Raw genomic sequence first — 142,007 nt, 5'->3', positions numbered from 1 at the left:
TCTCCCTCGTGAGGTGGGCGCCTCGTTGGGGGTCCCTGCGGAGAAGGAAGGCTGGAGGGGCCCCCCCAAAATCCCCTCAGGTAGAAGTCCCAACAGTGCCTGAGGGGCCTGGTTTCTCATTGTTATTATATTAAATTAAATTATGTTATATTATTATAATCATGTTGTTGTTTTTATATTATATATATTATATAATTACATCACATTATATATATATGTATTATATTTTTATAATCTTATAATTAAGGTTTCTCATTGTTATTATTATTATTATTATTATTAATGATTATCCTCATTATTCGCCTTCTCCTTATTCTCCTCCTCCTCGCAGCGTTTCCCTGAGCGCTGCTTCCAAGCTCCCTCAGGAGCAGCCCAGGTAGACTGCCTCTGGCCCAGGAGGCTCTGCCAGAGCCAGGGGAGCCCCACGAGGTGGGCTCCTGACCCCCCAGGTCTCTTTTGGGGTGCAGGGGCCAAAGTCCTGCTTTCTGCCTCTGCCCCTCCAGCCTTTGGACCGCCTCGCCCTGCCAGCGCGCAGGCAAGTTGGGGGCGAAGTCCTGCTGGGCGGATGGCACGCCTGTGGGTGCTGTGGGGTGCCCTGCTGGGCTGGGGTGAGCCGGGGGGGGGCAAAGGGAGACGGGGGCTGCAAATCCCGTCCCTCTCTCTCTTCCCTCTCTCAGTTTCCAAAGTCCTGGGAATCATAGCTCTGAGCAGCGGGTTGGACTAGATGACCCTTGAGGCCCTTCCATCTCTCCCGTTCTAGGATGCTCCCTGTCTCCCTCACTCTTCCTCTCCTTTTAATGGCGCTTTCTACCTCCCCCCCCCCAGCTGGGCCTCCATTTCCTATCTGGGGCGCCTATGGGAACTCAAGCGCCAGCGCCTGCAACTTCACCTGCGACAGCTGGGATTGCTCTGACGAGAGCCAGTGCACTAAGCTTTGGCGCCGCCAAAGGAATCGGGGAGACGTGCCTCGATTCCCCTCTTAGAGAGTGATTTAACCCATCTTAGCATCCCTCAAAGCACCCTGGGAACTGTAGTTTCCTATGGAAGGAGACTATTCTGCACAGCCTTTCCAAGGAAACTGGGAGTTATAGCTCTGAGAGGGTCTCCTTGGGAAACTGAACAAGCTACAGTTCCCACAATGTCCCCCAAAGCACCCTGGAAATGATTGCTGGCTCTGGGCATTGAGGGCTGCGATTCTCTTGTCAGAACTACAGTTCCCAAGCCCATTTCTCTTCCTAGGGAACTCTGGGAACTGTAGCTCATGGGGGGAACAGGGGTCTCCTAAGGGCACTTAGTGCCCAGAATGCTGGGAACTGTAGCTTGCTCAGGGCGCCTGATTCCTTCTCCTTCCAGGCTACCGGAATGGGCTGGCACTGCCAGGTGCCGCCTTGGCCTGCGACTTTGAAGGCACCCCCTGCGGCTGGGAGGACATCAGCACGTCTGGGTACCGGTGGTGCCCAGGGTGGGGCGGAGGCTGGGCGCGCAGCGCTGACCCCCCCTTCGACCACACGCTGGGCACCGACCAGGATAAATGTGCTTCATTTGGAGGGAGGGGAAGCATTGCTTAGCGGTTAGAGCACCCCTTTGAACTGGCGCCCCCCCCACCTCCCCTCAGGCTGGTACATGAGCACCTCAGAGCAGCGAGCCAAGCTGCCTGCCGCCCCCACCCGACTCCACTCCCCAACCCTGAGCGACGCGGCCTCAACCTGTGAGCTCCGCGCCTGGTACAGCACGGCCGAGACAGGCGGTCGGAAATCCAACAGGCGCAGAGCCACCCGCTCGGCCTTTTCCCCAGTGTGGTGGGGGAAATGCCACCTGGCCCGGTTCTCATAATTCCATATCAATATCACATAATACGTTTCTAAACTGCAGGACGTATCGTATCACATAATCATTATTTATTGATTTCCAGACTACTAAACCACCTGGTAGGGTCGGCGTAAAGAAGTACCATCCTGGCCATTATTATAATGACATTTACTGATGCCCTGCTTCCCGTCCCCCATTGGGGACTGATAAAAACGAGAGCGGCTGAGACCAGATGGCAATCCGCAATCCTCGCCGGGGTCAGACTCGATGACCCTCGGGTCCCTCACCCCTCCGCCCTTCCCCTGCAGGACTCAACAGGAGCTTCACATTGGAGCTGAGCAAACGGCGGCCACGTTGTCCGTTGTCCCGCAGTGGCAAAGCTCCGCCTCGTCCTCTGGTGCCTGGCGCCCCCTGCTGGCCTACACCGGAAGAGTCCACGGCGCTTTCCAGGTGGGTCTCGGGCTCCTCGCTCTGATTTTTGTGGTTCATGCTGTGCCCATGGCCATGATATTTGATCTGATAGTGACTTCAGGCTGATCCAGTGCAAAAATCATGAGGATCCGTGTTTTTTAACCATGTTTTTGCGCCATTGCGGCACCATGAAACAGTGGATGCGTGATTTTTTTTGGTTCTGCCTACAGACTAAAATGTGGTGTAGAGTATCATCGTGTTTTTATTTTGTTTCAATATAAAACTCATATGAATTCATGAGGATCCATGCTTCGGATCAATGTTTTTGTAGTGCTGCAGCGCGGCAAAGTGTTGGATTCACGTTTTTTTATAGTCCAGTCTGTAGGCGTGCCTTCCAGGTGTAATTTGACACTGGATTTGTTGGAGTTATTTTTTTAAAAGCGGAGGATCCATGAGGATCCGTGCAGATCCGCCTTTAACCCAGACCCCGCACTTTCGCCTACCGCGTTGCAAAATGCAGTTCCTGGGTTATGTTGCGAATGCAGCAGCAGCAGCCAATCGCAAAGCGGGTTTCCTTCCGACGAGCCAATAGGCGCGAGCCCCTCTGTTGCTTTCCTTCCGGGAGCCGCTTTGCAAACAAGCTGGGTCCCGGGGCTCGTGCAGAGAAGGGGAGGCGGAGACTTGTGTGCCGCTCGAGGTTTTGGTGCAGCGGGCCGTGATGTCTCGCTTCTTCCAAAGTGTCTCCGCTAAGCGCACCGAGAGCCAAGGGGGACCAGGCGTGGAAGAGCAACACTTGAGGCAATGGGGGCTGGCAGGTGAGTGGGATCGTTGGCTTGGCTGCTCTGCACCAAGTTTCCCCTAAGTCAGAGCTTTTCAACCTTTTTGATTCCACGGCTCCCTAAAGCAACTCCTGTGCGGCTCAGGAGCCCAGTTATGTCACCACCACCCTCAATTTGGGTATGCAGAAGATATTAAAATCAAATTTAAATAACCGCAGAAAGAGGAGGAAGGAAGTTTTGAAATGTCAAAATGTTTGTAAAATTAACGAAATATATAAAATCAGTGAAATGTCTAAACTTGAAAAGTATAAATAAAAAAATTGAAAAAAAGTTATGTCAGCCTTTGCCTGCAGAGCTGACAGCCTCTCACCCTTTTTCAAACACCCTTCCTTGGGGAGTGCTCTCTTAGCCTCCTCTCCTCTCCTTGGGTGTCCTCTGGGCAGCCGCTGCTGCTGCCCCTGGTCTCTGAGCTGACCCACCACCCCACCCCAAAGAGAGGTACCTCCCAGACCGAGGCCCTGTTCACCAGCAGGGCTTTTAGCCAGGGCTGCTTCAATAAACAGATGCAAGTCTTTGGGAGAGAGAGACAGGAGAAGGCATCAGAGGAGGGAGGGAAGGAAGCAAAGCGGGACAGAGGCCAGTGTTGCCCGCAGCCTCTAACCATCATTCAAGGCACCATGGCACACTGGTTGAAAACCACTACCCTAAGTGAGCAAATTTTGTGGCTCCTAGGGGTGCGGCAAGAAAACTGCTAGCACGTTTGCAAAACTAAGCAGGGCCCAATATGCTTTCAAGATGGGGGGGGGGGGGATGTGTTGAGAAGCCTGCATCACAGGGAGTTAGGATGGATGACCAGGGGGGGGGGGGTCCCTTCAAACTCTACAATTCTATGATTCTGCGGGATGCTGCACTTAAGTGGTTCAAATGTTTCCCAGCTCTGGCCAGATTGCATATGTCTGGAGGGGGGAGTATTGTTTTGTCTTTTTATAGTGCAGAGCACCTCACAATCTTTGGAGCCCACTCCTAGGGGCTGAGGTCCCTTTAGCTCCCCAAATAAAATATTTACCCCTCCCCAACTTGATGGGCAGTGCCATTCAAATGGTATGTGTGTGCCATGTCTTGTGATCGATTATGCGGGGCGGGGCTTGCCTTACTTGCCCCTCCCCAACATTTTATTCAGAGTTGTATAAAGCACATTTAAGCTTGAGGCATAATAGATATGCCAAGATAATTTATTTCTTCAAGATGCACAATCCATCCATTCTCCCAGTACCCAGATCTCTGGGTTAACCTTACCAGTATTATGGCATGTTCTCTCTTTTTAGGCATTCATCTACGCCCCTATCAGATGGAAGGAGTAAACTGGCTGACACACTGCTATGAAACCTGGCATGGCTGCATCCTGGGTGATGAAATGGGTCTTGGGAAGACTTGCCAGGTCTTTCATTCTCTCCTTCCCGTTTAATCATTGTAGGAAAAGAGCGGTTATAAGCACTGCATTTCTGTGAATGACACCATGTATCCCCCCCCCCCATGTATTCCAGGCTATTTCTCTGCTTGTTGTCTTAAGTGGGAAGCTTAATAAAAGGCCGTTTTTGATCCTTTGCCCTCTGTCTGTGTTAAACAACTGGAAGCAGGAACTAGAAAGGTAAACTTTGTAAATGTTCATAATCTTCTCAACGGTGGCACACTGTCAGTGGACTAGGCTAGCCCCCTAAATGTTCCTGGTAAATTAGAATATTAAAGCCTGGAGCCTCCTTCTCAAAACCTGGGAAGCTTTTGCCCATCTTAGGGAGGGATGCACAGTTGCTGACCTGCATGATGTTGGCCTCCACATCACCCTTGCAAGCTGGCGCCTCTGGCCTAACAGGTCCCCTATGGAAAAATTCACCGCATGCCCCTGCTTCTCAAAGCAATGAGGCCTACCAACATTAAACTTCATTGAAAAGTCCTGTAAGTCCCATGGTGAGTGCCTGCAGAAAGTCCATACATCAACCATGTAGCAAATAAACGGTTGTATTTCTCATTTTTTTCATCATCAAATTGAAATAGTAATTTTTTAAAAGGGCAACTTGCCCATGACAGCTCTATGCACTGGGAAGCAGTAGAATAAAATGTTGTTTGTTTATTTAACCCGCTCCTGCCTTTCCACCATCTCCCTTGATCCTGATATGTGCAGCTGCCCTCAAATGTGAACACTGGGCACCTTTACCATTCACAGTAGCCCACAAGATATATAACAGATGCCATGTTCAAGCCTTCTGTTAGAATCATAGAATCATAGAGTTGGAAGAGACCACAAGGGCCATCGAGTCCAACCCCCTGCCAAGCAGGAAACACCATCAGAGCACTCCTGACATATGGTTGTCAATTAGGACAAAGACCACATTGTGCATAGAGAAGACCCCATCTGAGACTGAAGGCTGTCGGGCTAGATAAATCAGCTTCATATGTTAATAAATTCTGATTAGAGCACTGTATTCTCTGTATTTCCTCAATATTATTATTATTATAACAGATTTTCTCCAAGTCTTTCCTTCGTGACGTATTCAGGAAACAAGGAAGAAAGAACTGAACTACAGCAGGACTTCAAATCAAATCATGATTTCCACATTCTGCTGACCACGTACGAGGTACTTAGCATCGTCTAGGGGTACAGAACATACAAAGCACCTGTTTTTCTGTTAATATTTTGGAGGTCTGCATCAGGCCACCACCTCTACGTCGTCCCTCTCCCACCTCTCCCACTTCTCTATGGTATTGCATTTGTCTTTGTTTGGGGTAGCTCCTCACTTAGATTAAATATCGATCTGCCGGAGCACTGAACTTTGTCCCCAGTGGATACTACACTCTTGTCTTCAATCAAAATCATAATGTGAGGAGAACTGGGAAGCCAGCCAGTGCCTCTATATAGCTCCATCCTTATTTTAGACATTTGTGATATATCAGTATATCGCAATGTTAAGCTGTTGATGTATCACAAAGTTGAGAATCAGATATCTTCCAGCCCTAGACAGCATCATATAGATGCTGCGGTTTGGGAAGCGGGCATGAGATGCAAAAATGGAACAGCACACTTCTGTCTGGAAGCTCTAGCAAGGGGTGACGGAGAGCAGGATCCACTCTTTAATTCACTTGTTTCTTCTCCAGCTACAATATCTTTCTGAGCCTCCATTATTACAGTTCTGCAGCAGTTAAGTGACTGACACCTTTCTTATGCTTGATTGCAGGTGTGCCTCAGAGACGCAGCATTTCTGAAACGGTGAGAACATTTCTACCGAGGGCAAAATAACTTCCCCATTACATATGGGGTTCAGAGATTGGTCACATTTCTCCTTGCAGCTAATATTTTGAGTACAAAGAGAAACAGATGTTCTGGAAACAGTAAGATGAATTTGTTTGTTTTTCTTTTTAAAATTTCAGCAGATGTAGCACATCAGAAAATAAATGGCACTTTTAGGTTTCAAAATATTCTAATGTTTAAAAATTTAATAATTAAGTACATATGCCCTTGTAAATGGCAGGTGTCGGCTAATGGTTGTTTTTCACAAGATAGCACAATAGCACTTTTGTGAGGATAATCTCAATGTTTCCCTTCAGCCAGAGGAAATTAATTTTGAGTCGCTACTGCCCTTTCTGGTTTAACCTTCTGCTCTGTGTAGGCTTTTAAAACTGTTCAAAGTGCTCTTGAAAGAGTTCATATCTTAATCAGACTAAGTGCTGACAGCTTTCTGTGCCTGCAAGCACTGGCATATGGATTTTAAAAAATCAGTTCATGCAATAATGGAGTTCTTTTTTGTGTAAGTTTGTGTGCGGAAATCTGGGCGGAAGAAGAAAGGAACCATAGTATGTAATATAACCCAGTGGCTCGTGAGTAAGGAAACAGGACAAATGTCTTGCGTCTGGTTGCCGCTGGTGGTTGTGGTTCCTCTAACTTTTCTTCCCCGTGTTCAGTTTCAGCTGGGCTTGCCTTGTTGTGGACGAAGCTCACAGACTGAAGAATCAGGATTCACTACTTCATAAAGTACTCTCTGAGGTAAAGAAAACTACAGTCCTGGTCTTTGTAAAGAAGGAAAGCACATATGTCTTGTCACAGCCTTCTGACTTGAGCTCAGATAGATAAAGGATCTTCTACAGTGAGTTTTTGTTTTGTTAGGTGGATTGGCTTTTCCTCGGGCTCATGCAGACTCCCTGTTGCGCTCTGCTTTCCAGGCACATATCTGGGATTATAACTCAGTGTCTGAGCATTTTCCTCTTCTTTTGCCACTTTCTTCAGGTAAGCCCACATTTTACCGCTGAATCAGAGCAAACAACAATTGGGTTTTCCTTGGATTGCCATTACTTGAGCGGTAAAATGTGGGTTTTCTGGGGGAGAGCACTAGGTCAAAACCACACCAACACCCCACTTAGACATGGAGCTTTAAATCCCGGACCGGAGCCTGGATAACATGGCACCACAGGAAGCCTGGATAAACTCCTTGCCTTTAACCAAATAATGATACATTCTAAAAGCAGAGAAAAGGTAAGGATTAGAAAATGTGCTTGAAAATGTTGACAGCATTAAGATAAATTCAACAGTGTAAATAAGTTTTGATGGATGTAATACAGTAATGGAATACTGAATAGTTTATGTAGTTTAGTTTATTTTATGTAAAATATGCAGGGATTTTTGTTACACAGAATGAACCATGGAAAGAGAAGTCATTGGAATTTTAAGGTTGTTTAAATGAATACTCTAAATTGTAAAACAGAAAATTTAATAAAAATTACATGTGTCAGTGCTGCTTCCAGGTCCCAGCTCACAGAGGACCACGCTAGCCGGTAGTATTGTACAAAAGTCTTTATTGAGTTACAGTTTCCATTTTAACCCACAGCGTGCAGCTCTACGTCTTAGAAGCTAGACCGGCGAAGCTCCGTCTGAGTCTCCGCCTCCTGTACACCAACTTAATACTCTAGCCTTCCTCCACCTCTTCCGTCTTTCCTTTCTCCTCTGGGTCCCTCTACCCCCCGTGGTCTCTTCCTTCCTGGACTCTTCTGACGCCGACCCCCCGGACTCTTCTCTCTCTTTGCGGCGGGCTTTAGGACCTGGCTCCCTATCCGGACTGCTTACTGTGCCGCCTTCCTGTGCATTTGAACTTGGCGCGCGCGCGCAGCCTTCGACCTTCCTCTTGACCGTTTCCTCGCTCCCCGATGGAGGTGTGGCCAATCCTAACTCCTGCCTTCCCGCTTGCGGCGAGCCGCCAGCTCCCGATACCTGGGACCCCTCCCCCCTACTGTGCTCTGGTGGGGAAGCTGGTCCCGATTTCCAACTGCTGCTCTCTGAGTCTCCTCTGGTCCCTTCTTCCTGGGATGTCCCCTTAGGTGCCCCCCTTGCTCTGACCACTGGCGCCCCTTTCTGTGAATCTTCCGATTCACTGGAAAGACTCGGAGATCTCGGGCCGCTGTCATCGCTCATATTTCCTTCGGATTCCTCCCCCTCGCTCTCTGTTTCCTCCCTTTCCTGTGCCTCTGCTCCTGAACCCCTGACAACATGGATAGAGAAAATTTGCAAATGTAGCGAAGTAAAGCATGTCAAGACTAAAACTGCACACCGTCCTTGCCTTATTCCTAAAACTAACTAGTAAAAAGGCCTCAAATTTCTTCCAGAGGCATTCATAAGCGGACGAGTCTTGGTCTTTTAAAAATATTTTTTATTTGATTTTACAAATATAAAATTATAACAGTACCACTATACACATCAACAGTTAAAAGATTATCCAAATCTCTGGACTTCCCACCTTCCCCTCCATGGGTCCTATTGCCAAAACTTTTCTACTGCATCTTTTTCAGTAGTCCGTATATAATATAACTTCCATTAGATAATACCATTAGATAATACATAGTACTTGCTACATTACAAGCGTTATTGCAATCCTGCTAGTGTTTTCATCTGCTTACAGTGGTCTCCAAGATCTTCCCATTCTTTGTTAAAGTTTGGTCTTCTTGGTTCCTGAGCTTTCTGGTCAGTTTTGCCATTTTGGCATATTCCAACAATTTAATTTGCCATTCTTCTCTGGTAGGGACTTTTATCTTCTTTCCATCTCTGAGCTAATGACACCTGTGCGGCTGTCGTCGCTAGCAAATTCTCTGTTCAACCTGAGCAAGAAATTTGAGATGTAAAGCAGTCGCAGGGGGAACCAAATCATGACGCTGCCTTACCTCCCTACCTTATCCCAGTCGTTCCTGAACTGTACATATTCTGGATCTCTTTCAGTTTACAACGGACTTCAACCTCCTGCTGACGGGCACTCCCATTCAGAACAGCCTCCAAGAGTTATATGCCCTGCTTGCGTTCATTGAACCAGCTACATTCCCCAAGGAGCTGGTGGAAGAATTTGTTCACTATTATCATGGAATTGAAAAGGAAAGCAAAGTAGGCAAGTACAAATGTGATAACTGGATGTCGGCTATTACCTGCAGAATGTTGGCAACTGAGATGAAGGTTTTCTTTAAATGGGATTATGTAGAGTCTGCATTTAGGCAAAAAGTCCTTTGGCTTTACAGCCAAGATTTCCATGGTATGCTATGGAGGACGAGAAAGCTTCTTCTCTTTGTTTTTTAAGAAATAAAAAATAAAAAATGTACTGAGTTGAGTGTATATGTGTGGGAAGGCGAGTTGAGTCACATGGTAAAATTATGAGCATCAGGCAATAGATGCCTGTGGTACTCAAATATGTCACATAGCATTCAGCTTTATGGACTTAGAAACCCGCCCCCTTCAGGCCTTCCTGCCCCCCACTTCATATTTAAAATCTAGGGCTATATCTGTGTTTCTCTCCCGTGTAGCCAAAGAACTGCACAGTCTCTTGCAGCCCTTCTTGCTCAGAAGAGTGAAGGCTGATGCGGCAGCCGAACTCCCCAAGAAAGAGGAGGTGGTTCTCTACCACGGGATGTCAGCCTTGCAGAGAAAGTTTTACAAGGCTGTTTTGATGAAAGACCTAGGTAATTGGGCAAGGGGAAGACTTTGGAATCGGAATGAAGTGAGCGTGGTGGTTTTACGGGCGCCTGGGAGGCAGAGACTTTGGGGGTCCATCTACACTTCCGCTTGTCGTGTGCCTAAAGAGCTTGGGTCCGAGTGCTTTTCCTGTGATTTCCAGGGACGGATCTGAGAGCGGCTTCCCCTTTGTCTGCTTCTTTCTCTGGGAAAACCTGCTGAATCGTAGCAGTCCGCAGAGAACCCAACTGACATTTGCTCCAGTTCAGCAGTAAAACCAAGTTGCAGGGAACCAGGCAGAGGGCCTTCTCAGTACTGGCACCCGCCCTGTGGAACGCCCTCCCACCATATGTCAAAGAAAACAACAACTACCAGACTTTTAAAAGACATCTGAAGGCAGCCCTGTTTAGGGAAGCTTTTAATGTTTGATGCATTACAGTATTTTAATATTTTGTTGGAAGCCTCCCAGAGTGGCTGGGGAAGCCCAGCCAGATAGGCGGGGTATAAATAATAAATTATTATTATATAAAGAGCAGATTTTTCCTGGGGAAAGTGGCAGGACAGGCAAAAGTATAGAAGAGCCCTCTGTTGCCATTTCATTACTGTGTTTACTATTTTTGTTAAACGTTACAAACAGCGAACATAACCACGCAATGTTTTTTCAGTTACAAGTTACCGTACTTTTCCGTGTATTAGACGAGGGTTTTTTTACTCCAAAATAAAGTAAAAAATGGGGGGGTAGTGCAGAGGAGGGGACGGGCGATTGGTTGCCTCCGCAAGCAGGATCTAGCAATTGGGTGAGTGAATGGTGTCTGCTGCAAGGGCTGCTTCAGATTGGCTGCTGCTTTGTCAGTCGGGTGGGTTATTTGTGGGTGCGTAAAAGGCTGCTTTGGATTGGTGGCTGCTTTGTCAAATGGGCGGGTTATTAGTGGATGCTTTGGATTGGCTGCCGCTTTGGCAGTTTGGCTTGCATTGCTTGCGATGGTTAGTGTTTGCCAGTTGGGTGAGTGATCTTTGATTCGGCATTCCCCACCGCCACCCCAAAAATTGCTCATTTTCTTAAATTTGAGCCCCCCAAAATAGAGGCGTCTTATATATGGGGGCATCTTATAGACAGAAAAGTACGGTACTCCACTCTCAGCAAGCACCTAAGTGATTTAAATATTGAATTTGTGGAACGGCAGTAATCAAACTTCTGGCTTGAATGGAAAATAAACTCGCTAGTTAATCACTGCTTTGACTGACTGAATACAACATTTTTATTTATTTTAAAAAACCCACACACACTTTGTTCTATATTTTAGATGCATTTGAAAATGAATCGGGGAAGAAAGCAAAGCTCCAGAATGTGTTAGTTCAACTCCGGAAATGTGTAGCTCATCCGTATCTGTTCAATGGTAAGAAGGCCGCCCAGGACCATCGTTCCTGGTGCTGCTGTCGAAGCAGTTGGTTTGCTGTCTGTTCTGCACAACTGAGAAGGTTTGCCCATTGGTGCAGATCCAGCGTGCAACTTAAGGGCTGCTTCTCACCCTAGGACTTTCGTCTGTAATATATACAACTTGCAACTTGTAAGTTTCCTGCACGTCCTTGTTATGGAGTGATGGAGGCATAAGAGGGAGTGGAGTTGCTGTGATTTACAGAACTCCCATCTTCCTTGCTAGATTGCCTAGCCAAGAAACTATCTCTATCATGTGTGTTACCTGGGGATTCTGCTGCTGGCTTTAATATAGTGTATTTCAGTGATTTTTTTTTATGTACTATAGTTTTCTTTGCTAGCTGTTTGTAGCGAAAAGCTATTTTTTGCAAGCTGCACATCAACAGATGCAAACTCTATTTATGCAGCTTAGTGATGGGGCAAGTGCAGTTTTTACCTCTCCTTACTGGCTTGTAGGGAACTGAGATGCTTCTGTGTGCTGAGATTACGCTATTCTAACGGTCCTGTTGCAAAGGGCTGATCAGGAAAAGACTTCCATTTCCCTCTAAAAGTATATTTAAGAGTGTTTGGGAACAGCAGGACAATTATTTGCTCTGCCTTGAAGTACATATTCAGATGCAATCCTTTTGTGGTTAGTAGTCTATAGTCTGCAGTGTTAACAGAGAAGTTTCTTGCTAAAATGTATTTCCATTTCAGGTGTTGAACCAGAACCTTTTATCATTGGGGATCATCTCATTGAAGCCAGTGGGAAGCTGAGCTTGTTGGATAAACTTCTGTCTTTCTTATATGTAGGGTATGTGTTTCACTACTGAACTTTATTACTTTCCATAAATCAGCAAAGGACCACCTTTACCTGCACAATTCACAGGTGTTGACAGCCTGCCTATAAAGTTATTCAGTTGGTAGGCATGAGAGACAGGGGCCATTTGGTGGTGGCCTCCAGAATTGTGGAATTCCTTTGCCTAGGAGGTGTGTACAGCCTCCGTGTTGCAAATCTTCAAGCAGGTTTTTAAAACCTGCTTTGAAAAAAATTACAGTGTTTGGATTTTGTGTGGCTTGAGTGTGGCCTTCTGGTGTCACCTCTGCAATTGCAAATTGAGCAGTGAGGTTGGACTCTTCCTGCATTTCCACAATGGCAACCTAGTCCCTCTATTTGTTAACCTATTCTCAAATCAGAGCACATTAGGTTGCAGTCTAAATCTTCCTTGGTTGAGGCAAGCTTTGTTACACTGCACAGAAAGCTGAGCTGAGGTCAGAGCCTTCCCTTCCTTTCTCATTCCAGTGGTCATCGTGTTTTGCTGTTTTCCCAAATGACACAGATGCTGGATATCCTGCAAGACTATATGGATTACAGAGGTAAATGCCTCTGTTTCTTGATGTGTCTGATCCTGATTCTGGGTATGGAGAAGGGCTACAAAGAAAAGGTTAAAATGTATAACGCAGATGGGGCCTAAGATGTGTCTGTGTAACTTGAAAAACTAGTACAGGAAGGGGAGAGTAAAAGGGGACAGCAAAGAGAGGACTGTGGAGAAAGAAAATTGAGATGTGGATAGGGGACAGTGCAGGATAAAGATTCTAAAGGGCCACAAGCACAGAAGTTTTTTGAATGGCTGTGATTAATCCATTTAATTCTTCTTTTAACCGAAAAGGTTACAGCTACGAGCGCCTGGATGGATCTGTTCGAGGTGAAGAGAGGCACCTTGCCATTAAGAATTTTGGCCAGCAGCCCATTTTTGTCTTCCTCCTGAGCACGAGGGCAGGTAAGGCAAACATTACAAAGAGGCAGGATCCCTTTGCCGCCTTCCCAGATGGCGAATAGAGATGCACACAAAACGCATTGAACTGAGTGCAACTTGGCTTATCCAAATAAGCCAAGGAGGTCAAGCAGAATTTTTTTATGTAAATTCAAGTCCAGTTGTACTGGTTCTGTGCTAGACTTTAGCATTACGCCTGTTGTCAGAGCCAGTCTTCAATGCACCTGTTGTTTCCTTCCTACGCAAACACTTAATTTGATTCCCTCCGCCCCCTTTTTCTTTTTTCTTTTCCTTCTCCTGCAATGAGGCTCCATTTTAATATTTTAATGTTCCATTATTTTAATGTTGTATTTTATTTTTGTTTTTAAGTTGTAATCACTCATCTTGTTTTTATTATTGCTTGTAAGCCGCTCTGAGCCCGGCCTTGGCTGGGGAGGGCGGGGTATAAATAAAAAATTATTATTATTATTATTATTATTAATTTCATTTTTTAAAAAAATCGTAGTCTCTAGCTCTTAAAGCACATATTGCAGCTCAACAAAGACTAGCAAGGTGAAATACAGTAAAATTCAAATTTACCCTGGTTCTCTCAGTATGGTATAGTGGACCAGAGAAATTCAGATTCAAGTCCCAGCTCAACTGTGAAGCTCACTGGATGACTCTGGGTGTTTTCTCTGGTTAATCTACCTCACAGGTTTTGAGAAGTTGAACAAAAACTGAGGTGTAAGCTACACATGAGAGGAACACATCCATGACTCCAAAGATGGGTCAGCTACATTTATATGCAATAAGGATGAGAGGGTCCATTGGGTCAGATGGCTTTTGAAATGGTATTTTAATGTAATTCTATGTAACAATATGCTTATTTTAAAAAATTGTTTACCTTCCCTTTGGGGTTAAGTGGTTTATTCATCTAAATCAGTGTTTCCCAAACTTGGGTCACCATCTGTTGTTGGACTACAACTCCCATCACCCATGACCACTGGTCCTGCTAGCTAGGGATGGTGGGAGTTGTAGTCCAAAACCAGCTGGAGACCCAAGTTTGGGAAACACTGATCTAATTAAATGAAATGCAGATATACTTAATATCAGTGCTTTTTTCCTTTAAAAAAAATGTGTAGGGGTACTCTCATTTTCCTTCTCATATTGAAATACTGCCCCTCAATGAGGCCAAACTTAGATTCACAAAATGTTAAATGGTATGTGTACCCCCAGAAAAAAGCACTGCTCAATATACTGTTTTATCAAAATACTGTTCCATGCAGTCAGTCAAATTAACTAACAGTTTCTCTCTCTGGTCACCATTTGCTTTGGGGCTGTAAAGAGGGAAAACGTGTATTTCATTTGCAATGCTATTTCTGTTATGAAAACTCCAATGTCACCCTCCTTTATTTCCCAAGGTGGGGTTGGCATGAATCTTACGGCAGCAGACACAGTTGTTTTTGTTGACAGTGACTTTAACCCACAAAATGACCTACAAGCAGCAGCAAGAGCCCACAGAATCGGCCAGAACAAGTGAGGACAAATCTTTTCTGTGCTTTGCTTCTTCTCTCCCTAAGGATATGTTCCACCCATCCTGCTGCGTTGCATTGATGCAGCTCTTCCCAGTAAAACTGCATCCAAGTCCCTGACCATACCCCCCCCCCCAAATACCTACAAAGACTCCTCCAGATCTGTGACTCTACGGGTTGCTACTCCAGCACAAAAGGCATCAGCCCACATACACACCCTGCCTCCTGGAAAGTTTTGTGAATGATTTGTGAACGATTGCTGTTCCTGAAATTTCTTGTTGTGCTTTTTTGGTCTCCTTAATTATCGCATAGGTTGTGATCTAATGTGAACCATCATCTTTAAATGCTTTCCCCACCCCCCACACCTGTGTTCTGCAAGGCCTGTAAAAATTATTCGTTTGATTGGGAGAGACACTGTGGAAGAAATAATCTACCGGCGAGCAGCATCAAAGCTCCAGCTAACCAGCACCATTGTCGAAGGGGGCCAGTTTGCGCTTGGGACGCAGAAATCACAGGTGGAAGCAGATATCCAGGTAAAAGAGGGGCCTAATGTGTCTCTGAATAGCAGTCTAAACTGCTGAGCAAAGCCAGCCCTACTTTTATTAAAAAGTTGTGGAATGCAACAAAGAGATTTAGCACTGCTTGTGTTGGATCGGGGAATCCAGGACAATTTCAGGCTGGAGAGGAAAGCTGTGGTTTTGTGCTGTTGTTTTTTAAATTTATGGAAAGGCTCAAATCATGTTGTATCATTAGCAGCTTACTGAAATCATAAACTTTCCTTTGTGAGGCTAATCCAGGTTGGAATTCAGTTTTTCTGTGAAATTCTGAAGTTCAGCCCAAACGCCTAGAAAACTAGAATCTATAGGAAGTAAATTCCCAGGAAATTCTCCCCTCTCTTATCCTCACTTTATTTTCACTTCCAGACCAACAAAGCCTTATGACACAATAAAGCACAGTTGTTTTATTAAAAATGCCTTCCTTTGCTGTTGTAGGATTTCATCTTTGAACTCAAAGCAAAACAGCAAGGCAAAGGTGATGCAATCCTCAGCTTTATGTCTGAATCTGCTGCTTCTTTCATGATGATTGCTTTATCGCTATGAAAAAGGCTTCTATTGTGTTGGCTCTCAAAGCAGTTCATACACAAGTATAATGGGAATTTGATCAATAGGGTCTTCTTCACGCATGTACAAGCTCCTATATCTTCCTAATATACCGATAGGAGCAGCACTCTGGAAGCGTTAGAGAGGGTGATAGTGAAGCCTTTTAGCCTCCATTTTTCTTTTCGTTTTTTGAAAGCTGAGCGAAGTCCTGAAATTTGGCTTGGACAAACTGTTGTCGTTGGGTGGAAGCACCATCTGTGATGTGGACCTGGGAAGTATCCTTGGGGAGACAAGAGAAGGATTATGGCTGATGGAAACTGTCCTGTCGACCGCAGAGGGAAATGTAGAAAATGAAGAGCAAAATGCAGAAAGTATGTTGATGGCTCCAACACAAATATATTGGGGGTTTTTTAGAGCTGTAGGGGTCAGAATTGGCTGATATTTGTTTCTAAACCCTAGCCCTACTCGTTCACCCTTCTCATTTTTTCCAAACAGCCAACCATTGGCCTCTGCTTAAGAAAGATAGTTCTGCCTGCTCCTCACTGCTTTCACTGTAAACTTTCCTTTCCAAAACTTCAGACTCAATAATAATAATAATAATAATAATAATAATAATAATAATAATAATTTATTATTTATACCCCACCCATCTGGCTGGGCGGCTTCCAAAAGAATATTAAAATACATCCCCTTAGAACCTTGTTTCCATTCAGAAGTTGGTTTGGAAGCAGAACTGTAGTAAATTAAGTGTGGGTTGTTCTGCCTTGGCTTTGATGAGAGGGTTAGAGACAATTAATAGAGGATAGAGCTGCCAAGATGTAGCTGAATGGGGCTTTCAAATCGAAAGGCAGTAGACTTCTGGCGCAGATGGGGCGTACAAGTGCAAGAGAGGGCTGTTACCTCCATGCCTTTCTTCTGAGTTTCCTTGGAGACATCTGTCTGGCCATTCTTGGAAATGGGATGCTAGATTAGAATGACATTTGCTTTGATCCAAGAAAGCTGGCCTTCCGTCAGTATTCATCCTTTGAAGTTTGCTTCACTGAAGTTGTGTTGCATCCAATAGCCAAGGTGTTTTTACAGGGGACAGATCTGATGGGAGCAGCCATATTTGCTGATAACGGATCAGCCCATTCACATATAAAATAGGGTTTGTGAGTCTACTTTTTGCGGCAAAAGCTGTGCATGGGTGTGGAAGTGATACAATGCAGCTCTGTAGCTTGGAGCTCCTTTATATCCCCGCAGTGTCTCTTCTAGTATTTGAGCCAGGTTGGGAGAAGGGTGTCTGAAGCTATAGGGGGAAAGGCAAGTTTAGCTTTACTCACCTTTAGTGGTGGTGCTGGGATATGGCCTATGCCTATGACATCCCAATGCAAACTAGGCAGATACGAGAATAAGCAAACATAGTTAACTGAAAAATAAGGTTTAGAGGAGATGCTGGGTATCAGAGTCCTAGTCTTCATTTGCTTAATTAGAATTCCTTTTTTAAATTTGGATTTATTAATTGGTCAAATAGAATATATCCTATTTTTTATCGGACCTTTGTGTGATAGGGAAGTTGATGAAACATCAGCTAAAATACCCCTACTGCAGGAAACAATCACCGTAGACTTAACTCATTGACCCTTTTGTCCAGAATTTCACAGTGGTTTTCTTTCTGAGTGGAACTATTGAACAGAATGGCAGTTACTTTATAATTTGATTTTGTATTTTGTCCAAAACCATTCACTTAAGTTTCTCTAATGCAATTTTTTATAAATCGATCATTTATGTTGGTGTTAATCCACACTTTCTTTTAAGGGCATGGGTGGGAATTCTATAGCCAGGTAGTCTGATAGTAGGCACAGTGGTACCTCGGGATGCGAACGGGATCTGTTCCGGAGGCCCGTTCGCATCCCGAATGGAACATAAGACGCAACGGCTTGTCTGTGCATGTGCGGGTCACATTTTGCCGCTTCCACGCATGCGCATGAGGTCATTTTGAGCGTCTGCGCGAGCGGCAAAACCCGGAAGTAATGCGCTCCGTTACTTCTGGGTTGCCATGGAGCGCAAGTCAAACGCACTCAACCTGAAACACATTTAACTCGAGGTATGACTATATTGTTGGAACTGTCAGAGCTCACTAAACAAAGGAGGCAACTTTTTAAAAAGAGCATTGCGATGCTCAACCTTATCTTAAAACAAAAAAATCTGCTGTAATGTTGGTGGCTCATTTTGAGATGCTTGCTGTTTTAAGGCCACATGTACCTATATGAAGGCAAAGACTACTCAAAGGAACCTAGCCACGAAGACCAGAAGGCCTTCGATCTTCTGCTGGGTCTTCAGAAATGTCTTCTTGAAGATGGAGGTCAGGAAGGAAGAGCTCTCCGAAATAAAGCAAATGTAAGGACACTGCGAACACTTTGGGTGGGTGGCAATCCAGCTTCAGGCATGCTTGGAGGAGAAGGTAAAGGACCCCTGGACAGTTAAGTCCAGTCAAAGGCAACTATGGGGTTGAAGCGCTCATCTCGCTTTCAGGCTGAGGGAGCCAGCACTTGTCCACAGACAGCTTTTCAGGTCATGTGGGCAGCATGACCAAGCCGCTTCTGGCATAATGGAACACCACGACGGAAACCAGAGCGCATGGAAACGCCGTTCACTTTCACGCCACAGTAGTACCTATTTATCTACTTGCACTGGCATGCTTTCAAACTGCTAGGTTGGCAGGAGCTGGGACAGAGCAACAGGAATTTACTCTGTTGCAGGGATTCGAACTGCCAACCTTCCAGTTGGCAAGCCCAAGAGGCTCAGTGCCACCGATTATCTGAATTCATATTTCAGTCTGGCTTCAGGGCCAATCGGGGCACTGAAACGGGCTTGGTCACGCTGGTTGAGAGTCCCTGGAAAACTGAATAAAGGGTGCCTTCCTGTGGTGGATGCAGGAGGACATGAAAGTAGCCTGAGATAGAAAAAACTGTTGCAGCCCATGAATATCTTTTCCTTTTCCAGGTTCTTGTCACGGGCATTCAGCCGGGACCCAGCAAGAAGCGGCGTAAATTGAGCCCAGAAGAACTGGCGGCTCGGCAGAGGAAGCGGCAGGAGGCAGCAGCAGAGAGGGCTAGGCTCAGGGAAGAGAAGAAGCAGAAGAAGGCGGAAGCTGAGCACCAGAAGAAGTAAGGTTGTCTCTGTTGCCAGTGATCTCACAGCAGCACCAGCAGTCAAGATGCTTCACAGTTCTACTTGCTACTGCAGTTTTATTTTTTATTCAATTCCATGTACAAATTGCTTCCTATAAATAATCTCAAAGCAATTTAACAATTTAGGCGCGGGGGCGGGGGGGGGGCAGATCTCATAGAAAAAGCAAATTCAAAGCCAGTGCAGATACAGACTGTGTGTAATGAGGAAGATTTATTTCAGCTGTAAAACGTCATTGATATTTATATTATTTTTGTAGGTGTATCCATAGGCTATGACGTCTTAGGTTGTGAAAAATACAGAAAAAGCATCTGAATGAGTTTCAACTCTAAAACGGGCTGTTGATCCATTGACTGCTGTGGAGCTGCACAATTTTTCTTTCTTTAACACCATCTGCTATTTTCCGTTTTGTGAAGCCAGAAAATAGTATTTCTTTCTAACTTCTTTGCTGTTACTCAGAATGTGGCTTAACTTTGAGACAAGCTGCTTTGAGGGGCCAGACAAAAGCATATGTGTGTTGAAAAATTTCATTTGGTCTAGGTTGTTTTCTTTTCAGCACTGTAACTTGATGGAAATAAGAATGACATTCCGAATATTTACTGAAGGCATTTGGCTGTGATATTTCCTGACAAATGTCAAAAACGCCCTGGCACTTCTGTTCATATTTTAAGACTTACTGCTAAAAGTTAGCAAGTTCCCAGTTCAATGTTATTTTCAACTTGCGGTACCTGTTGACGCATGAAAATGTTTAGCCGTTGTGTCACTTTGGGCTGCCTTCTCAAATAGCCTGACTCCGAGAAGACTGCCAGAGCATGACCCAGGCCTCCTCATAAGAACATAGTGGCCCATCGAGTCCAGCATCCTGCGCTATATATATATATAAACATATCATTTCCAACAATCATTTAACATAACTTTTTTTCTTATACTATATTTTAGACTTCCGTCAACAACTTCTGAAGATTTTCCATTCTCTATCACTTGTCCTGCATTTCTTAATTTCTCTATTACTTTTAATTGCCCTTAACTAATAATTCTCATCATAGTCTTTCTTGCAATGTTTCGAATAGTCCTCTTTATAAAACTTCCTGCAATCCTACTAACGTAATCTGTTTATTACAGTTGCTTTTCAAATAGTTCAAATATTTACTCCAGTCTTCTAAGAATCTCTGGTCCCGCAGGTTTCGAATCCTTCCTGTTAATTTATCTAATTCTTCATGGTCCATTAATTTCATTTGCCATTCTTTTTTCGCCGGTAATTCTTCTTGCTTCCATTTTTGTGCCAATAATATTCTTGCTGCCGCCATTGCATATAAAAACAACTTACAATCCTGTCTATTAATATCATCCCCTACAATGCCAAGTAAAAATGCTTCTGGTTTTTTTTAATAAATGTATATTTCAACATCTTTTTCATCTCATTATATATCATTTCCCAGAAGTTTTTCACTTTTTTCCATTCCCATCACATATGATAAAAAGTTCCTTCCTTTTCTTTACATTTCCAACATTTATTACTTGTTTCCAGCATCCTATTCTCACAGTGGCCAACCAGATGTATATGGGAAACCAGCGAGCAGAAGACGAGCAGAAGAGCTCGCTCCCCTCCCATGGTACCTTGGTTTAGGAACTTAATCCATTCCGGAAGTCCATTCTTAAACCAAGGCGTGCTTTCCCATAGCAGCGGGGGACTCAATTTACAAATGGAACACACTCAACAGGAAGTGAAACATGTTCTGCTTCCAAGGAAAGTTCACAAACCAAAACACCTACTTCTGGGTTTGCAGCATTCTTAATCCAAGTTGTTCATAAACTACCGTATTTTTCGCCTTATAGGACGCACTGGCCCATAGGACGCACCTCGTTTGGGGGGGGGAAATGAATAAAAACAAATTACCCCCCCCAGCCGCCGGGCTGGGGCGGGGGAAGCCCGAGCATCCCCTGACCCCAGCCCCCAGAACAGGCTGCCGCCCGCAAGCCTTGCGAGCCCGGCGGGAACTCCCGCTCACAAGGCTTGCGGACACCTGCACAAAGCACGGGGCGTCCTCCGGAGGCCACCCCGTGGTCCGGGCTGCAGGACGCACTGACGCCTCTCGCTCTCCAGGCATCAGCGAAAGCCTGCATTCGCCCCATAGGACGCACACACATTTCCCCTTCATTTTTGGAGGGGGAAAAGTGCGTCCTATACTGCGAAAAATACGGTAAGCTGTTCTTAAACCAAGGTACCACTGTATTTGGAAGCATTGCTGCCTACAACTGAGGAAGCAGAGCATAGACATCATGGCTAGAAGCCATTGCTAACCCTCTCCTCCATATATTATCCCTGGGCTGTGCCTTGATCAGAAGGCTGGAACTCAGTTGACCATTTATGCTGTATAATTATTGTCATTATTATTATTGAGTTTACAGTTATATAGGTAGTGTATTGCTAATACAAAACATGGGAAACCTCTCCTAACAACCTGATGCATGCTTCTTCTTCTTCTTTTTAAATTCAGGATGGCCTGGTGGGAAGCAAATCACTACAGGTCTTACAGCCTGGAGTCAGAAGAGAGCAGCGAAGAGGAGATAGAAAGAGATTTAGAAAGTGGGATGGGTGCGGATTTGGAGTACGCAGACCCTGACCTGAGCTCCATCAAGTATGTTATAGGTGATGTTACCCACCCCTCTGCAGGAGAAGAGGATGCCATCATTGTGCATTGTGTAGGTAGGTGGAGCAGACTTTGCTAGAAGAGACCTCGTTTTTTATTCACCAGCCATAGCGTCCTCTTAGGTCACATTCACACCACACATTTGAAGCACTATGATACTGCTTTAAACAGTCATGGCTTGGAGCTGTAGGGTATTAAGGGTGCTGAGAGTTCTTAAAAAGGTAAAGGTAAAAGACTCCTGACAGTTAAGTCCAGTCGCGAAAGACTCTAGGGTTGCGGTGCTCATCTTGCTTTATTGGCCGAGGGAGCCAGCATTGTCCGCAGACAGTTTTTCTGGGTCATGTGGCCAGCATGACTAAGCCACTTCTGGTGAAGCCAGAGCAGCACATGGAAACGCCATTTGCCTTCCCACCAGAGCGGTACCTATTTATCTACTTGCACTTTGATGTGCTTTTGAACTGCAAGGTTGGCAGGAGCTGGGACAGAGCAACGGGAGCTCACCCCATTGGAGGGATTCGAACTGCCCACCTTCTGATAGACAAGCCCCAGGTTCAGTGGTTTAGACCACAGCACCACCTGCGCCCCTGCTGAGAGTTGTTAGGAGACCCCTATTCCACTCCCAGAGCTACAGTTCCCAGAGTCCCCTGTGAGGAGGGATTGACTGCTACACCACCCTGGGAAATGTAGGTCTCTGAGAGGCACTAAGGACCTCCTAATAACTCCCTGCACTTCCTATGATTCTTTGAGAGAAGTCATGGCTATGATAACACAGTGCTTAAATGTATGATGTGAATATGGCCCTAGTGTCCTGGTCTGGTATTGAGTCTCTGCAGATTCTAGGATGCATGAAAGGCACAGGAGATAGAAATTCAGTCTGATGTGGAATTTCTGGAGTGCTCTTTCCTTTAGCAAGAACACAGCAGGCTGATGGTAGAAGGAAGGCGTGCTCTTTCTCTCTGCCACGGTCCTCTTGGTTTTGTCATGCAGTGGGGAGCTTTGTCCCCTGCTCATTTAATAGAGAAATGCAGTGAATTGGTAAAGAAGGGATGAAGCGCTCCATACCTCTGCCAGCAACCTGCTTGGTTTCTGCAACACAGAAATGCAGACGTCTCTTCCTCTCTTCTGGCAGGCCATTCACTTGCCAGGGTGAAATTCCTTGTCACTTACAGCAACAAGCCAAGCAGTTTAAAGCAAGGCTGGTATATAGAGAGGTCATTACACTCAATTGGCTGCACAAAGCATGAAAATAATATACTTGCTCGTATAATCGAATGTCAAATGATGAGTAAAAGTCAAATAGTTAAGGAGAGAACTGGTGTCCGTAAGTTTTCTTGTGAATACTGTCTGTTCCAGAATGCCAAGAGCTTCACTCAGTCTTTGAAGACATTAGTTTGGCATTAAGTCTTCCAGCATGAAATAGGAGAGGAGCGCTTAATTCATTCACAGTCATGTACCATCAAACTTCTCTGCACCTCTCTGCCACCTCTTTTAAAAACTCTTCTGACCGTTGCTAACAACAATTTAGCCTTGGCCAACAAATTTCTAATCAGTTGACTATTTGCACTCTGTACACAACTCTGTAAATCATTTAAGAGAAATACTTGTAGGATATGAAGCCCTCTGATTCCCAGCCTGGGATTTGTACATCTTGTTCTGCCACTATAAAGTACCTTTTCTTAAAACAAGGTGGCCTGTAAGTGAGTATGTTTCATTTAGCATCATATAGCACCCCAAGGCTGCCCTGGATTTTCCCCTCCAAAATTCATTTTCGCTGTATTAGTGACCTCCAGAAATGTTCAGGTGGCACAGTCTAAATCAAGGATGCGGAGCATAGGGTCTTCCAGGTGTGCTGGATCACAGTTCCCATCGTCTCTGACCATTAGCCACCCTTCTTTTGGCTGATGGGAGGTGGATCCAACAACATCTGGAGGGATATTGGTTCTTTATCCATGGTCTAAATGCATAGCACACGTCTTTAAGCAACTGCTGGTCACTTATGGCCTGAGTGGCTGAAGTCAGAGTTGCTAAAAATCTGTTAGTCGGTAGCAAGTACATTACAGGAGGTATTTTATTGATGTTGATCATTACTTGTCTGGGGGAGTGGCACCATTCTTCCATCAGGGTTTGGGTCACTCTTCCACATTAAAGCACCCAATGAAGAGGTTTATAATGCAGCTACAGAGCCATAACTCCTTACCATCACTAAGCCATACAGGATTAATGCATTTACATTTGCCAAGGCAATCTCTAAAAGCAGATTAATATCAGAAGGTCTTGAATTGCCTTGAAGGCCAGATTTGTAGCTTGGAAGTGCTCTCAGACTTTGTCATGTTAGTTGTTCCATTCTAAGAATGGATCTCCTACGAACCATTGGAAGCTGATCTATATGAACTTCAGTCTCATGGACCTTTTCCCTCCTTTTAAAATAGTATCATCTAACTCTCTGCTTCAGATGACTCAGGCCGTTGGGGAAGAGGAGGCTTGTTCACAGCTCTGGGCAATCGCTCTGACCACCCAAGGAAAATATATGAGCTGGCAGGAAAGATGAAAGGTAAGCAAGAGATAGGTAAAGGCTACTGTAGTTTTAGGGGATTCCTCCTTTTTAAACTGTTATTTTTAATCAAATGATCTCATTTATAGTGTAAGCATTTAAGACGCCTCATTTGGACAGTCTGTATTCTTATTTTCTCTGCCTTAGATTAAACTGTTTGGAATGAACAGGAAATTGTTCCTTTTACTTTCTTGTTCATTATTGTCTGTGAGGAAAGAGCTACCATCCCTTCTAGGGCAGAGTAAAGCTGTGAGAGAAGCCTGTGCTAAGATTAATTGGATGACAGTTGCTTCATGTGTTCACTTCCAGTCTCTTACCTGCCAGGTGTAAGTAAACTTCCGAGTGAATGCACTTTGGTGCGTAAATTTATCCGTTAAGCTACATAGATTCCGGGACCTTCTTAGTGGCTGCTTCCAGACTTTGGTATTCCCTCCCCAGAGTAGTTAGACTGGTTCCCTCCTTGTTGTCCTTCTGCCGGCAGGTGAATACCTTCTTGTTCCAACAGGAATTTGGGAGCTGACTACTCCCAAAATAGTCAGTTTAGTGATGGGGCTGGTGCCTTGCTGTTTTTGCTATGATTGTATGTTTTTCATAGATCATATATTCTATTAATGTTTAATGTCTATTAATGTTTGTTTTTTAATGATTGTGGGTTTTTCCTGTGTTTTAGCTGTTCTTATTTTATCTGTAAGCTGCCTTAAGTCCCTATCAAGGAAAAGGCAGGGAATGAATGAATAGATAAATAAATAAATAAATATCCCTGAATCAGCTAAGAGTATAAACTGGATTCTTCACTCAGATTTTAGCCATAAGCTCACCATGTGGCCTTAAACAAATCTTTCTCTTTTTCTCATACTTGGCTCCCCAAATTTGGAATAATAATACTGACCTACTTTACAAGATTAAAGAATACTGAGATAATGTGGGTGAAATGCTACATAAAACCTGGATGAGATACCGGTTAATCCCATTATTCATATCCCCACATCCCTGCAGTGTGACATCTCAGCACACCTGTAAACAGTTGGTAACCTATAATCCAATGAATGCTGGCATTGAAAGCATTGCCAGCTGACTGATGGAACATACAACTGTTGCAGTCATAATTTAGAAATTTCCTTCTCTATTGCTTGCTCCTGGCAACTTGATGGAAACAATCTGGATTAATCTACACAGGAGACAGGAAAGCCCAGTTAAGGAGCTAGAAAATATCATACTCTGCTAATTAATTAATTAATTTAAATTAATTCTGTTTTGTCTACTATGTTCACCATCTATGAAAAATCAGCATTATGCTAAGTACATGAAAGAGAGAGCAATACAGCCAATCTGACTTTCAGAAATTCATCCTGAGTGCATTTTCCCCTCAGTGTTCCACAGAATTCAGTGTTTTTTCCCGTTGTTCTTAATTATTTTTGTAGACTTGACATTGGGAGGAACTCTTTTATTCCCCATCGATGATAAGGAATCCAGAAACAAAGGACATGACTTGGTAACTATACAAACAGATGGTTTGCATTTCTTTCGTTTTAGTGATTCCAAATCTTGTTCCTAGCATAAAAGCTAGAGTATCGGAATTGTTCCATACTTATTCCAGAAGTATAAGTGTATTTGCAAAAAAAAAAGGGGGGGGGGAGAGTGGGAGTGTTTCTTGCCTATAAGCCATGCACTTAATTTTCGGTTTATCTGATCACAGCATATATGATTTCTTCCTAGCTGGCCCTTATTGTAGCACAGCACCGAGACCGTTCGAACAACTTGTCTGGAATTAATCTCCCTGCTTTGGAAACGGGATTAAAGAAAATTTATCTTGCGGCCAAGGATAGAGATGGTAAGTGTGCCTGTGACAGCAAGTGTGCCAGTTGTTGAGAAGGTTAGTGCCTGAAGTCCCGTTTAAACAAGTTGAAAGGGATGGCTGGGACATTCTGATCCTCTAGAATTCCTGCCATTATGGGGTTATTCTCTTGGAGAACTCCATGTCAACAAAAACCCCAGCTGTGGTGAATAATGTCAACTGTTTGGAATCGAAAGCTTCCCATGTTTTCTGCAGTGCACCTGCAGCTTGGGGCAGTCTTAGTTCCCTCGCTGCTGATAAAAGCTTGGAATTCTCACTATCACCACCAGAAGCCAAAACAACTAAACGTTTCTGATAATTTAACCTCTCACTAAAGAGGTTACGGTGTCCCCAACACTCCTAGTTTATTCCCTTTGCATATCTTTCCCCCATGTGCCTATGTGTTCTCAGTGCTGCCTTTAATGGGGTTACTTACATAATTATGTTTAAATATTTATTTGGATGGTGTCGTTTTAGTTGCATTAAAAAAAAAATTATTCGGTAAGCTGCCTTGGGTCCTGTGCTGAGAGATAGGCGGAGTATAAATAAAACGAACTGTGCCAAAGACTCTGCTGTTCTTCACACAGGATCAAAGGGGGTTAAATAACTCTTTGCCTCTGGAACAGGTGGCTATTGTTTAGGGCCAGGTTGCACCCCTGGCTTCCGGTTACCTACCCTTAACCTTTTTGGTCCCGTGACAAGAATTTCCTTTGCAATATTATCTACCTAGTTACATATCCTTTGTTTTCATGTGAACTACAACTCAGACAGCATTTTTCGTTTCTTTCTCTCAGCAAGTGTCCACCTGCCCCGCATTGGATACTCAACCAAAGGTTTTAATTGGTATGGGACAGAGCGTCTTATCCGGAAGTACTTGGCAACAAAAGGCATCCCCACATTTGTGTATCCTTCTGAAGTGCACATCTTGCAGTTCTCAGTCTGCCATATCTGTAAAAGCCAGAATGTAGAGGTTGGAAATTAATTGCATCTGTTTTACACAGCACATTGGGACCTTCCAAATGTTAAAGCACCAGACTGGCACTGCATGATGAGTAACAGGCCTTACCACTCTCCCAACAATTTTGGAGGTCATGCTTTGGTTTTTAGTGAGGCCACGAGGTAGTGGTGGAACAGAAAATCTTCTCTCTCCCCAACCTCCTTTCACAGGTTTCTTAATACAAAAGGCAGATAAGTGGCAGTTTGTCCTGCAATTCTGGAAGACTACAGCATTACATTTTTATGTCTTTGAGGGAAATGTTATTGCAGCTCAATCCTACACATATTTACTCAGATATGAGTACAGTACTATCATTTTGAGTGGTGTTTATTCCCAAGTACAGTGGTGCCTTGGTTCTCAAACACTTTGGTACTCAAACAACTTGGAACCCAAACACTGCAAACTCAGAAGGAAGTGTTCTGGTTTGCAAACTTTTTTTTGGAAGCTAAACGTGCGCCGTTTTGAGTGTTACACTTCCAATTTGAGTGCCGAACTTCTGATTTGAGTCCCACATTTCCATTTTGAGTGTTACACTGAGGTCTGACTGTTTTTGCTATTTATTTCGCATTTTTATATTTGCAGCTCTTTTTTGTTTTTGTGCCTGTGTGGAACCCAGTTCAGCTACTGATTGATTGATTGATTGATTGTGTGACTGCAGTACATTGTTTGGATCAATGGTCTCGTTAGATAGTAAAATTCATGTTAAATTGAGTTTTAGGGGTTATTTTTAAAACTCTGGAATTGATTAATCCATTTTGCATTGCTTTCTATGGGAAAGCACACCTTGGTTTTGGAACGCTTTGGTTTTGGAACGGATTTCTGGAACGGATTAAGTTTGAGAACCAAGGTACCACTGTAAGTGTACACAGATCGCATTAAAATCTGCAATCATATGTAAGCAGCTCCAGTACGAGCTCCGTGCATAAGTACGTAAATATTTTACTTCCTGACTAAAGGTAATAATAGTTGTAGGTATTTGCTGAGAACTCCTTAACTATTCGCTTCAGATACTACTTTCCTAGAAACAAGGCATCATCTTCACAAGCATCCACATCAGCAGCATCACTGCAACCATAAAGGTGTTAAAAAATCAATTAGAAATAACCACTCACAGTTCACAGCGCTGCTTCCTGCTCTTTCTGCAGCCAGTCAAGATTCATGTTGACTTTCTTTATAATTGTTTATTTAAGCAGGCACACAAGAAGCATGTTTAGAAATCTGTCTCTCTATATCAGTGATGCGCAGCAGAAATTTAGACAGAGTTCCATCATGCATCCAAGTTTTTAGAACAGAAGCTGTACTTTTGCACTTCACCACAAACAAGCCTCCTAAAACTGGCTTGAGTATTTGGGCTTGGATAAGACTTGTTGACGCTGAGTACAGTTGGAGCCACACAGCGGACAAGAGCAGCACTATAGCAGTGTGACTTGGGCTTCCATCTCCCAGTGAAGTACTTTTTAAAAAAACTTTATTTTTTCAAAACATTTGAGAACAGCTGTGTTTTTAAAATAAACCACTTTTGTAAAATATGACTGAATTGTCTAATCTTTAAGTGAAATGGGTTCTACTACTTGGAAGAACATAAAGCTTTGTGATTGACAAGGTGGGCAAAGATACCAAATTAAAAGCTGTCTTCTTAGGGCCACTGAAAATGCTGTGTAGATCTTGCAAGGGCTGTCATATTTGCAAACTGCTGATGAAGTCAATCAGCCCAGTTAGGTTAATAATCTCTGTGCCAACAGTTGCCAGGAAAGTATCTACTTTATGATGTAAGCTTAGCCCAAAATGTTGTTATGGAAACTAATTCACTAAGGATGCTTTAGGAAAAGGAGCAGAAAAAGACACAACTTTGTCCCTTGACCCTGGCTGGAGGTGGTGCCATCAAAGTGTCCCTGAAGTTATTGTAGTCCTGCATGTTTTTAACTGTTTACAATGTTCTTTCAAATAAATTTCCCAATCTTTATTAAAGTTTTTATCATCCTGGTTTCCGATTTTTCCAGTCATTTTCACTATTTCAGTATAGTCCAACATTCTTGTTATCCACTCTTCTTTTGTAGAAATCTTCTGGTCCTTCCAGTTCCGGGCTAAGAGCATCTGGCTTGCAGTCATAGCATACATGAACAATCTTTTCTGCTCCCTTGGAATCTCTGCACCTAAAATTCCTAATTAAAAAAGCTGCTGTTTTTTTAACAAGTGTTATTTTAAACATTTTTAACTCATTATAATTTCCCAGTATGCTTTTATCTTTTTACAACTCTACCACATATGATAAAAGGTGCTCTCTTTTTCTTTATATTTCCAACATATATTTGAACTATTATACATTTTTGCTAGTTTACTGGGAGTTAAATACCATCTATACGTCATTTTCATATAGTTTTCTTTTAATGTACCGCATGCCCTAAATTTTAAATCTTTCCTCCACAACTTCTCCCATGCAGCTGTATATTATAACCAAAATCTCTTGTGCATTGTATCATTACAAATTTAACCTCTTCATCCTTAGTATCCTATTCTAGCAACATCTTATACATTTTAGACAGCGTTTTTACATTATTTTCTACCAGTTCCTTTTCAAACCTTGACATTTCATTACTAAATCCATTCCTTTTGTCAGTTTTAAATACATCATTTAATTGGTGATTATAATATTACTGATTATAATAAAGTTTCATTTAATTATTTCTAAAGGTTTCCTTTGGTTGTTTCCTTCTGTGATCTAAGCCATTGTCTCTCAACCTTGGACCTCCATCATCCCTGACCACTAGTCCTACTAGCTAAGGATGATGGGCATTGTAGTCCAAAAATAGCTGGAGGCCCAAGGTTGAGGAGCACTGATCTAAACAATTCATATATTCAATAAACATTTGCCATGTATTCAGCGTTCAGATCCTCCCCTTTCTTCCAGGATCTGGGCAATCTGCATCCGTGCAGGTGTTAACAGAAATGCTGGAAGCTCATTATTGGGCTAACCTTGAGTGATCAAGAGTCTTAATTCCTAGCAGCATCACTGCAGGAGACAATTTAACCACCATGTTACATACTAAGTTATTTTTTTTTAATACATTGCTCCAGAAAGTTTTAATGTTATCACAGTGCCACCACACATGGATATTAACAGCACATTTCCCTCAACAGTTGGGGCCAACTTCTTTAGCTATCTAGGATAGCCTTACTGGTGCATAATGCCACCTGTGCCATAACTTTAATGCAGACTCCCGGATTATGACAGAAACTGATTTCACTGTCAGACCACAAGGTGGCCTATTTTTCATTGGTTATTTGAATTTCTAGGTCCATTGCTCAGGGCATTTCTAGGTCCATTGCACTTAAAAGATTGCCATATTCAAGGGCTATTAGGGCTCTATACATTGAAGACACTATCTCCTTAAACAATTGAAAAGTTAACAAAAATGTCTTCTAAAATTGTCAGATTCTTGCATGCCTGGGCAGAGATATCTGGTTTTAAAAGGAATCCTAACAGCTGATTAAGGTGATATCACAATCATTTGAGATTTGGTAGATTGACAAGGAAAAGTTCCCTTCATGTGAGAATACCATTTACACCAAAATATTTCAGCTGTTCTGTTCCCAACTGCTCCAATCCGGCCATGCCCCCTGCCTCCTGAAAAGACAGGTGGAATCGGTGGGGTGGGGTGTGAGAGGAGAGACCAGCAGGACTAGCTTTAAAACCTTTTGATTTCCATATGGTCACTGTAGCACATAGGAAGGGGTTTGTGTCTTAGCAAGCACAGTTAGTAAGACCTGCTCTATAGACTGGTTCTGAAAGTTCTGTTTTCACACATGGTTTCCCCTTCAGCTGGTGGATTAGCGCCATCAAGTTTTTAAATTGAAAAAGCATTCTACTAGGTTCAGAGATGTGGGATTCAGAATCTGCCCCCACAAACACTCCCATATACAGTTCCAGCTCCCAGCCGTGCCCTCTTCCCCTCATGTATAAACTTGTCTGTTGTGTGTTGCCATATTTTGAATTGTTGAGGCATAATTACAACTGGCAACACTGGAAGAAAAATAAAAAGCTCAGTTGGTTCTCTTCTTTGGTAACACCCCTGAATCATTTTCCTCCTCTGTTCCACCAATCTTTGTGGGAATAATAAATACTGCACTGACCTATGCAGGATTGCTGTAAGGATTTCTGAGATAATGCACGCGAAAGCTCAATACAGTAAATGTATGCCTTTTTTCTGTCATGGTGGAGCACAGACATTTTGATTTCATTTAAAAAAATGTTTCTGGTTGCTTGGTGTTAATTTTTTCCTTTCTGTGGTTGCTCTGTTTAGTTGCTTCACGTCAGCTAGTCTTTAGGATTCAAGACATAAACCTATACATGCTTACTCAGAAGTGTCTTACTATGTTCAGTTGGGCTTACAGGTGAGTGTGCATAGGTTTGAAGACTTAGCTGCCATCCCAGGTTATCTGTAAAATTCATATCCAGACTGGATATTGAATGCATCTTCTCTCTGTCAACATGAACACATGTTGATGTGTGCACACTGCAAGTCCCCATGCAATACAGAGGTGGCCTTTTTGCATACTAAGGGAGGAAAGCTTGTTTCGAACTATATATTGTAAGGCAATAATGTTTCTCCCAACCATATCTATTTTAAACTTTATTTCATTCCATTTATCTGTTGGAGATAAATGGGTTGTACCTAATCCCTTTCCTCACACATTTTTCCCTCACAACAAACCTGTACGGTAGGTTTGTCTGAGAGGTTGCAATTGGCTCAAGGTGACCATGTAAGCTTCATGGGGAAGCCAATATCTGAGTGTGTTATTATGTAGGGGGCAACACAGAGCTCACACAACGATCCTTGGTATCAGAACTGGAATGCTAAAAACAGGTAACCTCTTGAAAGCTCCAGAGGGCACAAAACACCACAGTTTGATTTTTGTGTGCTTCATTGCATGAGGGCTACAAAGTGGTGCGTATTGGAGTTGTATTTAGAAGTCAGACTTTGCACTTTTCCCAGATAAAGCAAAATTTTGCCCACACCATCACCTCCATCTCACTAAACCGGTGGCAAAGTGGGGTGCCAATCTGTGGCTCATCTCAGGTACCAAAATGTCTTGTTCTAGCCCTGACAGCTGGTGCACGCACTGTACAAAGAGGTGAGTTTTCTTTGGGCAGTAAATAACAGCAGAATGCGATCAGGACATTCTCAACACTTACTCAACATTAGATAGACTGTGAGCAGATGTTTCAGCACAGAACATGCTCAGGGTTCTATTGGGAGAGCACTTCACATCCCCAAGCAACAAATTTTAGAGGCTTTTCTCGAATTGCCCGCCTTTGGTGTCTCCTGTCTCCATGGCTCAGGTGATTCTCAAGGCATTATGAATACTACAGGCATTGTACACATTCAAAATGAAAAGTATATGCTTACTTTTTATATACTAGAACCTCTGTAGGGCAGCTTGAATATTCAGTGTATCTGATGTTGCATTTTGAAACTGACAAGGACCAAGGTAACTGAACAACTTCCAGATATGTAAGGTTATTACTTGGCTAATTATATTGCATGCCCATCCATCCAGGGTCTATTTTTATTTCTTATCTAACTTTATGAAGTTGTATCACAGTTGATTGTTAACAATTCAGGCATGTTGTAGTAGTGAAAGTAATAGTGTCGTTGGCATATAGTAAACAAAGGGATTTCTGCTACCGGATAATCTCAAACATATGGTTTGGGGAGAGACATATGGTGTTCTTCAGATAAAGAACACATCCTTGTCTTACCCTTGCCTTTATTAGAATGGAGTTGGTAAGATTTACCTTGGGATTACATGTAATATCTGTTTTTGGTGTGTTTTTGTTTTTAAAAAGCTGTCCCTAGAGGTAATCTCTTTTGAATCAAAAACAGACTTAAGGTATACAGTAGAGAGAATATAGTTTTCCTGTTTGATGTTAGAAAATACAGGCTGAAAAATATTTCAGCCCTCTGCTTCCTGGCACAGAAACATGAATCTTACCATATTGGCCCAAATATAAGCCACACCTAAATATAAGCTGCACCTTTAAAATTCGGGGGGGGGGGGGAGAGAGAGAGAATACCCAAATATAAGCCGCTCCCATAAAATTCTGCGGGCGCTCACACCCATTCTGTTTTACCGTATGTCTGTTTCAGCAGCGGTATCATAAAACCCAATTTTTGTAGGGTCGCAAAACTTTTCACGGTCGAAATTTGGAAAAAAAGTGAGGCTTATATTCAGACCAATACAGTAATAGTTTTTATATAGAATTCCCTGATAACCACTGCCATGTCATGGATCACATCCATGTCCACACACCCCTGTCCACCCAGTGCTTTTTGGAGCCCTGCCTTTCCTGTATCTATTTGTTCCATGAAATACTAGGAGGCCATGGACCTGAGATTCTTGCGCAATGGGGCTGGACCTTTGAGTTGAGGGTAGGGAAGGTTTTTGGAAACACCCTCGGAAAATCTAGAGGACGTTTATTTCTTATCATTGCCTTTGGTCCATCCTGGCAGGGAAGTGATGTGGTCTGTAACTGTGTACTGGGCAGTTTGCAGCTGTAATTCTTGTAAAAGTTATGTTTAATGTGCATAAAAAGCTATGTTTGTGTGCCTCGTGCATGAAACTTAATAGTTTGCATTTGCAGAGAACTGTAGCAAGTGCAAAAGGCGCATGCACAAAGTGTGAAAAAAGGGTGGAGTCTTTTTTTCAATATTATGTAAACTGAACGCATCCCTGGATCTCTCTCTGAGGCTGCCAGCATATTGAAGAAGCAAGTTGCTTATCTGAATCTCTCTCTGAGGCCAGTGAGAATAAGTAAGAACCCTAAATAAAACTGGGCTGCATTGCTGGTTGCTTAACAACGGCGTCTTGATTTGTATTTGCAACTTTTTTGGGTGACAAGCTTCAAGATAGTTTGCAGGAAACCCTCGAACTCCTTCCTTGGTGTGGAGCTTAGTGATGCCCACTCGCCACCAGCTCCAGGGCAGGGGATTCCGGATCTGGGGGGAATGGGGGCATCCCTCCGAAGCCCCGTTCTCCAGGGCGGCGCCAGGAAGCCCCGCGCCGGGGACTTGGCAGGGCAGCCCGCGCCCAGGCGCAAAGTAAGGCAATTCAAGCGCAGCCTTCTTTCGGATCCCGACTTTGGGAGAGCGGGGCTGGCTCGCCCTTAAGAAGCCTGCACGCGGCCGGGCTACACCTCTTTCTCCCCACCTCCCGCCGAGAGGCCGGCAACTCCGCCCCGGGAAGCGGCCCGGGCAGTCCTGCGCGGCGAGCGAGCGCTCCTTCCAGGCCAGGCTCGCCTTCGCTCCCAGCAGGCCGAGGCGGGCAGGGCTAGTCTCGGCGGCGGGCGGGGCGCTGCCGCCGCTGTCCTGGGCACAGGAAGCGGAAAGCGCCGCTGCTGCAGCCGCCGAGTGGGAGCCTGGAGCTGAGCCGGAGCAGGAGGCGGCGGGCGGGCGGGCGGGCTGGGAGGCTGGCGCGTTGCGCGCTCCGTCCACCGGGAGCTGCAGGATGGCGCGGCGGCGGCGGGCGAGAGGTCAGTCGCCTTCTTCCTCCTCCTCCTCCCTCTCCAGGGCGCGGCTTCTCCCACTCCTTCGCCCCGGGCAGGGACCCGTCCGCCAGCCCGGCGCGATCCTCCTCCCGGAGACGCGGCGCTTCTTCGCCCTCTGCGCGCCCGGGAGCGCGGGGCTTGCGGGAGACCCTCTTCGCTCTGCCTCTCCCGTCGCGCGGCTGGGTGAGGAGGGAGCGCGGCAGCCCAGCTCCGCCCGCAGCCCGACAGCACTTTCTGGCCCCCGGGAGGGAAAGTGCCGCTCTGTGCGCCGCCAGCCTCTCCCTTGCGCGGGAGGAGCAGGCCTGGCTGCCGCTTCCCCTGAGCCCGGGGCTGGTGGGGGGCCGGGAACCGCAGCTTCTGAACTGGTGTTGCTTGAGCTCTGGGCTAGAACAGAGGAAAACCCACTGGGCTACTTTTTCTGCTAGCTTGGACGCATCCTTGCCATTGCATCTGGGCATGGGTCGCTTTTACCTCATGCTGCAGACTGGTGCCAACTCTGGGGGTGCAAGCAGCCTTAGCTGAGGCAGCCTGTTTAATGAGTAGAGATGCACCCTGATCTGTAGGGAGAAGGGCAGCGATGATGAGTGCCTTCTGGTTGGGGCACTGTTGCTGGAAATTGCCTTGGGCACCTCGTGGCAATGGACCCCCAGCCCCAGGGGCCTTTTGCAAGGCCAGCAGGAAGCATGCAGGCTGAGCGTCGCTGCTGCCTTCAAGCTGCAGTGTGCAACACCCACCCACCCTTGGCCACCCTTCCTGGGACAGTTGGGACCCTCTCCTGGAAAGTGAGAGCGCTTTCAGGGAGCAGCATCCATCTGCTGTTTCTGCTCTCAAGCTGGAAAGGTGGCAGGGGTGGGCAGGCAACAGTTTGGTCGGCTTGGCCAAGGCTATTCAGCTGCCTTTGCCATGCAGCTGCCAAACAACTTCCAGCCGTCTTCCCAACTTTGGAAGCTGGGAAGGACAGGGAGCGTGACTAACTGGATGCTGCTGGCATGGGAGGTCTCCAGGTTGACCCTTTGCGCCACCTTAGTCAGGTTGCTGGCAACCACTTCCTACCCTTGGAGCTTTGGACGGAAAGATTCCTGCCCACTTTCATCAGGGACAACTGTGTAGTTGCCGAGATGATCTCCACCCAGCTCTGCAGCTCCGGAGTTGGGAGGAATGCTGGCTGCTTGTCTCGCTTACCAGGAGGTGCCACCGCAAGTTGCCATAGTGAGCCTGGCGAGGGGAATTGTTGAAGGCTGATTCCTCCCACATTCCTTCCTTTACAGGCACAGTTACTGCAAAGTGAATGGTGTTTTAGGGAGTCATTAACCAAAATAGGCTAATTCCAGGCAAAAGCCTTGAGCAACACCCTATCCTGGAGGTTGCTTGGAAACTTGGGCAGACGTCTAGTGCTGGTTATGATTTGGGATTGCAAGATTTCTTGCAGTAATGCTAGGTACTTTCTAAAGCCGTTGTTTGATTGTATGAGTGAGTTCCATGTAGGAAATGCAAAAATATCAGCATGAAAAGACAATGTAAGAAATCAATCCACTGCACAAATACTTAGCTACACTGTGGGTTCTGGGTTATACACCAGTGTGTCTCAGAATCTGCTTAGCTATTATGCATAGAATTAGGTTGCATGCAACCAGTGATTCAACAGGTATTTCCTACAGTAGAGAAAATATTCCCTTGATGAATGGAAGGTGTGTTGCCCCGTAAAACTCTGGTGTTAAGTAAAAGCAAGCTGTTTGATGCAAGTTCGAAAATACTGCATCTATAAGGTAGCCCTGTGTGCCAATTTAATAGTCTCAGTTGAGACTGTTTAGCTGGAAAAGACTGTAAAGCCTTAAGGAAGAAATCAGTTATGTTCAATTTTATTAAGGGAATATCCTTCAAAAACCTCTAAGCTTGTGCTGTTAGGTGCCTTTAGTAATGTATTGTTGTGAGTTACATCTGCCTAAGAAGAATATTATTACACTTTATTTTCATTTATTTGCATAACTTATTTACACAGTACCCTTAGTTAAAAGTAATGTCATGGTGGTTCACAAAATATACAGCTATAGCACCCAGGGTTTGGGAAGGAAGGTGGAAAAACCTTACAAATGCCTAGGTGAGTTGATGTTTTGCCTCTTGCTGTAAATCTGCTGAAATAGCTGGTGCCTGATGGAACTCGGAAGGGAGATCATTCCTCAAGGTGGGCGCCATCACAGCTGCTGCCTGGACCACTTAGGTAATAAACTAAATTGGGCATCATCAAGATGAAGCTTGTCTCGTTTTACCAGCTGACTACAGAAATGGTGGTAGAAGAGATACCTAGTTCCATTTCATTCAAAAGCTTATAACAGAAACAGCTCCAGAGGGGTTGATATGTTAGTCTGTTAAAGCAATCAGGGGGGAAATGTCTTGTGTGACTTCAAAGACCAACTGAAAATTTATTGTGCCATAAGCTTTCATGGAGAAGAGCGATTCAGCTCTAGTGCTCAGTGTTTAATTCTTGAGGGTGCAAAGCAATTCTGCTTTTCAGCAGAGGGCAGCAGCTGCAGGATATAGTCCAGCATTACACACACAAGTTAATAATTGGTGGCAAAACACACTCGGGTTTGGTTAGGGTGCTTTTGCGTATAGAATAGAGACTGGAATAAGCAGCGCAAACACTTTTTTTCCCAGAAGTTCTTTATGAAAGCACTAATATTAAGAATGTTAGAATCTTAAGCAACATTAATGCACCTGATGTCCATGAAACCTTATGGTAACAGTGCAGTCCTTTACTCAGAAATAGAATCATAGAATTGTAGATTTGGAAGGTAGGCAAAGGGTCATCCAGTCTAACCCTCTGCAATGCAGGAATCAAGATACTAGATACATTAGTTCACGTACTGCTTCTTTGCTGAGTGAATTGCAGGTGACCACCCAGTGTGAGAATAAGCAGCACTTGAACCCATGGCCTTCAGAGATGCTGGCAAGCTCTTTAACCGCCAGACCACTTTGCCTCTCATAGTTTTCACTATATTCATTGACACCAAATGTCACAAGATTATTTGTTGTTCTAATAAATATTTGTAATGCTTCCCAACCAATTTAACTCCTAAACTTTATATTTTTAGATTTTTAGTTAAGCTTCCAGCTTCCCTCTCCAATGCAGACCAAGGTGATTTCAGCGCTTTCTGTCATTGCCTACACTGAATCATATATTGGCTTAATAAACTAAGATATGAATGAGCCTTTTGCTTCTTACATATAGCTGCTTTGCCCCCCCTCCCCCTTTGCGATGTGAGCTGTCAAGTCAGGAAGCGTCTAAAGAACTATAGTTCCCCATTTAATCTGAACCGGGGGACTGCGGTTACCAGACATGAAACAAGGCAAGATATAGAACCAAATTTAAACCATGGTTTACAGTGCAATTATATATGATAAGCAGCTTAGCTCAGTTGGTTAGAGCATGGTGCAGATGTGTTCACTCAAAAGTAAGTCTCACTGAGTTGAGTAGAGCTTACTCCCAGAATAGCGAGTCTCGGATAATAGCCTGGCTTGTTCCAAATCATGCTTCAGACAAAATGGTAATTATGGCTAATTATAGACTTCTTGTTTTGATTGTTCATGACACAGAGGGAGGACCAAAAGGGCTATTTGCATGGGCAGAAGTCTTGTTGGTTCGTATCTCAGCTTATTGAGCAGAGATGATTATCCAAACCATTGTGGTCTGGTTCACACAGAATGCTGGTTCAGAGATGGTTTAGGTCAGGGGTCTGCAACCCGCAGCTCCGGAGCCGCATGTGGCTCTTTTACACCTTTGCTGCGGCTCCGGGGCGGATACTAGCGAGGGGAGGAGGCGCATTGTGCGCCCCGACACTCCCCACTGTGGCGGGCGCTGTACTGGCTGTGACGTCGCATGGGGGCGGTGCATGCGTTAGTCACGCACCGTCCCGATGTCACCTTCCCGCCCACTGTCAGATCGCGGCTCCGGAGATATATTTGTTTTAAATGTCACAATGGTTTTGTGGCTCCCAGTTTTTTCCCCTTTGGAAACAGGTCCAAGTGGCTCTTTTTGTCTTAAAGGTTGCAGACCCCTGGTTTAGGTTGACATGCGTAGACCACAGTGAACCTTACATTAGTTTGACATTTTACTTTTAGTTCTACCAGGTGATCAATAAGAAAGGCTTTGCTGCATTGGCTTAGCAGGTCCTGAGTGATACAGCAGGGTTGTGTTTTGATTTGTGTCTCCAGAGTCCTGGCTGCAGCATTCTGATAACAGACCCTTCTCTTGGTTGTGACCCTCACTCTAAATGTATCCTGACTTTATACTGTCGCAGTGATACTTTTTTTAAAAAAAGTTTATCCACCTTGTATGCAGTTTCTTTGCCCGCTACATGGTCATTTCATTTTTTGGTCTTATTTTATGTATGGGCCATTGTAAGACACAACCTTCCTTCAGTCGTCTCTCCCCCCCCCCCAGTCATCTTTTGAACACATTAAACAAAACCAAAAGCTTTCGAAAATCACAATGATTGCTTCCTAAATTCAGATCCTGCCCTTCCAGTGTGCAAGGTAAAAATCACCAATCCAAGATTAAGAAAATGCACAAGAGAAACCTCAAATTGAACAACAGCATGTTGCATGGTATAGTGCTATACTGATCAGAGTACAGCAGATCTAGGTGTGACTTCATCCTCTTTATTCATATGTTCAGATAGTTAAGGGCCAAATTGCATGGAGACTTCAGCAGATGTAACAATCGTCCTCTCATCGTGAGAAAAAATTCTGAGAAATTCTACTTGGACAGCATTTTCAAGCCCGTTTCCCGGCTCTGTCTGGGAAAATCCAGACGTATGGCAGCCCTATTTTCAACACACAACTATTAAAGGCACCCCAGGTTCAGAGTGTTTGAATATTAATCCCCCAAAGCAGGAAAAGCACCACTTTAGGAGAACCTAGTATTTGTTTGTGTTTAATAGTCCATCTCATTATTAATATTTACTTTCCTAGGTTTATGTTGAAGATGCTTCCCTAGAACTGAAGACTGAAATTACTGTTCTCTCAAAATTTTGGGCGGATTATCGAAAATCGGAGTCAACCACCAAAACGCTTTCTTCGGACTTAGTGGCCTGCTTGGGTGCCTTTGTCTTCTGTTCCCCGGCTTCTCTTCCACCATGGATACTGAGTCAACCTACTCTGGATATTCCCACTATTCAGGTCACTCCAAAAAGGCCCAGAGACAAGGGTATGAATACTTTTATCGCAGATCTGGTCTAGAATCTGCCTTCTCCCTTCAGTTGTGTAATGAAACTTTTGTACTGCTTGACACTTTTTTGTCTTGGTGAATGCTCCAGCATAAATCCACAAAAAGAGAGCACGGTCTATGGGAGAGCCCTGAATGCTTTCTTTGCTTATTGTGTCTCTGGTTCCACACAGGACTGGAATGGGGATAGCTGTGGCCCTTCAGATGTTCTTGGGAGTCCAGCATGCATCAGTACCAGCCAGCATGGCCAATGGTCCGGGTAATGAGAATTATAGTCCAGCAAAATCTGAAGGGCCACAGGTTCCCCACCCGTGATATAGGGGATAGGATGTTGCCTTTTCATTATAATGCTCTTGACCCACATAGTCAGGATACCTCATTCCCTTTGCTATCTTCCATCATATTGCCACTTTCTGCAATACCTAAGGCCCCAGCTACACAATTCCCAGTTCCCTAGGAAGAGGGATTGACTGTTATTGGAATTAGGTTTCCCCTTAAGGTTGTGGCCCTGCGTTTGCTGTAGCAGCAGAAGCACTGCAAAACATTGCCCCCTGCTCCCAACTCAGTCTCCTCAGACAAATACCATGGTGAGGGGGATTCAGAGGCACCAAGAGATCAAGGCGAACCAACAGAGGCTTATTACCCCTCTCCTTTTCCCAACATAGGTCATTATGCAAGTGACCAAGGCTGTCTCATTGCCAAAAGTAGGCCTGAATCTCACTTGTAACAGAGCTAGAAAAGTTTCCTCCTCCAAGGGTGCCTGGAGTTGTCTTATAAATATTCCCTTTTTAAAATTATATTTTATTCCATTTCACCATTTTAAACAATTTTGTATTTTCCCTTATTTTTGTCGACTTCCTACCCCATTTCCCAAGAAGTTGTTGTTTCTCCCTGTCAGGGCTGCCACTCAGTCCCAGCTCACATAGGACCACGCTAGCCAGCGTTCAGGTTAAAAGAGTCTTTATTGGATTACAGGTTCCATTTCCAAACTGCAATGTGCAGCCCTACTTCTTCTAGGTCAGACCGGCGAAGACCCGTCTGAGTCTCCGCCTCTAGCACACCAGCTTAATACCCTAGCCTTGCTCCACCTCCTGCGCCTTTCCCTCCGTCTCTGGGTCCTTCTGCCCCCCGGGGTCTCCTTTTTCCTACTCTCTTCTGACGCGGACCCCCCTGACCCTTCCGCCTCCTTGCGGCGGGCTTTGGGACCTGGTTCACTCTCTGGGCTGCTTACTGCGCCAGCTTCCGCTACATTTGAACTTGGCGCGCGCGCCCAACTCTCAACCTTCCTCTTGATCGTTTCGTCGCTCCCCGAGGTGGGCGTGACTACTCCTGACTCATGCCCTCCCTCCTTCTGAAAGCCTCTGGAACCCGATATCTGGTCCCCTTTCTCCCCGCTGTTCCCGTCTGGGTACGTGGGTCCCGATCTCCAACTGCTGCTCTCTGATTCCTCTCTGGACCCTTCTTCCTGGGATGTCCCCCTGCTTTCCCCCCTTGCTCTGACTGTTGGCGCTCCCTTCTGGGAATCCTCGGACTCACTGGATAAGCTCGGCGATCTCGGTTCGTCATCCCCACTCATCTTTCCTTCGTATTCCTCCCCCTCGCTCTCTGTCTCCTCCCTTCTCTGCGTCTCTGCTTCTGAACCCCTGACATCCATCCCCCCCTCGAAGCCCCCCCTTCCCCCCTCCCCACTTTCAAGGGTGGTTGCAGGGTGCTCCATCATCACAGGAGTGAATGCCGGATACAGTTCGCTCCTCGTTGCTGGCCGCCAACTGAAGACCTCCGAGTCTTCCTCCTCGCGTTCGTCAACAGTGAGCTGCTCCGCCTCCATTTCAGTGCCGCCGTGCTCGAAACCGAGATCCTCCCCGCACACGTCCATGTCAGTCTCTGCGTCGGTCGCTTGACCTGGCATCTCCAGCCACCTCTGGCGCCACTGCTCCTCTGGCCGATCGTCCCACCAATACGAGGTGTCGGACGCCGAACCCTCCGGTGACCCCTCTGGGGAATGTGTGCGCTGTGCGGGCTCCCCGTCCGAGTCGAAGCCATGGAACGTGCTGGAGGAAAGTGTGGGCGTGAACAACCAGTCGTCGAAGAAGCCTGCTGGCATGGGTCTGTGTGGGAAAAGGGCATGAAACTCGTCCTTGAGCAGGGGTTCCTCCAAAGCGTAGTCTGGCACCCAGCTATTAGCACTAGCCCGGGTGCCCTCTCTGGCTAGGAGGTATTCCACTCCGTCTTCCCCCCATCTGGAGTCCAAAATCTCCGTGACTTCGTTGATGGGGTCCTGCTGTGGCAATCTTCCCGCCTCCGACCGCTCCTGAAACGGACTCGGTGCTGTTCCTGGTTCCTGGAACCTGTGAGGTGTCCTGTAGGGAGTGAGCACCGACCTGTGGAACACCGGATGCATCCTGGAACCCTCCGGTAGCACCAGCCTGAAAGCTACTGGGTTGATCTGCGCTTCGACTTGGTATGGACCGAGTTGCTTGTGCCCCAACTTCTTTTTGGCTAACGATCTGGTCGGCACTGCGTGGGCTGCCAACCAGACCCAGTCTCCCACTCGGATCTCTTCGCCAACCCGCCTGTGCTTGTCCGCTTGCACCTTGTATGCGTGCTTCGCTAGCTCCAGCTGCCGTCGGAGTTGATCGTGGACCTCCTGCAACTCAGACGCGAAAGCGTCCGCCGTCTGCGGTTCCCCCTCCCCCACTCTGTCCAGTCCCGGGAAGGTTCTGGGATTCCTCCCATTGTTGGCGAAGAACGGCGTCACCCCCGTGGACACGTGCTTCGTGTTGTTGTAGGCGAACTCGGCGAGCGGCAGGTAATCCACCCACGTCGCAGGCTGTTGATTGGCATAGCATCTCAGGTACTGCTGCATGATGGCATTGACCCTCTCCGCTTGCCCGTTGGTCTGCGGGTGTCTCGCTGATGTCAGGTTGATTTTGACGTTCAGGAAGCCCATCAGCTTCTGCCAGAAATTCGAGATGAACTGGCGACCGCGGTCGGACAGTATAGACCGCGGCAGCCCGTGCACTTTGAACACGTGATCTATGAACAGTTTAGCTGTTTGTTCTGCCGTGGCCACCTTCGCACACGGTATGAAGTGTGCCATCTTGGTGAACAAGTCCACCACCACTAGTACAGCCGTCTTGCCTCTCGAGCTGGGTAGATCCGTGACAAAGTCCAGGGCCACCCTCTCCCACGGTTCAAACGGCGTTTGCAGCGGTTCGAGCAGTCCCGCCGGTGGTTTGTGCACCGGCTTGGCCCTCTGGCAGGTGTCGCACCTCGTGACGTAGTCCGCGACTTCCCCTCTCAGTCTGGGCCACCAAAAGTCCCTTGCGACTAATTCCACCGTTTTTTCCGTGCCAAAGTGCCCGGCCGTGGGTGCGTCGTGCAACTGCTGCAGTACCTTGGCGCGAAGTTCATCTCCAGGCACGTAGATGGCCCCTTTACGTAAGAGCAAGCCGTCCCGTATCTGGAACTCGTCGCTCTTCGCCGTGCCCTTGTGCACCTCGGCCATCTTCACCTGCGCGAATGAGTCGTCCTGCAACGCCCGCCGCACCGCATCCAGGTCTACTGTGGCTGAAGCGCACGCCCACGCTGTTGGCGCGAAGATGTGCATGGCTGCCGCTGGCGTCGCCTCTTCGAGGTATTGCGGTTTTCGGGACAGTGCATCCGCCATGATGTTGGTGTCGCCTGGGACGTACTCTATTCGGAAATCGAAGTCAGCAAAGAACTCCGCCCAACGTATCTGCCTCTGGTTCAGGAACTTCGCCGTGCGCCAGTGCTCCAGATTCTTGTGGTCCGTGCAGACCTGCACCGTGTGCTTGGCGCCGATCAGGAAGTGCCTCCATGCTTTGAATGCTGCATGAATGGCAAGCAACTCCCTGTCCCAGATGGTGTAGTTCTGCTCCGACTTGCTGAGCTTTCTGGAGTAGAACGCTCCCGGTCTCCAGACCCCCTGTGGGTCCCTCTGCAGCAGGACAGCTCCCACTGCTCTATCGGACGCGTCTGTCTCTACCCGCATCGGTCTGCTGGGGTCGATATGCAGCAGTTGCTCTTCCGACGCGAAGAGACGCTTGAGTGCCTGAAAGGACTGCTCTGCCTGCTCCGTCCAGATGAATTTCTTTTTCTTGGAGCTTAGCGTGTCCGTAATAGCCGCCGTCTGCATCGCGAACCCTTTGATAAACTTGCGATAGAAGTTGGCGAAGCCGACAAACCGCTGGACCTCCTTCCGGTTGCGCGGGCTCTTCCAATCCAACACCGCTCGCACCTTGGCGCTGTCCATGGCTAGCCCCTTGTCCGACAACTTGTAACCCAAGAAATCCACCTCCGTCGTGTCGAACTGGCACTTCTCCAGTTTGGCGTACAGTCTATGCTGCTGCAACCTCTCCAGCACCTCCCGAACATCCTGGTCATGCGCTTGCTGCGACTCGGAGAATATCAGGATGTCATCCAGAAAGCAGACGCACTTCTTGTAGAGGAGTCCCGCCAACACATGATGCATGAAAGCTTGAAAAACGTGGGAGCCATTTTGCAATCCAAACGGCATCACTCTGTACTCGTAGGTTCCCAGAGGCGTGAACATGGCTGTCTTCCACTCATCGCCCTCCCTCATGCGGATGAGATTGTACGCCCCTCGCAGGTCCAACTTGGTAAACACGCGTCCCTTGCGCACCGTCGCCAGTAGGTCGTCAATCCTGGGCATGGGGAAATCAGAGGGCTTGGTCATCTTGTTCAAGAGGCGAAAATCCACCACCAGCCTTTTTTGGGGCGTGTCCTTCTTCTTCACAAAGAAAACAGGACTGCCCCCTACTGCCCTGGACTCCCGGATGAAACCGCGCTCCAAATTGTGATCTATGAACTGTTTGAGTTCCTGTAGTTCATCCTCCGACATGGAATACAGCCTCCCCTTCGGTAGCGTCGCCCCTGGTAGGAGGTCAATCTTGCAGTCATATTGCCTGTGCGGTGGTAACTTGTCTGCCTCCTTCTCGCAGAAGACCTCCAGAAAGTCTGCATATTTGTGGGGGACTGCTTGCAACGTTCCCAACTGCAGTTGTGAATCCTCCTCCTCTCCCTCCTGTTCGGGCAGGATGCAGTGTTCTGCGCAGTAAGAGGAGCCGAAGATCAGCTGTCGCTGGTACCAAGCCAGTGTCGGACTGTGCCTGTCCAGCCAACTCATGCCCAACACAATGGGTGTGTCCGACAGGCGGGTGACGTTAAAACTGATGACTTCCCTGTGGTTGCCAAGGCGCATCACCATTGGCGGCGTTTGCTTCACCACCTGCCCCCCCAGCAACTCTCTACCATCCACTGTGACGACTTGCAGGGGCAGAGTGGCCGGTAATAGCTGTATAGCGTGCTGCTCCACAAAATCCTGTGCTATAAAGTCTGCGTTGCTTCCAGAATCCACAGAAAGCGGCACTTCGATAGTGACGCCATCGGGCAGCTGGAGAGATGCTGTGAGTTGCACTACTGGTTTGGGTGGGAGGGGGTCCGTGGGTTGCAAGATTGCTGGGGACTGCTTCAGTGATGCGTCTGGCTGGGCCCCAGTGCCTCTGTCTCCAGCCAGACATCGTCGTTTCCCTGCTGTTGTTCGCTGTGTTGCGTGGCCGCTTTCACCATTGCGGAGGCTGCAGTGTGCTTGGAGCTCCTCTGGGGACACTCTTTCGCCAAGTGTTGAGAGCTGTCGCATATATAACACTTCCTGGTCCCTCTAGGAGGTTTAGTCTTGACTGCCGCCGGTGCAGGGGCTCTGGTAGCTGACTGAGCCCTGGCGCCTCCCACCTCCATAGGTTCCACTCCCCCTCCTGGCGGAGGTGTGGATTGCGCACGCGCAGCTTCCCTGGGAACGAAAGAGAAACTTCTCGCTGCTTCGCGCCCTCCACGTCCTTCGTCTCTGCACCATGGACGTTCTTCCAGCCTCACCCCCACAGTCAGCGCCCTTTGGACCACCTCCTGCGTGCTCCGGGGCCTCTCCCCCCTCGCAATTTCGTCTTTAACAGCACTGCTCAAACCTTCCCAGAAGAGGTCTCTGACTGGGGGCGAATCCCGGTCCCATTCTAAGGCACTGACCAGCGCAAAAAAGCGGGCGTGATACTGGCGTACGCTCGCCCTCCCTTGTTTCAGTCCATGAATCTCCCGTCGGGCAAGATCCACGTCAATGGTAGATAAAAAGCACGCATCCATCGCTTTGATAAAGGCATCTGCATTCTGAAGCGCCGGATCTTTATCCCTCCACAAATTGCGTAGCCACGCTTTCGCATCCCCATGCAAATGGGATAGTATAAACCCCACTTTCTCTTCCTCATCCCTAAAGTCTTTCGCCAGCAGTTGCAGTGCGCACATTACGTCTGCTCGAAAATTGGGGTACTGTTGTAAATTCCCATCGAAGTGAGCCACAAGCCCTCCTGCTCTCCGTGCCAACCCAACCCCCTCCGGTCTGGGTCCTGGCTGCCCATGCTTAACCAATGCTTCAAACCTGGCGTGGAGATCTCTGTAGGCGGCTGCCGCATCCTCCTCCCTTTTCTTGGATGCCTGTACCTCCGCGTTCAATTGGGTCACTGCCTGTTGCAGCACTGAAATTTCCTCTGCTTCCGTCATCTCTGCCAACCGTTGTGAGCTCGCTCCCAAACACCAATTTCCTCCTCTCGCTGCTTCTGCCTCCGCTGCGAGGTATCAGGTGTCCGAAGCTTTAAAGAGACGGGTCTTACTGTCAGGGCTGCCACTCAGTCCCAGCTCACATAGGACCACGCTAGCCAGCGTTCAGGTTAAAAGAGTCTTTATTGGATTACAGGTTCCATTTCCAAACTGCAATGTGCAGCCCTACTTCTTCTAGGTCAGACCGGCGAAGACCCGTCTGAGTCTCCGCCTCTAGCACACCAGCTTAATACCCTAGCCTTGCTCCACCTCCTGCGCCTTTCCCTCCGTCTCTGGGTCCTTCTGCCCCCCGGGGTCTCCTTTTTCCTACTCTCTTCTGACGCGGACCCCCCTGACCCTTCCGCCTCCTTGCGGCGGGCTTTGGGACCTGGTTCACTCTCTGGGCTGCTTACTGCGCCAGCTTCCGCTACATTTGAACTTGGCGCGCGCGCCCAACTCTCAACCTTCCTCTTGATCGTTTCGTCGCTCCCCGAGGTGGGCGTGACTACTCCTGACTCATGCCCTCCCTCCTTCTGAAAGCCTCTGGAACCCGATATCTGGTCCCCTTTCTCCCCGCTGTTCCCGTCTGGGTACGTGGGTCCCGATCTCCAACTGCTGCTCTCTGATTCCTCTCTGGACCCTTCTTCCTGGGATGTCCCCCTGCTTTCCCCCCTTGCTCTGACTGTTGGCGCTCCCTTCTGGGAATCCTCGGACTCACTGGATAAGCTCGGCGATCTCGGTTCGTCATCCCCACTCATCTTTCCTTCGTATTCCTCCCCCTCGCTCTCTGTCTCCTCCCTTCTCTGCGTCTCTGCTTCTGAACCCCTGACACTCCCCTTCTGCTGCATCCTGTATTCTATAATCAGATCATAACCACAATATTATAATCTAATTACTTCTGCTGCTCATAGCTCAAATCCTGCTCATGAGTTCATCATGCTGTAATCTTTGTTTAAATAGTCCAAAAAGGCATCCGTTCTTCCATAAGGCCTATAAATCTTCCTGTTTGCTGCAGAAGTTTGAAGTAGCCCAGTAGTTCCCAGTTAGGGGTCCGGGGACTCTGGGGGGTCTGTGTAATGCACCCAGGGGGGTCTGCGGCCCCATCCCTTGCCTCCCCCCAACTGATTTTTTGTCATTTTTTGCATGGTAATATCAAATTTTTATGTTTGTTTTAGCACTGTTTATGTCTGTTTTGGCACTGTTCGATTTTTCAATATATTGGCCAAAATCGGTTTTGAAATCGCACTGCGATAACAATTTTGACCTGGCAATACGCAGCAATATATCACTTCTCACGCAAGGGAGAGCAGGGCAGCTGATTTCAAGGCACTGCCGATGTCACACAATGTTCTCAGCACGCTGCTGATCTGAGCTGCCTTCCCTCAGGCTGACGGAGAACAAATGATTGCCCTCCCTTCAAGGCACCGTGGCACTACCTTCCCCTGGCACGGGCAGCTTTCCTTCGTCAGCCCCTAATAAGGAAACAGATTAGGGATGAGCGACATCTGGTTTTCAACATCGTGCTATATCAGCAGCTAAACATCATGATATTCTGCTACATCGCTGGACATATATACAGTGGATGCTCGGGTTGCGAATGTGATCCAGGCGGGATGCACGTTCGCAACCCGCAGTGTCCGCAACCTCAGCGGTGCGTCTGTGCATGCGCGGGTTGCAATTTGGCGCTTCTGCACATGCACAAAGTGTGATTTAGCGCTTTTGCGCATGTGTGACCACCAAAACCCAGAAGTAACCCATTCCGGTACTTCCGGTACTGCCAAACCATAGAGTTATCAAAATTTTCAAAAATTTGGGGGGGAGTGTCCGTGGCTTGGCTTTTGAAAAATCGGGGGTCCTCAGTAATTAGCTAATTGGGAACCACAGACGTAGCATAATTCCCTGCCCCAGATTTTCTATAAAACGTATTTCCAAAGGGGCTTGCTGTAACTGGTGCTTGTTGGATTGAGTGATTCCTTTTAAAGTTCGTTTGAAGTTTGCAGAGGAAGAAACCGCTCTGTTTTCAGCAAGTGGTTTGAATTCAATCGGATTCCTGTAAAACTGGCTTCCGCTGCCCATCGGCTGATCTGTGCTTAGAACATGCCCCTTTGGAGACAGGCTTCCAGCCCCAGTGGGGGTCCCTGTCAGGAACATTCCTGATAGCCCCTTTGTAGACGCCTCTGGACCTTCCCCACGGCTGACGTCACACAGAACGTTAGGAGTGCGGCAATTGGACATGGTGTGGCCTTGCAGGCCAAACTGGGACTTGTGCCAGGTTTAATTAAGCTTGTCCAGTCCACACTACATCTAACAATTTGTGGGGGTGGGAAATCCCAGAAGTGTCATTCTTTCAAGTGGTGTCCGTTATCAATGCATATCAAAATGACTATGTGTCAGGGGTTCAGGGACAGAGGCACAGGTGAGGGGGGAGACGGAGAGCGATGGGGAAGAAACCCAAGACAGTGAGGAAGAGGATGACAATGACTTGAGGTCTTCCATGAGTCTCTCAAGTGAATCGGAGGATTCCCAGAAGGGGGCGCCCCTGGTCAAGCCAAGGGGGGTCACAGGGGGGACCTGCCAGGAGCAGGGAAGCAGCAGGGAAACCCCGAGTGGGAGTGGGAGATCGGGGTCGGCTTCCCAGGAGGAACGGAGTGAGAAGGGTGGAGTTCCCAGTGTGACACACGGAGCAGAGCAGGAAGGAGACAGGGGAAGGAGATCGGGGCAGGACGTCCTGCCGGAAGGGGCGGAGAGTAGTACAGGGAGTAGTGTAGCTGTCAAAAGGAAGGTCAGGGGTAGCGAACGCGCGCCAAGTTCAAATGTGGAGGCGCGCGGAAATGCAGAGAGCCCGGAGGAGGAGCCTGGCCCCAAAGCACGAAGGAGGGGGGAGCAGGCATCTGAGGGATCCGCGTCAGGGGAGAGCAGGAGGGAAGGAACCCAGGGGGGCAGAAAGGAAGGACAGGAAGAGGTGGTCTAGCACAAGCCTCTTAAGCTGGTGTAGGGGCGGGACCGATTCAGAGGGGACTTCTAATGTCTAAGCTTAAGAGACGCGGGGCTGCGCGCCTCGGTTGTGGAACCAATAATGAACTGCAATAAACATCCTTGTATATAAGAAGAGCTTGGCGTTGGTCTTTTGTGAGCTGAGACCTGAGGCAGCCTCTGACACTATGTATTATAAAACAACTATTTGAACTAATTTTTCAGTCACATGTCCAACTTACCACATAAAAGCAAGATTCCAAAGAATCTCTTGGACTTCTCCCCTTTGTGGGCCCTATTGTTAATCATTTCCTCCTGCATCCAACTTCTTTTACCTCTCCATTATGTCTAAAATTCACCATTAAACTACAAGTAGTATTCCAATCCTACTAATGATTTTAACTGTTTACAATGGTTTTTAAGATAAGTTACAAATTTTCCCCATTCCTTATTAAATTTTTGGTCTTCCTGATTTCTGATTCTTCCAGTCATTTTGGCGTAATCCATCAACTTGATCTGCCATTCTTCTCTGCTAGGAGTTTTATCTTCTTTCCATCTCTAAACAAGCTTTTTTTCAACTCCTCACTCTCTCTGATCCACCTGGTCTCTCTCTATACTTTTTGTGCAGAATCACTTGCCAATGGCTTTTCTCGTAATCTGCGCCCTTCTCTCCATTTCACTAAGTTTCTCTCCCTACTCTCTTACTTGGTTCCATGTCCAGTGATCCATTTTTCCTTTTTCAACTTTGACAAAAGGAAAAAAAAATATGACAGTTAACTATATAGTTTCAGAAGTCCATAGGCCCCCTTGAATTTAGACATAGTCTCTCAGGGGATGGGGTTTCTGTGCTACTCGACTTGCCTGAGTATCTGTTTTACTACAGGAGACGTAATTCTTTACAGGTGGGTAACAAGATACTTGTTTCAAGTGGTGTTGATTATCATTAAGGATCGAGCAGGAGTATTCTGAAACAAATAATTTTCTTTTCTGCCAACTCTCTCTGACCCTCCTCTCTCTTTACCTTTTGTGCAGTAGCTGTTCCCTTAACTTGTACCTTCCCTCTATGTCACTTAAGTTTCTCTCTTGGAGTGCTGTCCTAACTCTCTTACTTTGTTCCCCATCCCTTGAAACAATAATCTCTACCAAGCAGTGGCATAGCATGGGGGGGGGGCTGAGGGGGCCATCGCCCCAGGCCCAGTTTATTTTTTGGGGGGAGGACACATCATGGCGCCTTGCCGTGTCTCGAGCTGTTGTGTCCTTGAAGCACCAGGCGTGCAGCCCCTGCGAACCCAGCACTGCTTTTGCGAGCGGCACTGCTGGCAGGGAGGGCACCGTGAGCTATTGTGTTCTTTTCGCGGCTCCCTCCAGCTGGGAAGGGGAGCTGAGAAGAATGGCCAGCATCATTTTGGGGACTCTTGCAAAACAACGCTGGACTCACGGGGCGCCGTCAGTGTGTCTGTTTTGCAGCACTGGGCAGGGCAGGGGTCGCTCCGGTGGCATGCCCTGCCCCATAGCCCTCCCCACCCACGGCACATTTTTTTGAGGGGGCACAATGCCCACACACCCTTCCCCACGCCCCTGCCTGCCCCTGCTGCCAAGAAAACGCCCTAACCCTGAGCCTTGCTCGGAAGAAACGTTAAAAGGAAAATACATATCCTTTGAAATGTAAGCTACCAAATAATGCAGTACACAGACACCATCAGTCAAAAGATCTGAATTTGTATTGGCCATCATTATATACCCGGAATCAGTGTTCTGGAATCTGTTCCTTCAGTGCTAGAGAGGAACACTTTCCTGCTTCTTCTAACCACCGTGGTTAACTGCTAGTCACAGGGATGCCCAAGTGAGGAAGATAAATTAAGTCAACAGCTGCTTTCAGTAAGTTACTGGCCAAAGCCATAGTCAATCAAGTAAATGTTGTAGGGTATTAGCTATCCTGCCTAATACTAAGGCTTCAGTATCTGAAGAAGTGTGCATACACACGAAAGCTCATACCAATAACAAACTTAGTTGGTCTCTAAGGTGCTACTGGAAGGAATTTTTTTATTTTGTTTCAAAAAAGGCCTCAGGCAGTTCTGAGGGAGGGAAAAGTTACTTTGTCATACGTAAATTTGTCAGCTCAAGAAACTAAAGAAAAGTTTTTTAAAAGAAATGAAATTATACCATTGAAATGCTGTGCTTTCCCCAGATTGACAGCCCCAGTGCAGCACAACTTACTGCCTGACCAGAAGTTCTCTGTCTTGGATATGTTTTGAACCTTGGACAAGAGAGAAATTTAAGATTTGGCTGCCAGCGATGGTTAGCGTATGTGTGGGTTGGTGCGAGACTCCAGTTCTGTACAGATGGGAGAATTTGAGCCTGCCAAGACTCTCATCCTGCTGCGGCTTCCCTTGGGTGTGTGTGTGTGTGTGTGTTTGTGTATATAGACTCCCAAGTGAGAGCTGTCAACCACATTCCAGAATATTTGAAGGGCTTGCCATGCAATGTCCTCAGAAGTGCTTGTTGGAGGCAGCAGATTATGGATGACCTGTTGCCAGTGAGGTCACCAAAGGTTAATGGAATAAGATCTCCTCAGATCTTCCTTACTGAGGTGATACTTCACAGCAATGCTATACCGCACTTCCCTCATAATCTTCTTAAACCTCCTGAGGAATTGGGTGGCTATGCAACGTGGCCCTTTCTCTTCTTGGGAACACTTGAAAAGCCTTTGCATGCCAATTTATTTTATTTCATTGACGTGTGTGTGTGTGTGTGTGTGTGTGTGTGTGTGTGTGCAGTGCTATTTCTCTAGAAAAAGAGGTGCCGGAACTCACCATGAACTCATTCTCTTAGAATATCAAGAGGTACTGGAACTGAGTTCTGACAAGTTCTGTCTGAAAAAATGCCCTGTGTATGTCTGCATTTATACTGTTCATTGAAGGACAGAGCAATCAGCATGTGAAACATTTTCTCCTTTTTCTTTTTTAAATGGAAAAAGAAGTCGGGACAGGCACAAATCACCACGAAGTAAAGATGGAAGCCGATCAGAGAAATCTGTTACCATTCAAGCGCCAACAGTAGAGCCATTGCTGGGGAATGATTCTTCTCGGGCAGAAGAAGCTCAGGTAAGGAGTGAGGAAGGTGAGCAGCAGAATATGGGCTGCAGGTGCAGGATTTTGTGGGCAGTGAATATCTTGGCACCTTGCTATTATTACTGTTGCTGTAAATGTGTTTTTCAGGCTAATGTCATTTCAGGTGTGGCAGCAATATGCTTAGATTAACTCTTGATTTTGTTGCTTACATGCTCCTGATATGACATTTTTATGGCAAAGGCTGTCACAGAATTGCCTTGGAAGCTTTAGAAGCTATCAGCTGATCATGCCTACCTTCAAAGGTTGCAGACTGGGAATATTTAAATGTGCCTAAATGCTTTTGACCAATGCTCCAGTGTCCGGTTGTAATCTGAGTTATTCTTGACACAGGATGCTGCACTATAAATAGCACATATTTGAAAAATATTTTTCAACTGATATGTCTTGGTGGACTGACTGCTAATGGCTTCCATAGGATCTGATGCTTTCTGACTGCAAACAAAAATAGCACAACTCATTTCTCCTGTACCGCTCACGAGAGACTTCAGAACTCATTCACATCCTCTCTCTGTCTCTCTCTTTCTCTCTTACACACACTCTTCTGCCTTGTTGCAGTAATCTCTGGTGAGGCCCACTTGGATGGGAATCTTGTTACTTGAATCTAACAGATGTTCAGTTTCTTTGCCACTCCTGGTAAACCTGACTTTTAAACAAAAAAGCCAACCAGGCCCTTAGGAGAGTAGTCAAACAACCAAATGTGTCTTGGACCTGACAGCCAAGGTAATTCAGTTCAGAGTTGGACATGCATTTGAGAGATTGCCTCACCTCTGCCTCAGACTGCCTTGAACTTGCCTTGGGCGAGTCTTTTGCCATCTTTAAAAATAAGACTTCCAATGGCTTGCCTTAAAGAAAATGTGCTTTTCAGTTTTGGAAGGGCTGTGGAAAAGTTTACCAGTGTGCAAGATTCACCTTGCATATGGTACCTTGCAAAAGTTCTCTAATCCAAAAATGTTGCTGAAGGGCCAAGGGGAAGCAGTGGCTGGCTTATTGCCATCTTTCTGTGTGGTTTCATTGGCCTTTGGCTAAGATGACGTGGGGAGAAAGATCTACCAATTATATGTACCATTGGAAGTTTACTGCAATTTGCAGAGCACTGGAGTAAGCGAAAGACCTTTGGCAATCTAATTTCCTAAATGGCAGCTCTATTTCAGATCCATACTTGGCAGACTAAATGTCTTGACACCTAGAACAGGAGTACATGGGCACAGCACAACATTGGTGATGATACCTGACACTATATTTGGTAAACATTGCAAGATAAAAAGCTTCTGCCACTGGCTACTTGTTATGTCTACAGTGGCAAAGGAAACTTCCCAGGGAGTAGAGCCTTGGATGATCCAGGTTTAAATCCTCAGCCATGAAAATCCTTAGGGATGTTGATTAGCCCAAAGCTAATTATGCCCTATCTCAGAACTAGCTGATAGGATAAAATGGATGAGGGACCGAAACAATGGCAGCGTTTGCACATCCTAAAAAACTAGACTGTCTATGAATAAGTTTGATGACTCCTTCCCTGGAGAGAATGGAATAAACAAACAGAACTCTTGGATTCCCATTTTGTGGCTCCCTAAGCCACAAACTTGAGCCATAGTTTGGTGTTGACTTGTTGATCATGGCTTGTTGGGGAGCAGCAAACCATGGTCCATGGTTCAGATGTAATGGGAGGCCAAGACTTCCTGGTTTGTGTATCCTGCTCACACTACAGGAGGAACAAAGTACTGTATGAGCTATCAGGCAATGTGTGCTCTGCTTGCTCTTAGTAAAAAGGTAAAGGGACCCCTGACCATTAGTCCAGTCGTGGCCAACTCTGGGGTTGCGATGCTCATCTCGTTTATTGGCCAAGGGAGCCAGTGTACAGCTTCCGGGTCATGTGGCCAGCATGACTAAGCCACTTCTGGCGAACCAGAGCAGCGCACGTAAATGCCATTTACCTTCTTGCCAGAGCTGTACCTATTTATCTACTTGCACTTTGACGTGCCTTCGAACTGCTAGGTTGGCAGGAGCAGGGAGCGAGCAACGGGAGCTCACCCTGTCGCGGGGATTCGAACCGCCGACCTTCTGATCGGCAAGTCCTAGGCTCTGTGGTTTAACCCACAGCGCCACCCGCGTCCCTTCTTAGTAAACCATGCTAAACCCAAAAGTTTGGCTTTATTGTGATGTGCAAACATGTATGTTCTCCTAGGAGGAATGCAGGAATAATTATTTTTAATAATAGTTTATAATGATGACATCTCACAGGTTTTTTTGGTAATTAGTGTATTAGGCCTATTACAGTGGTACCTCGGGTTACAGATGCTTCAGGTTACAGACACTTCAGGTTACAGACTCTGCTAACCCACAAATAGTACCTCGGGTTAAGAACTTTGCTTCAGGATGAGAACAGAAATCATGCGACGGCGGCAGGAAGCCCCATTAGCTAAAGTGGTACCTCAGGTCAAGAACAGTTTCAGGTTCAGAACGGACCTCCGGAACGAATTAAGTTCTTAAACCCCGAGGTACTACTGTAATTGTTCTTCCTCGTAACAATATCTTTCAACTATGTGACTCGTCAACTGACCAAATCTTTTTTGACCACTTAGATGTCAAGTATAACTACTGAGGGATGAGTAACTGGCTGAGATGTTTCCCCCCATTTTAAAGTGAAGTATGCTCTTCACAAAAGTAAAGCTAACAGTGAGAGTATGGGAGGGAAGCTGTGTGGTTTACTTTTATCCCAGGTGGCTATGAGGACAGTCAACTGAGGAAATTGGGAAACATCCTATGGAAAGGCTTTTGCCTATTTCTCCAGGGCATCCTATTCAGTGTGGGGAAGCCATAAATGCAGAGGGCATAGCTTGCTCTGGTCTCTTGTCAGCTGTGTGGGTTCATCTTGACCGGGGGATTGGAGGCCCTGAACTAGCCCTCTTCGCCTGCAAAACGAGGGCCATCTGAAAGTGTCCTGACTATAGGAGTTGCTTATGAACGTGTTCTCTTCTTTTCTGCTTAGGATGACAACTGGGGTGAGACCACAACTGCCATCACAGGTACTTCTGAACATAGCATGTCCCAGGAGGACATTTCCAGGATCAGCAAGGACTTGGAGGACAGCGTTGGCGTAGAGTGCAAGCGCTATTTTCTCTTGACGTTGGCTGCTGTTCTGGGACTCCTCGTCTTCCTCACCCCTGTTGCCTTCATTCTGCTCCCGCAGATCCTGCGGAGGACTGAGTTAGAGCCATGTGGCACTGCTTGTGAGGGACTCTTCATCTCTGTGGCTTTCAAACTCCTCATCCTCTTGATTGGCACCTGGGCTCTCTTCTTCCGCCAGCCCAAGGCTGACCTCCCCAGGGTCTTTGTCTTTCGCACCCTCATTTTGGTCCTCTTATTTCTGCTGGTGTTTTCTTACTGGCTCTTTTATGGCGTCCGCATTTTGGAATCCAAGGACATCACTTACCAGGGGATTGTACAGTTTGCTGTGTCGCTGGTGGACGCTCTTCTTTTTGTCCACTATCTCGCCATTGTGGTGCTGGAACTGAGGCAGCTGCAACCAATGTTCACGGTCAAGGTGGTTCGATCGACAGACGGAGAATCACGCTATTATAGCCTGGGACACTTGAGGTAGGTCAAAGCAGATTTGGGAAGCCAGAGCAGCAATTTGCATTTAATCTCTACTTCCTGCTTTATTTTTTTAAAGGTGGGGTTTTTTTTTATTTAATAGATACAAAACTTAAACTGAAGCCAGAAGAGAAACAGAATTCATCAAGCTGGATGAATCTCCCCTTTTTAATTTTGGTCTTTAGCTCAATTTCTGCAGCCCATTTACATGTACAGTCATACCTCGGAAGTCGAATGGAATCAGTTCCGGACGTCCGTTCAACTTCCAAAATTATTTGGAAACCAATGCACAGCTTCCGATTGGCTGCAGGAAGCTCCTGCAGCCAATCGAAAGCAGCAGAAGTTGCATCGGACGTTCGGGTTCCAAAGAACGTTTGCAAACCGGAACACTCACTTCCAGGTTTGCGGCGTTCGGGAGCCAAAACGTTCAACTTGCAAGGCGTTCAGGATCCAAGATACGACTGTAGTTCCTTCACAAGTTTTGCTGGTGTTTGTTGAAAACAGCTTCAGCTTGTTTTAAGTTGTGTAAGAACCCCGTTTTTAGGCTCCCCACCTTGCCTCTGTGTGGAATCTAGCCCTGGTCACAGAATTGCGTCCGTGTGTGGGATTAAATGCATGTAGCAGGAGTAGGACTGGACCTCCTGGCCCTGCCCCCCACGTCATGAACCCCCCAGCTGCATAGTGACCCATGCATATAGCACCAATGTCCGAAAAAAGAGAGCCCTTCCCTCCTTGGTTTCCATGCAGTTTGGGACTACCTACTGCACAAGCTCCTTCTTCCTTCTCTGGTGGGGGCAGGATACTCTTGAAAGCACTGGGCAGCCTCTTACCCGAGGAGAACTTTGAAAGTGTGGTTGTCGGCTGTCTCTCTCACTCTCAGCCAGCACTGCAAACAAGGTGGCATTAGGTGGTGAAGTTCTCTGTCCTTTACAGTTTCGCAGCTGTACAATCTGAAGGTAGTAAAGGAGGTGTGGCAGCAACATGGAGCCGCAACCCGATGGTGCTGCTTAGTAAGCATGCAGGGTTAGACGCTTCATATCTGTTCTGAATGGAAGGCGCACCAGTTGGTGAGGAACAAAAATGCCATGTTCTGTCAGTTTGGTTAGATCGGGACGGGAACAATAGGCTTTCCAGATGTTGGATTCCATCTCCCTTCAGCCCCAGCTTGCAAGGCCAACTGTGAGAGATAGTGGGGCTTAGAGTCCAAAAACATCTGGAGGAAGAGCCCCATGTCACTGGACAGCAGCTGTGGTGTTGAATGTTTGAATACTCACCTGGATAAAATGCTGTCTCCATATCCAAAGCCTGGCCTGTTGAGGAAAAGGTTAACCTAGAACCTTCTCTGTGATTTTGTGTGTGTTATGTTTTAGCACTATTTTATTGCATTTTGTTCCTATGTTTTACACACACACACCCCACACAGGGTTTGCATATAACAGTTCTTAACAGCTTTGGACTTCTGGGCTCTCCCCCCCCCCCTATTAAGACATGATCTGCAGATTATGCTGATTACATACCTGGACTGTACCATTTCAGATTGTAGGATGTATGAGGTTAAGCATCCCATGTAAAATATTTTATTTATGTAGTAAACTAGCACATTAGAACGAGTGCTATAGTTGTAGCCCTTGCTGTGATGTGTTCAGTTTATTACACCTGGGAAGTCTATACATGAGGAAACACTCAGAAAGTTGTCTTCCCCCAAGCTCGCACACATGCCATCTGAAATGGAATTGCCCAAATTCCGCCGCCACACTTCGTGCAGTAATATGTAACATCAGCATTTAGATGAACCTGTTTAAACGAAAAGCAAAAAACTGGCAAAGGATGAATCAGTCTAAACTCTGGGTGGCTCCCATACCAGCTGGGGTGAAATTGAGCTGAAGCTGTGCTCTTTTTTGTGTGTGTCCTCGTTTTCTTCTCTATCGCCCCCAAAGTGGGTGCTCCAGAGAAGCACATCAGGTGTCGAGAGGCATAGTAAGGCTTGAATCAGATTTGCTGTAGCTCAGGAGTTTGAAATCATAAGCTGCTGTTGGCAATGGGGAACAAAAGGGACAGAGGGGAAATCTCATTCTTTGAATGAGCAATGGAGGGTGTTGTAATAAGAGGTTGCATGAACCGTAAAATTGCATTTGGCTTCAGAACATTTTCACACAAGGTTTTTCAGGTATACACCTAAAACCACGTAACAGGCACATGTATAATCCAAGTACACATGAGTGAGGCAGGATTGGCTGCAGTTTTCTGTTGTCTGTACGTTTGCCGACAAACCTGTCTATGCCTCTACTTATTCTGGACTATTACTTTGGTACATTACCAACCTTCAAGAGGGTGTACCTTTGTTTTCTAGTCTTTCAATCCGTCATTTTCTCCTCTGCCCGTTGTCCATTCATGATAGTCTAGATGCCTCAGAGGAATAATGGGTTAGAGAGATGCACAGTATATTTGTTCCCTTCAGGTATTACTGTCTTGGAAACTGGGCTGTGTGCTTAAGCCCTGACCCAGAGGTACACATTACAGTGGTACCTCGGGTTACAGACGCTTCAGGTTACATACTCTTCAGGTTACAGACTCCGCTAACCCAGAAATAGTGCTTCAGGTTAAGAACTTTGCTTCAGGATAAGAACAGAAATTGGGCTCCGGCGGCGCTAAAGTGGTGCTTCAGGTTAAGAACAGTTTCAGGTTAAGAACGAACCTCTGGAACGAATTAAGTACTTAACCCAAGATACCACTGTAGTTTCTCAGCCCCTCACACGATGAGAGTGGTGTGCCTTTTGTGTTTATGAAGGCTTCCAATACAATTGAGAACCTTGATCTTGTGAGGTTCTCAATTATGTGGGCTAAATGCGTGGCCCCCTGTGCTTCTGTTGCCTCTTCAGGTCAGTAATTCCTGAAAAGAGCTACGCTTTCAGGCAGTGTATGAAATTCCCCAGGTGCCACGCACGGGTCCAATTGCACCTGTGTGGAGATTTTTGGGCACCAGGTTGCAACTGACATCTCCGTCAAGCCAGCAAAAGACACACGCCTGGGTGTCCTCCACCATTACATCAAGGAAAGTAAGTGCAGGGCTGAGTACAGATCTATTTCACTGTGCTGTAGCCTTTCCACAGGCCACCCAAACGGAACTCACAGACCACAATTTACAAACCTCTACCTTAGTCCATCGTTAATACCATTTCCCCTGTGTGTGTTTCTCCGCCTTGCACACTGACAAGTGAATTGTTGTAAGAGCAAGCTGCAGTCAGGCAATGTAGTTAAGATCCTAGAATCGTAGCATTGGGGGACCCCAGGGCCATCTAGTCAACCCCCGGCAGATAGACATTGCTTTGTGGCAGCCGCAGCCTAGGTATAAGGTTGCATTGGCACCTAGCTTATATATCTGAGTTTCTAATTCTGCTCTCAAGGTGCCTGTGGAATGCTGTGGCTTGGTGCCACTTTCTTGATTCCTTGGAAGGGACATGAGATTGCATTTGTTGTTGGTTCTCTTAGGGTGGCTGCTGTTTGGTCTTCACTTTGTATTTGTTGTACATTGCTGGATCTCTCTAGTACAGGAATCCCCACCAGGGCATCCACAGGCCGACCGGGTTGGTGGCCCTTGGGCATTTTCTATGCTATTTTTTCTTTTAATTGTAGGCACTTCCTCCACCTGCGGAGGGGTTTTTCTTTTTTTCTTTTTTTGGTGGGGTGGTCAATTATGCTGTGTATGTGTGTGTCTGAGAGAGATGCTCTTGGGCAAAAAGAGAGGGAAAGATGTATATGCAACTGTATAGTGTATGACGGAGAGATGCATGTGCTGCTAGTAAGCTTTTCCCTAAGCAATAGGGAAGTTTTACAATTTTCCTCTCCCTGCAATTGCCCTTGCGCTGAGAGTGGTAAAAAGGGGGCTGGACTGAAGAACCAAGTGAATCTTTATATGGTGCCCCCTTTCCTACTGCTTGACTGATCAATAGGAGGGTTCATTGTTGGCCATGTAAGCGGAGGCAGCAGGCCAGAACTAGCCCAGGCAGAAGATCGCACAAGAAATAGGGGAAAGGCATGTTTCTTGGACACTGTACATGCTGCCCAGAGAATGTGCATACTGCTAGAACAGGGATGTCCAACAGGTCGATCGTGATCAACTGGTCGATCCCTGGGAGGCTTTGGTTGATTGCTGGCTTCTCCATCCAGCCCTGGCCCCTCGCCCCATCCTCTAGATAGCCAGAACGGAAGTTGGTCTTGCTGCGAGGCTTACTGTTTCATTAGCGATTTCTAGGTGAGTGACTTTGTTCATTTATTCCTTTGCCCTGCTCCCCCCCCCAAAAGTGACGTTCCCCCCTAAAAAAAAAGCTCAAAAAAGGGGTAGATCACTGCCAGTTTTTAATTGTAGATCGCAGTCTCTTGGAAGTTGGACGTCCTTGTGCTAGGAGAATCTACAAAATGCATTGCAAATACGTACTTTCCCTAAGGCCTGTTTGGAATTACAGCATATGTGATGTCAGGTGTGGGAAAACTGAGACGTAATTGCCAGTGTGCAGTCAGGAGACTGGCTTGTGCATTGGCAAGACAGAGCAGGTTTGGGCTCTCCGCAGTCAGCTAAGGGGCGGTAGGGCCTAAAGCGGAAGGCACTTTAAAGCACCTCACGGGGCTCTTTACCAGCCCTGCATAGTGCTTTAAAGTACCTGACTTTGGGGCTTCAAGGGTGCTCAGTCTTGCTGGATCAGACCAGAGGCACCGGAGTGCAACAGTGCTTTCAACAGCAGTATGCCTTTTCTCTGTTTCTCCTATTCAGTGTCCCTGGAGCCCACACTGTTCAAAGCCCAGCAAGTGCCGAGTGCAAATGAAACTCTATAGGATCTCTATAAGGTGCTGCTCCTGGAGTAATGAATGATCTGGCTGTTCACTGGCATTGCTGGGTGAATATGAGTGGGCTTTTAATTCCCTCCAGTTCCAACAAGATCTTATTCTCAAAGGTTCATAGGGTTGCAGCCCCAAGTTCAACTTTTCTTGAAAAATTGCTTAAGCTCATCTGAACTTTTGTGTAATGCTTGCCTCTTACTATATATCAACACCAGTTTGGCTCAGAATAAAGCATCTACTCTTCTAGGTTTGTGGATAAGCACTGCCACTGAGAGCAAAGTAAGGTGGCTACTAGAGCCTGATTTTCACCTAAGCATTTTATCTGTTCGTTTTCCTCCTTGGTGCTTCTTCTTCATGTCTCCCCTGTATTGACCTCTCAGGATTATCAATAGAAAATACTTCTAGTTCGGCACTGTCAGTTGGTGGTTTGGGAAGAGCAGTTGAAATAACAGCGGACTTAGTTCAGCTTGTTCTCCTTCCTTGTGTGCAAGTGGAGGGCAAAAAGAGGTTTGGCGTGCTGGCTGCACTCTCTGGAAGCCTTTCAAGATCAGGAGTTGGAAATGGTTTCTGTGGCCCAGCAGTTTCCTGAGGAATTTGGGCTGCGTTAACTAGTGCGCTAAAATGTTTAAAACTAAATAAATAAAAAGCTTAACTGTGGAAGTTGTTTGATCAGTCTGTTAAGAAAGATGCATCCTCAAAACTAAAGGATTAAGAATATCAGCACCTCTTTTTTGCATTCTTTTTGAAAATATAAGAGCTTCAAGATCCTTTCACAACCCCCTGAACATTTCACGTACAGTGGTGCCCCGCAAGGCGAATGCCTCGCAAGACGAAAAACTCGCTAGACGAAAGGGTTTTCTGTTTTTGCGTTGCTTCGCTAGACGAATTTCCCTATGGGCTTGCTTCGCAGGACGAAAACGTCTTGCGCTTTTTTTTAAAGCCGCTTGAAGAGGCGCAGTTGCGACGGACCGTGCTTCACAAGACGAAGAACATCGCAAGACGAAAAGACTCGCAGAACGAATTCTTTTCGTCTTGCGAGGCACCACTGTTCCTCATGCTTACCCTGCGAAGTGTAAAGCATTTTGCCTTGGATTAGTTCCTCCTTTCTAAGCCCCTCCTGATGACCAGATCATTAGTCATGCCTGATTTATAAACAGTGTAGCTTGAGGATCACCACAACAGATACTCTGGCGAGACTTAAGAAGACTTTGAAAGATTAATGGCCCCATCTCCTTCCTGGTCCTTTCTGTGTGTCAGATCTGGCAGATTCTGCTTCTCTCAGCAGAGTAATGGCAGAATCTGCACCTGCCAACCTTCTCTCTTCCCGCCTGCAGGCAAACTGTGAGGGCTTGTCCACCCAGGGCCGGATTTAGGTTTGATGAGACCCTAAGCTCCTGAAGGTAATGGGGCCCTTTATATGTCCAGCTGTTCTTTGTCAACAACAAATTGTCACTGTTTTTTGTGTTGAATATAAGCTATTGTACTTTATGGACCTTTATGGCATCTAAAGCCATTTACACATAACAAAATACAGCGGTACCTCGGGATGCGAACGGGATCCGTTCCGGAGCCCCGTTTGTATCCTGAATGAAACGTAAGACGCGACAGCGCGCTTGCACGGGGCGCGTTTTGCCGCTTCCACACATGCATGTGACCTCATTTTGAGCGTTTGTGCATGCATACGTGGCGAAACCCGGAAGTATCGCGCTCCGTTACTTCTGGGTTGCTGCGAAGCGCAATCCAAAAGCGCTCAACCTGAAGCACATTCAACCCGAGGTATGACTGTATGTATTTCATCAAAGTAATTGTTGAAAAGTCCATGCAGAATGCAAAGTCCATGCAGAATGTAGGCACCCTATATATAGAAATGAGCAAACGAGTGATATTTTAGGGAGCGAGCTAGCAGGAGGGGCCCATGACTTACATCATAGGAGCCTACACAACACAAAACATTGTTGCTGTATGTAGGTTTTATTTTTTTGTTTTTTATCTTATATTTTGGAAATGTACATCCAGTTTTTCCCCTTTAATTTTTTGGGAGCCCCCCAAGCGAGTGGGGCGCTACGCTTGTTTAGCTTATACATACGTCCGGCACTGCGTCTACCCCTCTGTTTGCCCTGCTGCTTCCCGCCAAGGAAACCTGCAATTTACCGCTGAGTCGGACCAAATGGCCATTAGGTTTTCCATGGATTGCATTCAGTGGTAGACAGCATGTTTTTCTGGGGGGAGCTGTGGGGCAAACACAAAACTGCTCAGACCCATGCTTGGGTGAGCCCTGGCTGTTACTTCTGGCCAGATAGCCAATCCATCAAGCTCATTTCTGCGCAATGCACTCTTGTCTTTTTGCACATATAGAGTTGCTCTGGAAGAGACTCTCCTCTGTGCCTGAAACTTTTGAATATCGATATGTTTTGGATTCCTTCCATTCTTTTTGAGAAAGTGAGTGGATTTGCCCTTAGTAAACTGTCTTTCAAAAAATGCTCTCTCTGCTTCTCATGGAAAGGGGGGAGGGGTGAATAAAACAAATGCAGGGTGTAGATATATTTTTAAAAGGTGGAATAAATTTGTATGCACAAGACTTTCCAGCACTCCTGGCACCTGATGAAGTTTTAGAACAGCACATACTACTCTAGCTGCCGCCTTACTTGCCAGATCATGCTCTGACATGACCCACTCGCTGAGTTCACTGCAAGAAGGGAGTGCTGATGCTGGAGTCTCCTAGCACAGCAGAAGGCTAGACAAGACTGAAGCAAGTTGTTGCAACGTCAAAGTGAAATTGCATGCCTGCTTCTGAAACACCCCATAAAAAAATCAAAAGATTTATAGCCCAGCAAGCCTGGTTTTCTACAACCATTATGCATGGTATCATAAGTTTTTCCTTCTTAATTACTGTGGAAGGGCAATTCGTTGGTGGCCAGGGAGTTTTAAAAAGAACCTTGCAGAACAATTCTGTATGGGTCTATTCAGAAGTAAACCTTATTGGGTTCAATATAGCTTAAAGGTAAAGGTAAAGGTACCCCTGACCGTTAGGTCCAGTCGTGGGCAGCTCTGGGATTGCGACGCTCATCTCGCTCTATAGGCTGAGGGAGCCAGCATTGGTCTGCAGTCAGCGGACTTGTGGGTCATGTGGGCAGCATGACTAAGCCACTTCTGGCGAAGCAGAGCAGTGCACGGAAACACCGTTTACCTTCCTGCCGGAGCGGTACCTGTTTATCTACTTGCACTTTGATGTGCTTTTGAACTGCTAGGTGGGCAGGAGCTGGGACCGAACAATGAGAGCTCACCCCGTCGCAGAGATTCGAACCGCTGACCTTCTGATTAGCAAGCCTAGGCTCTGTGGTTTAGACCACAGCGCCACCCGCGTCCCCACTCAATATAGCTTACTCCTAATTAAGTCGGTATAGGATTGCAATCCTAACATGTCAGGGCTGGGGAAGTCTTCCCAATGGCCTGTGGTTTTTCTCCAGCCTGCTGAAGTCAACATCATCTAGCTCTGGAGGGAGAGAAGATGAATAACACAAGGGCTCTCCTTCCATAAGTGCCCTGGGGCGCCGCCATAGGGCAATCCTACCCAGGAGAGGAAAGCCATTCAGACAGCACACATTTCCTTGCCCTTATCAAAGCTTCTTCTTTCAAATGCAGTAGTTGGCACAGTGGGACAACTATCTTACAAAATTGCTTCCAGCAACACATATTTTGATGCCTGAGGTGGAAAATCCAAGATGTGTCCCCTTCTTTCACTTCATCCAGCCCCCCCAATACATTTAATAACACTGCCTGTGATGTTCTCTCCAATGCACCAGTATAATGTGGTGTTTCTTAACAATCACAGGGTAGTTTCCATATTTACTTTATCGTGGTCCTGTTCTGTTCTAGGTGCCTCACACACAGCTGCTATGTGCAGTCTCTTTGCTTTCCTTGCATGCTGTTGAGGCGCATAAACCTCTGACATAAACCTCTCAGGCGGTTTCCCTATGAAGCATAACAAACCTCTTAAAGGGATATCACCACATCTCCCTCTTTTTTTAATAATAATACTAAAAACTGATAAACAAAAAATGTAATGCAGTAATAGTAACACATAATCACTTTCAGTGAGTCCTTCTGGCTTTCTTATGGCTCTGTTGGACCTCCCTTATCTGTACAGTATTCCAGTTCCTTGTGCCTATTTGCCATGTCCAGGGCAGCTGTTTACCAGCTCCATCTGGTACGCAGGCTGAGACCCTACCTGCCCGCACACTGTCTCGCCAGAGTGGTGCTTGGACTACTGCAATGCGCTCTACGTGGGACTACCTTTGAAGGTGACCCAGAAACTACAACTAATCCAGAACCCGGCATCTAGACTGGTGACTGGGAGCGGCCGCCGAGACCACATAACACCAGTCTTGAAAGACCGACATTGGCTCCCAGTACGTTTCCGCGCACAATTCAAAGTGTTGGTGCTGACCTTTAAAGCCCTAAACGGCCTCGGCCCAGTATACCTGAAGGAGCGTCTCCACCCCATCATGTAAAAATAAATAAATAAATAAATAAATATTATACTGTTTTGTTTTGGGGAGTTTTGGGGAGCTGTTTCTCTGCCTTCTTCCCCTGTCATGGATTTGAGCCCCTCATTTGGTGCGGAGTGGTGTTGGTTGTCCATCATTGTTTCTGAGTGAATAATAATAATATTGAATCAGTAGGAGATGCCTTCTCTTCCATCGTAAAGGAAGGTTCATGGGGTGTGATCGCTTCATATGATATTGAAGCCACTTAGTGGTGGAACACTGTCCGTTCCCCTTTTGGATTTCCATTCCTACAGCGGTACCTCGGGTTACAAACGTTTCAGGTTACAGACGCTTCAGGTTACAGACTCCGCTAACCCGGAAGTAGTACCTCGGGTTAAGAACTTTACCTCAGGAAGAGAACAGAAATCATGTGGTGGCAGCGGGAAGCCCCATTAGCTAAAGTGGTACCTCAGGTTAAGAACAGTTTCACCTTAAGAACGGACCTCCGGAATGAATTAAGTTCTTAACCAGAGGTACCACTGTATTGGAACTCAGCACATAATTTTCTTGAAGTGATGGCAAGTCTTTGGTACCCTTATCGTATTACCATTTCCCCTCAGCCTTGCACAGATTTTTGCATGGGTACATGTCAGCATCACATTGACCTTGCAGTGCAAATTGTTTCACAGGCATAAGCCAAATGGAAGCCCCTGGAAACAGCAGCTTCCACGGAGTGAGCTAAAAGTGCACAGCTTTGCCCTTTCCCTAACTAGGAGACCTGCCCAAACCCTGCAGATGCTTCCCGTGGAGAAACACCTGGCACCTGCCGTATCCCCAGAGTTCATCCCTTGTGGGAATAAGAAAATGACATACTTGCTCAGTTGTTTGGGATCCAGGCATAACAGCAGGCAACTTTTTCTCACAGTTACTAAAGGATGCACCCAGGGAGTTGGCCCTTCTGCCTTTCAACAGTGCCCAGTGCAGTTAGTCTGCCTGGCTCCTCTTTCAACCTTTTTCTTACGGCTAGGGGCACATTTCTTGAGACAGGAATGGTAGGTGTGTAACCTTTTTCTCTGTGGTGCTTGCTGTCCTAATTAGGTTTAGGTCTCAGCATGCTTTTAACCCTTTGATGGGCACTGGTGATGTTGGCACGGTTACAAGCTGCACTTGCATGGCATTGCCCTTGTCTTTAATTACTAGTTCACACATGCCCTTGGCTGGAATGGGGGTTATCTTCAAAGTTTTTAGATTAAACTTCTTGTACTCTAAATAGAGGGGCTTGACTTGCATTTTGTAACTTTATTGTGTGGCCCCATGTCTACCTTAAATGTTAGCGTGTCGAGGGAGATGATCTGGTCTTGTGATGTTTCATCCTCTTGCAGCTTGCCAGTGCAGAAATCTTCCCCACCCCCACCCATGCAGTTGCTAACTTCACCATGCAGAGCACGAACTCTCCGTTGGTGATACTGCGTCTTATGGCTTTAATTGCAGACCCTTGAAAATAGTGCAGCTGCTTGCATATGTTGCAACGCATGCTGGGCACTTAATGGGCGCATGAAGGCAGCCACATTTGGTGCACAGCTTTTTCCTGTTTCCTTCCTTGTGTCTTGCTCCAGTTGCTTGCTTCCACTTGGAGCTCGTCAGTTTGTTTGGTTTCTGCGTGGACTTGTGGGGTGGTGCTTTCCAAATTCCTAGGCCTTCTCTAGGGTCCTGCTTGCCTTGTAATGTTTGCATGCCCTGCACTGTTGCTTCAGCTGTTTTGCAAATTCTGAATGCCTTTTCTAATGCGGGATCATCATTTTCCAGCAGCCTTTTCTGGATGCTGTTGTCTTGGATTCCCAATACATACTAGCTGCTCTCTCAGGCAGGTTTCAGTTAACTCTCCATAATTGCATGTTTCCATAGCAGGCTGAGAACAGCCACAAAAGCCTCAACCGTTCCTCTCTCTCCGGTCTCATTTTGAATGTATAATGTTCAAAGGTATCATTCCTTTTAGGGAGGCAGTTTTCCTCAAACCTTTCCTGCGCCAACTTGTAGTTAAGTTTTTTTCAGTGGCAGAGCGTTGTAAGCCATTGCATAGATACGTTGCTTCTTTGTCCACTACGTTGAGAAAGAAAGGGCGCTGTCTTCTGACTGTCATCATCCATTTCTGTTTTTACCCAGCATCACATAGAAGTCAAAAGCTTGTTTAAAACGTTGCCAGCCTTCTGCTTCATTGCTGGAGAGGCTCAGTATAGTTGGTAGTCCTAAATCAACATTCTTACTTTCCTTGACTTCTCTTCTCTTCTAACCAGACAGGTTTTTCTGGAGACATCCCACTCCTGCTACCGTTTTCTTAGATGCACCTATAAAGTCTGATACCAGATTTCTTCAATATAATGTTGTTTCGTTTATTTAACTATTGGGGGTGGGGGGTCATGTCACAATTTACCTTCTCATGGTTCTGTTCTGGGTGCCTATCACACAGCTCCCACCTACAGTCTCCCTTCACCCCACCTGGCCCCAAAATATAACAGACCTCTTAAAGGGGACATTGCCACACTTGCTTTTAATGGCACTGAAACTCAGTTATATGAAGTGGATGCCTCAGTTTGACTTCTTTTAGACCTGGCTAGCGGGGAAAGGGTTTGTGTGTTACATTAGAGATGTTATCCTATAGAACTGTAGAGTTGGAAGGGACCCTGAGGGTCATCTAGTCTAGGAATATGCAGCTGCCCCATATGGGGATCAAACCTGCAACCTTAGCGTTAACAGCACCTTGCTGTGACCAACTGAGCTATCCCTGTTGCTTTTAGCAACAGAAATCAGTCTGGAAATTACCATGGAAAGAGAGGGCTAATGTGTCCCTTCTGTGGCATTAATAACCCACAGTAAAACCTAGACTCATTTAATCTGGCCAGTAGCCAAATAACTTTGGGAGCACTTTTCTCACTGTTTCCTTCATTAGCTGAACGCCTTTGCAAGCTTTTCTCTCTGCTGAGATGGTTTCCATTCTTTGCTGCCTCTTGGTAGTGTTTGCTCCTAGAAGTGAATGCCTGTGTGGGAAGAGAAGGGTGTGTACATGCGCTAACGTTGGGTGGGGGGGCGGTTCCCATTCCTTTATGGCTCGTAACATGCAGCCGGCAAAGCTGAGTTACAAAGGGTGGTGCTTCTCCTTGATGTGGGCAGGAAGGTTTCAGCAATGCAGCCCCAGGGGGCTGTTTCAGGCATGTGCTCATTCTGCAAATGATTGTGACCTTTCTGGTTTTCTTGTTGGTGCCATCCATGTAATTAAGGTCTGCTCCTCCTTGCGTTTCAGCTGCCGCCTCTCTTTAGTGGGCAAAGGAGCAAGTAAAAAAAGGAAGGGGGTTAGAAAACCAGAAACCTCATTGGACCCAGCCAATGACGCTTCTTTTGTATGTAGATGGTTCAGCAAAAAAAGGAACACAAAGAACTTACGTATTTCTCCTTAGTTGACAGCCACAAGATGGTTATATGCATGCAAGTAGAGATTACAAATAACACCAACAATAAATGAATGGAGTGGGGTGAAATGGGACATTTCTTTAATGGCCAAATTGAGCCATTTTATCGGGGGTGGGGGGAGAGAGCAACAGTATATTTTTGATAAAACTCGAGAATCAAAGGAGAAATAGAAATTATTTTAAATGATACTATTATGAGAAACAATAATATTTGTAATGGAATAGCTTGGTAACGGTGTCTGTTTTATAAGATGTTAAATTAATAAAGAAGTAAAATCATTGCATGTGTTAGGAGTTTAAGATACTGGAATAATACATATAAATGTGTATATACTATGGGCTGTGACCTCATTTGCTTCTCTTGCCAGCCGTACCTTCCCGCCAAAAGAAAGTATTTCTTTACACATAGTGCATAGTTGAACTATGGAATTTGCTCCTGTAGGGGACAATGATGGCCACCAACTTATTTGGCTTTAAAAGAGGATTGGAGAAGCCCATGGAGGAGAGGGCTCTCAGGGGTTACTAGCTGGGATGGCTATGTTTTGCCTGCACAGCTGGAGGCAAGAGTTCTTCCGAATACCAGTTGCTGGAAACCACAGGACAGGAGAGTGTTCTTATGCCCAGATTTCTCACAGGTATCTCGTAGGTCACCCTGAGAACAGCATGCTGGACTAGATAGATGGGCCATTGAGCTGAGCCAGCAGCCGCCTCTTACATTCTAACCCTCTGCCCCCCTGGCCAACCCCTTCCCTTTACACCTGGCTAACCCACCATATTTCCATTGCTCACCTGAGCTGCTTACCTGCCCACATCTCTGTCCTCTGGTTCCCTCCGCCTTACCTTGCCTGCATAGCCTGCACAGTCGCAGCTCCATCCTCCAGACCCCTCCTCCTTGCCTCGCCTACCACCCTCCTTCAGATTGCTCTGCCTCACCCAGACTTCTTGCCTGATCCACTTGCTTGCTTGCTTCGCACACCTCCACTCCTCACCTGTGCCTTCATGTCCGTCCTCCAGAGACCCTCTCCTCTCCTCCCCTGGGCTGCCCTCCCAATGGACCAGCAGCTCCCCTCACTGTGGGTCCCTTCCAACTCTACTCTTCTAGGATTCTATTATTTTATCATCCAGTATCACCTGTCTGTGGCCAAGCAAACTGCAGCATGATTATATCCTTACAGTTTTATTAGAGAGAAAGCTCTCATAGTAATGAATATAGAATAGATAATATATGTATCAATGCAATAAAAATAAAAAGCAACCAATACAAAAATATTAGGACTTATTAAGTTGCAAATGGTGTTACCAAGCTTTGTTATCAATGCTTGTATAAACAAATGATTTGATTTGCCTCTGAAGTTTTAAAATAAAGGAAAAGGGAGAACTATGAGCCAAAATAGATGGTGGTGAAAGATCACCAATAATAATAAAATTATTATTACCTGATCTCTCAGTAATTATATCTTAAAACAGCTGCAAGTAATCCCCCTCCCTGCCCCCAAATTAGGTTGGTGTTGAGATGCTAGGAGAGGGAAGGTTTAACCCATGGGTAAGCAAAGTAAGGCCCGGGGGCCGGATCCGGCCCAACTGCCTTCTCAATCCGGCCCGCGGACAGTCCGGGAATCAGCGTGTTTTTACATGAGTAGAATGTGTCCTTTTATTTAAAATGCACCTCTGGGTTATTTGTGGGGCATAGGATTTCATTCTTCTTTTTCCAAAATATAGTCCGGCCCCCCACAAGGTCTGAGGGACAGTGGACCGGCCTCCTGCTGAAAAAGTTTGCTGACCCCTGGTTTAACCTTTTTCCTGAACACTTTTCCTGATCTAAATCATACGTGATACCTATATGTGGCTCCTCTGGGAAACACATAATTTTTGATCAGGGAAATTGTAGTGTACTTATGTGTAGGGGGAAGGGTTAAAAAGAAAATTCCCCCTGCTACTGCAGCCCCACCCAAACCCTCCCACTAACGTACGGAGAGAATTTCTTAAAAGTTTTAAAACAGCGGCAACAACACAGCCCTGTCCTCTAATTACAATGAGCTGGATAAAAACCAGTGTTGGAGGAAGCGTATGAGAAGCATTGCAGATGGGAGCTCTTGCTCCTACACTCAAGAGCATTGCAGTTCCATGGTTCTTGGAAGGCTGAGTCTTTCTTTCTTCTTAAACATTTTTATTTCATTTTAATACATCACATACAAAAAAGAAATATAGAAATAAACAAAGGCTGAGTCTTTCACTGAACCAGTTTGGTGGTGAGAAATTAAAAGGCACAATAGTGGCTCTTCAGACGCAATGCATAAACAAGTTAAAAACAGCTGCTTTATTTTCCTGGCACTATAATGAGTAGACCTGAGGTGATCTAGGCAGCTTTCGCCAACCTTGGGTCCCCAGAGTTTGCTCCCATCATCCCTGACCACAGGTCCTAGTGGCTAGGGATGAAGGGCACTGTAATCTAACAACAGAAAGTCTTTATGTGAGTTAGGGTTAAAATGAAGGCTTTCCTTGGGTTTGTGCTTGCCAAAATACAGAGAGACTATGGAAGTTCTTCTCATATATTGTGGTTTCCATTAACTACATTTTTGATATATATATATATTTCTTCCCATTTCTCTTTCCAGTATCCAGCGTGCTGCTTTAGTCGTTCTGGAAAATTACCACAGAGACTTTTCTGTCTACAACCCCCTGTTGTTAACAGCTTCCAAAGCACGTGCAGAGAAGCACATGGCAGGTCTGAAGGTCTACAATGTCGATGGTAGGTTGAGAGAGGGCAAATTAATTGGTGGTAATGTTTGGAAGCTGCTCTATGTCTTTCCCCCTTTTGCTTGCCTTGACCTGGACTGCAGGAAAGTCAAGCTGCCACCCCACCCCCTCCCTTGCCTCTGTTATGATCCAGGGTTGAAGCTTTCAGCTTATTTTTCACATGCTGAGAGATAGATTTTGGATGATGGACACAGAGCATCATTACCCCTCCTTGAGGATAATTGAGCCCCCCAAAGACTGCCTGGTGCCGCCTATAGATGTCCACACATTGGCATGACTATCTGGAGGGAAGAGCTATTCACACATAGGCTTCTACCTGCAAAATATCACACCAGTGCGTAGAGCTCTGTAGCTGAGACTGGACAGCATGCCCAGAGACGTGCAAAGTCTCCAGTAATCATCTGGTGCTCCTATCACATGAGTAATGAATGATGAGGGTCTTGTATTTCTCTGCCTTGCCCAAATGTAATGTTTCCAGGTGGGGACCCTTGACCAAAAAGTGTTAAACAGCTCACCTGAGCACTTAATTTCATGGCACACATTTCTCTCTCTCTCTCTCTCCCTGCCCCGTCTCAACATTAACACTCACTTCCTTGATACCATAAGGCAGGTTGGGGGAAGCCATGGCCCTTCAGATGCTGTTAGACTAGTAATTCCCATCGCCCTTGGCCACTTGCCACGCTGGCTGGCGCTGATGGTAGTTGAGTCAAACAATGTCTGGAGGGCACCAAATCAGCTACTTCTGCTCCAAGATGAGGTTATAGGCATGCTCGTTTCCCTTAAAGATGCTGGTGAACTTCTCCACACTTGGACTTGTTGAAGAATGTGGAGCTTGCCTGAGAGCAGTGAGCAGCTCAGCTCAACGTCTGAATCAGAGATGAAATCCTTGCTTTGGTCCCACCAGCCACTGGCCCCAAACCCCCTCTCCCTTTCCGAACAAGCAGTTGTGGAAACAGCCGGTGCTCAGGGAAAGGGGGGGGGGCTTTCCCCATTCCCAGCTCTCACTTCCTCACTCTTGGGTGCTAGGTGTCAAGACCAGGGAACCTTGGGTGCTCCAGCAAGCTTGGGAGACTTGCCCATCTTCCATTCCCCTCTCTTGCCTTAATTTTGCTTTTTGTTTTTATTTTCCAGCTCAATCATAGCCATCATTTCTAGGCTTGCAAAAGGGATCCTTTTAACCAGGTGTTGACTAGCCTATAGGCAATATTCACACACACCCCAGTAATTTCTAGTGCCCCCCCCCCAGGCCCGCAACAACTTGGCTTCTTTTTACCGTATTTTTCGCACTATAGGACGCACTTTTTCCCCTCCAAAAATGAAGGGGAAATGTGTGTGCGTCCTATGGTGCGAATGCAGGCTTTTGCTGAAGCCTGGAGAGCGAGAGGGGTCCGTGCGCACCGACCCCTCTCGCTCTCCAGGCTTCAGGAAGCTATCCCAAGTCTTGCAAGCCCGGCGGGATGTCCCGCGGGCTCGCAAGGCTTGCGGGCAGCAGCCTGCACCCAAAAGCTGGGGACAGCGGGGAGGCGCAGAGCCGCCACCCCGCTATTCCCCGACCTGATCTGGAGGCTGGCGGGGGGAGAAGCAAGCCTGCTTCTCCCCCCCACCATCCCCACAACCTCCAGATCAGGTCGTGGAAAAGCGGGATGGCGGCGCTCCGCTATCCCGCTTTTCCCCGACCTGATCGGGAGGCTGGCGGGGGGAGAAGCAAGCCTGCTTCTCCCCCCCACCAGCCCCACAACCTCCAGATCAGGTCGTGGAAAAGCGGGATGGCGGCGCTCCGCTATCCCGCTTTTCCCCGACCTGATCGGGAGGCTGGGGGAGGGAGAAGCAAGCCTGCTTCTCCCCCCCCCCACCATCCCCACAACCTCCCGGCTTCAGGAGAGCCCCACCGCCAGCCCCACAAGCTCGGGGGACAGCGGGAGAGGCGCAGCGCGCCATCCCGCTGTCTCCCGACATGGTTTGGAGGTTGGCGGAAGGCTTCCTCCTCCCCCAGCCCCGCAAGTTCCCAGAGCGATGCCAAAGCATGGCTCTGGGTCCCGTTCTGGGGGAGGGGGAAGCTCGGGCTTCCCCGCCCCAGCCCCGCGCCTGGGGGGGGGGATAAATTTTTTTTGCCTTTATTTCCCCCCCCCCCCAATCTAGGTGCGTCCTATGGACCGGTGCGTCCAATAGTCCGAAAAATACGGTATTTTGTGTGTGTGTGCCAAGCAGCAGGGGACATTGTTGAGCAAAGTGGTTTCAAGCCCTCCATCAAGACCAGCACAGTGATGTGTGTATGGGGCGCATGCCTGTTTGCAGTCCTCCCGCCACTCTGCTGAGTGTGTGTAGGTCTCTGCCAGACTTCTTGCCTTCCTGTCTGTTCATCCCCTGCGCCTGCTGCCTGGAAGTGAATGTGTGGACATCTGCCTGAGCATATGGGTGGGGAGTGTGTGCTGGTCACACCCACCGCTGGCATGCCTGGTCTGTGGGGTCTTGAACAGTTAGCCAACGCAGCTTTGACCTCTTTCCCCCTTCTCTCTGGAGTGAAAATGAGACACTCCCATAAAAAACTGGGCAAATCCAGGACTCTTGCCTAGCTGTGATTAGGAAGCAACATGCTTCTCTCTCCACCCCCAAGCAAATGCAAGGAGGAAACACCAGTTCCTGTCTTTGGCATTCAGTATGAGCCCAGAAGTACTTTCTCCAGATTAATGAGATGAGCTCATTTCTTACATCTCTGCCCTCAGCAGTTTGCTAGTCAAGGAAACTCACACGGCCATTTTGACCTTTGAAAAGCATACTGTTCTTTTAGTTTACAGAATGTCTACTTTTTATGTACTTCTGCACATTGCTTCTTTTTGTTAAAAATGAGATGATGGTGCTCATATAATGATAAACATTCTGTGGGTGCCGGCACAAAATAGCTGCCACGGGCAGCAAAAGAAGAGGTGTCAGTACTCTGTACCATTGAGTACTGTCACAAAAAGCCCTGCTTCTTCTGTATGGCCAGGAAGCCTTCTCAGTACATGGAAAACATGATCTTATTTTGGGGTGGGCCCATTTTGCTTCCAAACTAATTGGTGCATACCAACCAGAGCTCGCTCTCAAAAGGGGTCTGTCCCTCCTATCACCTCCCCCACCCCCAATGGGGAGATGTGAAAGCTCCCAGGACAAAAACAGCTTGTAACCCCCCCCCCTTCCCTATTTAGGATGAGAGCCAAACTATAGATGTGATGGGAGACCTGGACACATTTGGGGAGGGACCATAGCCCTCCCCAGAGAGCTGGACAGCACATTCCTTGCATACAGAGTATCTTGGGTTCAGGCCCTGGCATTAAAAAGAAAAAGGATTCCAAGGCTTGGAATAGTCCTTGGAGAGCCATTGAAGGTTGGAGCAGACAAGTAGGAAAACCCAGAGGCCTAGGGCAGCGTCCCATGTCCTGCTTGTCTGGTAGGCGCCATCTTGCTTTACTGTGCCTGTTTCTGCCTAAAAAATCTTTCACCGGTTTTGAGAAGTTTATTTTATTTTGTCTGGCACTGCTTCGCTTTGTTTTTTGTCCGTCTCATGTCACTTGATGTTCTTATTTTCTGTCTTTGTTTTTTTCCTTTTGAATCTCTCCCCTCCCTCCCTCCCATTTCCCCTTTCACACTCCCTCTTTCTTGTCGCTGAATTGCCATGTGCTCCAGCTGCCCTTGTGGCCAAACTGAAAATGCATTTAGCAAATGGTAAGTAGCATCTTTGGTGTATGTGTCCTCTGTCTAAGTGTATTCACCCAGTTCCAGTTCTGTGTTGCTGCTGTATCTTTCTGTAAAAGTTGGTTATACGGAGGTTACATCTTAAGTTCCCTTTCCCGGTTTACATTTCAGTACATCAGGGGAAAAACATCCCTTTACTGCACTTCTGCACCCCAAGGGAATATTTGTGGTCAGAAAGTATTTTTCCTTTTAGGAATAAGGGGGGAAATGAAAGGTGGTGTTAGGTTATCAGCGTTGTTGGCAAGCTGACGGGCTTTTCTTTCTTAATTCTCAGTCTTTCTGCTCTCTTTCAAGGGCCAGATAACAGTGCAGCGGGGCAGTCCAGGGCCATGATAGCTGCTGCAGCGCACCGCAGAGACTCCAGTCACAATGAGCTCTATTACGAAGAAGCAGACCACGAGCGCAGGGTCCGAAAACGTCGAGCAAGGCAAGAATTTTATCTGCAGGCCAACCACGGGAGATGATACAATTCTTCCTTAGTCTGGAATGGGAGTGGAGATGACACAGAGTTCCTATTTATTTATTAAATTTTTATACCACCCTTCATCAAAACGGCGGTTCACAGAAGAAAATACAAGATAAAACTCAAGTAAATAATTACAACAAAGCAATAACGCCTCCCCCCTTCCCACAGATACATTTAAAAGGCTGTAGGATATTAATCAGCCAAAGGCCTGGTTGGATAGGAACGCTTTTGGAAGGAGGCGAACCCTCCTGGGGAGAGCGTTCCACACATAGGCGCCGACTCCATGGGGCCTGAGGGGGCCCGAGCCCCCTCAAAAATTCGTTTGGGGGGCTCTGCCCCCCCAATAATCTCGGGCACCCCTCCAGCAGAGCGCCACCGCCGCCCCTCCCCCAGCCCAAGATGCACAGGGTCGGGCTGCATGCCTCTTGCCCTCCCTCCCGAGCAAAAGCTCCACCCAATTTCCTTCGGAGCTGATTAATAGGCGCAGCACGCTCTCCCCTATTCGCTCACGAGGAGGCGGCGCCACTTTATCTGCATATTCATGAGCTTATTTATTATTCATGAGCTTTCACGGGCTCCCCCAATATTTTTTATAAGTCGGCGCCCCTGGTTCCACAAATGGGGAGCCACTACAGAAAAGGCCCGTTCTCATGTTGCCACCCTCCGGACCTCACATGGAAGACACACACAATGAAGGGCCTCGGATGATGAATGCAGAGTCCGGGGTGGTTTATATGGGGAGAAGCAGTCCTTGAGGAATTGCAGTCCTGAGCCGTTCAAGGCTTTTATAGGTCAAAGTCAACACTTTGAGTTGGGCCTGGAAACTAATTGGTCGCTAGTGCAGTCGGGCCAGGATTGGTGTGCTATGCTCAAACCACTTGCACCCATCCCAATAGATGTGTGCTGCGCCCTTAACTGGGGAAGATAAATGAGAGAGACCGGTGCCAAGCAAGATGAAATGGCAAAAGCCATTGCATGTTCAGAGAGTCAACTGAGACTAGAGTGGAGTGCATGGCTCAGCACAGCTGGCTGGATTGGGAAAGGACAACACACACCCGAGTTTCCCAGGCTTAGGCAAAAAGGAATGTCTTTCCTTGCGGACTGGACTCACAACTTCTCCGGTACATCTCCAAGATGTAGCCAATGTGCTGCAAAGCAAGAACGGAGGGATGGAACAGGGTTGGGGTTAGACATAGTTCCTAGCTAAAGTGGAGGTAGTGGGATCGGCTGTCCTCATCATGCTATCTTCCCAGAGCATTCAGATTTCTCTCTGGGGGCTTTCTGACAACCTCATTACCAAACGCAGGCTAGTGTGGTTAAGAGCGGTAGATTCGTAATCTGGTGAACCGGGTTCACGTCTCCACTCCTCCACCTGCAGCTGCTGGGTGACCTTGGGCCAGTCACACTTCTCTGAAGTCTCTCAGCCCCACTCAACTCACAGAGTGTTTGTTGTGGGGGAGGAAGGGAAAGGAGAATGTCAGCTGCTTGGAGACTCCTGAAGGGGAGTGATAAAGTGGGATATCAAATCCAAACTCCTCCTCCTCCTCCTCCTCCTCCTCCTCCTCCTCCTCCTCCTCTTCTTCTTCTATTGCAGTTTGCCATGTACTTGTTAACCTTCCTGCTTTTTGCAATCCAGGACAAGCAGCAAGACTAGGAAGTGTCTAGTGGCCCACCAAGGGCTTAAATCACAGCTAATGGGCTGTGTTTGGCCTGGCTGATCACAAGTACTGCGTGTCTTACTCTCAGTAAATCCTTCCCATTTTTTGACGTGCTCACTGCCCCTTCCTACAGATATTCAGGTGTTTCTAGCAGCACATTCAACCTTGCTAAGAGCTAGTGTGAAAGCTCTTGGCTGAAAGAGTGGAGCTATGTTTAACTGTCAGCTCTGCCTCTAACTAGATGGCCTCAGGCTGTCTCTCTTAGACCTTACCCTAGTCTACTACAGTTGCACCTCAGAAGTCGAACGGAATCCGTTCTGGAAGTCCGCTCGACTTCCAAAACGTTCAGAAACCAAGGCACAACTCCCATTGGCTGCAGGAAGCTCCGGAAGCCGCATCAGACTTTGGGGTTCTAGAGAATGTTGCAGACCGGAACACTCACTTCTGGGTTTGCAGCGTTTGGGAGGCAAAATGTTTGACTCGCAAGGCATTCGATTTCTGAGGTCGACTGTATGGGTTTTTATAAGGCTTACAACACAGTAATGCGTTCACAGCACTTTGAACACAAAGCGGTCGGAGAGCGTTAAGTGTTCTTCAGTTGTTTGTGATAACCAACCTGTCTTTGCTGCATACACGACATTCACTCACAAAACGCAGAGTCCAAAATGCAGAGTCCAAGTACCACAGGATACTACAACGCCACAAGGAACTTGGGGCTCCAGAAATGAAATCCTGCTATTGCCAAGCTCAGGTTGTTCTTTAAAAGGCAGGATCTGCCTTGAGATGCATACAATGAAGCTCCCTGATGGTGAAATTATTTTCTATCACAAGAATATATATTTAACCATGTGCATTGTGCAAACAGAAAAGGGGGGCTGGGAAATGAAAAGGTTGGGGATTCTAGAGCAGGAGGGCATTCGCAGAGGAGGCCAATCATCAGAGCCTTTCGTGCTTCAAACTGGTGCCAAAGCATTAAACTTCAACATTCGTGCCAAGGAGAACTGGGATTGGGAGGATCCCGTTGCTTCATACGGCTGCCTGGTATCATGGAGCTGAGTCACTTGCTTTTTGGAAACAGAACATCATTGCAACCAGGGAGGTAACAGAGCGAGAAGGTCTTGATTTGTCTTTAGTCTCTGCCTCAGTTTATATGCTCAGCCAGGGTGACAAAGATATTGCCTGCAGAGGATAATGAAGCAGAACTCACCCTTTTGCCACACTGACAACATGGATGTAGCAAGCCACCCCCCACAGTCTTTTTCCAACTCTGGCCTCAGTTAATTGTGTGAATTGGGACTGCGCACTTGTGTCAAGAGTTCATGCTGGAGGCCCTCTGCGTAGGGGAGGAGAAGGGCTTGCCCCAGTCCTCCACCACTGCGCTGTTTTCAGTGCCAAATCCTGCTGAACATTTACTGACTATCAGCAACTGACATTCCTTCTCAGACCCATTAACTAGCTCCCCCTCTAGACAGCCACAAGTTCCTTCTGCCCAGCGGTGTGCTCAGTTCGTGGCTCAGTATTTTGCTGGCTTCAAATAAGCATACAGTATATATATTAAAAACCTTTCCGGAGAGTTTGAATTCATCAGTAAACAATATTTGATTATGTGTTTAGGCGGGGCAGATTCGAACAGCAGCCAAACAATGGGAAAGACCGGATGAATTACATGTAGAGATTTCCTGAAGGGATCCCTTGCTTGGTTTTTGTTTTTTGTTTATCTCTCTGAGTGGAGCTTCTGGTCATCTCCGAGTCTTCTATATTTGCTGCCTGTCAGGCTGACAAGATTTACTCCTGGCTTCATTCTTTCACAGGAAATTTAGTCATGGGATTCTTATGGCCAAACTACATGTGACATTAATCACACCTCCTTGTTCTTTTTAAAGCATGCATAACACTTCTGCTGTTGTATTGAAGGGGAGGCAGTTGGGCCCGGTCCCTAATCCAATGTCATGCTCTCTATCTAAATAGGAAGCCTGGGTCAGTTTCCCAGAATGCCCACCCTGGGCTGCTGCTTGAAGCTGCTGGTACTGCAGATAGCAGGGGGTGGGGCAGGAAGCTGCGGGCACAGGGTCTTGATTGGGTATCTGTGCCACTGCTTTCCTGCTGAAATAAAAGTGGCTGGGATGAAGGCCCTTTAAAAAAATGGGAACTGCAGTTTACCTTTTTGTGATCTGAAGGCCAAGCTAGGAGAGATGGAGATTATTGTGTACTGTTTAAACTATTTCCAAAGCAGCTGTAGGTAGGGATCAGGCCGCACACAGGGAAGGAGCTCAATAGCAAATAACAAGGAGGCAGTTCAGTCAGGAAAATGCATGACATAGGAAGCTACTGTATACAGAGTTGGACCATCTAGCTCTGTACAGTTGGCACTGAGCAGCAACAGCTCTCCAGGGATTCAGGCAGGATTCCCAGCCCCACCTGGAGATGCCAGGGGTCAAATATGGGACCTTCTGCATGCAAATGAGATGCTCTGCCACTGAGCTATGACCATTCCCTGCTGTCCCCTGAGAAGGGTCAACCCCCCCCCACCCTGCACTTCTGTTCTAATGCAATTTCCTTCACTTAAAAAAAATGAAAAGGGATGGGAAATTAATTATTCACCTCTAACTATGATGAGGTGTAAAAAGAAAAAAATGAGCTGCTTCTTTATTTAGCATCATATATGCATGCAAGTCTTTGCAAAGAACAAGAGGACAGGATTAACAGTCTTCCTTTGAATTCTGCTGTCCTTCCTTCCTCCAGTTTCCTTGCTGCTCTGGGTGCTTGCAGATCTTCCCTTGCATTTGCTAGGCACTGTCCGGAGTTTGTTTGCTCAGCTGCACAAAACCAGGGGGTGGTTAGCAAAGGTTCCTGCCCTGCAGATGAAGAGAGCTGAACATAGTCACTCGAGCAAGCTGCCTGGAGTGCAAGGGAAGGGGCCCACCCTGGCTTCAGTCTTCTCCAATGGAGGCAACAGCTGTGGAAACCACAGACCTAAAGAGATCGGGTGGTTTTCAGGGCTGCCCGATTATCAGTCTGGAATTTTCATCACAGAGCCACAATATTCTCTGTTTTTGCTTAGAACTCTTGCAGGTGGAGAAAAGAACCCAGTTGTATCCATGCTTGGCACTCGACCTCTTCTCTCTCTCACAGCCACGCCACCACCACCACAGGGAAAGGCCCAGAGTGGCAGAGTCCGTGTCCTAGATTCAGTTCCCAGCTTCCCAGTGGGTACCTGGGAAAGATATTTCTCTGTTAACTTAGGCAGCTGCTACCAGACAGTGTGAAGTAGATGGCACAGAGCTAGATTGATTGATTATATTTCTATGCCATTTTTCATTCACATGAATCGCAAACTGGCTTACAAGCAATAAATAACATAATACAACATCACAAATAATACAGAAATCATATACGATAATGGACAAATCATCAGTTAACCAATTACAAACGCTATTCACAAAACAACTTAAAAAAAAGCTAAATAGCACAATTACAACAAAAGTTATTGTCAGAGCTGCCCGAGGTCCCAGCTCACAAAGGACCAACGCCAGTTCGTTGTTATATACAAAAGTCTTTATTGAAGTTCAGTTTGTCTTTCACAGCCGCAGCGTGCAGCTCTACGTCTGAAACTCTAGACCGCTGAAGCTCCGTCTGAATCTCCTCCCCCCAGACACCAGTTTAAGACTCTAGCCTTGCTCCACCTCTTCCTTTGCTCTTTCCTCCTCTGGTTCCGCCTGTCAGCTGGGGTCTCGCCCTTCCTAGACTCTTCTGACGCTGAGTCCCCTGAGTCTTCCCCCTGCCTCTGGCGGGCTTTAGGACCTGGTTCCCAATCCGGGTTTTCTGCTGTTCCACGCGCCTGTACATTCGAACTTGGCGCGCGCGTCCAGCCGGCAACCTTCCTCCTGACCGTTACACTGCTCCTGTCACTGCTTTCCCCTTCGGGGAGGCTACCTGGACCTGACCTCCCCTCCGTTCCCCCACTCTCCGATAGAGGCGTGGTCAGCCATGACTCATCTTCTCTCCCTGCTGGAGGAGACGCTGGCCCTGACACATGGGACTCTTCCCCCCCACTACGCTCTGGTGGGGAAGCTGGTCCTGATTTCCAGCTGCTGCTTTGGGAGTCCCCGCTGGCCCCTTGTTTCTGGTGTGTCCCCCCTGGGACCCCCCTTGCCCTGACCATCGGCGCCTCCTTCTGGGAATCTTCTGATTCGCTGGAGAAGCTCATGGAATCTCTTGGGTCACTGCCATACTCCCCTACGCTCCCCTCCGATTCTTCCCCTTCGCTCTCCATTTCCTCTCTCCCCTGTGCCTCTGTTCCTGAGCCCCTGACAGTTATATTTTAGGATTCACTGCATAATCTATAAAACAACATTAACAAAATAGCAACCAAAAAATAAATAAGGCCCTGTTGATTTCATACACACACTTCCCCACCTGCATGACTTACAATCTTCCACTCCATGCAGTTCATTGAAAGACACATACACACAATGCCCATGGCAGCAACTCCATTCTGAAGGCTCCCAGGGCAGGAGGGTGGGGCAAGGCAGGTGGAACAAGCCGTTGCCTGGTGGGCAGCACAGAGTTTCATCCCCTTCATTGTTCTTCCTCTGGAAACAGCTCCATTATGGAGACTGGAGGGTGGGGCCTCAAGTGTTCACAGGCCACTTTTTCTCAGATACCCCAGGGACATGATTGCTGTGCGGCTTAGAAGTTTCCCTCTCTTGCCTAGCAAAACTCGGCATCTCTGCAGTCTCTCACGCCCTCCCTCATTTCGAGGGGTCTGCTCTCCTCACGCTTCAGGCGAAGGGGAAGTCGCAGCATGAACCTGTTCAGAGCTTGGGGCGCTTCAGCCAGCCAGAATCAGTGGGCATGCGTAACTTTTGCATGCAGTTGTCCCTGGCTGGGACAACAACAGAGAGGCCCTAGCCACCCTGCTTGGACCTCCCTACTCATGTCGTGTTGGAATGTTGTGTGCAGTTGTCAGAGCTGCTTGAAGATCCTAGCTCACAGAGGATCACGCTAGCCAGCGATCATTAAGTAAAAGTCTTTATTGAATTACAGTTTCCATTCTCACGCTGCTGCGCGCAAACTCTACGTCTAGTAGCTAGATCGGCGAAGCTCCGTCTGAGTCTCCGCCCCGTGAGCACCAGCTTAATATCCTAGCCTTGCTCCACCTTTTCCGCCTGACTGTCCTCCTCTGGGTCCCTCTACCCCCCGGGGCCTCCTCCTTCCGGGATTCTTCTGACGCTGACCCGGACCCTCCTGCCTCCTTGCGCCGGGCTTTAGGACCTGGTTCCCTTTCGGGGCTGCTTACTGCGCCGCCTTCCTCTGCATTTGAACTTGGCGCGCGCGCCCAACCTTCCACCTTCCTCTTAACCGTTTCTTCGCTCCCCGATGGAGGTGTGGCCACTCCTGACTCATGCCCTCCCTCCTGTGGTGAGCTGCCAGCGCTTCCCCCCTGGCTCCCTTCCTCTTCCCTGCTTCCTGGCGGTGACGCTGGTCCCGATTTCCAGCTGCTCCCCCCTGAGTCCCTTCTGGCTCTATCTTCCTGGGGTGCCCCCCTTGACTCCCCCCTTGCCCTGGCCACTGGTGCTCCTTTCTGTGAATCCTCTGATTCACTGGAAAGACTAGGAGATCTCGGGTCGTCGTCATCACTCATCTTTTCTTCTGCCTCCTCCCCTTCGCTCTCTGTTTCCTCCCTTGCCCGTGCCTCTGCTCCTAAACCCCTGACATCCATCCCCCCCTCGAAGCCCCCCATTCCCCCCTCCCCTCCTTCCGGTGCTGGAGCTGGGGGCTGCTGTTGCAAAGGGACGAACGTCGGATATCGGTCGCTTCCCGTGGCGGGCCTCCATCTGAAGTCTTCCGGTTCTTCCTCCCTGCTCTCGTCGACGACGGTCACCTCCGCTTCCATCTCTGTGCCGCCGTGCTCGAAACCAGGGTCGTCCCCGAAAATGTCCATGTCCGTCTCTCCCTCACTTCCTCCTGGCGGCGTTGCTCGTCCTGAGCATTCCAGCCACTTTCTGCGGAACTGCTCCTCTGGCCTATCGTCCCACCAATACGAGGGTTCCGAGGCGGATCCCGAGGGTGACCCCTCCGGGGAACGGACGTCTCGTGTCGGTTCCTCGTCCGAGTCGAACCCCCGGAACGTGCTGGCCGAAAGCGTGGGCGTGAAAAGCCAGTCGTCGAAAAAGTCTGCTGGCATAGGTCTATGTGGGAAGAGGGCATGAAACTCGTCTTTGAGCAGAGGTTCGTCTAAGGCGTAGCCCGGCACCCAGCTGTTCGCACTGGCCGGGGTGCCCTCCTTGGCGAGAAAGTATTCTACCCCCTCTTCCCCCCATCTGGAGTCCAAAATCTCCGTGACTTCGTTGATGCGCTCCTTCTGTGCCACTCCCGCGTGCCCTGTTCTGTCTCTGGCCGGACTCGGCGCCGTTCCGGGTTCCTGGAACCTGTGCGGTGCCTTGTAGGGAGTGAGCACCGATCTGTGGAATACCGGATGCATCCTGGAACCCTCCGGAAGTGCCAGTCTGAAAGCTACCGGGTTGACCTGCTCTTCGACTTGGTAGGGCCCCAGTTGCTTATGCCCTAGTTTCTTCTTGGCCAACGACCTGGCCGGCACTGCGTGGGCTGCTAACCAAACCCAGTCTCCCACGTGGAGCTCTTCTCCAACCCTTCTGTGCTTGTCTGCTTGTACCTTGTATGCGTGCTTGGCCAGCTCCAGGTGGCGCCTCAGCTGATCGTGGACTTCCTGCAGCTCCGACGCGAACGCATCTGCTGTCTGCGGCTCCCCCTCCCCCATTCTTTCCAGTCCCGGGAAGGTTCTGGGGTGTCTCCCGTTGTTGGCGAAGAACGGCGTGACCCCCGTGGACACGTGCTTCGTGTTGTTGTAGGCGAATTCGGCAAGCGGCAGGTAATCCACCCACGTCGCAGGCTGTTGATTTGCATAACATCTCAGGTACTGCTGCATGATGGCATTGACCCGCTCCGCTTGCCCGTTGGTCTGCGGGTGTCTCGCCGACGCCAGGTTGATCTTGACGTTCAGGAAGCCCATCAGCTTCTGCCAGAAATTCGAGATGAACTGCCGCCCCCGGTCGGACAGAATAGACCGTGGCAGACCGTGAACCTTGAACACGTGGTCTATGAACAGTTTGGCGGTTTGCTCCGCCGTGGCCACCTTAGCACACGGAATGAAATGGGCCATCTTGGAAAACAGGTCCACCACCACCAGCACTGCCGTCTTGCCCCTTGAGCTGGGCAGATCCGTGACAAAGTCCAGGGCCACCCGTTCCCAAGGTTCGACCGGAGTTTGCAGCGGCTCCAACAGTCCGGCCGGCGGTTTGTGCACCGGTTTGGCCCTCTGGCAGGTGTCACACCTCGCCACGTAGTCTGCGACCTCCCCTCTCATTCCAGGCCACCAGAAATCCCTGGCTACTAATTCCACCGTCTTCTCCTTGCCAAAGTGCCCGGCCGTGGGCGCGTCGTGCAGCTGCTGCAGCACCTTGGCTCGAAGTTCGTCTCCCGGCACGTAGATGGCCCCTTTACGGATGAGCAATCCATCTCTTAGCTGGAAACCGTCGGCCGCTGCCTTGCCCCTTTGCACCTCTGCCATCTTTGCTCGTGCGAAGGAGTCCCCCTGCAACGCTCGTCGCACCGCCTCTAGGTCCACGGTCGCCGCGGCGCACGCCCACACTGTCGGTGCGAAGATGTGCATGGCGGCCGCTGGTGTTGCGTCCTCCAGATACTGTGGCTTACGGGAGAGAGCGTCTGCCATGATGTTGGTGTCCCCCGGGACATACTCTATTCGGAAGTCGAAGTTCGCAAAGAACTCAGCCCAACGTATCTGCCTCTGATTCAGGAACTGTGCCGTGCGCCAGTGCTCTAGATTCTTGTGGTCCGTGCAAACCTGCACCGTGTGCTTGGCGCCGATCAGAAAGTGCCTCCACGCCTTGAACGCTGCGTGAATGGCCAGCAACTCCCTGTCCCATATGGTGTAGTTCTGCTCGGACTTGCTGAGCTTCCTGGAGTAAAACGCTCCCGGTCGCCACACCCCCTGCGGGTCTTTCTGCAGCAGGACCGCCCCCACGGCTCTGTCCGAAGCGTCTGTCTCCACCCTCATCGGCTTGCTGGGGTTGACATGAAGCAGCTGCTCTTCCGACGCGAAGAGACGCTTGAGTGCCTGAAAGGACTGCTCCGCCTGCTCTGTCCAAATGAACTTCTTTTTCTTGGAGCTAAGCGTGTCAGTGATGGCCGCCGTCTGCATCGCGAAGCCCTTGATAAACTTGCGATAGAAGTTCGCAAAGCCGACAAACCGTTGGACCTCCTTCCGGTTGCGCGGGCTCTTCCAATCCAACACCGCTCGAACCTTGGCGCTGTCCATGGCGAGCCCCTTGTCAGACAGCTTGTAGCCCAGAAAATCCACCTCCGTCACGTCGAATTGGCACTTCTCCAGCTTGGCGTAGAGCCTATGTTGCTTTAGCCTGCTCAGCACTTCCTTGACGTGTTTGTCATGCTCCTGCTGCGACTCCGAAAAGATCAGGATGTCATCTAAGAAACAGACGCACGTCTTGTAGAGAAGTCCCGCCAACACGTGATGCATAAATGCTTGAAAAACGTGGGAGCCATTTTGCAATCCAAAAGGCATAACTCTATATTCGTAGGTCCCCAGTGGCGTGAACATGGCTGTCTTCCACTCATCACCCTCCCGCATGCGAATGAGGTTGTACGCCCCCCGCAGGTCCAACTTGGTGAACACTCTGCCCTTCCGTACCTTTGCGAGGAGGTCGTCAATTCGGGGCATGGGGAAGTCCGATGGCCTAGTCACACTGTTCAAAATCCTGTAATCCACTACGAGTCTCTTTTGGGGCGTGTCCCGCTTCTTAACAAAGAATACGGGACTGCCCCCCACTGCCTTGGACTCCCGGATGAAGCCGCGCTGCAAATTATGATCAATGAACTCCTTGAGTTCTTGCAGTTCGTCCTCTGACATGGAATACAGTCTCCCTTTAGGCAGCGCCGCCCCCGGCAGCAGGTCAATTTTGCAGTCATATGGTCTGTGAGGGGGTAGCCTGTCTGCCTCCTTCTCGCAGAAAACTTCCAAAAATTCAGCGTACTTGTGGGGAATCGCTTGCAGCGTGCCGAGCAGCAGCTGTGACTCCTCTTCCTCTCCTTCCTGCCTGGGCACGATGCAGTGTTCAGCACAAAAGGAAGAGCCGAAGGTCAGCTGCCTCTGGTACCAAGCCATCGTTGGGCTGTGCTTGTCCAGCCAACTCATGCCCAATACAACGGGCGTGTCAGATAGTTGAGTGACGTTGAAGCTGATGATTTCTCTGTGATTCCCAAGTCGCATCACCATTGGTGGCGTCTGCTTCACCACTTGCCCCCCGAGCAGCTCCCTGCCATCCACCGTGACAACCTGCAGGGGCAGTGTGGCCGGCAGCAACTGCACAGCGTGCCTGTCGACAAAGTCCTGCCCTATAAAGTCCGCATTGCTGCCTGAGTCAATGGTGATTGGCACGTCTATGGTGATTCCATTGGGCAGCTGGAGAGATGCTGTGAGCCTCACTACTGGTTTGGGCGGGAGGGGGTTCACGGGCTGTAAAATCTCTGGGGACTGCGTCACTAACACGTCTGGCTGGGCCCCAGTGCCTCTTCCTCCAGCCAGACTGCGTCGTTTCCCTGCTGTGGTCCTCCTTGCTGCGTTGCTGCAGTCACCATTGCTGAGGCTGCAGTGAGCTTGTGGGGCCTCTGGGGACACTCTTTTGCCATATGCCCTGGTTCCTCACAGACGTAACACTTCCTGTTCCCTCTAGGAGGCTTCGCTTTCACTGCTGCCGGTGCTAGGGCTCTGGTTGCTGACTGAGCCCTTGCACCTCCAACCTCCATAGGTTCGGCTCCTCCTCCTGGCGGAGGCGTGGATTGCGCCCGCGCTGCTTCTCTGGGAAGGAAGGAGGGGCCCCCGGCTGGTTCGCGCCCTCCACGCCCTTCGTCCTTGCTCCACGGACGTCCTTCCAGCCTCACCCCCACTGCCAGTGCCCTCTGAACGACCTCCTGGGTGGTTCGGGGTCTCTCCCCCCTCGCGATCTCATCTTTAATCGAGTTGTGCAGCCCCTCCCAAAAGAGGTCTCTTACAGGAGCCGAATCTCTGTCCCATTCCAGGGCACTGACCAAGGCGAAAAAGCGGGCATGATACTGCCTGACGCTGGCCCTCCCTTGTCTCAGCCCATGCACCTCCTTCCGTGCAAGATCCACGTCAATACTTGATAAAAAGCACCCATCCATCGCTTTAATAAAGGCATCCGCATTCTGGAGCGCCGGATCCTTATCTCTCCATAAATTGCGTAGCCATGCTTTCGCATCCCCATGCAGATGGGACATGATGAACCCCACTCTCTCTTGTTCATCTCTAAAGTCTTTATGCAGCAGTTGCAGTGCGCACAGTACGTCGGCTCTAAAGTTGGGATACTGTTGCAGGTTCCCATCGAAGTGAGAGACCAGCCCGCCTGTCCGTCTCGCCAACCCAATTCCCTCCTGCCGGGGTGTCTGCTTTGTCAGCACGTCTAACCTGACCTGGAGATCCCTGCAGGCGGCAGCTGCCTCCTCCTCTCTCTTCCTGGATGCGAGAACCTCGGCGTTCAGTTGTGCCACTGCTTTTCTGAGGTCCTCTATCTGCTGCTCAGCCGTCATGTCGTCTGCCGTTCGTGAGCTCGCTAGTAGGCACCTGTTTCTCTCCCCTCCTCGAGGCTGTAGATGCCCACAATGGAGAGACGGAGCTTACTGTCAGAGCTGCTTGAAGATCCTAGCTCACAGAGGATCACGCTAGCCAGCGATCATTAAGTAAAAGTCTTTATTGAATTACAGTTTCCATTCTCACGCTGCTGCGCGCAAACTCTACGTCTAGTAGCTAGATCGGCGAAGCTCCGTCTGAGTCTCCGCCCCGTGAGCACCAGCTTAATATCCTAGCCTTGCTCCACCTTTTCCGCCTGACTGTCCTCCTCTGGGTCCCTCTACCCCCCGGGGCCTCCTCCTTCCGGGATTCTTCTGACGCTGACCCGGACCCTCCTGCCTCCTTGCGCCGGGCTTTAGGACCTGGTTCCCTTTCGGGGCTGCTTACTGCGCCGCCTTCCTCTGCATTTGAACTTGGCGCGCGCGCCCAACCTTCCACCTTCCTCTTAACCGTTTCTTCGCTCCCCGATGGAGGTGTGGCCACTCCTGACTCATGCCCTCCCTCCTGTGGTGAGCTGCCAGCGCTTCCCCCCTGGCTCCCTTCCTCTTCCCTGCTTCCTGGCGGTGACGCTGGTCCCGATTTCCAGCTGCTCCCCCCTGAGTCCCTTCTGGCTCTATCTTCCTGGGGTGCCCCCCTTGACTCCCCCCTTGCCCTGGCCACTGGTGCTCCTTTCTGTGAATCCTCTGATTCACTGGAAAGACTAGGAGATCTCGGGTCGTCGTCATCACTCATCTTTTCTTCTGCCTCCTCCCCTTCGCTCTCTGTTTCCTCCCTTGCCCGTGCCTCTGCTCCTAAACCCCTGACAGCAGTGAAATACACTTTTCATATCATTTGGATGAGGTTAGCTGTCCATACAGATAAGCATCAGATGCAAGTACTGCTGTGGATGGGCAGCCCCTATAATCTTGGGAACATTATGCAAAGCAGGCTGGACCACATTGCTCTAGTTCAGCTCACCCTGAATGTTAATCCCTGTTCCTGTCCTTTGGCATGCAGGCTTGTGGTAGCAGTTGAAGAAGCTTTCACCCACATTAAGCGCCTTCAGGCAGAGGAGCAGCCGAAAGCCCCAGGCGACGTGATGGATCCCCGCGAGGCAGCTCAAGCCATCTTCCCATCCATGGCAAGAGGGCTGCAGAAGTACCTCCGCACTACAAGGCAGCAGCACTACCATACCATGGAGAGCATCCTGCAACATCTGGCCTTCTGCATTGCCAACAACATGACACCAAAGGTACCGCAGGAATGCCACTATTGGCACAGAATTCAGCTGTCTGAGCATCTCAGCTTTCTTTTACGCGTTGCTCACCGTTGCCATAGGTTGCAAGGATATGCTTGAAAGTGTGTAGACACCCAGTAGGGACAGGGTTGCTGAATTCTACTTTTTGTGTGTGCAAAAGTCTTCATTTATTCATTTTATGCCACTGGCTGCCTATATTCCCCCCTTGTAAACCCCTTGGAGGCAGGCAAACAACAGTGTTGGGGTGTGCATGTGGAAGAATGGGAACAGCGGATCACAGCAGCCTTGGAAATTCAGGGTTACGGGATAATTGGCCATCCCTTGCTCTGCTCACTTAGCAACACCCTTCTCCCTTTGCTGACCACATCCCCACACTTGGTACCCTACTCCCCCCCCCCCCCGGGTTTGTTTCTAGAGAGCAAGAAGGGAGTCACAAAGGGGGTTGCAAACATTAGGAGTCTGCTGCCTTGCACAGTGCCAAGCTGTGCACGTCCTTGTTTTGCCTGCTGACAGTCCCCGTTTCAGCTGGGTTGTATTGAGCCTGAAGCGAAGGCCTTCCTGCCCCATAGGGAGACAACGTCCAAAAGTGTGGGTTCCTCTCCTCTTGGCCCTTCTTCGCTGCAAGAGAGCCCCTCAAACTGCTTCCAGGAGGTTTCTCTGCCAAGTGAGAGAGCACCTCCTGATTCCTTCCTCCTTTCTTTGTGTGAAGAATATGGAAGGAGTCAGGAGGTGCTTTCTCACTTGGAAGCCCCAAACTTTGTATAGCATCTCTAAGGCAGTGGTAGAAGCTCAGAGATATAAGCTAGGGGCCAAATCACTTCATAAACCAGGGTTGCAGTTGCCAAAACTGAATGTCTGGTTGGCGTTTTGGGGCAATACGGCTCTAAAATCTTATTTTTCAAATGATGGACTGACTGTGATTAATTGTCAGTTAAACATTTGGCTCGTTCAGATGACTACCTTGAGCTAGGTTAAGAACTTTGAGAACTTTATCCAGTGACTGTCCATATATATATTGGCATATTCCTATGTCTTTTTCTTAATGGTGACATGGAGCATTCTTAATGTAAGAACATTATTCACAACTGTGAACAGAGCAGTGGAGTGGAGTAAGGGAAAACAAGCTACAACAATTAACTGTAATGTTGTTCACTGCTCCTGCTCAGGCTGCACAGAAGAAGCATTTTGGTTCTTGAAATTCATTCTGATTGTGCAGATAGAATGTAACTGATAGAATTCCACAGGATGTGGTATTGGTGTGTGAAAACAAGTCAGGATTAAATGACCCTCAGGCATGCACCTCCAGATGGTGGAGATAGGTTGCAAGTGGCCAGTAGTCAAACTGTGCCTGGTGTCTGGCTAATTTCAAACACTGCTCTAGGGCTACATGCTAGATAGTGTTGGTGTTTGCTGGAGATTTTGGTTTTTGGGAAAGGAGGGAAGAAAACATGGTTGTGCTGTGAAACTTCCTGTGGAACGGTATCTCTTCCTCTTTTTTTGTGCCCCCTCCCAATTTCCCGGAGATGGTTCCTTCATTCTGCCATCAGAATATCTCCTGAATATCACCCCCATGCTTCCCATTTTAAGAAAGGATGCTACTGGGTGCTAAAGATGCTGCTCTCAGCCTGCCCTCTGAAAAGGCAGATGAGGAGATAAGACAGTTCCACAGGTAGCTTTTGGAAGACAACCCTGAGGGCAGCGTGGGAGGGGCTGCTCCCTTCTCTTTTCATAGGAGGGAGAGTAGGAGCTCATCTGGGAACAATTCATATTCACAGGTGAGTGGTTATCAGCCACCCTGGCTTATAGAGATTGAGCAAATGGCACGGAAGATTGAAGCACAGGTGAACAGTGCAGTCACAAATTTCCCTTTGCTTGCTTGCAGCGTTTTCTGCCTTCCACCTTGCCTCATTACAGAGCGCCATCTGCACATGGGCAAACGCCTTATCACTCCTAGAAATCTCCAGATTCTGCTGCCATTATGGACAGGTGCATTTCCAGGTGTCTCTGTAGGCACACAGAACCACAAGTTCTACATAGCAACCCTGATATTAATGTCCTCTTTGCAGTTTTGCCCTTGGGCTCTACATTCACAGTGGAGTGGCTATTCTTCAGCTTCCTGTCTTGAGTCTGTCCATCCAGCTGCTAAGTGATCTAACCATGACAGTTACCAGGAGTTTTAGTGTGCATGGGAACAGTTTATTGGCTCTGCTCTTCACAGCAGTGAGTTCTCAACAGGCTTCTGGCAGAGTTTCTCTGCCACACCCCAGTGTTTGCACTGAATAAAATAGAAGTGGTATCGAGCAAGCACCTGAAAGCATAACTTGTTCTTCCAGGTGTGTAAGCCAAAGCACTTTGCTTCCCAGCCGGTGTTTTGTCAGCTGTCTTTGCTTTTGCTCAACAGAGTTCCGCTAGTCAAGGATAGGGCCCTTCAGTAAAGAGTTGGAAGGGTGAGGGGCTGCTGGTCACATGGATCTGGTGTGGAGAAAATGACCTCAATCCTGCGCGGTTGGCAGAGCAGCTCATTTCATTGGGCCTAAGTGATACTGCTTTTGTAGTTCCTCTGAAACTCCAAAGTCTTCCTTTGCTTATGGCAGATAGCATAGAGACCTGGAAAGGGGACTAGACAAAACTACAAGGGACATTGTCCTGTATAATCAAATTAAATTGGCAGTTGTATTTTTTGAGCTGAAAAGTTACTGGACAACACTGGACCTCATTTTCCCTTCTTTCTTTTCTCAACTGCTTTTCTCTAGGCTTTCCTGGAACGTTACCTCAGTCCAGGCCCAACCCTGCAGTACAACAAAGATCGTTGGGTCTCCAAACATTGGACGCTGATTAGTGAGGAAGCTGTTACAAAAGGATTAAGAGATGGTATTGTGTTCGTCCTCAAGTGCTTGGACTTCAGCCTTGTTGTTAATGTGAAGAAAATTCCATTTATCAAAATCTCAGAGGAGTTTGTAGACCCCAAATGTCATAAGTTTGCCCTTCGCTTGCAGTCTGAAACATCAGTCTAGCTTAGAGGCCATAAACATGTGTAGATGATGAGAAGGTAATTTCTGACTTCATGCTTTCAGGTGTGTGTGTTTTTTTGCGGGGGGTGTTGCTTCATTTTTGTTCAGATTGAAAAGCAACAGACGATGGACCGTCCACACTTATCTGGAAAGAGAGTGGAGGAGGGTCTCTTTTGACAGATCTGAAGAGCTCACGGATTGGGCATGTTCATTGGTTCATGTACACTGCAGAGGCCTGTAAGCCCATGTAGTGTTCTGCTTCTGCCTGCCACCCTGCCTTAGATCTCCTGGTGTGTATGTGGTACTTCTGTTCCACCCCAGACTGCCTCTGTATGCCTCAACAAACAGCTTTTCACAAACTCTCATAAGCTTGCTTGGCTCTTGGCAGTCATCTCTTATACAAAGCCATGGTTTACGGAACTGAAAACTGTGGTTTGAACTTCCAAACATATGGTAGGCAGTTCACGGTTTGAAGCCGCCCACTTGCCTTCGCTTTCAGTTCTCCAGCATTCAGTCCCATAAATTCATTCCCATGTTGCATCTACTGCCCCAGCTTCTGGAAGGGAAGAGATGCCTTCGATTGTGATTTGTCAATGCAGACATTGCATTGTATTAAAATGGTTGAAGCTTCCTTCTCATGGTTTGTCAGGATGCCAGAACTGAGCTTCTGTGAATGGGATTTTCAGTTATTGCTGTTGGGCACTATCTGATGTGGGAAGGACATTCTGCTTCTGAAATAAGGCAATTTATGTATTTTGAAGGGAATTGCATCTACATAACTCTACCTTTCCAATGACTGACAAAGTTAGTTTCCCACCACCAGCACCCTGTTTTGTAGCTGTTTGAATAATGACCAATGGTGTGTGTCTGGTACATAAATAGGTTTGTCATAATGGCTTTCATTCCTTTCAGCCTCCTAAGGCTATACACCCGCCCTACTGTGTTAAGCACCCTCTTCTTTCCTTGTGTGTAGATCTCTCTTAATCTATTTTTCTAACCTTTCAAGGGTTTGTTCATTACTCCCTCTCCCTTATATATATTTATGCAGTTGCAGAATGTTTGAGAAGAGTGTGGAGTTTACTGGAGTCTGACCAATTTGATTGGGGGGGGCGTATTTCCTATTTAAAAGGGTTTTCTATTCCCCTGGAGAAGAATAAGAATTTCAAGTCTCTTTACCAGCACATGCCTGCAGGGGAGGGGAATCTTAGATTCAGAGCAGGGAATACTTTCCGAGATGCAGACAGTTACTTGGCACTTGAAACCAAGCTGCATTGAACGTTTCCAGGAGCCCCCCTCACTCAGCTGACCGTGGGAGTCAGCTGCGGTTGCCACTGATGCTTTTATCCTGGTAAGTCCTCAGTCATACCCCAACCTCTCACTTCATTTTCGAAAGCAGCAATTTTCTTACTGTTTCTGAGTATCTCCATTGCCTGAAGCAAGTGGAAAACCCCACAAGCCTTCATCCACTTGGCAAGGCAGAAGGACTTCATGCATTTGCTACTCTTCTGTCTTTTCCCCTGCACTGGAGTTGCTCTTCTCAGCCATGGAGAATGGGTGGGAGGTGACTGGTTTTTGCACCAGCCCTGTCACTCTGCATGTAGGAGAGGGCAAGCCCTGGCTCTCCAGTGTGTGAGTGGGGGCAACTTGGTTGTCCTTCTGGTTATTTCACAGCTCCATTTTGGTGGATCCCTGCATGTTTCCTTGGCCATTGTGGTACTGTTGGTACTACTCCATCCTAGTTTCCAGGTTGTGCTGGCATCTGCTCTTGTTTGCTGGCATCTGCTCTTGTTTGATGAGGGTTTCTTCTAATCTTAGCTTATTTTCTAAGGATAATCTAATAAAACCTAACACTTAACAGAAGGAGTAGTCCCATAAACATAATACTACCACAAATTGTTCACTCCAGATAGATCCTTCATAATGGTAAGCCGTAGCTAACACTGCTTGGCATGTGTCTTCTTCAGGTGTTCCAATAATTAAGAAAATGAGGCCAATGCTTGCTTGCTTATTCAAAAACACATACACACTCTCAAGTTCAATGTATTTTCCCATTCCACCAATGCCTACAATATGTTAATTAATTATTTGAGGCTCCCTGCCACACTTTACTCAACTTTTCATTCAAATCAGGAAGCAGACTGTTTTTTCCTGAAACTTTGATAAAAATACTATATCTAGCAATAACAAATCGGCCAATTAATCTTTGATTCTTCCTCACAGTACCTGTAGATAACTACTAATTTCTTAACATTTCTTTAATTATTAAAACATGTTTCCAGTACGGTTTTACTGATCGATACTGCTCCACACTGCCATTTGTGGGGTTTTTTGGTCTCTGTTAATGCTCTGTAGAAATAGCACACACTTTTCTTAATCTGGCAGATTTGTATTACCAACATGCACAGTTGTGTAAAAAACATTGCCGGTGACACATTGCATATAATTTTTAGAAGTCTTTTTGAATCGGTCTGTAAATTCTTGGTCTAAATCTGAACATCTTAGATGGCACATTAAATTGAGCAGAGCCGGAAGGTGGTATTCCAAGCTGAGGACTTCCTGGCTGGCTGAAACATAGCAAAGGATCCAAACTTCCTATGCCAAGGCAGAATAATAGAGTGTGAGTAGAAAGAACAGACACATATCCCAAGCCAACAAGGCCCTAATCACACCTTCAAGGCCTTAGTTGAATTTGGAGCCATAGCTAAATAGTTTGGTTTGAACTCCGTGTTTGGGGCTTCAAGCCATGAATGACATCTATGCATTGTGACACTTGTCCTTCTCAAAGCTGAAAAAGAGCTTTCTGCTGTGGATGTGTGTTTGATAACCTCTTCAATTTCTGCAGCGATGTTAAATGAGGAAGCCAAGTCATTCAAAGGGAGTGGGAACAGCAGGGGGTACACCAATGAGATTTCTTCTTAATAAGATTGATTTCATGCTTCTACTTCTTCAGCTGAGTGTCATGCTAATCAGTTTAGCTTGTGTGTTTTTTATTTAAGGAGCGGTAGTGCTTTCTGTCTCTTTAAATTGGAACATACCTAATGGTTTTTAATGAAGGAAATGACAGCCCTGTCTGGTGTCTTCATTGCTACAAACCCATTTTATGGAAACTGCTGAAGCTGGGTGACCACTTCCTAAAAATGAATTCCATTAAACTGTTTTGCCTGATACCATCTTAACTGGAAGGGAATGTCACATTGACATGTGAGTGTGAATTCAGAGCCAAAGAGGTCTGTAGCTTGCTTGCTGCAGAGGAGTTTATTTCAAGCACTAGTTACCTTATATTTCCCCCCTTCTCCAGTTCCCTAAAGTTTGGAGGTTATTTGCTCAGGAAATGTTGACATTCTTAACCTTCTTTTGTACTCTTAGGTGACAAATGCTTGTGAAATGTAAAAAATGTAGGAAAGAACCAAATAGAAGCAACGTTAATTGCTTTGGAATTGGGGTTTTCCTTTAGCTCTAATCTGCACCCTCTGATTTAGAATGCTATAACTTTTTTTGTTGTTGAAAGGAACTCTCCAGTATGTGCTCAGTTGAAAGTTATTGCCTGTTCTAACACCTTAGCTGCTTAAACCTGGATGAGAGGACAGACCTCTCCTTATTTGCTGGGTATATTTACTTTTGCATTCTTTTGAGATCTGCAAAGTTTGAAAGAATGTGGGTGGCTGGGGGCTCTCCTGTTGTCTTTTTTCCGTCTGCCAGAGCGGAGTGTGTGTTTCACTAGACAAACCACTTCACTCTCTCATTTTCTTGGTGCCTCCATCCCTTGTTTGTAACACCAAAAGGACATTGTTGCAACAAAGTTGTGATCAATCCTTGTAAAAAAAAAAAGTGTGTTTTAGACATCAAATATGCCATACCGACAGTAACACAGTAGCAGTAAAATTACAGAGCTTTTCTGGAAGGGAGACTTATTATTATTATTATTATTATCATATTGCTGCTTTGTGATGTCCATTTAAACCATGCAGTTTTTACGAATATGAACTTCATGCAGTTGAATCCCAGAGGGCTAGAGCGAATAGAAAACTCCTCTTCCAGTTTCACTTAAAAATCCTTTTCTTTAAAAATAATTCTTGGTCATAAGTGTAGCTGGTATGTTTTTCAATGTTGTGTAAAGCTTTGGGGGCTTTTTGACTCTGGGCTGATGTAATGTTACCACTGTGAGCTTTGGTGTGGTCACGTTCCTCCTTAAACCAGTCAACTCTATATCCAGGAACCTGGTGGGCTGGTGGGTGGCATGCTACCTTCCCTTGGGAGCAGTGGCGTAGCGTGGGGGGCGCAGGGGGGGCCGGCCGCACCGGCCGCAACATCTGGGGGTTAGGGTTAGGGGGCACAAATCCACGGGTTAGGGGGCGCAAATCCATGGGTTAGGGGGCGCAAATTACTTGCCTTGCCCCGGGTGCTGACAACCCACGCTACGCCACTGCTTGGAAGATGGCAACCTTGCCATGGAAAGTGGCCCTGCCACTCACTTCTTTGACTTGGGTGTGGATGCAGTCGTTTACAAGCGCTGCGTAAGACTTGACCACTCGTAAGCAGTTCCCATGCTGCAACTGTAATTCCACATTGGCCCTTGTTCGCCTCCACTGTGATTTGGGTGCCTTCTTACCTAAGACCGGCTGGTCAGTTTGCAGCCGACAACTTGCTTTCTGCTGCATAGCACAGACCCTGTTTCATTGACACGTGCTGACAAAGCAAATGTGATGGGTTGTTTTTCTGTGTGGGAACACCACTGTCCATTGTCAGTGATTTGCTTGTGCTGCTTTTCATATGTTAAAACTTAGGGCTGTACCCCCGATAGTGTTTTCCTTCTGTGGCTGTCTTTATACCTGCTGTGGTGACCTCTCTGACCATGTATCTGATTTGGTATTGGGGATGTTGGGGGGTGGGGAGATCATGTGGTAGAAATTACATGCATCTATGGGGAGGTGTGCATAGCCAGTGAGCCCACAGATCTATGTGTTGCTTTGTAGAGTTATGTGACTGAGTCCATAACCGTTACAAAAAAATGTTCTGTCTGAGTTAGTTCTTGTGTGAACAGATTAATGTAACCACCCTCATCCCACCTATGAAAAACCAAATATAGCTGACACTGAAAACTGACTTTGAGCAGGGAACTGTAGTCTGAATTCCCAAAACGATTTGGGCATCCTGTCCGTTTGGCATACAAGGTGTTTGCCTGGACAGGAAAATGAATGTACAGATTGGAGGGAGACATGGAGGAGGGGAAGGTTTTGTTTCATATGGTGTTGACATTTATTCCTTAATTTCTACGTCACACCTGCCGCAGTTCCCTACACTGTCCTTTCTTTCCACTTAGAAACACCACACATGTATTCGGGGCTGCAACCCTATCTACTTTGCCACAGGATCTCACAAGTTGGGGAGTAGCAACAATTCATATGCTTGTTGTAGAAGAGAGATGTATAGGAAATTAACTTAAGCGAAACAGCCATATGAATTCTTAATAATTCTCAAAATTGGGACCAGGACAAACACACACAACTGGGATCCCAATAATATGGTCATCTTGAGCGATGGCCAGCAGTCAAGCAATGTTTTGTGGCAGACATTATCTGTGTGAATCGGTGCCTTCACACAGAGTGCTGTATATGCCAACACAGCGATTTCTGCTGTCTTAGTGGCACTTCTTGGAAACAGCACTATCACAGAAATTGGTGCAGAACCCATGTGGAAGTTTACACACCTCCATGTGAACATGCCCTGCATCTTCCTGAGGTGACTGCATGCACGTCCCGTGGTGGTTTCAGGTTTCCCTGTCACAAAAGGCTCCATGAGTTCCCTTTCATGGAAGCTAGACTTCACACCCAACCACCAGCCTCTTTGAGGCTCATCATTTACATTAATGGCATGAGAAACAATGGCTTTGAAATGATGGGATCAACTCCATTAATATGCTGCTTAACTGGCAGCCGTTAACACACGCAGTCACCGATTTCACAAATTACACCAAATTACCAAGCAGCAACTACTGTGTGAATAATGTCATGCCATAAGCCTATCCATATTGTTCATAAAATAGCTATTATCAGATGTGGGTCAGATACAGGGGTTCTTAAAGTATGCTCAAACACACTGGCTGCTGTGGTAACCAAAAACTCGCTTTGCTGATGCTGACCAGTCCTTGGGGGAGACAGACCATGTCAGCTTCTCCAGATGTTTTGACATGAGGCCACCAGCTTTTCCCCAACGACAACAAACATGTGGAAACCACACTTGACTCACTTGGCTGCTCTGGTCTGCTGCTCACACAGACCTAACTGTGAAGTATTGTAATTCTCCTCAGTGCCTGTTGTTACCTAATTTAATCCAGCATTATTGTGTATTGGGAGCAGGTATTTTCTGCTGAACACTCCCCTCCCTTGATCACTGTGCACTGTTCAGCCTGACAACCTTTTTCTGTACAAATTGTATTAAGTATGACAGTCTATTTGTCCCTGGTATTTTTTTTAAGACAGCTTCTCTGCACACGTAACTTTAATGTCAAATATATATACGGTGTGATCTTCTTCCTTTTTTTTGTTGTTTTCTAATTGTGGATTGAAGTAAATTAAGTGGAATTCCTAATTGCCTGTAACACTGAATGTACTGTGTGTCAAACATGAACAAGTGTTTGCAATGAAACTGGTTCTTGATAGCTGTTTTTAAAATTGAAACCCTTTTACACTTTGCATATTTGTACAGTTAATTTGAAATAAACCGGAATTGGAAATTTTAATGTTTGTGGCGTTGGCATTTCCTTTGATTCAGTAGATGGAGCTTGTTTTCCTTCTGGAAAGTTAGTGTTGTGCTGGGCTCAACAAACAGCAAAAACAAAGTAGCTGTTATTGCTGTTCCATGAACAATTGTGCGAGAGAGATTAGAGGTGTGCACAAGTGCTGCACTTGTGCAAATTATTGGGGCAGGATTGAGCTCATGGGACCTGCCAGCAGAAGCCTGCACAAGGACTTCTGCTACTGCAACAGGGCTTCCCTACACCTCCTCCTGCGTCCCTGCAGTTGGCTTGGGGGGTGTCAGAAGGAAACCCCCCTGGAACAGCACACAGAGGAAGGAGAGGCCAGCTTGTTCTCAGAGGCGGAGCAAACCGATGGGGCTCCTGGAGCGGTGTGCATGCCCTGTGCCCAGGGGCGGGGCCAGTGGCCTATGGGGACGGGATGCTCCGCAAGGCCTCCGAGGAGTCTGCCCGCCTCCTCCCACTCAGCCGCCCTTCAGCGGAGGGGGAGGCAACGGGCGGACCGTTTGGGGCAGCGCGGAGCCTGCAGGCGTCACTCTCAGGAGATCCGTGTGGCTCGGGTGCAGTGCAGGCCCTGCGGTGAGTGCCACCCGGCATTTTGTCACCCCTCTCAGAGGTGACACCCAGGGCGGACCCCCCTTCCTCCGCCCCTGCTTGTTCCATCAGACAAGTAGAAATGTTTGTGCTGAATTCTTCCTCTGGCGTTTAGTTTTACTTTCCTTGTGCAGTGCTCTAGGTGAGGTATAAAATGGATCTCTGATCACTCTCCTTATTTGGGGTGTTAAACCAGCCACAACATTGGGTCTGTATCCATCACTTTGGAAAGCAACTGTTTGAAGTCTGTCCAATCTGACTCATGTTTTGGTCCAAAGCGGTTTTGTAAAAAAATGAAGCTGTTTCACCTCATTCACTAAAATGGGAAATAAAAAATGCAGCTGTCAATCCCTCGCCCCGTTTTGAAATAGGCAGGCATAGCAGTCCCTCCAGAGTGGATTAAGCGTGACAAGTAATGAGCAAACATGTCCAGGGGTTTGGGGACTGAACACCTTCAACTCTTTTTTTCATTTAAGAAAAAAGAAACATTTATCATTTAATTTTGGAGACAATTTGATGAAACCTGTGCCTTCTGAGCCATGGACCCTACCAGATTTCAGAAGAGCAGATCATAGCTGCAGTGGTTTTCTTCAAGGGTAGCTTTGGGGTGGGTAGAAAAGACTCCCTTAATTTCTCCATGTGTTCCATGGGCAATTAATATAAGAATTGCTGAAGTGCTGCATATTGCAGTGTCACACCGTGTGCTTGGGAGAGACTGATGCCCCCTTAGGCTGTCTCTCTTATTTACCAGGAAAGGGCAGCAACCTGAGCACACTCACATTTCTGGCCAAGATAAAGGCCGGCCAGTCTTTCAGCACCCTCTCAGTCACTCCCGTGGCCGACGCCCAAAAGCTTTTCCTTCCTGCATTTTATGGTGCGATGTTACGTTCAGTTTGGAGCAATCAAATTGCAACAGCAAAAGGCTGTTACAATCCGAATCACAGCCCTCCATTGCAGCATGTCAGTACGAAAAAGCAGCATTGAGAAACTGAGTTTGCATCTTGCAGAGTATTGTCCAGCTTGGTCCCCTGTTATTTTTTATTTATTTAACTTGTATACTGCCTCATACTTCAGGCTGTTCACAGTACTGCGGGGTTGCTATGTTTGTCAAGCAGCAAATGATATTAAAAGGTGATATATCGACAGCAGTCAACAATCAATGTGTTTTTTTGGGGGGGCAAATAAAGGGCATCAAGCCCCATGGGCCTCAAAAAGACAGGATTGCAATAAGGAAGACACCTTAAATCAGTATTGTATTGCCTGTAAATTCACCCACACAGGTGGGTTTCCCCCCCTTGTCTTTTTCAATTGTTCTGCACAACCGCATTGTAAGTTCAGTCCTTTTTAATAGGTTAAGGATCAGAAAGCTCTTCCTACTGTTCAGTTGGAATCTTGTTTTTCCTTAACGAATTGCAGGAGTGGCAGAGCTCAATTCTGGCTCTGAAGGCCATGAAGGGGAGGGAGACTTGCATCTTTTCACTCCCCCACCAAGATCAGAATGGAGGTCACTCCCACCTGCTTCACTAGGAACCTTGTGGGAAAAGTCCCCAACGGAGCCAGGGGACTCCTGCCCATGCCAAAGGTTCCTAGCTTGCAGGGAGCCCAGTATATTTTCCGATCTTGGTGGAGGAGCAAAACCAGAGCCGGCCCACGCATGAGGCAAGAGGAAGTGACCGCTTCAGGTGGCCAAATCCACACGGGCAACAGATAAATCCTCCAAGAAATGCACAACCTGCTGCTGCCGTGATGGCAGTCAGGGGTGCCATCTTGTGACGCCCCTGACTATGTTGGGCCCCCCCAATAATTTTTTTTGGGGGGAAGGCCTCCCCAATGTTCCAAGCCATCGGGGTGGAGGAGGCTGAGCGTGGAGAGGTTTCCACGGCCACTGCCTCCTGTGGCTGCCGTGGAAACAGGCCCCAGCTGCTTCTGACATTGTGATGTGATGCCACGTGTGTGACATCACCCCCCCATCTGCTTCGTAAGTTGGCGCCTCTGGTGGCAGTGACAACTCCTCGAAGGCTGGGTCTGCTATCTCCTTGGCAGCACACAGATCCGCATTCTGCCTCTTGGTGAATAGGAGGTGTTGCTCATCTCTTCCAACGTAGATCTTTATTCCCCTTTTGTCCTGATGAAGCTATTCACGCACCACTTCTTCCCTGGCAGAGGGTGCCATTTTGTGGTTTGCCTCAGGTGCCATAATGTTTTGGGCTCTCCTTTCCATGCACTGTCTATGCAGTGAGAATCAGGCTTATAGATTTATTAGGAAAAACAAGGTGCATAGCTTTGCATCTAAGCACAATGACTTATCCCCTCCTTATGTGTCTCTTATTCATTCTTCACTTACTTAACTCATTTTATGCTTAGTTAGTAGACAAAGCTGCTTTTTAAATTTTCAGACCTTCATTTTAATCTGCAGTTGGCTCGGTACAGCTAACAATACAGATAACGGCATAACTGATAATACTAACAATACAGGGTAAATAGCCTGATCATTCCAATCAGGAGAATTACAATGAAGTAAGGGGGACGCGGGTGGTGCTGTGGGTTAAACCACAGAGCCTCTTGGGCTTGCCGATCAGAAGGTCAGCGGTTCGAATCCCCGCAATGTCGGGGTGAGCTCCCGTTGCTCAGTCCCAGCTCCTGCCAACCTAGCAGTTCAAAAGCATGTCGAAGTGCAAGTAGATAAATAGGTACTGCTCTGGCAGGAAGGTAAACAGTGTTTCCGTACGCTGCTGTGGTTTGCCAGAAGCGGCTTAGTCCTGCTGGCCACATGACCTGGAAGCTGTATGCCGGCTCCCACAGCCAATAAAGCGAGATGAGCGCCACAACCCCAGAGTTGTCCGTGACTGGATCTAATGGTCAGGGATCCCTTTACCACACCTAAGGGGGACATAGCAGTGGTTTCTTAAAAAGGTATCCTACAAAGTCTGCTTGGTTATTCTCCTTGGGTTCACCCTGAGAGCTTGTTTTAAAAATACAAGCTGAGCAAAGCTCAACCCAAAACATTAAGATCTTTTTGCGATAATCCAAGAAGCTCTCAACCCCTTGTAAATAATTATCCTTCTTGCCACTGGGATAATTCCATGCTTTTTTCTGCTGCTGTTACAAATAAACAGATCTGCAGAGAGCAAAAATGCCATGCAGTCACCTTTTTTATTGTCTTATGCTTGGGAAAGAGCTTTTGGAAGTTAGACTAGGAAATATGTTGGAGATGGGTACAAAGGAAAGAAAACAAGGCAGCGAGCCTTCAGTGACCCTTAGAAACAGACTTTGGAAGTCCTAAATACAAATGTCTTCCCTTTAAGGGAGAACACTGGGAGGCATAACATCTTGAGGAATATAAATTTAATGTCCGGATGCTTTCAAAGTGCCATAACCTAGTCGTCGTCATCGTCGTCATCATCATCTTCTTCATCTTCATCGTCTTCATCAACATCATCGTCTTCAGTGTTTATCTTCCCAGAAAGTACATCCTCTATCCAATCTTCCAATTCCTCAGCTGTTGGGAGGTCATCATCATCTCTGATATCCATCCAGACACTATCAGCCTAAAAGAAAAGGCAGTATAGAAAGAAAAATGAAGATTTGCTTCATGTAAAATAGCAGGAGATTGGGCCAAACTAAACATTTGAATCCTGATCTGCCCAATTATGTGTATAATGAGAGGTGTTAAAAGGTAAAGGGACCCTTGACTATTAGGTCCAGTCGTGGATGCCTGGGGTTTTGGAGCTCATCTCACTTTACTGGCCAAGTCAGCCGGCGTTTGTCCACAGACAGTTTCCAGGTCATGTGGCCAGCATGACTAAGCCGCTTCTGGCGAACCAGAGCAGCGCACGGAAATGCCGTTTACCTTCCCGCTGGAGCAATACCTATTTATTTACCGTATTTTTCGCCCCATAAGACGCACTTTTTCCCCTCCAAAAATGAAGGGGAAATGTGCCTGCGTCTTATGGGGCGAATGCAGGCTTTCGCTGAAGCCTGGAGAGCGAGGGGGGTCGGTGCGTACCGACCCCTCTCGCTCTCCAGGCTTCAGGAAGCTCTGCGCAACCCTCGGGAGACCGGCTCCGAGGGTTGCGCAGAGCTGCCTGCAATCCCGGGACCAGCGCAGCTCTGCCCGGCCACCGGGAGCCTGGGGAGAAGCTCCGCCCCGCTCCCGGTGGCCCTGCAGAGCTGCCTGCGCTCCTGGGACCAGCGCAGCTCTGCAGGGCCACCGGGAGCCGGGGGAGAAGCTCCGCCCCGCTCCCGGTGGCCGTGCACAGCTGCCTGCGCTCCTGGGACCAGCGCAGCTCTGCCCGGCCACCGGGAACCGGGGGAGAAGCTCCGCCCCGCTCCCGGTGGCCCTGCAGAGCTGCCTGCGCTCCTGGGACCAGCGCAGCTCTGCCCGGCCACCGGGAGCCGGGGGAGAAGCTCCGCCCCGCTCCCGGTGGCCCTGCAGAGCTGCCTGCGCTCCTGGGACCAGCGCAGCTCTGCCCGGCCACCGGGAGCCGGGGGAGAAGCTCCGCCCCGCTCCCGGTGGCCCTGCAGAGCTGCCTGCGCTCCTGGGACCAGCGCAGCTCTGCCCGGCCACCGGGAGCCGGGGGAGAAGCTCCGCCCCGCTCCCGGTGGCCCTGCAGAGCTGCCTGCGCTCCTGGGACCAGCGCAGCTCTGCCCGGCCACCGGGAGCCGGGGGAGAAGCTCCGCCCCGCTCCCGGTGGCCCTGCAGAGCTGCCTGCGCTCCTGGGACCAGCGCAGCTCTGCCCGGCCACCGGGAGCCGGGGGAGAAGCTCCGCCCCGCTCCCGGTGGCCCTGCAGAGCTGCCTGCGCTCCTGGGACCAGCGCAGCTCTGCCCGGCCACCGGGAGCCGGGGGAGAAGCTCCGCCCCGCTCCCGGTGGCCCTGCAGAGCTGCCTGCGCTCCTGGGACCAGCGCAGCTCTGCCCGGCCACCGGGAGCCGGGGGAGAAGCTCCGCCCCGCTCCCGGTGGCCCTGCAGAGCTGCCTGCGCTCCTGGGACCAGCGCAGCTCTGTGCCGCCATCCCAAGCGGGGCGCTAAGTCCCGCCCCGCTCGGGATGGCGGCACAGAGCTGCCTGCCGTCGCGGGACTGCAGGCAGGTCTACGCCGCCATCCCGAGCGGTGCGCTAAGTCCCGCCCCGCTCGGGATGGCGGCACAGATCTGCCTGCCGTCGCGGGACCGCAGGCAGGTCTACGCCGCCATCCCGAGCGGTGCGCTAAGTCCCGCCCCGCTCGGGATGGCGGCAGAGATCTGCCTGCCGTCGCGGGACCGCAGGCAGGTCTACGCCGCCATCCCGAGCGGTGCGCTAAGTCCCGCCCCGCTCGGGATGGCGGCAGAGATCTGCCTGCCGTCGCGGGACCGCAGGCAGGTCTACGCCGCCATCCCGAGCGGTGCGCTAAGTCCCGCCCCGCTCGGGATGGCGGCACAGATCTGCCTGCCGTCGCGGGACCGCAGGCAGGTCTACGCCGCCATCCCGAGCGGTGCGCTAAGTCCCGCCCCGCTCGGGATGGCGGCAGAGATCTGCCTGCCGTCGCGGGACCGCAGGCAGGTCTACGCCGCCATCCCGAGCGGTGCGCTAAGTCCCGCCCCGCTCGGGATGGCGGCAGAGATCTGCCTGCCGTCGCGGGACCGCAGGCAGGTCTACGCCGCCATCCCGAGCGGTGCGCTAAGTCCCGCCCCGCTCGGGATGGCGGCACAGATCTGCCTGCCGTCGCGGGACTGCAGGCAGGTCTACGCCGCCATCCCGAGCGGTGCGCTAAGTCCCGCCCCGCTCGGGATGGCGGCACAGAGCTGCCTGCCATCGCGGGACCGCAGGCAGGTCTACGCCGCCATCCCGAGCGGTGCGCTAAGTCCCGCCCCGCTCGGGATGGCGGCACAGAGCTGCCTGCCATCGCGGGACTGCAGGCAGGTCTACGCCGCCATCCCGAGCGGTGCGCTAAGTCCCGCCCCGCTCGGGATGGCGGCACAGAGCTGCCTGCCATCGCGGGACTGGTGCACTTCTCCCCATCGCCAGCCCCACAAGCTCGGGGGACAGCGGGGAGGCAGAGCGTGCCTTCCCACTGTTCCCCGACCTGGTTCTTCCAGCCCCGCACCTGGGGGGGAAATAAATTTTTTTTCCTTTATTTCCCCCCAAAAAAACTAGGTGCGTCTTATGGGCCGGAGCGTCTTATGGGGCGCAAAATACGGTACTTGCACTTGATGTGCTTTCAAACTGCTAGGTTGGCAGGAGCTGGGACCAAGCACTGGGAGCTCACCCCGTCATTGCGGGGATTCGAACCACTGACCTTCTGATCGGCAAGCCCTAGGCTCTGTGGTTTAGACCACGGCGTACCACCTTCCAATTCCTTTAGGTGTTTTCTCCTCAGCTGAGGGAGAAAAGTGCTTAAAGGAGGTTGTGGGAAGGGTAAGCAGTGAGAGTCCAACTTTCCTTTTGGCTATCTGTCATAGATGCTTTCGCTGAGATTCCTGAATTGCAGGGGGTTGGACTAGATAACCCTTGAGATCCCTTCCAATTCTACGATTCTATGACTCCTCCCCCTTGCACTGCTTTTGCTCTAAGCACTGGCCCTTAAACTGTTCTGAAGTAAGCCCAGTTCATCCCCACTGGACTTTTGCTGAGTACTTGCAGAATCAGCCGTCTGAGATGTGCATGGAACAATACATGGCAATACATACATAGAAAGTTACAATGAATAGAAATAAAAGTTGAATTTCCCTCTGCACCACATTCCTTTTTGTATTTGTCACAGGACCCCAGCCACACCCCTGCCCATGTGAGCACCTCACCACACTTGTTTGCTCTCCCCTTCCCCAGACTTTCCCACTGTCCCCAGGTGAAAATTCTTCATTTAACCCCCCTGACAGCCTCCATGAAACAATCTACGCTCTGCTGGACCTCGAGAACACCTTCGTAGATTGGCGTTTCAAAAGTTTACTTAAAAAATAAGAAGACTTTTCTTAGGGGGGTAGCATGGTTATATGCACATAAAATGGGACGTGGGTGGTGCTGTGGGTTAAACCACAGAGCCTAGGGCTTGCTGATCAGACGGTCGGCAGTTCGAATCCCCGCAACGGGGTGAGCTCCCGTTGCTCGGTCCCTGCTCCTGCCAACCTAGCAGTTTGAAAGCACGTCAAAGTGCAAGTAGATAAATAGGTACTGCTCCGGTGGGAAGGTAAATGGAATTTCCGTGTGCTGCTCTGGTTCGCCAGAAGCAGTTTAGTCCTTCTGGCCACATGACCCAGAAGCCGTACGCCGGCTCCCTCGGCCAGTAAAGCGAGATGAGCGCTGCAACCCCACAGTCGTTTGCGACTGGACTTAACTGTCAGGGGTCCTTTACCTTTTGTGCACATAAAACATTCCCCAAAGAGCATGGGAAATAAAACAGGATAAATACATCCACCTAGTCCTATCTAAAACTTGTTCATTTCCTCAAATTCTTTAAGTAAGATTATTTCAGTGGAGAATTCTTAGGCTCTTCTGTCTGCTAGCAGCCCTCGCTTTTTCCTCCTGCACCAGACTAGAGTTCTTCAGCTCTTCCTAGATGCTGCTTCTCATCTCTGCAAGCACCCCCCACCATCTGGATCCCTGAGCTACCCTTTTGAAATCTCAATCCACTAACAAACCAGACATCAAAAAGTTCACCTTTGTCTCAATTCCATCTACAGACAAGATTTCAAGCAACCCACACTTTACCTCATTATTTTTAACACCTCCTGAAAGGTTTACCTGCCAGACAAAGTTGGCTCCAGTAAAATAATAATAATAACCATAATTCTCAAACCAAACTACATCCCAGATTTTTTTATTTCTTTGTAAACAGGAGTGCATCCAAGTCATTCCCTCAGCATCCCAGAACAGGATGAACTGTTTTTAACAAGTGACAGTTGGCAAGTTCTATTCTACATTAGTTGAGATTTTAGCATTGCCATGGGTCCCTTCCAATTCTACAGTTCTATGAGGTGCTACCAATGACTCCCAATAAAAACCACTATCACCAAGAGAAGGGTTGTAAGTTGTTTTAATATAGTTTTTAATGCTGTCACCTGCTCTGGGACCTTAGCGTGAAGGGTCTGTTATGAATAAATTAGTAACAGAAAGGAGTATGGGAAACATGGAATAAAAAAGGAGGGAAACGATAAAAGGTATAAATGTAGGTGCCATACGGAGTCAGTTTATCATTGTATCTGGATTTGGGAGCAGACGGCCTCCAGTATGAAGTGTGGAAGATGGTTGGGAAAATAAAATGTTTGTAAAAATTTATCACAAGGGACATGTGTGGCGCTGTGGGTAAAACCTCAGTGCCTAGGAGTTGCCAATCGTATGGTCGGCGGTTTGAATCCCCGCGGCGGGGTGAGCTCCCGTCATTTGGTCCCAGCTCCTGCCCACCTAGCAGTTCGAAAGCACTCTTAAGTGCAAGTAGATAAATAGGTACCACTTTATAGCGGGAAGGTAAATGGCATTTCTGTGTGCTGCGCTGGTGCTGGCTCGCTAGCTGCAGCTTCGTCACGCTGGCCACGTGACCCTGAAGTGTCTCCGGACGGCGCCGGCTCACGGCCTCTAGAGCGAGATGAGCACGCAACCCTAGAGTTGGACACGACTGGCCCGTATGGGCAGGGGTACCTTTACCTTTACCTTTAAAAAATTATCAGGTGTAAGAACACGATTTGCAAACAGAAATACAAGACTGCCCTCTTTAGTTTGGTGGTTCCTACAGTCAGTTATAATAGTTTGAACAAGATATCTCACTCCTGACAGAACAGTGCTCTGCCAAATTGCTGAAATAAATGTTTGCTTTTCAAATTAAGAGCAATTGACAGAATCAAGCAGATAACGCTTTTCTGGGCTGCTCCTCTTCAGACTGCCTGCATACTCATGACAGCACTGAGTTTTCTGTGCCTCCCTCATATCTTCCACTTGAACTGGGGAACCACCTATGGGCAGTTTGCTAATCTCACTGCTAGTGCTTCTCTAAGGGGCAGAGGCTGAGTGCAATACAGAATATTTTACAATATTCAGCCAGTTTTATTTCTGTCCTTAAGAGATTTCAAAGCTCAAATTTAGCTCTTAGAATCAATTACGCAAGGCAAGAATCTTGTCTAACTTATTCTGAAGTTCGACTTCTGAAACGTTCGACTTCCAAAGCACGGCTTCTGATTGGCTGCAGGAGCTTCATGCAGCCAATCAGAAGCCGCAGAAGCCCCATCGGACATTCGGCTTCCGAAAGAACGTTTGAAAACCGAAACACTCCAAGCTTTTGATGGTTCGGGAGCCGAAACGTTCAACTCCCAAGGCGTACAGGAGCCGAGGGACAACTGTATCAGAATTTTTGTAGCACTTTATTGACTTCGTGAATCAAAGGAAAGATGCCATAACTGGGAATTAGCAGGCTTTCCTCCTCCCCCCACTTGCTACTGAACTGACTTCCAAGCTATCTACGATGGATCAGGGTTGGCGCCACCACAACCATAAGTAGGACACCACTCCTGAGTCTGAATATGTATATGATCATCCTCAGCACGCAACTATAGTTCTGTCTCTGAAATAAGCAAGACTTAAGTTGGCAGAGGACTTCCTAGAAGTATACTGCAGTGGGATACCTGGAAGAAGAGAAGAGTATGGGTGCGCCAAACAAAGAAATCCAGTTTTTGGGCTTTGGATAGGCCCCATGTCAGTTTGCCTCTTCCTTGAACCTAAAGCTACCAGGTACGTGAACTTGCTGATACTCACATCTGTGACATTGACCACACCAATCTGTGGCTTGAATAGGTCGATCTTGAAGGTCTTTTCCCAGTACACAATGAGCTGTAGGAGCAAAAGAAAAGGGAAGCATTTCATATAAATATGGTGATTTATTAAGCGGTGCACAAATCCAAGTTCACCCAAATAAATAATGGGGCCTGACAAGTGGGAGACTAGAGGGAAAGAAAGGTTGCCATCCAAATGTGTGTGTTATTTTTGTAAGACTTGGGCTGTTGTTCTCCATTTCTCGTTCAATATTTTCTTCCCCTTTCCTCCTTTGTCTCCACCAACACATTCCAGAAAGTAAGGGTTAATTTGAGCCAAGTACAGCTGGCAGAATGGTACTTTCCGTGCCAGAGTTCATCTCTAGGAGATTTGCCGTTGTAGAAGTAGATAGGAGGGTGCCTATGAATCTATCTGGAGCACTGGGAAAATTACAACAAAATGACAATAACGCCAGGCCATCGTACTCACCAGAGGAAAGTCGTCTGGGTCAATCCACACAATGCTCAATTCAGGGTTGTCGGTATTGTCTTTAGCAACCTGCTTGACAATTTCCAGGAATTCAAAGCCATCTGAAAAGAAATACTGTCTAAGTTCCTCTCATGCATAGGTGTCAGATCAGGGTGAGAACAGGATGTCCCAAGCAACCCTGCCAGGGGCAGAAGAGAATAAATAAAAAATATTGGCCCTCTGCATTTTCTCATTGCCATTCAACTGTCCTTTCTGTTCTGGACATGGGGAGTAGCCCGGTAATCTCTTCATTTCTTTGCCCATCTTCTCCTCTGCATGAAGAACCCGCCTCATGACTTAGATGGCATGTAAACAAAACATTACTGGAGCAACAAAGCCATGTTGGAAGCCCCTGCAAACAAAGGAGCTGAGCTGCGGGGGGGGGGGAGGGCTCCTGTGAGCAGCAGTAGTTGGCTGTACAAAGTGCAGATTAGCTGGTGCCTCTGATATCACTGGCCCCCTTCCTCCAAATCCCTGAGGTAGTTTTGCAACTCAAGAAAAGCTGTACACTAATAATAATAATAATAATAATAATAATAATAATAATAATAATAATAATAATGAAATCAAGCAACATATTTGCACTGTTCGTAGCCATGAAATGCAAGAACTGTAGTCTCCGATAGATTTACACACTCTCACATAAAGGAAAGGTGTGTTCACAACAATTCTTTCAAACAGTAGTAGCTTGTTCTTGCATTTACGTCAGCAGTAAATTACTTCACATTGGTGCAGTTCAAACACAGCCAAAGCATGAGGGAGCAAACTATTGCTGCCTTTACTTTGTCCCCAGGGTGAGTAGAAAAGTATCACTGACCAAGTATGAATCCTACAGACCTAGGAGGGTTAGAGCAAATGGTTTTATTCCATGACCTGCTCTCTTGTGTTCTTGCAGGTAGGAAGGGATGTGTTGTAATTTCCATTGATCTCTGAGCTCCAGAAAGGTGGACAAAGAAAGATCCCTTACCTGGGTCATCTTCTTCAGCAAATGCCACAATGTGAATGCCCTCGAGGTCATCTTCCTGTGGACAAGAAACATGGGATTGGTGAGCGGAAAGTGAGGGACGACAGTGCGCTCGCTAGGCATGGGGAGAGGGACCTGAAGACCGGTCAACCAGAGAATGTCAAGAAAAATCTATGATTAGAAGTGTTTCTAGAAATTAACAGAAAGATAAATATGAACAGAATCAACAAAACAAAAAAAATTAGGCAAAGTTCAGTGGGGAGCTGAAAATAAATGAGCAGACACAAGGTGGAGATACACTGGAAAGGGTTCTAAATGACTTGCCTCAATATGCTAATTCCTCATTTTATACTCATGGCTCCTACCAATAGAATGTCATCCTTGTTTGGGTCCAACAGCAGTCAATAATGACAACCTTACAATGAATTCCAGTCTTCATTGTAGACTGTCTCACCAGAGTGGTGCATGCTCTGGTCATCTCCTGCTTGGACTACTGCAGTGCACTCTACGTGGGGCTACCTTTGAAGGTGACCCGGAAACTACAACTAATCCAGAATGCGGCAGCCAGACTGGTGACTGGCAGCGGCCGCAGAGACCACATAACACCGGTCTTGAAAGACCTACACTGGCTCCCAGTACGTTTCCGAGCACAATTCAAAGTGTTGGTGCTGACCTTTAAAGCCCTAAACAGCCTCAGTCCAGTATACCTGAAGGAGTGTCTCCACTCCCATTGTTCTGCCTGGACATTGAGGTCCAGCTCCGAGGGCCTTCTGGCGGTTCCCTCCCTGCGAGAAGCCAAGTTACAGGGAACCAGGCAGAGGGCCTTCTCGGCAGTAGCACCCTCCCTGTGGAACACCCTCCCACCAGATGTCAAGGAAATAAACAACTATCTGACTTTTAGAAGACATCTGAAGGCAGCCCTGTTTAGGGAAGTTTTTGATGTTTGATTGTGTTTTTAATATTCTGTTGGAAGCTGTCCAGAGTGGCTGGGGAGGCACAGCCAGATGGGCATTGTATAAGTAATAAATTATTATTATTATTCCTGTGATTGATCGGCAGGTTCCATGGTCCATAAGGCTCTTCCCCCACAAGTTATTTTTCTTGCAGAGGGATAAAGTGTCCCAGAAGACATAGGGCAAGCCACTTATTCATAATGACTCAAGCAGACTTGGGAGTACATAGATTCTGTCTAAGACATGTAGCACAGTTACTAATCTGAACTGCACCTGAACAACCGTTGACTAAACATTGTATTTAGTCAATTCACCAGCTCTCTCCTGTGGCCCAAACCCCAGCAATCGAAAACTCCCAACTGAAAACTTTTTCACACAACTCCATCATGTGGTCAGTGAATGTATGAATGGCAATCAAGAACACATCAGATAGTGAATATCAGCAAATCATGCTCCACATTGTTGTCGTTTAGTTGTGTCCGACTCTCCGTGACCCCCTGGACCAGACCACGCCAGGCCCTCCTGTCTTCCACTGCCTCCCGCAGTTTGGTCAAACTCATGCTGGTAGCTTCGAGAACACTGTCCCACCATCTCGTCCTCTGTCGTCCCCTTCTCCTTGTGCCCTCCATCTTTCCCAGCATCAGGGTCTTTTCCAGGGAGTCTTCTCTTCTCATGAGGTGGCCAAAGTATTGGAGCCTCAGCTTCAGGATCTGTCCTTCCAGTGAGCACTCAGGGCTGATTTCCTTCAGAATGGAGAGGTTGGATCTTCTTGCAGTCCATGGGACTCTCAAGAGTCTCCTCCAGCACCAGAATTCAAAAGCATCAATTCTTTGGTGATCAGCCTTCTTTATGGTCCAGCTCTCACTTCCATACATCACTACTGTACTTAAACCATAGCTTTAACTATACGGACCTTTGTCGGCAAGGTGATGTCTCTGCTTTTTAAGATGCTGTCTAGGTTTGTCATCGCTTTTCGGAGCTAAATATGTATGGTTGAACACAAATGTTGGGCTTCCACACCATCAGGGATCTGCACCATCAGGGTTTTCAATGATTTGAAGAACAAAAGAAGACTTCTGTATATGTAGTTGCATGCATGTAAGGACTCCTTTTATGCATTCAACTTTATACGGCAAGATGGAAAGGCCAACATAGGAGGCATGATTGCATGGTTCTCCTGTAACTTAGTATGAGGGCTCCCACCTTTCTACAAAATTCTGATGGGCATAACATTTCAAAGACTGTAGAGAGACTCCAAGTCATTAAGGACCATTAAAGTGGTTTCGTACAGGTTGTGATCACCCATAAAGTTTGTAAGGCAGCCAAACAATCACAGAAGGTTCTTTCTGGTGCTGTCCAAAAGTGAGACTTGAAGGGGACAGTTGGGGCATAGGAATGGGAGAAAGGAACAAAAAGATTCTGGCAGGGGTGTCTGTAAAATCTAATAAGAGGACAAGAGAATTGAGAAAGGTTAGCATTTTAAAAAAAAAATATATCTGGGATGGTTTTCTTCCTAAAAGCCACAAGGTTGGCAGCAAGGCCTTGGGTATCTGGGCACAATGAAAATTATATTGGCAAAGGCCATCTGAGTTGGCAGTCAGGTTGTTTATTGTGCACCTGCTATGAATGTCATCTTGGAATTATACCATGGAAAACCCTCATGTTCCTTGTCTTCCACCAATCCCAGCTTTCAATTTCAATTGGTATTAATGCAAGAGGAAAAAAATCCATCTAAATGCTAATTTCTTTCCCCTCTGAGCCCACCAGTTACAGAACCCCCATAAAATGAAGAGCTAAAAGAATAAGTGGAAAACATCTCTGGGGGAAGGTAGGGGAATTGTAAGAACGAGGCTTTAGAGATGTTTGGAGCAGATTTACTACTGAAATGAGAGCAAAAATAGTCCACTGTAATGTGTGGTTTGTGTGTTTCTTTTCTTCCAACCCCCCCCCCCTCGCCCCACAAGACAATTCAAACTGTCTTAGCACAAACACAATTCCAAAGTCGATAACTCATTAAACAAGTGGCAAAGGCTCATCTCTGATGCAGTGGAAGAAACCCGGCTTCATTTTCCTAGCATCTCCCAGTGTGTTAGAGAACAGAGACTGCCATTCAACTACCAATGGATGGATCTGTCCATTTTGGTTTATCTGTGCTTCAAAATCCCCCCCCCCCCTGATTTCGGTTCACCCTATCTCTGCACATCAGTTTAGAATTAGTATTATTTTTTGAAGTCATCTGTATTCATCTTCATGTGCCTTTCTCCTAATGCAGGCATGTCCAAAGTCCGTTCTGGGGGCAGTTTATTCCAAAAAGCACAACAACTTTCAACTTTGGTCGGCCCTCTTTGAAAAACGTTTGGGCACCTCTATAATGCATGCATTTTGCTCATGATTTTTCCATATATACATATGACAATTTCTCTTATATTTGTGTACACTATTTTCATGAATACTGCCTTTGACTGGGGGGGGGGTGGGTCCTTGAGGGTGCCCCCCTGGTGAATGTTGGATAGCGGAGCTACACAAGTCCCAGGTTCACAGACCCAAGCTTCAAGTAGCAAGTGTGTGTGTGTGTGGGGGGGTAATTTCTTCCCAGTTCTTTGCTGCATGGCTGCGGTTTGCAGCTGCTAACATGCCCAGGAGATCCGAGGGCTGTGATTCTTCCTTATGACATAATTCACCTTCCCAGATGCCTTGGATTTGGTTGTAGCAAGCATAACAATTTTACCATATACTTTGCATTCTGAGTCTTCTTTACGGGCGTGCTTGACAATGCAGCTGGACTAGATACTTTCTCACGAAAATATCCCCATCCCTACAGCTCCCAGTGCTCCCAATTTGTTTCACTTACCCAGGTCTCAAACATATCTTCTGGGCGCAGCTTGCGCAGTGTGGCTCTGAAAAGAAAGAGTAGAGACCTCAGTTTCATGGGTGAATCTGTATGGTGATTATGATTGTAAGATTCTGTGTAACAAAAGTAGACTTAGAAGACAGGAACTTCCACTGGCAGGCCTAAACCAGATTGACACAGTGCTCCATCTTTTTTTACAACTGCAGTAAGTCTGATTCCAAACCGTACGGGAGCATCAGCAATTTCCATTAACACAAACAGCAACAACGTGGGAGCAAGGAGGAATAGACTCTATCCAGGCACAACGTATCATGTACAGTGGTACCTTGGGTTAAGAACTTAATTCGTTCTGGAGGTCCGTTCTTAACCTGAAACTGTTCTTAACCTGAGGTACCACTTTAACTAAAGGGGCCTCCCACTGCCACCGTGCCACTGGCACGTGATTTCGGTTCTCAAAGTTCTTAACCTGAGGTACTATTTCTGGGTTAGTGGAGTCTGTAACCTGAAGCGTATGTAACCTGAGGTACCACTGAATTTTTTTCTTTTGTGAGTCGAGGCCCCACCCCTGCTTGGAGAGAAAATAATACACATGGACACAAGTATTTAGGTTAGTGGACTAAGAAGGCTACAAATTTATTGGTTACAGAATGTGAGTGGCATTGGCTTAAGGCATTGGATCGGACAGACTATACTTGACTCCTGCCCGCTCTGCCGGGAGTCACACAAGGGTTAACAACCAGTAGGGGGAACTTGTTGATGCAAATCAGCTGGAAGCTTTCCCCTAGACTCACCGGGGGTCAAGCCATGGCCCTAGCCACCCCCAGGGCCTAGGACAGGAACCACAACCGCAGGCTTCCTTTAACAGAATACCCTTCAAGGGGAGTGGTAGGTGATGGCCACAACCTCCCCTCCGACACACAACGCGTTTGCCTAACCGCCAAACCTGACAAAGTTGTGACGATTTGCTATGAGGTAGGCGAAAAAACCAAGTGGCTGGTGCCAATCTGCCAAGTGGAAAAAAATTCCTACCAGGCCCCCTGGACAACCAAGGTGACCAACCGAAGTCCATAGCAAGGTCAAGAAAAGAAGGAAGAAACCTAAAGGAGGGTGGGCGGGTGATCCGAGGAAGCCGGGAACAAGAAGGGAGAGTGTGCCCGCGGTCATTCAAATACAGCTAAGCCTTGGAACTTTAAAGTTGTTCGCCAAAGTCTAGGTGGTTCCTCACGAAGGAATAAAGAAGATCAGACTCAAATTCAAAAAATAAAGGTCTAATTCCAATTCCAAAAGGAAGGCAGAGGTCCAATTCTTGTTCCAAAAAGGAAGTGGCAAGCGCTAAGGAAGGGGCCGGCTCCACGACGCAAAATCAATCCAGAAGAAGGAAGGAAGCAAAGAAACAAAAAAGCAAAGATGAGACGGAGAGATCTTTCGAAGTCTCTAAACCCTTCGGGAAAGGCCAATTTCGGGCACGTCCAGCCACACGTCCATCCGCACGTCCGCTAACCAGCCTCTGCCCTCCACGGCAAACTGTATCGTCTCACACGCCTGAGCTTGCGTGCTGTGTCTCTTTTATTGTTACAATAATATGGCAACAGACTGAAAACGCTGGAGATCTACGGACGAAGCCAGGGAAGATAGGTACGGAGAGTCGGGGCCACTCTTATATCCCGTCACGGGGGCTGGGGGGGGGCCTTGCTCGCCGACTCCCAAGCTGTTTTACTCTTTCTTCCCCCTCCGTTCGTCGTCACCTCTCCTAAACGTCCCTCCGCTCGTTCCTCCCGGTTCTCTCTTTAGTTTTTAGCTTTCAGTTCGGGGTTCTCCAGCAATCCGCTTTTTGATACAAAGTTTTTAAAGTTTCATTTCATTTATATACTTTTTTACTTTTTTACTGTTACTTTGCCCCGCGGAGCCTCCGACGGGGTCTTTCCTCTCTTTGTTCTACAGCGGGTGAGGTTTAGCTACTTTGTCTCACTCTTCCAATTAACTCCCAGCGCCATCTTAACTCCGGGATACAGTCGGGCTCCTTAAAATTAATCCGTTAACATCTGTCGCGCCTTGGAGTCCTATCTCCTAATCTTGCACTCCAACATTTATTTTGGCAACTCCAAAGGCAACAGTTTTAAAAGATTTCGGAGATTTGTCGCCTCTTTTCAGCGGGGGCTCGAGACATAGCTGCACGGGGTCGCAGAGCTTACCAAAATGCGTCTTTCGGTCCCTTTGCTCCGGAGTCCTCCCAAAAATCGGGAAAATTCCAAAAAGCTTCGAACCTTTCTGACGCTGCTGGAAGCATTTCCCTCCAGGGGGCCCCCCTGGAGGTTTTGGGGGTCACAGTGCCTTTGCGTTGCCCCTCAAAACCCCCGTGCAGTTCGGAGAAGTCGTGCAACAACTTCTCCGCGCTCCCGTACTGTTTGCGAGCCAAACCGGAAGTTCTAATAGACTTAGATGATAACAAGATGATATTATTGGGAGACTTTAACGCGGTGCCGTCACCAGAAATTGACAGACAAACCGAAAATAAGAAACGAAATCAAGGAAAATTACCGAAATCATTTCAAGATCTGGAAGAAAACCTAGACTTAATAGATATATGGAGATATTTACATCCGACAGGAAAACAGTTTACTTTCTTTTCGGAAGTGCATAAAAGTTGGGGCAGAATAGATCAAATCTGGACTTCGCGAGTACTTACCCTAAGAGCAACAAGCTGTGAAATAGACCCAAGAACATTTTCAGACCATAACCTGATAACTTTAGAAATCAAAGGTGTTACACAGGGAAGTTTTAGATGGAGACTAAATGAACATCTACTAGAAAATGACGACGTTATAGAAAAGGCCAAAACTACCTTAAAAGAGTACTTTGACTTAAATTTGAATACAGGAACAAACATAGAAGTGGTGTGGGACGCCAGTAAGGCGGTAGTAAGAGGTCTATTTATTCAACAAAACAACTATAAGAAGAAGATAAGACAGCAGGAGAAGGAGGAGATACTCAAGCAACTAAGAGAATACGAGAAAAAATTAATAGACCACCCGAAGGATGAGCAAAGTATTCAAACAATAAAAATGTTACAAACACAATATTCGATGTTGACCAGCCAAGAAATCGAATGGAAAATTAAACTAATGAAGCAGAGATATTTTGAGTCAGCGAATAAAACAGGGAAATTTTTAGCCTGGCAATTGAGGAAAAGACAGAAACAGAATACGATTAACAAAATAAAGGTAGAGGAAGATTTGATAGTAGACCCCATAAGAATACGAAAGAAGTTTCTCGAGTTTTATGAGGAACTATATAAGAGAGGAGAAGAGGACATGACACAAATAGATAGATATCTGAGGAGACATAAAGGGAAGACCATCACAGAGGAAGAAAGATTTCAATTAAACAAACCCATTAGTACAGAAGAAGTCCAAAATGCTATAAAAAAAATGAAAATAGGAAAAGCCCCAGGCCCGGACGGCCTTTCGGCCAAATATTATAAAGTTCTAGGAAATCAACTATCATTGACGCTCCGTGATACCATCAACAACATCTTAGGAGGAGGGAAAATACCCGAGTCGTGGAGGGAAGCCTACATAACATTAATTCCAAAACCAGATACAGATAAAATGTGTATTAAAAATTACAGGCCAATATCTTTATTGAATAACGACTATAAAATATTTGCCGACATTATGGCAAATAGATTAAAAAAATGCTTGATACATCTAATACACAAAGACCAAGCAGGCTTCTTACCGAACAGGTTTCTGAAAGATAATGTGAGACACACTATAAACTTAATCGAATACCTGGAAATCAACAACGATATCCCAGCGGCCTTGATTTTTATAGACGCAGAAAAAGCGTTTGACAACGTCTCTTGGTCGTTTTTACTAAAGACTATGGAGGAAGCCGGGATAGAGGGAGAATTTCTGAAAGGAATACAGGCAATATATTCAAAACAATCGGCCAAACTGGTGATAAATAATAACCTCACAGATACATTCCAAATTGAAAAAGGAACCAGGCAAGGCTGCCCCCTCTCCCCGCTCTTATTCATTATGGTATTAGAAGTTCTAGCAAATAAAATAAGATCTTCATCTGACATCCGAGGGATAAAAATAGGATCAAGGGAGTTCAAACTAAAAGCTTACGCAGACGACCTGATGTTGTCCTTAGAAGAACCGTTAAGAAGCACCGAGAAGGCGTTGGAAATATTAGAAGAATATGGTAAGCTAGCTGGATTTAAACTGAACAGATCAAAAACCAAGATCTTAACAAAGAATTTGAGAAATGAGATAAAAGGCAAATTAGAGAGACAACATGGAATCGAAGTAACCAAAAAAGTAAAATATTTAGGTATTTGGCTCACACCTAAAAATATAAATCTAATTGAAGATAACTATACAGCAACCTGGAATAAAGTTAAAAAAGACCTGGATGTCTGGAACAGAGTAAACCTTTCGTGGCTTGGCAGGATGGAGGCAATAAAAATGAACATTCTTCCTAAGATGTTGTTCCTCTTCCAAAATATTCCGGTCATCAGAGGGACTAAAATATTTAAAGATTGGCAGAAAGTCCTCTCTAGGTTCATATGGCAGGGAAGGAGGCCAAGGATTAGATACAAATTACTCACGGACCGAAAGGAGAGAGGAGGACTGGCGGTACCCAACTTAAGATTATATTATGAAGCAGCCTGCTTATGCTGGGTGAAAGATTGGATAACTCTGGAAAACAAGGACCTATTAGAACTTGAGGGTGTAGAAAACAGGTTCGGCTGGCATGCCTATCTTTGGTCAAGTAAAGGGAAAGTACATAAGAGCTTTTCGAACCATATTGTCAGAGGTCCGATATACGAAGTCTGGGAAAGAAACAGAAAACTGCTAGAATCTAAAACACCCTGGTGGCTATCCCCAACAGATATCTTATCATTTAAAAAACAAATTTGGATGAACAACACTTAACATATGAAGATTTACTGACAAGCTCCCATGAAGGCTGGAAATTAAGACCGTATGAGGAATTGCAAGGAAAGCTGAAGGGTTGGCTACATTATCATCAAATTAATGCAAGATGGACGGAAGACAAGAAAGTAGGAATGAGTGAAAAGAAATCAAGATTCCAAATTGAAATAATTGAAAGTAGACCTAAGTTACTATCTAAAATGTATAACATTTTACTAGAATGGGACACGAAAGATATAGAAATTAAGGAAGTTACGGTAAAGTGGGCAAGAGATTTGGGACACAATATAGAACATGAGAAATGGCTAAAATTATGGAATGAGGGAATAAAATTCACGGCAAGTGCTGCTATCAGAGAAAACTTAGAAAAAATGATATACAGATGGTATTTAACCCCAGAAAAATTAAATAGGATGTATAAGACCGGTAACAAGGCCTGCTGGAAATGTAAAACAAGTGAAGGGAATTTCATACATATGTGGTGGACATGTGAGGGAGTAAAAAAATTTTGGAATCAGATATATGATGAATTAAAAAAAATATTTAGACTCACATTCCCCAAAAAACCAGAGGCCTTTTTACTAGGGATGGTGGGAAAAGAAATACCGGAAAAAGATAAAACCCTGTTCCAATATGCAACAGCTGCGGCCAGAATGTTAATTGCCCAGAATTGGAAAAACCCAACTTTACCAACGGTGAAAGATTGGCAACTGAAACTCTATGGTTTTATAGAAATGGCAAAATTGACGCAAAGAATTAGAAATCAAAAAAATACAAAGTTAAAAGAAGACTGGAATAAATTTATAGTTTATTTTGATAGTAATTATAGTAACTTACCAACTACAGTAGGTTTGACCTAATCTTCCAATGTTATAAACCAAAAGTCTATACCAGCTGTTTGATGAAATCATTGAAGGTAGGAATCCGAGATCAGGAGGGAAGGAAGTTGCTACTAGTAAACTGTTTGTATGTATTTTCTCTTTTTTCATTTTCCTAATTTTTTATGTTTATTTAATGTCTTTTTTACGTGTATTGCCCTTCTTTGGCTATGTTTTCTTTTTTTTTTTCCTTTTTTCTTGACTGTATATGATGAAGAAAACCTAATAAAAAGTATTTAAAAAAAAAAAAAAAAACAAATACAGCTAAGCCTTGTAGGCTGGCTGGTGAGCGTGACGCGGGCACAAGACTCAGAGACGCAGGGGGCTGAGTTACGCCCCCTGCCAGCGCGGGAAGTGGTTCCCGCACACAAGACCTCCCCTCCGTGAAGAGGAGAGGTCTTTTCTGATAATGTTTATTTATGATTTTCAATTTTATGCATTTCAATAATTTTACAATCATTTTAATGTTTTGAAACTCAACTTCCTTCCCCCTCTTTCTGCGGTTCCTTCAATTAATTTTTTTTATATTTTCTGCATATTCCAAATTAACTTAATCATTTATTCATCTACTTTAAATGCAAACTCTTATAAAACTGCAGGTTATTACAATAATCCTGCCAATGTTCTTATCTGTTTACAGTTTGTTTGTAAATATTCAATAAACCATTTCCATTCTTTTATCTAAAGTTTGTTATCTTGATTTCTTATTTTTTTCTGGTAAGTTTCGCCATTCCTGCATATTCCACAATTTTTTGTATCCATTCTTCTTCCGTCAGGACTTCTTCTGATTTCCATTTTTGGGCAAGTAAAATGTATCTTTTTCTATCCACCTACTATTTGCATACGTTTAAAGGGTTGGTGTCAGGGGTTCAGGAGCAGAGGCGAGGGCAAGGGAGGAAACAGAGAGCGAGGGGGAGGAGTCCGAAGGAAAGATGAGCGATGACGACGACCCGAGATCTCCGAGTCTTTCCAGTGAATCGGAAGATTCACAGAAAGGAGCGCCAGTGGCCAGAGCGAGGGGGGAGATCAAGGGGACACCCCAGGAAAAAGGGACAAAAGGGGGTTCAGAGAGCAGCAGTGGGAAATCAGGGCCAACGTCCCCAACAGAGCGCAGTGGGGAAGAAGGGCGCCAGGTATCGGGATCCGGCGGCTCGCCGAAGGGGGGAGGGCACGAGTCAGGAGTGGCCACACCTCCATCGGGGAGCGAAGGAACGGTCAAGCGGAAAGTGGGAGGTTGGGCGCGCGCGCCAAGTTCAAATGTACAGGAAGGCGGCAGAGTAAGCAGCCCGGAAAGGGAGCCAGGTCCTAAAGCCCGCCACAAGGAGACAGAAGGGTCCGGGGGGTCAGCGTCAGAAGAATCCAGGAAGGAAGAGACCACGGGGGGCAGAGGGACCCAGAGAAGGAGGGGAAGACGGAAAAGGTGGAGTAAGGCGAGGTTATTAAGTTGGTGTACAGGAGGCGGGGACTCAGACGGAGCTTCGCCGGTCTAGCTGATAAGACGTAGGGCTGCCTGCGGCAGTTTTAAATTGGAAACTGTAACTCAATAAAGACTTTTATAAAGTGAACGCTGGCTAGCGTGATCCTCTGTGAGCTCGGATCTGGAAGCAGCCCTGACAGTTGGCATCAATGGTGACCACCAACATCCAGAAGGATTTATGGTATTTTATGCCACCAAAGAATTTGGCAGAATCAACAGGAATGTGCTCCCTTTCCCTGTGAAAGTCATCTACTAAGGCAGCAAAGTTCATGTCTGTTCCATAACCAGACTTGAAGCCAGATTGAAATGGGCCTAGGAAATCAATTTCATCTAGGGAAACCTGGAACCAAGACGCCACCACCTGTTTCTGTTTGGGCAACACTTTGCCCCCTAAGGAATTATTTCAGACTGACCAATAGTTGTGTAATGCTGTCAAGTCCAGTGACAACTTTTCAAAAAGTGGCCTTACCTCCTCTTACTTGAAGCCAGATGGCATTATACCTTGCTAAAAAGAGAAATTGGGCACAACACAAACCTATGTGGCCAGACCTTCTCTGGCAGCTTTTATTAGCCAGGATGGGCAAGGATCTAAAGCACAGGTGGTGGGCCCATATCTCCACAAATCCTAGCTACATCCCTGGGCAACACAAGCTGCAAATAATTCTTCATTGCAATCCATGTACTGTATGTGTGTGGATGCAAACATGGCCATGCAGATTATAATGTTGTGTGCCACTCAGTAACCCTCCATTCTATTGCTCTTTTCACGAATAAATAAACCCTGCAGGATTTCCAAATTATTGGTCTATTGATACACCCCCATTTTGAGTTACCAAATATCTGCAAATCACTCATGAAGAGGTTTTTGTGCAGGCTGTGAGAAGGAGAAGGAGAAGAAGAAGAGGAGGAGGAGGAGGAGGAGGAAGAGTTTGGATTTGATATCCCACTTTATCACTACCCTGGCGTGCTCTGGTCCATGGGGTTACGAAGAGTCGGACGCGACTAAACGACTAAACAACAACAAAGAAATCTCAAAGCGGCCAACAATCTCCTTTCCCTTCCTCCCCCACAACAAACACTCTGCGAGGTGAGTGGAGCTGAGAGACTTCAGAGAAGTGTGACTGGCCCAAGGTCACCCAGCAGCTGCAAGTGGAGGAGTGGAGACGTGAACCTGGTTCACCAGATTACGAATCTACCGCTCTCAACCACTACACCACAATAATCAAGAAACCTGCAAAAGCAGGGCCTGTAAAACACAAGCCTTCAATAGGACGTTTGCCACTCTCAGATGAGAGACAGATTGGGAAGACAGACACCTGAACTCATACCCTCCAACATTTCTCTGATGAAAAAAGGGACGTCCTATTCTATTATTATTATTATTATTATTATTATTATTATTATTATTATTATTATTATTATTATTATCATCATTATTATTATTGCCCCACCCATCTGACTGGGTTGCTCCAGCCCCTCTGGGCAGCTTCCAACATCTATAAAAACAGTAAAACTATTACAGGGCTGCTTTCAGATGTTTTCTAAAGTTTATAGTGTTACTAATCTCCTTGGCTTGGGAGTCGTACAACTCCATATCCGTCAACATTTCTCCGTTTAAACTGGGATGGCCTTAGGAAAAGTGAGATGTTCTAGGATCAAATCAGAAACCAGGATGGCTTCTGTAAATCTGGGACAGTCCCTGGAAAATAGGGACATTTGGAGGGTCTGCACTGCAACTGGGATGCCCTGACCCTACAGGACAAGGGGTACCATTCTGAGTTCCGTGATTGATACCTTCTGTGCTCATTCACAAAATCCACCAGTTCTTCTTCTGTATATGGCTTGTCAGGGACATGGACCGGTTCATCCATAAAGGGCTCATAGAAATCCACCTCATTTAGCTTCAGGCCCAGTTTCTTTGCAACCTATAAACAAGCAAAGAAACTGGTAAATTATGGGCATTTCTTTTGCTGAAAAACATTTCTCTCTAATATATTGTCAGCTCACACTGAACACTTTCTGAATGATAGAATTATTCAACATGTAAGTATGTGGAAAGTTAAAATACCGCAACAAAGAAATATAGCACTACATACTTTCATAACAACAAAAACACTGCTATCATTAGAATCAGCAATGCTCTTCTGAAAACTAACAAAGCAAAATTGAATCTAGCAAGGTTGAATGGCAGTTTTCGTTTGTTTGTTCTATAATCCCACATGCACAGTTTAAAAATCCCCTTTCTATATGCATATACAATAATTTATTAAGATACTGTAATTTACATCTAGTCCAAATATTTTAAGCGGCTTGCAGCTAACAACATAAATAACAACATTAATAAGTTAAAGCAAGAACATCCACAGTTGCTAGGAAAAGATCTAAAACAAGTTAGCATTAAAAGCATCAGGCAATAAAAAATGTTTATCTGGTGCGGAACAGACATCAGGATCGGCAGCAATGAGTGAGTCTCTTTAGGGACAGTATCCCACAGCCAAGATGCCAGAACAAAAATACAATTTCACTGGTCACCATCCACCTGACTTCAAAAAATGTGGGAACTGAGAAAAGTGGAAACTCGGATGGCAAGGATACTGTTACATGTGGGCAGATTATAGGAATGAATGATTATTTCACACGAATAAAGAAATACACAAGACCTTTATATGCCTCTTAACAACTATGAAACACTGTACATAAAAAAGAAATCAAATACACCCCTCATCTTCTTTTGAATTTCATTCCAAGTCATCAAGGTTTGAGTATCAAGTCCCAATATAAATGGCAAGAAAAACTGTGGCCCACACCCCACTTCATCAGATGAATGAAGTGTTATCCTGAGTTGCAGGTACACAGATATACGATAGGGTGCGAGATTGTAAAAAGTAAGGTCAGAGGGAGATTAATTTTTGAAAACTACAGATAATGATAATTACATTCTCAGCAGCGGTAATTCACAAAACAATTTTGATAACACAGACATCAGCTCAACCACCTGGCTCTCATAAGCCATTCTTGAGTTAAAAGGTAAAGGTACCCCTGCCCGTACGGGCCAGTCGTGTCCGACTCTAGGGTTGTGCGCCCATCTCACTTAAGAGGCCGGGGGCCAGCGCTGTCCGCAGACACTTCCGGGTCACGTGGCCAGCGTGACAAGCTGCATCTGGCGAGCCAGCGCAGCACACGGAAACACCGTTTACCTTCCCGCTAGTAAGCGGTCCCTATTTATCTACTTGCACCCGGGGGTGCTTTCAAACTGCTGGGTTGGCAGGCATTCTTGAGTTACTATACCAATAATTTAGGAACTTGCATCACTTTGTAACTAAGCTAAGTGCTACTGCCTCTGTAACTTTTCTGACTGATGTATGGAAAAGCACATGACTCTGACCTTTGGAGAGTTTGTAAGTAAACTCTAAACGTGTTTACTAAACGTGGTCTTTTTCCTGTGCTGGGGGGAACGGGAAAGTTTGGAAAGAAACTTTTGAAGGGGACATTCTGAAATTTACTTGGTAGGGGATATTTAAAATGTCTAAGAGCCTATGTTTCCACACATTGCTTTGCTGCATATTTTGTGACTTTAAACCTCTGCTAAGGTTGTCTCTCGAAAGAGTACTTGCCCCAAAATTGAATCTTGGCATTCAAGAATTCTCCTTTACACACACACATACACACTTGCACCAACACCTAGGAACCTGTACAGTAGTTCTTGCAAGCGATGCATGAACAACTGGCAAACTCGCTTGCCATGGGAGTATGGCATGATTTAGGGGTCAGCAACCTTTTTCAGCCATGGGGCGGTCCACCGTCCCTCAGACCATGTGGTGGGCCGAACTATATTTTTTTTTGGGGGGGGGGGTTTGAACGAATTCCTGTGCCCCACAAATAACCCACAGATGCATTTTAAATAAAAACACACATTCTACTCATGTAAAAACATGCTGATTCCCGGACCGTCCTCTGGCCGGATTGAGAAGGTGATTGGGCCACATCCAGCCTCCAGGCCTTAGGCTGCCTACCCCTGGCATGACTCATATTTAACCACCACCAGATTTAGCCATTGCTAAAAGCAATGCTTAAAAAAGCTAGTGGTTAAGAGCGGTAGTCTCGTAATGTGGGGAACCGGGTTTGCGTCTCCGCTCCTCCACCTGCAGCTGCTGGGTGACCTTGGGCCAGTCACACTTCTCTGAAGTCTCTCAGCCCCACTCACCTCACAGAGTGTTTGTTGTGGGGAGGAAGGGAAAGGAGAATGTTAACTGCTTTGAGACTCCTGAAGGGGAGTGAAAGGCGGGATATCAAAGCCAAACTCTATTGCTGCAATCCTTCCTAACAGCTCTTATGTGGAATTTGTGGGGTTCCAGCTGCTTACCCCTTTGTCAAAGGTGGCAAAGAACTTGACGTAGGGCTGGAAGTGTTCTGCTGCCTCCTCAAATGCTTTGTAATCTGAGAAGCAGAAAGGAAGGAGAAGATTATTTCCCGATTGGTCATCTTAAATGAAGATTAACACATGCACTGGCATCATCTTCTGAAAGCTGGATCAAAAATAACTCCCACAGTAGTCAGTCTAGAAACCAACCCTGCATTTCCACCCTTGCTGCTGCTGCGCTTTGCAGCCTGGCCTGATTCTGCCATTGCGGAGCCCCTCTTTCCTCACAGAATAAGTGGGAAAGAGCGGAAAACACAAAATCAAGCTATTCTCATAATATGAAACGGGACATGAGTTAAAATATCACTTTTCAAAAGCACAGAGAACCCTTTAAAATGAGATTTATTTGTCTATACTATCCTCGTTTGAAAACCACATGCATCCAGCTCCAAAGTTTAAGGAATCCATGTTGTGGATTTGCAAGAGCTCACATGCGTTTTCTCTCTCTAGCTTTTGCAGTGAATGGGAAAGTGAAAATATTATGTAGTTAGGAGAGGTTCATGGAGGTGGCAACCTAGCTGCAGCTTGAACTGAAAAGTTTAATAATAATAATAATAATAATAATAATAATAATAATAATAATAATAATAAATTACTATTTATAGCCGGCCCATCTGGGCAGCTCCCAGCATAATATTAAAAACTTCCCTAAACAGGGCTGCCCAGCTGTGGCTTGAACTGAAAAGTTAAATGCCTCAAGAGGGTGAGAGACGCTCTCCCGAAAAACGTATAAAGGGGCGCAAGGGGCTACTTATACAGCGGGGGTGGCTCTAATCACCCCAAATTAAGCTTGGAGCCTAAGAATGGTTAAGGAAGTTCATGTAAGGACAGCCCCTGCCCTGCGCTCCATCCCACATTCTTCAGGAGGACCCCATCCTTCTGGGATGTCTTCTTGAGGGATGCAGGAGTCTGCGGAGGCAGGAGGGATGAGAAACTTTCCTTCTGTGTGTAAGCCTGCACGCTTAGGATCTGCTCAGACTTTGGGATGTGCTGAGGATGGGAGCAAGGGCACCACCCACCCCCTTGCATTCCATCTCCACTGCACACATTTTGTGACCTCTTTCGGTTTTCCATTGACATGCTGAACAGAACACGGGAATTGCATCACAAGACCAATTCAGTAGCAAGGCGGACAGAGCTCCCTTAAGCAAGTCTGTCTATCTTGCTGCAGAATTTGGATGAGAAACGTTGACCTTCTTAGACCCCTTCAGAATCCGCCAAGACCTACGAATCCCCCAACCAAACCTACGTTCTGAGTCTTCTCCTTTGAAGTAGCCAATGAGTTTGGTCTCTTCTTCCATGTGGTCAAAGGCCTGCAGCTCCAATTTGCTGTTGATGATCTCCACTGGGTCTTCCATCAGCTGCCATGAAGAAAGAATTTGGTCAAGAACAACTTATTAGCAATGTAAATGGGGTGCTTACTGCCTGATATGAAACAAAGGGTGGACCTACAAACAGGGGAAAAAACACGCTATAAATAAGTCAGAAATTAAATCATTATAACAAAAGCGGAAAAACACTATGGAAAATAACATAGGTGGGTTTTTTTTGCTCTCCAGCACCATCCAGTGTCGCATGTTTGTAATGCATTCAAAATGCTGTTTTCTTTTACTAATGTAACTTTTGTAGTCCGAAGTGTCTCATCAAGTGGGACTATTTCTCTATATGCCATCTGGGATTCTTCACTCGGCTCCATAGTATTGAGCCAGATATTTTTTACTATAATGCCCATCTGTCTGGCCAGTTATGGTGGCTTGGAGTGATGGGCGTTATAGTCCAAAACAGATCAGGGAAGATTGCTGTATACAAACTAGGTGCTGAGGATGCGGCTCTACAAGAGCTGATTCAATGGCATTGTCTGCATATTAAAATCTTCAGAATCAGCATTTAGGGAATATGTCAGAAATAACAGGTATTATTGCATCATAATGCTAAACAAGTTCACTCAGGAGTAACCCTGTGTGGGCTAACTTTCTAGTGTTATTATTTGTGGCCATGCAGTCCAATCTAATGCACAACTATTCAAAAATAGGTCCCATGATATATAGTGAAGTTTACTCCCAATTAAATGTGCATAGGATTGCAGTCTTGGGTACTGGCCATGCTTGGAACAAAACAAGAGTTCAAAATTTCCACTTGAACAGTATTGGAGAAAAAAGGAGACAGCGTTGAGAACAGTCCTTTTTAGACGAAAGCACGTTTCCATTCACAATTTATGGCTTATATATTACATTTGCCCAGAGACCAAGAATAAGGTATCACATAAGTTGCAAAGAGCATTAACATCAATACATTATTTCAACTATAAATGTGGGAGAATTTATTGGGCCAGTTCTGGTTTTGTTTGTACTTACATCTAGGAGGAATTCAACCAAGACGTCTGCAGCCATTTGCCCATCAAACTCGATGATGTGATCCTCCTTAAAGATGTACAGGCTTCCTTCTTCATCCAGACCTGGAGAAAGGGCATACAGAGAGAGCAACGACTTTGCAGTTAGACTAAATGGGCTGGTGAGGTTCCTTCCAGCCCTGTGATTTTATAGCTGTAAAACTGGGTGATGTTGAAAAAGAGCCTGCTGAAATGGTCACACTGGGTCTATTAAGAATCTGCTGTGGGATGTTAGCTGGAGACCCTTCTGGAAGGTGAACAGCCTTCCTTGGCTGGAAGTGGTGCCAGCAATATCTGCATCTGAAACAGAACAAAGGACAGTCGGGGCTCATCCACACTGCCATTTGTCTCACAATTTCTCCTATTTGTCCTGTGACTTCAAAGTTCTTTTCTTGTCCTGCTGCTCTGCCTGGCAAAATAAATCATAGGACAAACAAAGGTGTGGATGAGCCCTCAGTCCTGGGACTGGAGTTGAAAAGATTCAGATAGCATACCCTCCAACAGTTCCATTTTCTCCAGGGTCACAGTATACAGCAAATATTCCTTTTAACTGTTTAAATATTTCAGAGTGTTGCACTCAGTTCCTCCTGGTCCTGTCCCTCTTGCTAGACAATAAAACATCTCTGGGCGGTATGAAGCTATCTCATTCTATCAGCACAAGGATTTCCACTTGTGCAATGAAACTGTCAGGAGCTTGTCCTACACTCGAGTAGGACCCTGGAAGAGAGACACATGCTTGACTGGCATGTTCTCTCCCTCCTGGTTGTTCGTTCAGGAGCTTCAAAAGCTTTCTTCAGCCCGAACATCACAATGACCGATGCCAACAGACACTGGAACACTTAGGGATCCGCAGAGTTTGCACAGTTGCATAACAGCAACTCAGCATTTTGGCTAATCTACTTTATTTACATAGAAACACACACGGAGCACTGCAACATGGCTCCCTCTCTCTCTAGCATCAGACAGCAAAGAGAAAAAGAACAAAGGACAATAGTCCCACTTCACGGAACACAGTAACACAAACATCCTGTCTCTGTCACTTCCCACTTTGTGGAGTCAAAACATACACCGTCATGTGATAGACAACAATCCCATGACTGCAATCATGGAGCAGGAATTCTAACAGAAACCTCCCCCCTCTTCTCTCCCCATGCCCTCCTCAAATCTTCTCTGGAGGGTTCAGGGGGGAACGCAGAAAAGATTTGAGGGTGTATAGTGGAGTGTTCCATTGCGCACATGTAAATCCTTGCACTGATGAAACAAGTTATTTGGAGACTGCCCTTTGTCTCCATCTTCTCCTTTTAATCAGCCACCGTTAGCTCCGCTAGCTACAGACTGAATTCTTCCTCTGCTTCCATTGCTGTGCCAAGATCATTGTGTGGCAATCCAGTTCCCCTGGAGATGTCAGTGCCTCCATGTCTCTCTCAGTCTGCTTTACTCCTGCTGGGGGCTTGATCTCTCCCTTTGGACTCCTTCGGAAGGTGGTGGACTCTCCTTCCTTGCAGGTTTTTAAGCAGAGGGTGGACGGCCATCTGTCAAGGATGATCTAGTTGCAATTCCTGCACTGCAGGGGGTTAGACCAGTGGACCCTCAAGCTCCCTTCCAACTCTATAATTCTATTATTATTATCATCTCATTTACATTTTAAAATATTCATTTAAACAAACTTTAATTAATGGCTTCCATTCTTCTCTTTCTGTGGTTCATTTTGCATACCATCCATCCCTGCACATTTTACATGAAGTAAACCATTCAGTAATCCATTGTTACATCCATCAAAACTTACTTACACTGTTGAATTTATCTTAATGCTACCAGCGTTCTTAAATAAACACAATTTTCAACCATATAAGCATTTTTCACCCATACAAACAATTTTCACCCATAAAGGTACATTCTTCTTGTTCTCTTATTCTATATGTTAAATCTGCAAGCTGTGCGTATTCCATTAATATAATTCTATGAGTCTCTGTTTGTGTAACCAAAGAGGTAACTTCCCAAGTAATATAAACTGTGTCCTTTACCAATGTACCGTAGTTTCTTACAGGTCCTACTCCAAGCCTTTCCAACAATCTCCGTCTTCTGCCTCCTCTCCATCACTTTCTGTTCCTCCTTGAGGCTTTGTCCCCTGCTATTGGCGGCTCTCACTTTGAGTGCCATACCTATTTTTAAGTACCCACACAGTCCTTTTAAACTACCACAGAAGTACAGCAGCTTTAACTTTGCTCCAGCGTAGCCATGTCATTGTTGTCCAGGGCTGTTTCGTTCACGCTGGTCTCATTGGAACAATTGCATATGAAAGACTGAATTCATCAACTGCTCTAGAGTGAAATTTGGGCAAGGGCCTCTTGCAGCCAGCCTGAGACCAGATGGCCGCTGCAGTGCATCTTGTTGGATCAGGGCCCTGGCAAGGGAAGCCTAGGCGCTGGTGGTAATGTGTAAACACCCAGCAGAACATTGGCTGCTCTGCGAATCGTAATTTGACTTTGGTCACTGGATATGTGACACTGGAATCCCCTCAACATTCACTCATGATTATCTTCAGCATTATAAACAGATCACACTTACCCAGCTTTTTGGCAAGTTTGGCATCTTTCTTGGAATCCACTAATCCAAAACCAATGCCTTTCTCTTCTAGGACCTGTGCAGCGAGCTGAAGGAAAACACAGACCAAGGCTGTCAGTCCAAACTTCCTCAGGCAAGTATCCCACAGATAACATTTGATGGAGCAGAAGACAAAGCCGGCCATTTTGAGAGCCAGTGTGGTGTAGCGGTTAAGAGCGATGGACTTGTAATCTGGTGAACTGGGTTTGCTTCCCCGCTGCTCCACCTGCAGCTGCTGGGTGACCTTGGGCCAGTCACACTTCTCTGAAGTCTCTCAGCCCCACTCACCTCACAGAGGGTTTGTTGTGGGGGAGGAAGGGAAAGGAGATTGTGAGCCGTTTTGAAACTCCTTCGGGTAGTGATAAAGTGGAATATCAAATCCAAACTCTTCTTCTTCCCATTAAGCGAAGTGCAGCAGTTGCCTCAGGACACAGATATGCAAGAGGAGGCGTTCCATCCGCCCCACTGCTTCCGCCCCACTGCACTGCCACTCGTCCTCCCCACCCCTTGGGGGAACAGGGGCCAGCCCTGTTTCACATCAGGTGGTGAAACAGGATGGGCTGCCCCTGGTAGTGAAGCATCAGATCAAGGCCTGCATTTTAAAATGAGCTTAAAAATATATTTGCAAATGTTTGTATGTTTTATGCCAGGCATAAAGCAGCTGGCTGGGTGCTTTGGCAGATGTTTATCTTCCTAAACAGGGCCCCTCTGATCTATAGCAGTGCCTCAGGGTTGTAAAAGGAAATTACAGGCTGGGAGCAAAAGGTCACACTGACCATACAAATTACAGAATACAATCAAGCTGCAAAAAACACTAATTAAGAGTTGGTAAATAGTAAGTTTTATTGTTTAACAGAAGACTCGAGTCATATTTTCCTAAGGTTAAAGGGCAAGAGCTAATGGGAACAGCAGCTGGCTTGAAAGGGGTTGCTTTTGGAAGCTGTTTCCTTTTTACTTTGAAAAGGCCTTTCCTTCTAAAAATCTATCTATGTTATGTATATATATTGGCTTAAATGTAATTATGCAAAGGATTTAGAAAGTAAGAAATGTTAGATTCTTATGTTAGATTTTTATTTCATTGATGGTGTGTGAGAAGGTGAACCCAAGATCTCTGTTTAAGATAAAAATTAAAACCATTAGCCATCTGTTTTGGAGTGAATAGGGCAATAGGGCAATAGGGCAAGGATGATCTGGTAATTAAGGTGCCTGGTCGAGGCAAATGTAAGATATATGGCTACTTGTCTGCCATTTATGGATAGAAGGAAATATAGCTCTTTGTCTCCCATAAAAGGTAATAGGAAATGGGTGTATCTTTTATGATTGGTTCTAGCAAACAGCCAATAGGAATTTCAACCAGGCTGATTGAACAGAGGCAGCCACAGGAGGAGCAAGGGGGCTGGGCTGAGGAAATATAAGTGCTGGCCATCAGGGCTGGAGTGGGCAGAGCTTTGGTAACCATATACCACTGTGTCTCTCATTTATTTGTCTGACAAATAAATTATTGTTTTAATTTCTCTATTGCTGCGTTGAATATTTCATTCCAGCTAAGCGTTAACCACAAGCAGGGTGCTACAGTAGAAGACTCTCCAAGTGTCCCAATTTTCCAGGGACAGTCCCAGAGTTACGGAAACCATCCTGGTTTCTGATTTGGCTCCGGAATGTTCCACTTTTCCTTAGGACGTCCCTATTTCCATCGGAGAAAGGTTTGAGGGTATGTTACGTGACCCCCGAGCCAAGGAGATAAGGAACTATACCACCTTTAGAAGACATCTGAAGGCAGCCCTATATAGAAAATGTCCTTAATGTTTTATTATGTTTTTAGATATTATATATTATGTTTTTATATATGTTGGAAGCCACCCAGAGTGGCTGGGGCAACCCAGTCAGATGGGCGGGGTATAATAATAATAATAATAATAATAATAATAATAATAATAATAGAATAGGACATACCTATTTTCATTGGAGAAGTGTTGGAGGGTATGTAGAAGTTCTAAGTACAGGGCAATGATTTCCTTGTTTTGTTGTAAAGTCAAACCTCTCTTTTGCTTCTGCAGTTGGACTCTGTTCTCTTGCTATTGCTCCCCTGTTACTGGCATGCAAGGCGACTCAGCAGCCTGCAACTCCGGCCCAAGAGCCGGGAAAGGCCTCTTCTTGTGGTGACACATGTACAACATATCCCCCCTTCAGTGCATCAGCATTTGAACATGGCAACCGGCCTTGCAAAATTGGCAAAGGGCCACACTTGCAGGCAGATAGGCCAATTTTTAAAATTCCACCCACAATAAGCATAACACCCGGGAAGTCTGAGCATCAACTCAGGACTTGGGGCAGGTTGCTGTCTTAGCACATGCCAAGACACATTCCCAAAGTGGCAGCTCCCGGAAAGGGGTTTGCCTGACAGCTTGCTTTCACCTTCCCATTGTGTTCAAGTGACACACCTATGCCTGGAATGGAAGCATTCAGGTCAGGCAATGAGGCAGAGGAGAAAAACAAAAGTCAAGCCCTGCTGAATTTCACCAGAAAGGCCTGTCTCTTTTTCACTCCTCTGCTATCCATCTGCTCCCTTGTTTGGCAACACTTGGTTTCAAGTGTTTTCCTTACAATCGATTAAAGGAAAAAAAGACATTTTGTCAACCAGAGCCAGGGCTTTGCTTTTCCTGCCGTGGCCCCGATCTGGTGGAACGCTCTGTCACAAGAGACCAGGGCCCTGCGGGACTTGACATCTTTCCGCAGAGCCTGCAAGACAGAGCTATTCCACCAGGCCTTTGGCCAAGGCACAGTCTGACCCCCTCCTTTGGCAATCCTCACAGAACTCTAGCCCAATGGTTGCCATTAATTTGACTCTGAATTGATTTTAGAATGTATTTCAATTAATTGATTGTGATTTTATGTAAACTGTGTTATTTTTACTGTTGTTAGCCGCTCTGAGCCGCTCTGTTGTTAGCCACCCCCTCCCCTCTCGCTGTGTTACTCCGTAGCATCAAATATTCCCAATGAGTCAGGAAACAAAAAAGTCAAAATTGTTGGCTCCCCCACCAGAAAAAAAGCTCAATAAAAGTTAATTTGGGGGCGCTGGGTGGATCTTTGCTATGCTAAAGAGGGCCCTGCCCACGTCCACCTTGCACTGTGCCCCTCCCTCCATCAGATCCTTCTCTTTGGGATTACTTCAATGTCCTACAATAGCATGGCTCTTGGGAAGTGCAGCATGCCCTACATCTTTGTTATAAATAGCCCGAGCCCAAGTGTGCTCTGAAAGCACCAGGAGGCTGAAGAAGATAACAAATGCCAGCTGGAAGCCTCTTGGGGGGGGGGTCGGGTCTACCACCAAATCTGCTCATGGCGCTCACTGACAGCAGTTCAGGCTTTGGTTGTAATGTTAGAAGCAAGGGCAGCCCAGCCAGATTTAATCTGAGAGCTCTTTCCGAGGAGAATTGGGCTATTCATTTGCAGGCACAACTTGGAAGAGCGGTGTGGGCTATTTGCAAAATGGATTTTGAGCAGTCCGTTGGTGTGCTGTGAAGTCCCAGCAACTGGGGAAGGTGGCAATTGGTTAGCTTGGAAAGTTACGTGGATGTCGCTTGCAGCGGAACCTCTCCTTATGCGTTCTGACATGAAAATTTGGAATTGTGTGAGGAAAGGATATAAAACAGAATGTGTGGTTGGTTGTGCCTAACGCAGTGTCCGTTGAAATGATGATATCCTAAGTCCAGCAAAACATGCCTCTCCTGTATTGGTCTCTACAGACACAGCAGGCAATGCAACCTTCCAAGAGTTTGACTTCATTCCCAAAGACCCACTCCTCCATTGTCTCCTGAGAGCAATGGGATGTCCAATGAGATTAGGAGGGCAGTGGAAGATAGTTTATGTTAAACTCTACGTATCTGATGCACCACTCTGCCTGCGTCATATTGGTAGCATGATCCTATTCACGTTTACTCAAAAGTATGCCCTGCTGTGCTCCCTGGAAGGACAGATCCTGAAGCTGAGGTGCCAATACTTTGGCCACCTCATGAGAAGAGAAGACTCCCTGGAAAAGACCCTGATGTTGGGAAAGATGGAGGGCACAAGGAGAAGAGGACGACAGAGGACGAGATGGCTGGACAGTGTTCTTGAAGTTCCTAACATGAGTTTGACCAAACTGGGGGAGGCAGTGGAAGACAGGAGTGCCTGGCATGCTCTGGTCCAGGGGGACACGAAGAGGCGGACACGACTGAACGACTAAACAACAATGCCCTGCTGAGTTTAATGGAACTGCATCCCGCAACCATGTGCAAAAGATTGTAGCCCTAGCCAAAAACCCTGTACCAGTTGCATATGCCAGCGAGGAAACCGAAATCAGTTAGACTGCAATTGCTGCAATCCATCCAATTTGTTTCTTTTACCAGACTTGTAACAGGGCGTAGGAATAAGTTCTGGAGTTCAACATGGCCTCATCCTAGGTTCACAGGGCTGCAGGATGCCTTTCGCTTAAGGTCACTAAAATTAGGAACACCCAGCCCAGCTAAAAATATGACCTAGTAAGACTATATGAAACCTTTTGTGAGGCAGTGTGCAGATCAGCCCACCATTGTGTGTCCCAGATGCCTGTAAACTGAATTCCTGGAGCGTGAGCAGAGAAACCTCTCTCCTGTGGGTGAGGTAACTGGAGAAGATACTCTCCGAGGGAGATTTAACAGACATGTCTGCCTCCCTGGTAATGGGGCGAAAGTCAAAGATGTGCATCTCTCTCTCTCTCTCTCTCTCTCTCTCTCTCTCTCTCTCTCTCCCTCTCTCCACCCCCCACCCCATAACCTATCATCTCAAAACTGAGATGGGAAACTTATTCTATGTTGAAGGCCTTGGTGGGTAATCTGGTGGGGGCCACATACTGTGGGTGGATGGGGCAGAAGCCAGCTGTGGGTCAGATCACAAATGGTTGAAGCCACTCCTTTCCTGTTTTTCTCTGCTTGCATTTTGTGCGCTGGGTAGGAAGAAAGGGACTTTTTTTCCTCTCCACCCAGTACAGGAACACAGGACTTATCCACCCTTACTTACTTTTTGCCTTGCTCTTTCCAGGTGCAGATATGCACTTAAAAGAGCCACGTCCAAGTGTGGGATTTTTGGGGGGTGGGGGTGGGGGGTGGAGATGCCCCAGAGCTTTCCCTGCCAAAAACCAAAACCAAAACACTCTTTAGCACTCAATCGGAGCAAACATCCATTTGAGTTTTCTATGGATTGATGTTTGCTCCAAATGAGCGCTAGAGAGCAAGTTTTCATAGGGAAAGCTCTGGAGCAAAATAAAAGGGTGCTTGGACGCAGAGCTTTGAAGTGCGGATTGTGCTTGGAATTTGCAGAGGAAAGGCAAGCGTGGATGAGCCCTGACAAGAAGGATGTCAGGGCAGAGTCAGTTTGTAGTCTGTACCCAGATTTGGCCAAAGGAATGAATTGAGGAAAGCTTTGCTCTGCTCTTCACACCATTTGCCTAGAGCGGGTCAAATCAGAGTGATCTACGCTGGCATCAGGGGCGGACGTTGGTAATCTTTCATAATATGGCACCCTGTGCTAGGTCAACATTTGGCACCCCCTAATGGATCTTCTCAATTATCAATCGTCTCAATTTTGTGCCCCTTTGGCTCGGTACCTTGTGCAGGTGAACCACACGCACCGTCCTAAATCTGGCACTGCTGGCATCTGGGTCAAGCTTGCTAGTGAGCCCAAGGAAATCTGTTCCCTCTGCCTTAGCACAACCTCATCCAACAGATGCTGGTCTTCCACTCTCCTCAGTTGTTCTCATTATACCTGAAGTATACCTGAAGGAGTGTCTCCACCCCCCATCATTCAGCCCGGACATTGAGGTGCATCTCTGAGGGCCTTCTGGCTGTTCCCTCCCTGTGAGAAGTGGAACCAGGCAGAGGGCCATCTCGGTAGTGGCACCCACCATGCGGAACACCCTCCCATCAGATGTCAAGGAAATAAAGAACTATTTGACTTTTAGAAGACATCTGAAGGCAGCCCTGTTTAGGGAAGTTTTTAATGTTTAATGTTTTATTGTATTTTTAATTGGGAGCCACCCAGAGTGGCTGGAGTAACCCAGCCAGATGGGTGGGGTATTATTATTATTATTATTATTATTATTATTATTATTATTATTATTATTATGCCACAGACTGATTGCCAGGCCTAGCAAGACCTGTAATTGCACAAAGGCCACCCAAGAACCGGCTTCAAAAAAAGAACAACACAATGTCGAAAAGTAGCCTGGTGAGCCAAGAATGGAACATCCCTTAGAATGGGACAGAGCTTTAAAGGGCAGGTTTTCATTCAGAAATCTCCAGAGCAAAAACAAGGTGCTCAGACTGTGCCCGGAAACAGCAGGGGGAAGGTAAATGCGGATCAGCCCACAGTCTGCCTTTCGCTGGCTGAGAATGCACCATGGGCTGATTCCTCACTCCTCTTTACGGAAACAATTTGCTACAATTCGTCAAGCAAGTCTTGCCACTGCTAGCAACACTTTGGCACACTTTAGTCCCATCGCCATAACAATTTCCGAGAACAAATTTCCCACCTCTCTCTGTGTTTTGTCCCCTGTCTCTCCCTATTTTTGCCTATTGGGCTGCCGTATTAAAAGGTTTGGCAATGTGATTTCTTTGGGAATGTGCCAGAGCTCTCGTTCCCCTGCTATTAAATCTCCGAGGGAAGAGGATGCAGCTCGTTCCTGGCCTGCAAGCCTGCAAAGGCATCTGCGTGGACATGAAGGCAACCTGCAGCACTGGCAGGAAGATGACCTGGTTGCAGCAGGTGGGAGATGCTAAAAGTTGCCACTGTCAACATGAATTTGCTCTACCTGGGATTAGTAGGGGAACAGGCTAGGAGACGACTTCCTTCCTTCTCATATCATACCGTTGCCTTGCTTTGAGAGACCCACAGAAGTTCACAAGACTCAGCGCTAGGAGGAGGCCACAGTAGGCATTTTAGCTGGGAACAGGGCAGTGTAGGACGGCTTCTCTGTAAGAAGGAGCTGCTGCATCTCTTTCTCCCAATTCTTAGCTTGGCCATTTCAGGAGAATCAGATTGCCAAAAGGTATCCCTCCACTATGCCTTGCAGTCCTTTACATGTTTTACAGTGGACGCTCAGGTTGCGAACGTGATCCGTGCGGGAGGCACAATCACAACCAGCAGCGTTTGCAACCCACAGCGCCGCGTCTGCGCACACGAGGTTTGCGATTTGGCACTTCTGTGCATGCACAAAGCGCGATTTATCACTTCTGCACATGCGCGAGTGCCAAAACCTGGAAGTAACCCATTCCGGTACTTCTGGGTTTGCGCGGTGCGCAACCCGAAAACATGCAACCTGAAGCATCTGTAACCCGAGGTATGACTGTACTTACTTATAGGATTCCTCTGGCAGCCAGTATAGCATTTCGTTTTGCTCCCTGGTAGTGGAACCTTCTCACCACCAGAGCATTAAACACATTCTTGGCTCAGAAATAGGTTTTGACAATAAATAAACATGAACAGCAAACGGTGAAGAGATCTGAAAGCAGGCAGCAGAGAACAAACCGGCGTCTAGCACAGACTGAGGCTTTCTAAGTAATGGAATATTTTTTTCAGCTTGATTTAGCAGAGGCTTGCTTGGGTCGGATTCCTGACAGGGGCAGAACAATGGCTTTGATACCGGAATGCAGATGGAAGAAACACTTGGATTAAACATAAGTGACTGGGAAATACGTTCCGAGAGTTTGACTAGTGGATGAAAGCCTATCAAGCTTGCATTTGTGATCTTGCTGAATTGCTCGGATGTTCCCCACTTACTGCAACTCAGAGGCAGCGACCGCTTTGAGGAGGTTCATTGGCACAAACCTTCCAGGCCGGAAAAGTTAGGATTTAGGTGCAAATCTGCACTCAAACATATTCCAAAGGCCTCTTTGGAGGTCCCCAATTTGGTGTGTGCCCCCCCCCCCGCCAGGTGCTGAGTGTGACCGTGACATGCAACCCACACTTACCTCCAGCACCATCTCAGTCATTTGAAAACGCCTCTGCGAAATTTTGTCGGATGCCACAGGCTCATGAAGTAGCACGCCGACCATGTCATACTTCTTGAAGGCCTGCTTGTAGTTTTTCTCGCTCAGGTCAATCACCCGATCTTTCCCATCGTAGGTAGGGAATTCCAGTCCTTCTTCTGCCCTGCAATCAGTGAGCACGTAAAAAACTGCCAGGAGCCAGCAAGCTGTTTTCATCTCGGGGGGTTTCTTGTTTATCTTGGGGGAAGGAAGTGGAATTCCAGAGCCTGCGGAGGTCCAGCTCTCGGGGTGCCAGCTTGATCTGCTCCCCTCCTGCCACCTCAGCTTCCCCTATGAATCTGTCTAGATAGATTGAGGTCACTGAGAAGCAAACTAGCAACCCTGGTTGGAAGACAAAGGCGAAAAGACAGACAGGAGAAGCTGGGAGACCAAACCCTGGATACCTTACATAGCTTGGCCCGGCTTCTGGGTCATTAAGAACTCCATTTTTAGGAAGCAGTTGTTTCGGGCTATAAATAGACCCTGCAATGAATAAAAAGGACAGATATGACACGATTGAGGGACTTCGCTGGCACTCTGCTTTGCCTCAGAGAGAGAAAGGGAATAGCGGAGAGGGGAGGAGGGGCAGGAATGCGCAGAGATGCCTCTGCTGTGCAGAAAATGCACACATCTCCCTTTGAGTTTCAGAAGGGGACAAGCAACTACATGGACTTTGTGGGTAACTGGCCTTAAAATACCTCCATTATTTATCGGGAGGCGATTAGGGGTTTTCCAAAGAGATGTTTTATTTTCTGCATTCTAATTTGCCTCGATGAAGGAGAATTCCCCTAGACATGTTTGGCTGCTGTTAGGAGCTGAACTAAATACAAACTTGGACTCTCCCTCTCCCTATGTTCTTATGAAGAAGAACCAAACCCCCAAAGTGATGCAACCAAGAGGATTTGTCGCACTCCCCACCCCCGCTGTTTGTGGGACTGAACCAAAGAGACACATTTTAAGGCACATGGGCCGCATTTGTTTATTACATTTCTAGCCTGCCTTTCCACACAACGGAGCTTAGGGTGGGTGCTTGTCCATAAACAGATCTATTTATTTCTAAGCTACACTGCTAGTAGCCCTACCAGCTTTTGAAATGGTTCACTGATTAAAGTAACAATGTTATACAGACCCTCCAAGGGTCCCTATTTTCCAGGAGCGGTCCTGCATTTACAGAAGCCATCCCACTTTCTGATTTGATCCCAGAATGTCCCGCCTTTCCTTAGGACTTTCCTATTTTCATCAGAGAAATGTTGGCGGTTATGGAGTTATGTGACACACATATACACGCAGCCAAGAAGATAAGTAACTATGGAACCTTTAGAAGAAACCTGAAGGCAGCCCTGTATAGGGGAGTTTTTAAATGTTTAATTATGTTATTATATATGTTGGAAGCTGCCCAAGGTGGTGGGACAATCAGGTTTCAGATTTATCCCATACCTGAAATGAAACACGCAGACCCCTGGCTACCAGAGCACAGGAGTACAGAAAAACATGCTAATCTTTCTCTGGTTGTAGATTCTGCCCCAAACAGCTCGATTTTGGTATTTTTCAAGGCACACAAATCTCCACAAGACTTTAAAAGGTTTTGTTGAAACAAATTTCCATTTCTTGCATCTAAAAATTATGCCCCCGCCAGATGGGCTTGCTGAAAAACTGCTGATTTTCATTTGATCTGAACAAAGCATTTCCAGGAGAAAAGCTATGTGCAGTTTTATTGACACACACTTTCTCACTTCACCCCCTGGTTCAAGATGATTCAAGTCACCAGGTGGTAAATCGGGGAGGAGGGGAGGATGTAAAGAAGATGCAATTGCTTCTGTCTGTCACTAGATAGAGATGTTGCACAAAACATTTAGAGTTAACTGCTCAAGTTGAAGGGACCACAAAGTTTGTCACAGGGAAAGTTTATTCAGCTAAGGAGGAGTTTTGCAAAAACCAAATACCCAGCTTGAGAAAATCCATGGCATTTTTCAGCTACCTGGTGGTGACTTAGCCTCCGGGTTCTTCTGTCAGGTAGGTAATCCAGTTGCTGTTCAACTCTGCTATATGAATAAACGCAATTCGCATGGAAATCTCATATTACTACTACAATAACATATAAACACGGAAAGTTAAGGGTGTGCAAGATTATTATTTTTTCAATTTGGGATTACATTCATTACTGAAAACCCAATTTGTTTCATGTTTATATGTTAGAATCTCGTTTCACAAAATTATTTGTTTGTTTGTATGTTTATTTATTTAATGTCTATACCTACTTTCTGTGAAAATCACAGGGCGGTTTACAGCATAAAAACACAAAAATACATATATAATAACAAAAACAATACCCCCAGTTTAAAACATCATAGATTTACTATAATCATTTATCACTCTTTCCATTTACACCCCCCCCCGCCCCACTTGTGTTTTTCCTGCTGCCTGCAGTGGGAACAGGCATTTTATTTGACCAAGGGGCATTTTGGGGGAAAC

At 46.9% G+C, this 142,007-nt stretch overlaps 3 protein-coding genes and 1 long non-coding RNA gene across 9 annotated transcripts; 2 read left to right on the top strand and 2 right to left on the bottom strand.

Moving 5' to 3' along the window:
* Positions 1-816: 816 nt before the first annotated feature.
* Positions 817-1,739, bottom strand: LOC308577039. The gene is made up of 2 exons (XR_014003375.1): positions 1,359-1,739; positions 817-932 (listed from the first exon to the last, which is right to left on the bottom strand). It is a non-coding gene; the product is annotated as an uncharacterized lncRNA (long non-coding RNA).
* An 88-nt stretch (positions 1,740-1,827) lies between these two features.
* CHD1L (chromodomain helicase DNA binding protein 1 like) lies at positions 1,828-28,508 on the top strand. 2 transcript variants are annotated; one of them, XM_081176310.1, is made up of 23 exons: positions 1,828-2,259; positions 4,325-4,437; positions 4,544-4,647; positions 5,518-5,632; positions 6,230-6,261; positions 6,954-7,035; positions 9,253-9,415; positions 9,825-9,980; positions 11,277-11,369; positions 12,104-12,200; positions 12,690-12,763; positions 13,057-13,167; positions 14,562-14,676; positions 15,052-15,205; positions 15,969-16,143; positions 18,006-18,151; positions 18,758-18,921; positions 21,442-21,650; positions 24,047-24,145; positions 25,567-25,637; positions 25,862-25,976; positions 26,774-26,882; positions 27,984-28,508. In XM_081176310.1, the coding sequence occupies exons 2-23, from the start codon at positions 4,348-4,350 to the stop codon at positions 28,051-28,053; spliced, it is 2,544 nt and encodes an 847-aa protein (XP_081032436.1). In that variant the 5' UTR covers positions 1,828-2,259; positions 4,325-4,347; the 3' UTR covers positions 28,054-28,508. The 2 variants fall into 2 exon arrangements, with proteins under 2 accessions (XP_081032436.1, XP_081032435.1); XM_081176309.1 differs by lacking the exon at positions 1,828-2,259 and adding an exon at positions 2,932-3,035.
* Positions 28,509-34,440: 5,932 nt separating this feature from the next.
* Positions 34,441-92,458, top strand: VANGL1 (VANGL planar cell polarity protein 1). 5 transcript variants are annotated; one of them, XM_081177303.1, is made up of 9 exons: positions 34,441-34,511; positions 39,494-39,728; positions 52,327-52,450; positions 55,464-56,071; positions 71,471-71,604; positions 75,276-75,314; positions 75,639-75,771; positions 89,170-89,404; positions 92,164-92,458. In XM_081177303.1, the coding sequence occupies exons 2-9, from the start codon at positions 39,658-39,660 to the stop codon at positions 92,422-92,424; spliced, it is 1,605 nt and encodes a 534-aa protein (XP_081033429.1). In that variant the 5' UTR covers positions 34,441-34,511; positions 39,494-39,657; the 3' UTR covers positions 92,425-92,458. The 5 variants fall into 5 exon arrangements, with proteins under 5 accessions (XP_081033429.1, XP_081033426.1, XP_081033430.1 ...); XM_081177300.1 differs by having other exon boundaries at positions 52,324-52,450; XM_081177301.1 differs by having other exon boundaries at positions 34,491-34,507; positions 52,324-52,450.
* A 10,445-nt stretch (positions 92,459-102,903) lies between these two features.
* LOC308576803 (calsequestrin-2-like) lies at positions 102,904-139,969 on the bottom strand. The gene is made up of 11 exons (XM_081176765.1): positions 139,479-139,969; positions 131,458-131,542; positions 128,855-128,955; positions 127,750-127,861; positions 126,444-126,517; positions 123,875-124,005; positions 114,780-114,825; positions 110,979-111,033; positions 109,973-110,073; positions 109,487-109,561; positions 102,904-103,317 (listed from the first exon to the last, which is right to left on the bottom strand). Exons 1-11 carry the CDS (start codon positions 139,710-139,712, stop codon positions 103,147-103,149), a joined length of 1,185 nt encoding a protein of 394 aa, XP_081032891.1. The 5' UTR covers positions 139,713-139,969; the 3' UTR covers positions 102,904-103,146.
* Positions 139,970-142,007: the final 2,038 nt, after the last annotated feature.

Source organism: Podarcis bocagei (assembly GCF_964188305.1).
Source record: "Podarcis bocagei genome assembly, chromosome: 17".
Classification (NCBI taxonomy): domain Eukaryota; kingdom Metazoa; phylum Chordata; class Lepidosauria; order Squamata; family Lacertidae; genus Podarcis; species Podarcis bocagei.
The sequence above is the reverse complement of the archived record's forward strand: the minus strand, read 5'-3'. Positions and strand labels throughout refer to the sequence as shown.

Excerpts from the sequence above, each read along its gene's own strand:
- CHD1L (XM_081176309.1), top strand. The coding sequence starts at position 2,939 with ATGTCTCGCTTCTTCCAAAGTGTCTCCGCTAAGCGCACCGAGAGCCAA. Across the intron at positions 7,036-9,252 it reads TTCATAAAGTACTCTCTGAG|TTTACAACGGACTTCAACCT; the intron begins GTAAAGAAAACT and ends GATCTCTTTCAG. Across the intron at positions 26,883-27,983 it reads AAAGGCATCCCCACATTTGT|ATACTACTTTCCTAGAAACA; the intron begins GTATCCTTCTGA and ends TATTCGCTTCAG.
- VANGL1 (XM_081177300.1), top strand. The coding sequence starts at position 39,658 with ATGGATACTGAGTCAACCTACTCTGGATATTCCCACTATTCAGGTCAC. Across the intron at positions 52,451-55,463 it reads CTCGGGCAGAAGAAGCTCAG|GATGACAACTGGGGTGAGAC; the intron begins GTAAGGAGTGAG and ends TTTTCTGCTTAG. Across the intron at positions 75,315-75,638 it reads GAAAATGCATTTAGCAAATG|GGCCAGATAACAGTGCAGCG; the intron begins GTAAGTAGCATC and ends CTCTCTTTCAAG.
- LOC308576803 (XM_081176765.1), bottom strand. The coding sequence starts at position 139,712 with ATGAAAACAGCTTGCTGGCTCCTGGCAGTTTTTTACGTGCTCACTGAT. Across the intron at positions 128,956-131,457 it reads CAAACTTGCCAAAAAGCTGG|GTCTGGATGAAGAAGGAAGC; the intron begins GTAAGTGTGATC and ends CCCTTTCTCCAG. Across the intron at positions 114,826-123,874 it reads TTTGTGAATGAGCACAGAAG|AGCCACACTGCGCAAGCTGC; the intron begins GTATCAATCACG and ends CTTTCTTTTCAG.